Raw genomic sequence first — 144,179 nt, 5'->3', positions numbered from 1 at the left:
ATTTGGACAAATAACCAGGATGTGTAGGAAGAAAGTCAGAAAAACTAAAGCTCACAATGAGCTCAGGCTTGCCAGAGAAGTTAAAAACAACAAAAATGTTTTTTGGGGGATGTCTGTAGAAAAAGGAAGAAAAAAGATAGGATAGAGTCACTGAATGAGGAAGATAGCAAAATGCTAACAGGGGATGGAGAAAAGACAGAACTACTTAACACCTTCTTTGCCTCAGTCTTTTCTCAAAAAGAAAACAGTGCTCCTCCAGGGGAAAATGGAACAGAAGATACAGTAGGGGAAATTCGGCACAGAACAAAGAGGCGGTACAGGAATATCTGGCTACCTTAAATGAATTCAAATCTCCAGCTCTCCTCGTTGACCCTTCGTTGTGCCAAATTTCACCTCACATTTTTCCTTCCTTACCCAGCTCTCTGTGAGTGCTCTTTGCATGCCTCAGCATTGGTGGATTCCGCACAGAGCAAATATAACTGGTGTAGGATGCTATATAAACCAACGGGGGAGGGGCTTTGCACAGGTCCCGCCCCCAAAAACCAGTCTGTCCTATTGATGAGCCGCATCCCAGGGTATTAAAAGAACTGGCAGAAGTAATCTCAGAACCACTTGCTATAATTTTTCAGAACTCCTGGAGAACAGGAGACATACCAGTGGACTGGAGGAGGGCTAATGCTATTCCCATCTTCAAAAAAGGGGGGGGAAGAGGACCCAAACAATTACTGTCCAGTCAGCCTGACATCAACACCAGGGAAGATTCTGGAGCAGATCATTACACAAACAGTGTGTCAGCAATTAAAAGAGAACAGTGCGATCACTAAAATTCAACATGGGTTTCTCAAAACCAAATCATGCCAGACTAATCTCATCTCTTTTTTTGATAGAGTGACACATTTGGTAGACAAAGGGAATGCTATTGAAGTAATATACCTAGATTTTAATAACGCCTTTGATAAGGTGCCCCATGACATTCTTGCAAGTAATCTAGTAACATGTGGTCTGGACAATGCTACTGTGAGATGGATTTGCAGTTGGTTGACTGACCAAACCCAAAGTGTGCTCATCAATGGCTCATCTTCATCCTAGAGATAAGTGACTATTGGGGTGCCACAGGGTTCTGTCCTGGGCCCTTTTAGTCTCCCATAGGTGAGAAAGGGGGGATATAAATAACAATTCTTCTTCTTCTATTCTGCATTGGTCAGACCTCACCAGGTATACTGTGTTTAGTTCTGGGCACCACAATTCAAGAAGGATATTGGCAAGCTGGAACAGGTCCAGCGGAAGGCGACCAAAATGGTAAAAAGATCTGGAATCCATGCCCTATGAGGAGAGACTTAGGGAGCTGGGTATGTTTAGTTTGGCAAGGTTAAGGGGTGACATGATAGCCATATTTAAATATCTGAAGGGATGTCATGTTGAAGAGGGAGCAAACTTGTTTTCTGCTGCCTCAGAGACTAGGACCAGGAGTAATGGGTTCAAGGTGAAGGAAAAGAGACTTCCTGACTAATGGCTGTTCGACAGTGGAATACACTACCTCAGACTGTGGTGGAGTCTTCTTCTTTGGAGGTTTTTAAACAGAGGCTGGATGCTTATCTGTCAAGGGTGCTTTGGTTGTGTATTCCTGCATGGCTGGGGATTTGACTCGATGGCCCTTGTGGTCTCTTCCAACTGTATGTGTCTATGAAATTTTCTGCCACCAGAAGTTACATCTTCCTCATATATTTTTTTTCTTAAACAAGGAAACATGACTGACCTCAGCCTTTCAATCTAAAGTAAAATGAGCTGCGTGGAGAATACTAACACGCCCATCCCTTCATAAATACAACCTGTTTTTGAGGATAATTAGTGCATTTTTAAAAAGCAAACTCTAAAAGCAAGCACCTCAAGTTTGGGCTTCGTGTTGTTTTCCATACTAAACAGCACCATTCCAAAGCTAGGCTGAAGACTATTTAAATCCCTATTTAAGATGACAGTTAACTCCCTCGTAATTGAAACCTGGAGACAGGCCAGTTTAGCACTCTTCGGTCAATGTAAACCCGGTGTTGGCTCAGCGGCAGTGCCAGAAAAGTATCAGGGCTTGGTCCCCAAAGTGCCCTCAGCCCATGTTCCATCCTCAGTGCTAGAATAACATGACGTCAATGAAAATGCCAGTACAAGTATAACCGCTTCTATTGAACTCAATGGGAGTGACAAGTATAGTCTTTCACCTGTGTTGTTTGACCTGCACAACTCATCCTATCATTGACAAGCAGTGATAGGGAGAAGTCTGTCTTGGATTCTGCAGTTCGCCACTGAAGTTTTCAAAGGCACAGGATGCTTGCTGGAAGAAGAGGGCGTCAGCGATGTGTCAGCATCCAGGGTCTAGGACTGAGCTGACATTAAATCCTTCGGAGATAGGGTGGGGGGACATAGAAAGTCCTGTATTCACAGGTTGGTGTTTTCTACCTGTGCAGGGGGTCAAGCAAAGGGGGAGGTTGAGATAGATGGGAATTTGGGAATGAAATTTTAAAAAGTACACAAATAAAGTTAGTTTTCACTGCCAATTCAACGCACATCTGGTTTTTCCTCTTTTAAATGCTATATTCATTTTAAATGGCATAGGAGCAGCAGTGGCGTAGTGGCTAAGAGCAGTGGCTAAGAGCAGGTGCATTCTGATCTGGAGGAACCAGGTTTGATTCCCCGCTCTGCCGCCTGAGCTGTGGAGGCTTATCTGGGGAATTCAAATTAGCCTGTACGCTCTTACACACGCCAGCTGGGTGACCCTGGGCTAGTCACAGCTTTTCGGCGCTCTCTCAGCCCCACTCACCTCACAGGGTGTTTGTTGTGAGGGGGGAAGGGCAAGGAGATTGTAAAGCCCTTTGAGTCTCCTACAGGAGAGAAAAGGGGGATATAAATCCAAACTCTTCTTCTTCTTCAGTCTGTTAAATAGAGATTCTGCTAGAAATGTTGAGGGGTCTGCAACCTGCAGCTCTCCAGATGTTCATGGACTACAATTCCCACCATCCCAATTGGCCATGCTGGCAGGGGCTGATGGGAATTGTAATCCATGAACATCTGGAGAGCCGCAGGTGGCAGACCCCTGTACTAGAGTTATGCATAACCTCACTCCCTGACATTTCGTAGCTGGCTTCTCCTCTTGTGGCAGCCATTTTGTGGTTGTGCTCACCGCATTGTGTTAAATTCCAAAAGGACCCACAGGCTCAAAAAGGGCTGGGGACCCCTACAATGTCTCAGCCACAGATGATGCAACCACAGATGCTGGAGATTATGCCTAGGAAAAGGCATCCTTTATTTATTTAGAACTTATTTATGTTTACTCCGTCTTTGCTTTCTCTTATTGTCAGCAGCACGGAAACTTGTTGACAGGAAGGAAGACAACAGATAAATACTTCATTTATGTCCATGATGTGCTCTGTTGTTGATCTATGGCCCCCTTCTACTAGCTGTGCTTACTTGTCTGAACAACAATCTATTCCCAATATGCTCTTTTCCTCTTCTACTCCCACCCCTTCAAGGCACATGCAGATTTCTCTGCTTCTGGATTTCAGACAAGCCTATTTTGGATCATTCCACAAATTCTATGTATGATGCTTGGCCTGTAATGGAAACACCTCATTCCTTTCATCTACATTCATCTACATTTATCATCCGAATGCTCCGGGGCAACAGTAGTTGCGACAGCAGAGAGCATTTGTTGTTCATTAGAAAGATACTCTCTCTCTCTCTCTCTCTCTCTCTCATGTCTGATACAGGCCCACTTCTATACATTCATAAAGGGGCTGGAATGTATTCCAAATATTTCACAGTGCAGGTGAGACAGATGGCTGAAAATTATTTTGCAAACTACACTCCCAAAAGGCAGGGAGGGGGAAAAAACTCAAGGAAAAAAACCCCAGGTACCTTCAATATAATGTATTTCATTCCTTTAATATCGCTTTGGGAGTGTTGACCTCACAGCTGGAACAGATGTTACAATGATGTTCCTGGGGGAAGAAGGGCAGCTGTTAGGCATCAGTCTATCACAGCCCTGTTTGTAGAGCCAAAAAGAAGAAGCCTGTTCCTGGAGAAGGTATTTTTGCAGCTTTCTCCTCAGTAAACCAAAGCCATGCCTAGCACAGAGGGTTCCTACAGCTTTCTCTTATCGTGGCTCATGGAGGGGAAGGCATGAGAAATGTTTGGAGAAAGCATCTATGGAGGGAGGAATCTGGGGAGGAAATTTTCCTAGAATATATTGTATACAGAGGTGGTATCCAGCAGGTTCTCACAGGTTCCCGAGAGCAGGTTACTAATTATTTGTGTGTGCCGAGAGGGGGTTACTAATTGGTGATGATTTTTGCCAACGTAGTTTTTTTTTGGCTAGTCTTTGAAGTTACTGCCCCTCCTCTCAGCAGTAGTGCACAGAACTTGAAGCAGTCTAGCAGGAGGTGCACTGGCGTGCATGGCAGCCTGTGCCTGCGTGCATTCGTTTCCCACCCAAGGACCGGCGCAGCGGCCGTCCTTGCCACAGCCCCGCCCAGGAATGCCCGGCCATGCCCCTGTCGTGCCCCGCCCAGCCCCATTGAATCCCACCACCATGGGAACCTGTTACTAAAATTTTTGGATCCCACCACTGATTGTCTACCATGATTTCTGTTGTAGGGGATCTCCTGGAATTACAGTTCATCTCTAGACTACAAAGATCCATTTCCCTGGAGGAAATGGATGCTTTGGAGGGTGGACTCTATGGCCCCTGTCCTCCCTAAGCTCCATCCCCAAATCTCCAGGAGCATCCCAACTTGAGTCTGGCAACCCTATCCCTCATCCCTTGCCAGTGGCCAAGGGGACCTTGCAACACTGCTTTGTGCTGTAGAGATCAGTTGTAATTCCAGGAGGACCACAGCACCCACTGAGAAGTTGGCAACCCTACGGGGGTGAGGACTATTTGTGCAGAGCATTTTACCAAAGCTTCCATCTGTCTGAATTGCACAATGTTCAGCACAATGTATCCTCTTTCAGAAGGGCCTCACGGAGATGGTCGGTAGCATTTGACCTCTGCTTTGCATGTTGCTGGAGACGCACTCTAACAAAGCAATGAGTAAGAACATAATAGCGAAGGACACTTTTTTTTTGTATTTCTGACAACCTGGGGAAAAAAATCTTGTTCCTTTAACAAAGGCTTAGCAAAAGGAAATCAGCAGGTTACAATTTTAATGGCATGGAAGGTAAAATAACATTGTGTGTGTGTTGTGTGTTAAGTGCTATCAAGTCACTTCCAACTCACGGTGATCCTGTGAACCATTGTGCAATGTTGCCTTCAACCTTTCCTAGCATTATTGCCTCTTCCAGTAATTCCTGTCTCCTCATTATGTGACCAAAGTACAACCACCTCAGTTGAGTCATTGTAGGAACAGTTCAGGCTTGATTTGATCTAGATCCCATTGACTTGTCCTTTTTGGTAGGCCATGGTAAAGCTCTCCTCCAATACCACACTTCAAAGGAATCTGCTTTCTTCTGGTCAGCTTTCTTCACTGTCCAGCTTTCACACCCATACATAGTAACAGGGAATACTACAGCATGAGCAAACTTTATCTTTGTTGCAAGTGACATATCCTTACACTTAAGAATCTTTTCTAGCTCCTTCATGGAAACCCTTGCTAGTCTCCAATCTCCTGATTTTTTAAATTTCAGTCTCCCTTTTAGTTGATGATAGAGCCAAAGAATAGAAAGCAACTCCGTTTCTTCTGTTTTTGTCATTCCCCAAGTAAAACACTTTGTAATTTTCTGACTGGAAGTGTCCCGATCCAGTCCACTTCAGTTCACACACTCCGAAGACTGAAATGATTAAATGTTCAATTTCTTGTTTTGCAATCAAGCTTACCTTGGGCCTTTCCCCACTTACCTTAAGCCCCGCGCTACTTGAGGAGAGTAGCGCGGGGTCCCTCGGCACTCCCCACTGAGAGGGGCGGCGACAGTGCAGCCGCCCCGAAGCTGCTGCTGTCGCGCCCCTCAGCGCGCAGCATCCCAGGCGCTCTTCTTAACGGCGCCTTTTGATGGCCCCTACGCGGAAGCGGGGCGGGTGATGAAGGAGATGGCAAGGGCTGGCGCAAGACTATGGGATGCTTGCACGCTGAGGAGCAGCCTTGCGGCATAGAGGGGAACGACGAGAGTGGGGAAAGGCCCCTTGATTCATGCTTTTCATGTTCCTTTTACAAAGCCTTTTGGCTTTATTCCAGTTGCGTCATTAAGAATAGCACTACTCAGACCTGTCTCCATTCTTCTCCAGTAGCTGAATGACTGCCATCAGACAAGGGAAAACCATCTTCTAGCACTATATCTTTTTTTTCTCATTTTGAGTAGGGTTTTCAAGATATTGTTGGTCAGAAGTGACTTACTATTGCCACCTTCTGCACAGTACTAACCAAGGTTAGTTGTAGTTTCAACAACAACACAACCTTTATTAGGCATTTAAAATAGGCTCTAGAGCAGGGGTCTGCAACCTGCGGCTCTCCAGATGTTCATGGACTACAATTCCCATCATCCCCTGCCAGCATGTTCAATTGCCAGCATGAACATCTGGAGAGCCGCAGGTTGCAGACCCCTGCTCTAGAGCGTTACCAGACATTTATGAAGTACAAATCAAGAGTACATTCAAAATGCAGACAGAAAGGCTGTATATAGCAGTATACATTACTTGGAAAGTTCTGTCACTTGTAAAAGAAATTTTGCTACTTTTTTAAAGAGCATGACATCTGGATTGTTTAACAGAAGCTCCACAGCAGAACTGTCAGAGTCTCTTTCAGATTTGTCTAGGGCCAGCCTGGGAGAGAAATTCCTAATGCCCACATATCTCGGACAGTCGAGTATAATGTGAGCAAGAGTCTCCACTTGGTTTTTACAGTGTGGACAAACCCGATCCTGGAGAGGGATAGATAAGCAATTACCCTTTGTAATGGCCGATGGGAAAGTATTGGATCTGGCCCTTGTGATAATCCATCTCTGTTGGGGTTCAGCTAATAATTCAAGATATTTGGCTATGTGCCCCTGTTTCGGTATTATTCCAACAGAGGGGTGAGCATGATTTATTTGCTTGCCCCAACAAGGTATGGTATTCCTGTTCTAAAAGTCTGCTTTTTAAGGTTCAGAAAATCTCTCTGGGTGAGGTTAGTTGTATTGGCACTGCCATTGTCTACAAAAGATCCTTCACCAGCATCACATTCCACTACTGCTGCTGCTCACAGGTAGACTTTAAGGATTCCTCTGCCCCCATCACCATTGGAACTGTCTGTTCTCTGTGGATGTAGACATTGATCCCTGAAGGGTGTGGACACATCTAAGTCTGATGTCTCCGCTCTGAGCATTCCGACTTGAGTGACTCTACTAGGAGTTTAGCCTCTTGATAGTGTCTAGATGCCTTATGGTATTGCTCTCGGCTTTGCTGACACACACAAACCCCTTCACCACATTAAGGTGTGCATCCAAAAGGGGGTAAATAACATTATCTGGTAATAACATCCCATTAACGACATCTCATTAAGCCTCTATTAAAGGAAAGGGATGTTTTCTTTTTCTAGGCAGCCAGCAATCCTACCTGAGTGGCTTTATATGCATAGAATAATAGAATCACAGAGTTGGCAGAGACCACAAGGGCCATCAAGTCCAAGACCCCTGCCATGCAGGAATACACAATCAAAGTACTCCCAACAGATGGCCATCCAACTTCTGTTTAAAAACCTCCAAAGAAGGAGATTCCACAATACGTATTCCACTCTCAAACAGCTCTTACCACCAGAAAGTCCTTCCTAATATTTAGGTGGAATCTCTGAAGATGGCCCCATGTTCATTTCCTCCACTTAACTTGGGACCTTCTGTCTAAAACATATGCTTTACTACTTAAGGTTGCCAGCTATGCTTGATGTGTAGCAGCTACCACAGAAGATTTTTCTCTGCATGAGAACCTAGAAAGCTGCCACTAGTCAGAGTGTGAAACACTGAGCTCTCTTTAATGTGCACCTAACCCATGTAGATCACAGTAATTTCACCCAAGCTTGTTTTCTTAAAAATGCTTTTTGCAAAATAGAGGCTGGTGTAATCTGCATAACAAGAGTTGCTGTTCTGACATGGGGAATCAATCTTGTATTTTGCAATCAATCTTGTATTTTAAAAAATAGCTTTATGATAATTTATTTGACCAACAGCACAGACACACATACTTTGTAACTCAGCCTGCCAAAAGTCGGTCACCAACCATGTTCTAAGCGAGGTTGCTAACCCATTGCAGAAAAGCGTCCTGTCCCTTTAACACGGGATTAGTACGATGTTATGTACCAGGTAATGTTACCATGACATCAAGAGCTTGCTTTTCACACATTAAGCTTGTATTAAAGGGACTTGACTTTTCCCCCCTATCCACGCTTGTTGGCAGTCCTAATTCTAGAACTGGCTAGGCAGACCGGGAGGTCGGGATGGCTCTGAAAGGGGGGTAACAGACTCCAGGTTGGGACATTCCTGGAGATTTGGGGGTGGAGCCTGGGGGAGGTGTGGTTTGGAACGAAAGGGACTTCAGAGGTGTATAATGCCATAGATCCCACCCTCCAGAGCAGCTCTTTTATACAGGGGAACTTATCTCTGTAGTCTGGAGATCAGTTATAATTGTGGGAGAGCTTCAGGTTTCATCTGGATATTGGCAATCTTATGTCAGGGGCTCAGAGGCATAGAGAGGGAAAATGGCGCCCGGGGCATTTGTCCCCAGGTGGCCCAGTGGAAGCTCCATCTCTGCAGGGGCTTCAATGACTTCCTATTTTTACAACGTGCACCTCTTTGTGTATCTGGAGGGCTGTTTTCAAATTGGGAGGAGCCACAGCACATATGGGTGATCCAGTTGGATCTCCCAGGAATATTTCTGCAGACATATTTTTCCCAAATATAATGCAGCATTTTGAACGCACGACGGCCAAACGGCTGTATGTAACCCATTTATCACAATTTCATCTCATTTGTTCCTTTCTGGGCTGGTTGGGAAAAAAAACATTTACTTTGTCGTTAGAATGTGCTGGAATCAGATTTGTACTGGCTGATTAATGGCATACTTTAGCATATATGTACAACCAATTATCACCAATTGCCGTTTTAATTAAAATGTGTAAGATGAAACCCTCCCCTCCAAAAAGCCGAATTCGGGATTAAGTTCCTAATTGTTTTAATGTTGGTTTTGAGAGACTGAAAGAACATATTAGTTTCCTTGGAAACATTGGCAATGTAGTAGCTGTATCAAATCCTCCCAAAAAGAGATTTGCAGAAGTAAAGCCGTCTGGCCTTAGACAATGCGATAACTCTTTTGGTTTTGAAAATGTGGAATTAAAGTCACCCCCACCCCCCATGGCGAGCTTCCTTCAGCCAGCATGTTTTGTTACATCTAATCAGGAAAGAGGTTCCAAAAAATTATAGAACGGATCTGCAACTGTGTGTGATTCACAAGATTTATTAAAATGTGGCTTTAAAGATTACTTGTTCCAGCTCGGCAGAATTCAGGCAAAACACCCCGAGGCGGCGTTAATCCAACTCTTCATACTTCTAAAATATCAGTGTTACTCTTGATTTGATTCAAGTCAGTATGGTATCTCATTTTTCCCCCTCTTGGGGGTTATAAGAACTCCAGATTCTTTTTAATAACAATAATGGCTGAAGGTCCTGAAACCACTTTACTTCAGCGGCATTATCAGTATTAAAGAAAAATTAAAGTGTTACAGATAAAACAAATGTGTTTTTTTCTTCCCCTAGCCTGATATTTTGGTCAATGTAGGCTTGAGATTTCCACTCCTGTGCCTGGTTCATCGAGTGTTTGCATTAGAGGCCGGCCCAGATTTGAAATTCTGAGCGTTGTGGTTGCCAAGCAACAAAGAGACCTAGCCCTGTACTTTAGCTGACATTCACCTGCCCTCATTCCCGGGTTGGTCTGTCTATGGTTGCCCACCTCCAGGTAGATAATCAGTAAGGAAAATAAACTTTACCCACCTCTTCCAAGTCAAAAAGACTATTAAAAATCCACTGAACACTGTGCTACACCAGAAAATTGTGATCAGTGGATTTTTTAAATATGCTTTTTGGCATGGAAGCGGTGGGTACAGGTTTTTTCCTTACTGGTTACTTGACTCTGTACCTCCCCATCTGATAGTGGTTACTGTTAAATCTTCAGGTAGGGATCTTCCAGGTAGAGATCTTCCAGAATCACATCTGACTTCCAATCAACAGAGATCAGTTCCCATGGAGAAAAAGGGCTGCTGTGGAGAATAGACTCTATGGCATTATACCCCTTTGACATTCCTTCCCTCCCCAAACCATGCCTTTCCAGGCTCCTCTGCCAAATCTTTGGGGCTTTCCCCACTGACAGAGTTGAACTGGTTTCTACCTAGGTTCGCCTCAGTGAATCCCCACTGCCACCAAGCTCAACATTGTTTTGTCTCAGTTCCCCCCCCCCCCCACCTCAGAACTGCGACATCCTTGTCGCAGTTATGAACTACATTTTTCTGCCGGAACAAGGTCGATACCGCTTCAAAGCTTCGAAGTAGGGAAGTATCAAAATGACACCTCATCCGTTCAACCAATCACAAGCCGCTTTTGTGGCATGCGCAGAATGGGAGAGTCGTGGCGGACAGAAAGTGCATGTAACTGTAAACTGTAAAAACTGTCAAAAAAAAAGAATGCTCCCGTTTCCTGATGTAACACAAGTGCCAATCACAATCAAGGAGCAAAACAGGCACCAAGATGATCCCGCCCACTTAGCTCGGTTCCAGGGGGCCAACTCAGTTGCTGTGGGGATGGCCTGGAATCGCCCTCCACTGAAGGGAACCGAGTCGACCTTAGCTTCCTTCTGTAGTGGGAAAAGCCCCTTTGGGAATTTCCCAGCCCAGTGCTATCAAATGTGATTGCGAGATATGGGAATTGTCTTCACAGCATTCATGAGGCACGAGGGCATTATGGTGCACATAAGAAAGAAAAAAATATTTCATTGGTAGAAGACAGAATTTATGTATATATTACAGTTATACTCTGCCAATCTCCCAGAGGGACTCAAGGCGGCTTTCATGTAAAACATATAAAACAATACGGTGATATAAAAATAGTATAAAAATGTAAACATTAAAAACGTTCTCTTTTCCTCCCTCAATCTATCATTTCATTCATTCATTAGACTTCTATACTGCTCCTCCCCTTGCAAGCTCAGGGCAGTTTAACATCATTAAACCCACATACTATAAATCCAACATTCAACCAGAAACAATCCTGACAAAATATAACCACTTTACTGTTAGTCAAATGGTGACAAGATTGTACTGAATACATCAGAGGGTGACAAAATTTAATGTCAACAGGTTTGGAGCACGGATAAAAACTGTGTTAGTCGAAATCAATAAAGAACAAATAACCTGCCTAGAATAAAGTAAAATAAAACAAATTAAATTAAGTAAAATAATGGGGGGAGGCCCAAGGATGGTAAATGTTGCACGCCTGCTGGTTACAGCTCTGCAGAACTGCATCAGGTCCTGCAGGGCCCTGATCTCACCCAACAGAGCATTCCACCAGGCCCTGGTTCAGGCACGCTGGATTCCCTTGGCCCAAGGTTCATGAGAAAATTTCTATTAACTAATTGAAGATTCTCTCCAGGGATACACTGGGAGAGATGGTCCCTTAGGTATGCTGGCCCCAGACTGTTTAGGACTTGACTTCGTACATTGGTACCAAAATTTTGAACTTGATCCGGTACTCCACTTGGAGCCAGTGCAGCTTGCAGAGCATGGATCACAACCCATCACAAGGGTTGTGTACACCCAAGCACACCCATCACAAGGATCCCATAAGGAATCTCGTTGCCACATTCTGGACCAGCTGGAGTTTCCAGAGCAAACTCAAGAGAAGCCCTGCGCAAAGCGAGTTACAGTACAGTGAGTTACAGTAACCTTGTCTAGAGGTGACCATGGCATGGATTACTGTGGCAAAGTCAGTTTGGGACAGGGGGAGAGCTGCTTCACCTGCCATAGATGATAAAATGTCAACCAAATTGCATGATTCACCTGAGCTTCCATTGATAGAGAGGCATCAAGGATCATACCTCGGCTGCGTTCTGTCAAGAGTCAGCAAATAACACTCAACCACCTACATCCCATGGCTCAGCCACAGGATCTCTGACTTTGCTGGATAGTTATCTCTCTTTCATTCATTCCATCACAGCTCCAAACTACTGGCCAAATCGCTGGGGGCAGCATCTGGATGAGCACGTGTCATCAGAACATTAATGACACCCCAGCCCAAACCCCCAGATCAACCTGGCAAGAGGGCACATATAAATATTAAATAATAATGGCAAGAGATCCTTGCGGGTCACCACAAGCCAATTTGTGGCGAGTGGACATTCTCTCACCAATTACAACTCTCTGTCCTCAGTCTTGTAGAAATAAGCACAGCACCAATAAGGCAGTTGGTCAGAATGTTATAATTGACCAAGTCAAACACTGTTGTTAAATCTAGCAATAACAACAGTACCGACCTGCCCCAGTCGAGGTATCTCCAGAGGTCATCTGTGAGGTTGGTTAGAGTCATTTCCACTTCATGGCCAGTGAGAAATTCAGACTGGAACAGGTCTAGGATCAATGAGTCCCCCAGATAAGCCTAGAGCTGTTCAGCAACCGCTCCTTCAATTACCTTATCCAGGAAAAGTAGATTAGAGACTGTGCTGTAATTGGCTAGATCAGAAGGATCTAGTGATGGCTTTTTTTAGAAGAGCGGTCTCACTATAGCCCAGAGGCGTAGCTAGACCAAACTGCGCCCAGTGCACAGTCTATATTTTCAGCACCCCCCCCCCCCCCCCCCCCCCCCGGGCACCAGCCAAGCAGCTAACCTTTCCCCATCCCCCCTCTCCCCACACACCTCTACCTTTAGTTCCTTTCCTTTTCCTAGAACTTTTTCAGACTGAAAAAAAGGCCTATTCACAGTTCAGGCTTAAAAACGGCATTACTACTAGAGACTATACTTTGGGAGACCTTGTAGAGCCCCAAGATTATGATTTTAGCCACAATACTCAGTGAACAGGCCTTTTTTTCAGCCTGAAAAAGTTCTAGAAAAAGGAAAGGAACTAAGATAAAGATAATGAAACAAGGGGGGATGCGATCAGGGGAGTGCCGTGGGGGAAGGGAAGAGACCTGTAGAAGGAAGAGGAGGAATTTTGCACCTACCGCATTGACCCAAGGCTACAATTAGCCTCCCAGTGCGTGGCATGCACACCCTGTACCCTGGTAGCTCCGCCTCCGCTACAGCCTCCTTTAAACTACTGCAAAAACTCCCAGTACTGAGGGAATGAGTAATAATTTTCCACAGACAGACCCGTAATTCATCCAGGACAGCTTTTATTAACCAGGATGGGCATGGATCTAAGAGACATGTAGTGGGCTTGTCTGTTCACAGCATTCTCTCCGCATCGTCCTGGGAGAGCCGGATGAATTGCTCTAATGAAGGACCCAAAGTCAGCCCACTGGCCTCTGTTTACTTACTGTACCAAGGCCGGTAGATGGGGCCTGGCAGAGAAACAAGATCTTATCCGCAAAAACAGCTTGCAAAATCGTCACAGCTAAACACCAGTTCCCTATCAATCTAGAACCTGTTGGATTAGGTCATCAGCTGCTGCACTATCCTAATAATTATTCTGGAAGCCAGCATGTGGATGCAAGATTAGCTGTGAAATAATCTCTTTTCACAGCTTTAACCACCACCTCATAGACTTTCATAAGCATCCTATAAGATGTTCTTGCCTCTTTGTCATGAGACTTCCTCCAGACTCTCTCTAGCAGCTTCCATTTTTGCCTCCTCAGCTCCATGTTATACAATAGGGCTGGTTTGGTACAAGGGCGTAGAGGGAGTCGGGGTGCAATCTTATTGGTGGCTTCAAAAGGCAGGCTGTTCCAGTCCTCAATCAGCTTATCTAATGAGTCTCTGTGAGGCTTTGGGTCCCACAGAGCATTCTGGAATCCAATTGGATCCATACATCTTGGTAACCAAGCGTAACCCAGCTCATCATCCAAACAAGAGGGGTATGGTATGTTCACACAGGCTTTCATACAATGGCACTGGAATATTTATATTTGGATCAACCCTGCCCCGAAAATCAAATCCAGTGTGTGACCTGCTTTATGTGTGGAGCCTGAAACAAATTGGGCAAGTCCCAGGGCTGCTATGGATTACACGGCTTGATTGGAGGCAGCAACATCAGCATGGACATTGAAGTCTCAGTGCCATCATGGATGACACCAGGTCTAAGGTTTGCTTGGAGGCATCGCCATCAGCATAGATGCTGAAGTTCCCAATAGGCTGGGAACCAATAGGCCATCAGCATAGAACCAATAGGCTGGGAACCAATAGGCCATCAGCATAGAACCAATAGGCTGGGAACCAATAGGCCATCAGCATAGATGCTGAAGTTCCCCAGAACCAAAGTTCCAGCTGGCTACTACATCCAGCAATCTCAGCAGGGTATTGGCTGGTGCGTTGGGCGGACAGATAACCATGCTCTCCTCAGTGTTCCACACCATTCAATACCTCCTGTTTCCAGGGTGGGGAGAGCCCTGTAGGAAAAACCTCCCAAACCTCCCAAAAACCTCCCACACCAGCCACTCCCCCCTGTCCTTTAGTCCACAACTGATGAAGGACTGAAAAACCTGGGGGGAGTACCTCTTTCAAGGCAATCATCTTGCCTTCCCTCACACAGGTCTTCGTCATGCAAGCCCAATCCACTTTATGCTCTACAAAGAAATCGTGTGAAGTCCTGGTCTTAATATTGATGGATCTGTCATCATTTGATTGGACTGTTAATTAATATGAAGGGTGAGATCTTAAGGTTCAAAAACGATGCCTGATTTGCCGCTGAGAAAAATTCATTTTGCTTCCACAAAGAGACTTTTTTCTGCTCTAGGAGCAGCAGTGGCGTATCTAATCTGGAGTCGTGTATCTAATCTGGAGGAACCGGGTTTGATTCCCCGCTCTGCCGCCTGAGCTGTGGAGGCTTCTCTGGGGAATTCAGGTTAGCCTGTACACGCCCACACATGCCAGCTGGGTGACCTTGGGCTAGTCACAGCTTCTTGGAGCTCTCTCAGCCCCACCTACCTCACAGGGTGTTTGTTGTGAGCGGGGAAGGGCAAGGAGATTGAAAGCCCCTTTGAGTCTCCTGCGGGAGAGAAAGCGGGGATATAAATCCAAACTCTTCTTCTTCTTCTTCTTCTACCCTGTCTACCAAACAGAATCTCTCTTGAAGAGGAGAGCTGTCCAAGCACATTACTGTGCCATCTGGACTTGAAAGATGCACGCTTTCAACATTCAACCCACATAAATTCATAGAGTTGGAAAAGGCCATACAGGCCATCTCTAGGCCAACCTCTGCTCAGTGCAAGATCAGCCTAAAATACCCCTGACATTTGGTTTGTCCAGCCACTGCATGAAGACTCCCAGTGAAGGGAGCTCACCATTTCCCCAGGTGGTTGACTCCACTGCTGAACTAGTACAACTGGTTAAAAAATCCTAATATTCAGCCAGTGTCTTTCTGCTCAAACTTTAAACCGATTTTTGCATGTCTTTGCTGCCAACAGGAACAGTTCCCTGCCCCTCTCTAAGTGACAGCCCTTCAAATACTTAAACAGAGCAATCATGTCTCTCCTCAGCATCCTCTTCTCCAGACTGAATATTCCCAAGTCCCTCAGTCCTTCCTCACAGGACTAGGTCTCTAGGCATAGCAAAGTCAAGGAAACAAATGGTGCAGAAGGAAACGAATTCTTTAACAATTTTTATAACCTTTTTATAATGTTATAATTTTTATAACATTTTGCCTTAATGCGTGCATGGGGATTTCACTAAAAAGGATCCGAAGGACTGCCCCTGACAAAGCTGCAACAAAATTCGTTGGGGCTATAAAATTCATCAAAGAATCCGTTTCCCTCTGCACCATCTGTTTCCTTGCCTTCATTTTGCCTCAGTTGGGCCCCCTTCTTTTCTCTAGGCATAGGCAACGTTCTCTTTCCAGCAGTGCCTTACAGTGGCCATTTTCCCTGCCACACAACCAGAGATCTTTTGCAAATTTTTTGTAAAAACAAACAACAAACTGGTAACTGTTGTGGCACCCTAATGCTGATACACTTCTTTTTAAAAACCAGGTGAAAAGAAAATGCAGACAATCAGTTTTCAGAATTCAGTTTCCTTAGAGCTGATTTCAAGCAATGAAAGCATTGGTTTATTTATAATGCCCTGCTTTTTTTCTCAATGGGGACCCAAAGCAGTTTACGGTAGGTGCTGTGTGGTTTCCGGGCTGTATGGCCGTGTTCTAGCAGCATTCTCTCCTGACGTTTCGCCTGCATCTGTGGCTGGCATCTTCAGAGGATCTGATGTAGGGAAAGCAAGTGGAGTATATATCTGTTGGCGTGTCCAGGGTGGGTGGGGAAACCTTGTCTGTGAGTCACAAAGGAGGCAACCAGGTCAATAGTTGAATAGAATAGTCTGAATAGAAGTATGAATAGAATAGTCTGAATAGAAGTATGAGTAACAATGAAGACTATAGCCTGGGAGTAACCCTGTAGATAGCAAGGTCACTGGTGGGAGCATCTGAATAGAAGTATCCTGGCCTTTGTTTCTTTTGTCTATGGTCATCCTGTGTTTGTGTGGAGCTGGTTTGACACAGTCTTGACCCTAGTATTTTTCAACACTGGCAGCCAAGTTCTGTCCATTTTCATAGTTTCTTCCACTAGGGTCAAGACTGTGTCAAACCAGCTCCACACAAACACAGGATGACCATAGACAAAAGAAACAAAGGCCAGGATACTTCTATTCAGATGCTCCCACCAGTGACCTTGCTATCTACAGGGTTACTCCCAGGCTATAGTCTTCATTGTTACTCATACTTCTATTCAGATGCCCTCAACTATTGACCTGGTTGCCTCCTTTGTGACTCACAGACAAGGTTTCCCCACCCACCCTGGACACGCCAACAGATATATACTCCACTTGCTTTCCCTACATCAGATCCTCTGAAGATGCCAGCCACAGATGCAGGCGAAACGTCAGGAGAGAATGCTGCTAGAACACGGCCATACAGCCCGGAAACCACACAGCACCCCAGTGATTCCGGCCGTGAAAGCCTTCGACAATACAGTTTACGGTAGCATTTTCCTCTCCTGCATTTTATTCTTACAAGAACGGTCTCAGAACAGCACACCATTTGTGATCTAATAGTGAAATTGAGGTGACCCAAAGCAAAAATCCTGAGGATCTGTGAGGATTCATGCATTGGAAATGTTTTTGTCCTGTGACAGAGCCAAAAAGCAGCGGATCTGTGATTTTTGCTGGGCCATCTATGACCATGGACATATGTGTTTTGCTGGTGAGTTTGGGGTGACCCATGCCAAAATCTTCAGGATCCATGAGGATCCGTGCTTTGGAATCAGGTTTTTGTGCCACAGCGATGCCACAAAGTGGTGGATGTGTGATTTTTATGGTGCAGTCTGTGGCTATGAACATGATTTGACAAGGAGTTGGGGGAGACCAACACAAAAATCATGTGGATCCATGAAGAGCCGCATGATTTGGTACTTTGGTACTACATTTTTGTGCAATTGTGGTGCCACAAAGCTGTGGATGCATGGTTTTTGCGGTGCTGCCTATAAGACAGTTATGACAAACCTTTTCGGGCTTAGCATTTAAAAAATTCAGAAAAATGCCTTCCTTGACGTCGGGCATATCACCCCACCTCTCCACAACAGAGAAACAGTTCGTTACATGTTCATTTAAGAAAAAAATATGGTCCAATCATGCGGTGTGATGTACTGTAGAACGAAACATCAAATAATTACAAAAATTACTCAGGCAGGAAGAATAATTGTTGTTGGGTGTCAATGAATGCTGGCGTGTCACCCAAAACATGGTGGCAGTGGCGTATCTGCCTAGGGACAAGGGGTACCCCTTGTCCCCGGGCGCCACTCTTCTGGTCACACGGGGGGGCGCAAAATCGGGCCCCCACGTGACCAGGAAGTCCTGCTGTCTCATTGTTTTTGTGTGCCTCGACCCCATTCGAGGCACGCAAAAAACGACGAGCACCCTCAACCCCACTCTGGACTCCCCCCTCTCTTCAAAAGAGACTGCAGGCTGCCAGCTGAGAACCCAGCCAGCAGGGGGAGTCTGGGGGGGAGGTGGGCACCCTAGACTTTGCCCATGTCCATGGTGACATGGGCAGGGTTGAGGGCAGTGGGGGTGGAGCCTGGTGGAATCAGGGGTGGAGCTAGGGTGGTGGGGGCAGAGCCTGGGGGCGTCCTGGAGACAATTTGTCTCCGGGCGCCATTTGCCCTTGGTACGCTTCTGCATGGTGGCATGTCATCTTTGACATGTGTGTCATAGGCTCGCTATCAATGAACGAAGACATGATCTGCAACATGACAGTGGTTTAATTTTGTTCCAATATAAAAATCATACGAATTCATGAGCATCCGCTTAAAACCATCTAGATCCGACTTCTCCAGCCAGCGTCGGGCAAACGCGACAGCTACTAAGGGATTAAATGGGATTTTGCACAAGGCCTGGCCCCCCCTCCCCCCCTACACCTCAACCTCAAATGAACTTGTCTGGAGGCTGGAAAGGTGCTGTCGTTGACCTATGGGCATCCTTTTCCTTGCTCCCTTCTGGATGCAAAACGCAGCAAATGCAAGAGGCAGGCAAAGGGACGGGGGTTTCGCCTTTGCAATTCAGTCCATAAAACTGAACTTCACTCAGCCTGGCTGGGAAACAGTCCTGGCTTTTGGGAGGGGTGTGTGTGTGTGTGTGTGTGTTACGTCTCTCTTGCAGAACAGACAAAAGCCGTGAATGTGACGCTTTTTTATTTTGGTTCTTTCCCCCCCCCCCTTTTCTTTTCTTCCTTTTCTCCCCCTTTTGCAGAGAGGTGGTGGAAAGAATACTATGGGCTGTTCCTTTAACGTGCCCGACTGGCGGAGGGGGGGGGGCGGGATCAGAAGCTGTTTATTCCTTTGTGATAGCGTCGGGTCAACCTGAGGTTAGCAGCCTCCCTCCCCTCTACCCCCCCCCCCGCCTCCCTCCCCTTTTAACAACCAGCCTGATTGCCCGCGTAATGAATTGTGTCTGACTCCGCAGACGCTCCCCCTCCCCCGTCCTCCCACCACGTGGCTTTTAAATCCCCGCATCCAGACAGCTTACTGCGATGCTGATTAGCTCCCTCCCCGACCAGTGAGAAAGTTGCACCTGGAAGGGCTGAACTTTTGATTGGCTGGAGGCAACGGGGCGGGGGGGGGGGGAGCGAGGGAGGCAAGGTGTCATTTACATGTCGAGACGGGAAAGTCGTGTCTGCGATATCCAAACCATGTCTGGAATCCAACCCTGGAGGAGGGGAGGGGGGGGGGTGTCTCGGGAGGCGTCTTAAAGCGACAGGCCACGCTCCTCCTGCACAAAGCATACCTATTGCCTTGTGAGTGTGTATTATTTTCTTCCCCCGCCAGGTATTGCAAAAGGAAACGACAGGAAATTGCTCGTAAAGTGCCATCAGATAAACCCTGATCCTTTTCTCGCTGTCTTTCTTTTCCCCCAGCCTCTCTTTCTGCAAATGGGGCAGGTTGAACTCTGACTGTGCCCTCTGGGGTGGAAACAGGTGGTCGTGCAGACGATCCCGCCCCTCAAGTTGCAAGAGGGGTCCATTCATAAATCGAACGGGATGAGAGCATGTTTTGTGGAATTAAAAGAAGGGAGGGGGGGGGGGTTAGGTTTCACAAGTGTCAGGTGGGATATCCTGCCCTTTTAATAGATGCATAATACATTATTCACATATTGTCGAACTCTTTCAGGGCCAAAATCAACTGGAAGTTGCCGTTTTTCTGGGCTGTGTAGTTTTTGCTCCTAACGTTTTGCCCACATCTATGGCTGGCATCTTCAGAGGCATGTTGCAGAGAGATGTGTTTCTCGCTATCCCACAGTGGGAGACCCATCTTACAGTGGTCTGCCTCTGAAGATGCCAGCCATAGATGCGGGTGAAGCGTTAGGAGCAAAAACTACACAGCCCACAACCTAGGAAACCCACAACAGCCTTGTGATTTACCGCCATACCAAGAAACACTTTAGCTACCTGTTTGCATTACAGGACAGGGTGTTCTCCAGATCTGTTGTCAGCCCAGGTTGGGGAAAAGATCCCTGCATACCTGCCAAATCCAGGTGTAAAGATCATGACCCGGGATATCTTCTCCCCCACCTTATTTTTTATTGCGTCACTTTAATTTTTGAGAGATCCAACCTGGGAAAGAATTCTAGCGGATGCAAAAACCGTGGCATCATGCTGACTCGTGTTGCAAGGAAAGGTATTGTGTGGGTTTTGTTCTTGTTGGTAGATTGGGCGATTCCCTCCCCCTCTCCCAAGCACTAAGGCAGACAATAAGTCAAGCCAGGTTAGTTACTTTGTTTTTCATTTTTCTCCTTTTGGCCTCTGGATGCAAAACAAAGAGTACAAATCAAAGCAAGCGAAGAGGATGTGAGACCTGTTACCAACCTTGTCTCTTTCTCTCTCTCTCTCTCTCTCTTTCACCGTGAAGGTGGGGAGAGACACACAGCCTACCTGCAGTGATAATGGAGCAATGTTGAAAATAGCTGCAGCCCTGCGCTTTTCAACACTGGGAAATGCGAATGACTCAGAAATGCCACACTTTTTTTCTCTCTCTTTTAAGTGCTGTGGGACAGGGAGGCTTTCTAGAGCAAGCGGCTTCTCCATATCCTCCCCTTCTGCCAATTTACTGTTTAGGCCGTGTCTCTGCTTCACCTGTGTTCTGAACTAGACAACAAAGGGCAGATTTTGGAATCCGGAATTTCATGCCCCAGAGTCCCCACAGCTCTTAAATGAAATGCTGGGCAGGAAGCTCGAATTGCCATTTCCTAGCCAGGAGGGTTGCAGAACGACGTCTGGGGAAGCCCAAGCAGCCCAATTTGGATTGGGCGAAGCTCAGGGTGGGCTGGGATACAAAAAAATCTGCTGGGTAACTGATCAGACCAAGGGTCCACCTACATCCGTTACTGTCTGATGTCTGAGGGTGCCACATGGCACACACAGTCACTTTTTCTGACACCCAACAAGTGCTTTTAGAAAGTGGGTGTGGCTTTTTTTCCTAGCAGGGTTGCTGATTGGTTGAGCAAATTAAATAGGCATCCTATTAAGAGCTTCAAACTGAGATGCTGAAGAATTAATATTAGTGACATTAATAAGTTATCATCACCTCCTGCAGCAGCCATTTTGTGGTTTGCTCCACCTTCTGTGGCAGCCATTTTGTGATTGTACCTGTTGCCCTTGTAAGAATTCACTGCCTCGGAGTGTGGCGGAACCTCTTTCTTTGGAGGTTTTTAAAGAGAGGTTCGATGGCCACCTGTCAGGAGTGTATTGATTGTGTGTTCCTGCATTGCAAGGGGTTGGACTTGATGGCCCTTGGGGTCTCTTCCAACACTATGATTCTGTGATTCCAAGGATTTCAGAAGTGCCCACAGGCACAGAAGCGTTGGGGAGCCCTGATGTACTGGGTAAGGTAGTGCTTTCTTTTGTCTACCCTGAACCAGCTTCTACCAAGTTCAATGGGTGGTGGGGAGTGCCATCAAGTTGCTGCCATCTTAGGACAACCCCTCAAGGGGCTTCAAGGCAAGAAAGATTCAGAGGTGGTTTGCCATCACAACTCTGGGCTTTCTTGGTGGGTCTAAGAATCAATGTATACTGTCAATGTGCAATGGAAAATCAATGACTAGAAAGTGAAAATATAATGACGTTTCACATTAAAGCTGCATGGATATACTTCTTGTATTTTTCCCCCTATACTATAATCAACAGTGAATATGCATAACCATACACTTACTTACTTACTTACTTACTTATTTATTTATTGCATTTTTATACCACCCTCCCCCGGAGGGCTCAAAACAGTTCACCAATACAACATCAAAACAGTTCACCAATGTACATCAAAACAGTTCACCAATACAATGTACATCAAAACAGTTCACCAATACAAAGGTGTATATTCAATTATTCATATTCTTATTACTATAAACATAACTTATCTAAACACTGAAAATATGTTAAAGGTTAAAAAGACAGATATTACACAATGGTTATCATCATTCTCTATTTCTTTGCAGGTGAGTCTCCTGGACCTCTAGTTCAATGTAAGGTGTGCAGCCATTGTGGTATATTATAAAGTTCAACTTGTCCAGCAAATTATCTGTAACTTTCCAACAAGGTCCGGCTATCAACATAAACCAGCAATTTCCTATTCTCAGTCTACCACGTATGTGGTTAATGGAAAGCTTCTGGACTATGACGTGAACACCGCAATCGGCAGCACCTGTTTTCATCCCTCTCTGGCGAACTCCAGAGTCGCCTGTCAGAGAATACAACGATCAAAAATCACGGGAATGAGCGTTTCACACAAACCGCAACACGCGTTTAGTCTGCGCTTTTGGGCATCCTTCATCAGTGATACATTCCTCCATAAATGCATAAATGTAGCTCATGAGGGTCCTAATAAATAATTGTTCATAATAAATATTATATCAATATGAGTAACAGCAAATGTACAAAAAGGTCCAATATACAAAAGGTCCAATATGCAAAACTAAAAATCAGCCAGGACCAACCCTTTCTAATTCTGAGTTCCAAGAGGCAGGGCTAGTGTAACCCCCATGCTCAGAATGGGTTGACCCAGAAAGGGGTGGAGCAGGAGGCTGCAGACCTCATGTAGTTTGGAGGAGACAAGGCTACCAGACTCGGGCCTTGATTTGTCTAAGCCCTTAACACCTTGTTAAGGTAACTGCAATGTTGTTGGGAGCTACTGGGAAGGTAGTTGTTTATTTTTGTTATGTTGTAAATGTTGGAGTTTATTGTTTCAGGGTTTTTGTGGTTGTAATGGGTGAGAGTTCTCCTGGAAACCTTCATCATGTTGAATCCTGTTCATCAAGCCCTTGGAGTCTTCAGGAGCCAACCCACTTGCAAAGAAGAATTGGACTTGGCAGTATCAGTAGACTGTAAATATAAGGACTTGAAAATGTAACCTAGAAGGATTGTAAATTGTAAATGTTAAATGTTAATGTTAAAAGTGTTATTTGTTAAGGAAGTAAACCATTTTGTTTTTAAAATTTGTTGTTGCAAACTCATTCCAAGTTCTGCCCCACAGAACCCACAGATAGAGGTTACACTAGCTTGAGCCATCCAATTCTCAGCCCTTTTCTTTTCATAATGTGTAGAAATGGACAGAGGAAGGGTTTAATGGGAGGTTAGAGTCACCTACTCTGGGTTGCAAAATTACTGAATATTTTTGGGGTAGATCCTGGGGGAGGGCGGGGTTTGGGGAGGGACCTCAGTGGGGTCCACATTCCAAAGCAGCCATTTTTATCCAAAGCAACTGATTTCTATTGTTTGGAAACCAATTGTAATAGCAGGGAATCTCCAGGTCCTACTGGGAGATTGGCAACCTTATGTATGGCATTGTGGAAATTTGAACCTAAGATCCTAAGCACCATACTTCAATGGCCCTCATTGCTAGGAAGGGGGTTCCTTCCTTCCTTCCTTCCTTCCTTCCTTCCTTCCTTCCTTCCTTCCTTTTTATTTTTGTTAATTTACACAGCTATATTTTTCTGCATATTTGGGCAGTTCCTGACCTTTGCCTGCATGGTTTTGGTCACTAGCTTGGGGGCAGCTGCCTTCCTATTAATTATAATGACACAATAAACCAACATGCATGAGAATACAGTACATCGTAGAAGGGAGCAGCTTTCTGGTCAAAGGTAGATTTTTGAACTAAAGAATGGCACAGAAACATCAAGTTTTTAGACCCAATTACGATAGCTACCGCAGTTGTGCCTTTTCAAGGGGCAAGAAATGAGAAATAGGATAAGGGCTATCATGAATCATTCAAGATTCTCTGACAGCCTTCATGGCTTGAAAGACGCATCTAGAGTGGTTTTAAATATTCATTCATAATTTGTGTTACAACAGGCTATCTTCACATCCATGCATTTTTGCAGCCAAACTGGGGTAGTTCAGTTTTGATCACAGAACTATCCTTCCTGCACCCAACTGATCTCAGTAGAGGTATACTTCTACAGCCTTTTATATTCTCAGTGTGAGCTGAAATGCTGGAGAAATATCCCCCCAAAAGACAAATAAAGTTAATTCTTAATGTCAATATAGCCTCAATTTAAAAAAAAACTTCAACCATAACAGCTTTCACTGAGCAGATAAGGGGTCAGAGGGGAAGGAGGTTTCAGTGAACTGGAAAGAGCAGTCCAAATGTGTGGAGAGCAGGTGGTTAAATGGCACACCTCTCAGCTGCACACTCCCAAGCTACATCAGAGTACATGACATCCTAAAGATATGGTGGAATAATTGTGCCATACCCTCGAGAAGTCATGTGATTTGACACAGCTTCTGCCATATCTTGAGAATGCCACATGTTAATTCCACTTCTGTTGTGGTCTTGGGATAACACACATTTTGATGCAGCTTCCCCCATATTCTTGGGACACCAAAGGCACACATGCAAGGCTTACCTCGTAGCTGTGGGATCTGCAGGGGTCTTTCCCTGTGGTTTTTTGTTTAAACAGGATTCTCCCCCTGTGACGGGTCCACAGCCAAGTCAATCTGCCATGTGGCCCATCCCCCACTTCCTTGTTCTGTTCTGATTGGGAGGAACTGTTGTTGTGTGGGCGGGAAAAGCCAGGAGGAGTGAGGAAACCCGAAGGAAGTGAAACGCTCGTCAATTCTCTTAACTTTCCCTTAGCTTTCCCCAGAAGAGTTGCATTTTAAGAAGTCTCAGAAACCTCAGGGAGAGTCTGATGGGACAGCGCAGTGAGTTCTGAAGAGAGGGAAATATGTGTGGAACCGAGAATCCAACTTGAAGGGAATTTACACTGAATGCAAAGGAAGCCAAGCATGTGTGTTCAACCCATTTACCTTGCTTGGTGTAGCATCTACCACACCCTTGGGACATCATGTACTTTTTCCGAGGGGGCGTCCTCTTGGGACATCATGTCCTTTGATGCAGCTTCCACCATCTCCTGAGGATGTCATATGGTTTCTGCTGCATCCTTGGGACATAATGTGGTTTGATACAGCTTTGGGGTGAACACCTAGAAGATATGCCATTAAGCAGCTACCCGCCCCCCCCAACCCCCGCCCCCACAAATTTAGGTTGTTTTTTGCTGGTTGTAACTCAAAGCATACCCATGCACAGAGAATACACTTCTATTCCGCATAAATAGATACTGTGGAACCTCGGTTTTCATTGCCTTCGGTTTTCATTGGTTTCAGTTTTCATTGATTTTTTCAGTGAAAAATTTGTCTCGGTTTTCATCGATTTGCCTCGGTTTTCATCGATTTGCAGTGAGGTGCAGGGGTTTGTGGAGAAAAATCACACGGACAAAGCTGCTGCAGGCCGTGTCTGCAACTTGTTTAATGACAATGTCTTGCCCCATTTCAGACAAATCTTAAAGAGGCGTCAGAAACAGACCTCTTTGGACAGCTTTCTGGTGCGACATTGGTCTACTGGCTCTGAAGCTGGTCCTAGTGTTATTGTTTGTTACTGTTTTCAGCAATAAGTACTATGTTTATTCACCAAAACATATGTTTTTGGTATGTTGTTTGGAGTGCCTAGAACGGATTAGTTGGATTTACATTGATTCCTATGGAAAAGTTTGCCTCGGTTTTCATCGGTTTTGGTTTTCATCGATTCTTTTCGGACAGATTACCAACGAAAACCGAGGTTCCATTGTACAATTATAACAAACAAGCCCTTGGGAAAATTAGGAGTGTAACTGGGAAAGAATGGGGGAACAGCAGGCTGATCACGACATCGTCTAGAATCCCAATTATAATTGTGTGTACAAAAGATGACAATCGCAGCACAGTTGTCTGTTGTGCAACCCACTCGCAAATGCAATATACAGAAGTAACAAACACCTGCCCTGAGTTTCAGACAGGATCTCTTATCAGGGGAGCTCTTGGCTGCAGCTTCTCAACTTTTGCAAGCTTAGAGGGAGGCAGTTTGCTAATATGTGAGGTGTGAAACTGCTATGAGAAGCCTTGGGGAAGTTTTTATCTTTCCACCTTAATTATTGCAAAGAGATGTAAGCAATCACAGCCTGTGAAGAGGCATTTCCAGCAGATGAACAAAAAGAGGCAAACTGCACACCTTGTAGTCACTGCTGGTAAGAGGCCTCTAAAGAGCCAAGAAGAGATGCTTAAAGTAGCTTCTGCGCAAAGGAGCTACATGAAATTTCAATGCTACAGAACTTGTACCAAGTCCTTCCCATCAGGGCTTTGGGAGGGGTTGTGGGTCAGTGGTTGGTTGGCCAACCCTGCACTGGTAAATCCCAGGCAGGTAGTGTTTTGGGGGAGGGGGAATGTGACATTGCTTCCAGATGAAGCTCTAAGAATTCCACAAACTCTACAGTATCTATGCCATAGAAACTGAGGAAATTCTTAGAGTAGAACAGAAGATGAGATGTCACTTCCAGGGGGAGGATTGATAGATGTACTGTGGAACACACACAAGATAATGGTGCTGCAGTCATCTTTCTTGTGGGCTTCCTAGTTGGCAACTATGTGAACAGACTTCTGGACTTGATGGGTTTGGTCCGATCAAGTATGGCATGTTCTTATGGATAGTGCTCTAGGAAACTCCCCCCCCCCCAATCTCTATAGTGTTTACCATAGAGATGGGGGGAATTTCTGGAGTGTCACCATCAATGCCATTCTCTATTTTTTTTTCTCCCAGTCTTCAAGATATCAAGGGTGGGAGACTGACAGGAGGGTCGAAAGATTGCCCACTGCCATTGTGCAAATCACAAGGGAACATGGACTAGTTCTAGATGAAGGTGGGGAGAAAATTGTGTGTATGGGGGGGGAACATTAATAATTTGAGAACTGCCAATCATTCTTCATTACTGGCAGAAAATAGCCTGTGTTTAATAGATTAGAGCAGGGGTGTTCAACACTGGTGCTTCAGATGTTCAGGGACAACAATTCCCATCAGCCCCCGCTGATGGGAATTGTAGTTCATGAACATCTGAAGCACCAGAGTTGGACATCCCTGGATTAGAGCAACGCTTTTGACTGTGTGGATCATGAAAAGCTATGGCAGGTTTTAAAGGAAATAGGTGTGGCACAGCATCTGACAGGTTTGATGAGCAACCTGCGCTCTGTACAAGAGGCTTCTGTTTGGACAGAATATAGAGGAACGGAAGGTTTCCATTTGACAAAAGTGTTGGACAAGAATGTATTTTATCTCTCTGTCTCTCCAATCTGCATGCAGAACATGTCATAAGAAAAACTGGATTCACTTCAGATGAAGGTGGAGTGGAAACTCAGTGGGAGGAACATTAACAGTTTGAGATATGCCAATGATAGCACATTACCAGCCGAAAACTGCAAAGACTTGAAACAACAACTGTTGAAAGTTAATGGAGAAAGTGCCAAAGTAGGACTACAGCTGAACATCAAGGTGACAAAAGTAATGACTGCTGGATTATTCAGCTTTAAAGTAGTTCCATGATAGTTCCATGGGAATGTCAACCCAATGCATGGCAGCTGTGAAAAAGGCAAACTCTATGCTGGGGATAATTAGGAAAGGAATTGATAATAAAACTGCAAAGATAGTCATGCCCTTATATAAAGCAGTGGTGCGACCGCACTTGGAGTACTGTGTTCAGTTCTGGTCGCCACATCTCAAAAAGGATATCGAAGAGATAGAAAGAAGGGCAACAAGGATGATTGAGGGACTGGAGCACCTTCTTTATGAGGAGAGGCTGCAGCGTTTGGGAGGAGCTGACCTTATTCGCCTCACTGTCGGCCATTTTCCCCGTTGCGCAAGCAGCCACAGCTGTAGACTTATGCCACCAAAAAGGTGGCTTAAGTCTATTCAGCTCAATAGGGGCTTCCTGGCAAGGTGTGTGGCTTTTTGGTATTTTGAGTCTCCCCATGCCGCCAGGAAGCCTCTTTGGGGGCTGCAACCTGGGGAGGCTGCAACAGTGCAGCTGGGCTTTTGGCCTCTTAAACGGGGCTGCCCAAATAGGAAGGGCGGTTATGAAGGAACTAGAAAAGATTCTTAAGTGTAAGGATGTATCATTGGCTACCAAGATAAAGTTAATCCATGCCGTTGTAGGCCCCACGGGTGTGAAAGCTGGACAGCAAAGAAAATTGATAGAAAGAAGGTTGAATCCTTAGAAATGTGGTGTTGGAAAGAGTGTTACAGACAGAGGTGGGATCCAGCAAGTTCTCACAGGTTCCCGAGAGTAGGTTACTAATTATTTGTGTGTGCCGAGAGGGGGTTACTAATTGGTGATTTTGCCATGTGATTTTGGCCTTAGTTACGCCCCTCCTCTCAGCAGTAGTGCGTAGAACTTGAAGCAGTCTAGCAGGAGGTGCACCGGCATGCGTGGCAGCCTGCGCCTGCGTGCATTCGTTTCCCGCCCAAGGACCGGCGCAGTGGCTGCGTCCTTGCCACAGCGCTGCCCAGGAATGCCCCGTCCTGGAATGCCTGGCCACACCCCCGGAATGCCCGGCCCAGCCCCATTGGCGCTACGCCACAGTTTGAATCCCACCACCATGGGAACCTGTTACTAAAATTTTGGGATCCCACCACTGGTTACAGATACTGTGGTCCACCCAAAAAACAAATCAATGAGTTCTAGATCAAAACAACATGAACTGTCCCTAGAATCTAAAATTACCCAACTGAGGCTGTCATACTTTGGTCACATAATGAGAAGAGAAGAGTCACTGAGAAGAGTCACTAGAGAAAGACAAGAGTCACCAGGAAAGTTTGAAGGCAGCAGGAAAAAAAAGGAAGACCCAACATGAAACTGATTGACTCTCTAGTACAGCGGTTCTCAACCTGTGGGTCACGACCCCTTTGGGGGTCAAATGACCCTTTCACAGGGGTCGCCTAAAGACCATTGGAAAACACATATTTCATTTATTTGTAATTAGAAATAAATATTTCACAATATATAATTACATATTGTTTTTGTGATTAATCACTATACTTTAATTATGTTCAATTTGTAACAATGAAAATACATCCTGCATATCAAATATTTACATTACGATTCATAGCGGTAGCAAAATTACAGCTATGAAGTAGCAACGAAAGTAATTTTATGGTTGGGGGTCACCACAACATGAGGAACTGTATTAAAGGGTTGCGGCATTAGGAAGGTTGAGAACCACTGCTCCATTTGTGAGAGCATGATGCTGGCAGGGGATGATGGGAACTGTAGTCCATTACATCTGGAGGGCCACGAGTTTGACACCTGTCACAGCCCTCCACTTGGAAGACCTGAGCAAGGATACTGATGATAGGACATTTTGGAGGACATCGATTTATAGGGTCATAATGAGTAGGAAGCGACTTGACTGCGCTTAACACACCCACATTGTACAAATAGTATACCTGGTCAGTGTTGACACATCTGCTTTGGGTGCTGAAGATTCCAAGTTCAGCCTCTCTCATCTCCAGCGATCAGGTAGTTACTGAGGTGAACAACTGCAGGAAAACCTAGAGGGCCACTTCCAGTCAGAGTAGACAAAACAAGCCACGATTGATTGATTGATTGATTGATTGATTGATTGATTGATTGATTGATTGATTGATTGATTGATTGATTGATTGATTGATTGATTGATTGATTGATAAGACTCTTTGGCTCATTCCGCACATGCAGAATAATGCACTTTCAAACTGCTTTCAGTGCTCTTTGAAGGTGTGCGGAATAGCAAAATCCACTTGCAAACAGTTGTCAAAGTAGTTTGAAAATGCTTTATTTTGCGTGTGCAGAAGGGGCCTTTGATTCAATATAAGGCAGCTTCATGTGTTTACCATTTTGGATAAGGTTCATTGGTAGCACTATTTACTTGTAAAAATATAAGCTCCTCCGCTATCCTCAGCTATTATTCAGCAACAGTTACTTATTCTCCCACACAAATGGCTGTAAAGAGTGAGAGTATGTGTTTTCCTTGGGTGAGATGGAAAAGATATTTTAAAAATTCACAAAAAGGAAGGCCCCACCCTCCTTTGTATTTCCAGCTGTTCTTTGCAGAGGCAACATATCTGATTTGGCTGCCTTTGGATTAAGGAGTGAGAGAGTGGTCCCTGTGAACGATTTTGATAGGCAGACACATACCCTTGCCGGGGGATGGGGGAATAATTGTCTAGATCCAGACAGCAGTTTCAGACAGCCAGTCTGTCCAATGTTGACTAATTTTCTTACACTTAAATTAGAGAAGTAGATTGTGTTCTAGATGAAAGAGAACTGTTCTTCGCTGTTAACCAGCATCAAACACATGATGTCTTCTAGTCCAAGAATAGAGAACAGCAGACCAGGTAGCACATCACAGCAATTTTACATGGCCAGTCTGTGCTTGACTTTTGCTACCTTTGACAGACTGCTACCTATCAGGATCTGCTGCTCAAGCGATTATCTAATTTCCCACAGGGTAACAGGAGTGAGTAAGGTGTAGTTAACCTATACTGATTGTCAAAAATGGCTACTACTAACCTGGACCACTGATGTAGTAAAGTCATGCAGGTAGCATTCTTTGACAGTCTGGCTTCCAGAAATTGCTACCTGTCAGGATTTCCCACAAACATTGTGATTTTTTGGGGTGGGGGGAGATGGATGAAACAGATAGGTTTCAGCCTCTCTGTAACATGATCTGGAATTGTGTCACTCATATTTGAACCACAACCAGAAGACAGGAGGGCCTCTCAACAGTTAATTATAAGGCTAGTGTAAGTAGGTCACTGTTTAATGGCTTCCCATGAAACATGAGCAAATGTGTCTTGTTAACACAGTGACTTATTTATGACTCAGCCCTATACTGTAAGTGTGAAGACATGTGCTCATTGTATAAGTGGTGGTGTGGTTTAGATTTAGCATAAAAACTTGATTGCCGTTATGTTCCTGCCTCAGGTCCTCTGTGAAGTCAATTGCCTAAATTATAAACACAGTCCGGGGTGAGGTTTTGTGCTGACGCTAAGGCTGAGGAGAAAATAAAACAAGTAAGGTTATGAGGCCCTGACCTGGATTGCCCAAACTAACCCGGTCTCGTCAGATCGCAGAAGACGAGAAGGATTGGCCCAGATCAGTATTTGGAAGGGAAGCCACCAAGGAATACCAGAGGATCTACACAGTGGTGGGATCCAAAAATTTTAGTAACAGGTTCCCATGGTGGTGGGATTCAAACAGTGGCATAGTGCCAATGGGGCTGGGCGGGGCACAACAGGGGCGTGGCCGGGCATTCCGGGGGCGGGCATTAATAAATTCTCTGTTACTGTAAAAAACTCTTACTGTAAAAAAAAAGCTCCTAATTTCCAGCTGGTATCTTTCTGTCCATAATGTAAACTCATTATAGCTAGTGCTATTGTCTACTGCCAACAGAAACAACTACTTCTCCTCTAATTGACTGCCTGTCAAATACTTAATACTTTCAAATACTTAATTTTGTTTCTAGAAATCAAAAGAAGGATACTTTCCTGAAACAAGGAACTTGACCATATTTCTAAAACATGTTTTTAAAACAGCCCAACAGGGAGAATTATCCCGTTTTCTACCTTCGCTAACCAGCCACATAGGGAACAACAGGACTTTATGATTTTTGGACCTAATGGAATTTCTAACAGAAAAGCAGACCCAATTAGTAACCCCCTCTCGGCACACACAAATAATGAGTAACCCACTCTCGGGAACTGGTGAGAACCTGCTGGATCCCACCTCTGGATCTACACAGAGGAAGGGAACGGCAAACCACCTTTGAAAGTCTCTTGCCTTGAAAACCGCACAGGATCGCCAAAAGTCACTAGAGACTTGATGGCAAAAAAAAGTTCTGACAGAATTTTGAAAATAAAAGGGCAGCAATAGAACCATATGATGCTCAGTCAACTTGGACAAGCCATAAGAAATAAAACAGAAGGCCACCACATGTTCTGATAAAGTGTCAACAGGATTCCACAAGACCTCCAGTGGAAGGATTTATAAGAACCATGGGATGTGGGCATCTTTGGAGAAGAGAGGTGACAGATTCAGAATCTTACCACAGGACAGTTTCAAAACAGGGATAATCTTCTGTAGAGCCCCTGAGATGCTCACGGGCTTCTTGCTAGCATACTAGTCTGCTCAGTGGCAGTCAGAATGCATGATTCTCGGCTTCTCTGCTATTTTCGGCTACTCTGCTATTGGAGTGCATAGTTGGCAGCCTGGAAAGGAAAAAAATATTTATTCTCTTTGTTAATTGCATTTACATCTATATTTTTTTTCTTTCCAGCAACAGCCGCCCATCAGGGCATTGACCAGACGCAGATCTACTTACAGAAAAGTCACTTGCGGACTGTGCCATGTGCTCATGGAGGAAAGAACCAACTGGCCAAACACGAACATATGTGAATGTTCACATCACACTGAATCAAGGCTAATACTGTCTAATCAGATGGGGACCAGTTCTTCAGGATCTCAAGCAGTGGTCTTTCACATCAGCTCTTACCTGTTCTTTTTAACTGGAGTTGCCAGGGATCGAAGCTGGGACTTTCTGCATGCAAATTAGATTATTCTACAAAGCTACAGCCCCTCCTCTGAAACATGTTGGTGTCCAAAGCAGACAGTCCAAGTGGTACATCTATGGGGGTAAAAATACAATACAGCTATCCCTACCACATCGTGACTTTCCCCATTGCGGTTTTGATATATTGTAGGTCAGCATAAGAAAGTAAATAGGATTTGGGATGGGGGGAGAGTTTTGCAGAAGCGCAGATGACACACGGAGGCTAGCTGGTGACACAGAAAAAGTTTAGAAACACAGAAATGCATAACATATAATCAGAGTATTGTATAATATCAACCTATTTTATCTTTGAACACCATACATATACAGTTTCTTTTCAAAAGGTAAAAGGAAAAAAATCAGACTTCTTCTCTGGTACGAAAAGAGGACCAAAATGTTTTACGCGGATTTCCAAATCGTGGGGGGGGGGGGGCCACCCTGCCCCTAACTCCCACTGTCATGCCCCCAGAGACACCCTCATCCTTATTTAAGCCTCAATTATTCCGATCGAGTTTAGTTGCCTTTTGTATAGTTTTCTATGGGAGGGAAGTTGGACCCTGTCCCTTTAAGAAGCCCTCTAGAGGCAAAGCACTATAGCATACTTATTAGTTAGTAGTTCCTGTTTTTACAGTCAGTCTGTTTAGTTCAAGTGTCTGTGTAAAGCTGGAGACAGCAATATCTCAGACGTTTAAGGTGCATAAGATCCAAGACGTACAAGGTGTTACGTTTAAGGTGTTAGAGATCCACAAAACTCAGAGTAACCCAGTTCCAACAGAATTGCGAGGAAACAGAGTTCAAGCAGAGGTGAACAACTCTGGACAACTCAGAAGAAGAAGCCAGCACAGACTTCCTTAGAAGCAGATAAGGAAAGAGTTGATGACTGCAAATTCTTCAAACCATCTCCAAAGTTTCCAGCATTGCAAGTATTTTTTATTTAGTTAGTCTCCATGGGAGGAGTCAGAGCCCTAAACTTTCAATATTATTAAATTGTTTTTGAACTGTTGCTTACTTATCTGTGGGTTTTACACTCTGTTCTGGCCAAGTTCAAAGCACCTGCATTTAGTTTGCTTGGGGAACAGAACGCCCACAATGTAGAAGAGATTAATAAGATAATACAATTGGCAATATGCTGCTTTGTCCTTTAATGGTGTCTTGACGTCTGACTCCTGTGGGATCCATTGCATCCTGCCTATAGTTGGGGAGTCCTGCCAGCTATCACAGTACTACAGATACTTACACAAAGGATGGTGCCCGAGACCTCTTTTCCTTCACACCACCCCCTAACTCTCATTGTCAACTCTCTCCACTGGCTTTCCCCATCTCGGTCAGCCAATTGCATCTATCCATTCTGTTATTCTTCTCGAACTGTGGCATCCCAAGGAGACGTTTGGTTCCTTTGTATGGTGAGTTGGCTTTACAATGATACAAGGCTATCCACATTTCATTTGTGAAATAGTTATCATATTTAGATGGCATGCCTGCAGGAAAAGGCCTTCTTATTGCCTATCCTCAGATGCATTGAATCCGAAGAGATAAAACAGGATGAAAACGCAGGCTATATGGCCTCCCTAAACTGCCCCCATTGTAGGAGGATGCATAGCTGCCCAACATTTTGTGAATCCCCCTCCCGCGCACACGCATGTCAACCATCTTGTGATTGGTCCTGCCTTTCATGGCAGCCATTTTATGATAGTGCTCCCTATATTTTCTCAAATTCCCAGAAACAGTCGCAAGCTATAACCACAAAATAGGATGCTCTCTACCAGAAGTGTGGGAATTAATGTCACATATGCCCAGAACAGAGTTCTAGTCTCTTGGCTCAACAACAAATGATTATGATTTGATTCTTTTTTTCTGTATTTGTGTAAGCATTCCATTCATTGAGATACTGGGCAGGTGGGGAAGGAATAATCTGAAAGCTGGTTTGAATGACCTAATACGTTTTTTTCCCCTGTTCTGTCTCTAGCCCTATGATAACTCACAATATTTCAGCTTCTCGACTCCTTAAACCACATTTGTTCTCTGTGACACAAGGCTTTCCTTCTCATTCCCACTGGATTATCTAGTATTGTTGAGCTGGCCACAGACTATCAGGTAGCAAAAGTGCAAAGATTAAACAACCTTCGATTTGGAGCTGCTTTCCTTTTTTTAAAAAAGGCCTTTTCATCAGGACAGCCGGTTTCCAGACAGACTCAGGAGAATGTAAAAGCTCATTTAATGATATTTTTAAATCTTATTTTCTACAGAAGGCAATGCAAGTTCAGGCTTGCCATTAAGGGAGGCCCGGCCCGGTGCTTCATTATGGTCATGGGGGGTGGGGTGGGGGTTGCATGTTATTTCATGTCACTCTCTATTAGTATTTTGTCATTATTATTATTATCAGCATTATTCCCCTTTCTATCTGCACATTTAGCATTGTTCCTTCTGAAAGGAGCTGAGGGGCAGGATAAAGACCCTTTAACTAACTCTGAGCAGTAAATCACAACTATCAAGAATTATGAGGGGAAACAGTCCACTTTTTTTACAAGATATACCAAAGCTTTCTTTATCTCCGAGTAACAGGATTCGCCAAGTATTTCAGTGGCGTGTTCGTGTCAATGTGTTTAAGCTTGGATCAGCATTTTTCCTTCTACATTCCTTTCTTCACACAGGTTTATTTTTCAGTTAAGCAGGGAAAATTCACTTTGGACTAAGTCTTGGGGCAAAACTGTCATCTGTTCAGGAGTGATTTTTGTCCCTCCGGCACCTGTCTATTAAAAAAAAAAAAAAACACAGGCACAGTCCACAAACAAAACTAACTACTGGAAGCTGGGAAGTGGGAAGAGAAAGAACCTATTTACCCGTTTCTCTCAAATCTTGGTTCAGCCTATCAGGGATCAAGGTGTAATCATGTTGGAAAGAGAAGAGTTGAACTCAGCAGGGCACCCATATGAAACTGCCTTAGAGTGAGTTTGACCCTTCGCCTATCAAGGTCCATATTGTCTACTCAGAATAGTAGAGGTTCTACAGCAGTGGTTCTCAACCTTCCTAATGCCGTGACCCTTGAATACAGTTCCTCATGTTGTGGTGACCCCCAACCATAAAATTATTTGTGTCTCGGTTCCTAAGACCATTGGAAATATGTGCTTTCTGATGGTCTTAGGCGACCCCTGTGAAAGGGTCGCTCGACCCCCAAAGGGGTCGCGACCCACAGAATGAGAACCGCTGTTCTACAGGGTTTCAGGTATTTCGCATCACCCGCTGTCTGGTCCATTTAACTGGAGATAGTGTTCTTCTTCATACAAAGTCACTTCTACTGAGCCACAGTCCTTTCCCAACATTTCTGCCGACGCAAGAGATTTGCATCACCAAAACATAGCTTCTTGGCTGGCCCCCTCCTGCTCCTAAGAACCCCCATCTTGAAATGCTGTTCATGGAGGACAGCAGGAACCACCCTCGTGGGAGACAGCATGAGATGAGGAAATTCTGAGGTCTACAGAAAGAAGGGGGAATAAGCAAAAATAGCTGGATCCATCCAACCCGTTATGGTTACTGACCTCCATGTGAGACTAGCAGGTTTCCCAGGATTACCTTTGATCTCTAGATAGCAAAGATCAGTTCTGCTGCAATATTGAATGAATGAATGAATAAATAAATAAATAAATGGCTGCTCTGAAGTTTGGACTCTATGGCATCATATCCTTGCTAAGCTCCACCCTCCCCAGGCTCCACCCCCAAATCTCTAGAAATTTCCCATCCTGAAGTTGGCTACCCATAGCAAAGGAAAGGAAGTAACAATGCCGCCCTTACTTATAAGGGCTGAGTCCCAAACTCCACACAGAGAGTTTAGTGCATTAATAACTCCTAGAGAGTTCTCATAGGTGGAAATTCTGTGTTAGGAAAGATTGCATGATCCTATTGATTCTTCAGTCACAAGCCTTTATTGGCATAAAATAAACATACAAAATCAGCATACAAAATTTGCCCATTATTGCTCACAATTATAGACACTGGTACTAAAATACTAAATACTAAAATATATACATGGTCCTTCTGTAACTATAGGACATTCCTTCAGCTAAGTTAACTCACTTAAACGTCATCGGATACTGACAGAAGCTAGAAAAAATTACTGCTGGCTATATGTGGTCATAATACATAGACATTGGTTGGTATTCATCTAGACTTACGTCTATTATTGTTAGCAGAAATTTTGCTACATTCTCACACACTGTGGGATCCATGTTGTTCAAAAGCATAGGTATCTTAAGAGCATCAGTTAGATTGTTATACAGAAATGGGATAAGTGCAGATTGTGACATTCTGATTTTTGCAAACCTTACACAATAAAAGAGGGTATGATCGAGTGTCTCCACCTGACCCATATTGCATGGACATAGCCTCCTCTGTTTATCAATTTGTTGATATCTGCCATAGAGCAGCATAGAAGGCATTAGATTGAATCTGGCCAGTGTTAAAGCTCTTCTTAATTTAGGGTTGGTGATCCACTGTAAATAATTGGCCATGTGTCCTTGTTCAATTGGAATAAGCAGGGTCAGGGGGGAACACGTTTTCCTCGCAGCTGTTATCATATCCCGATACTCTTGTTCTAATAGCTTAGTTTTCAAGCAGCTATATGCTTCTGATAGGGAAAGAGGGACTAACGACTCTAATGAAAAGCCAAGAGTGTTGATTTTTCCCTCAACTAGTTTCAGCCACCTAGAATTTGCATAGTCGGAAAGCATGAGGTGTAACAAACTGGAGTGATCCTGCAAATAGTGGATACATAGCCAGTATCTGACAGTTCTCAGCCAGGCCATCGTGGCATATGATATTTGCCCGAGTTCTAAACATAGGGCTGCATATGAAGCACAATTTGGTAAGCCCATAATTTTGTGGAAGAAACGGGACTGGGCTGTGTTTATATTTTTGTTTATAGCTCCGATCCAAATAGGTGCTCCATAGAGGAGCTGAGAGCCGCATTTAGCATTGAACACCTTCAATGCGGATGGTATATACTGGTGGCCCTATTGATTCTTGATGCACCGACATGTCTCAATTATCTGGCAGAAGAAGACAGGAAAGGAGGCAAGTTCAGAGTCATGAGTCATGCAAAAATCATGCACCTTCTTTATGGACATGTGCTTTGCTCTCATGGGCTCCTTTAATAATTAAATCATTAATTAGTTTCTTGCTACACTCTAGCAATTCTCTGTGTCCCAGCACATAGTGAAATGTCTGCTGCTAAACAGACATCAGATCTTCAACGGACAAGAGGAAGACTAGATTAGAAAGCTGTGCCTTTTGATGCCAATTTTCTTCATGCCAGGAGACATGGTGGGTTCACTCAAACCCACCTCCACCTCAAAGTGGTACAGTCTTCCAGAGAGCTACACCATGCCCCACTTCTTGAACACAATCCTTGTGTTCAAGCAGCCTTGCTAGAAAGTAAATTCCAGTGAACTAAATGGGATCAGGTTAAAATACAGAGTGGGTAACCACATTTCCTTATCTTATTTATGTTAACAACCCTTTTGGGTAAATGACTATTGCTTCCATTTATAGCTGTCATAATAGAATAGTTTATTATCTGCTATTTAAGCTGTGAGGCTGTAATAGTGTCCACCAAACCTCAATGATGCTCTAGTCATTGACTTGCTGAAGTCTGCTGTTTCCAGTGAACTCTTTTAAAAAAACCTTCTCTCTTTTAGGTACCTTCCTACCACTCTTGCAGGCATTTTGGACTTCCTCAGTGCTTGCTAGATTAAAAATTTAATATCACAAACTTCAGAGGTTCTCTGAGGTGGCAATGTCTTCTTTCTCTGAAGCAGCTCCATGATTGAATCACGGGGCTGAATCAATTTTCTTTTAGACCACTCCCACCAATAAAGCTGAAAAAAAAACCTGTTACTATAAATTGCTGGAAAGTTAATGGTTTGGCTGAAGCAAATCCTTTTGAAACAAAAGCAGTTCTTTTGCATAGGGGCCCTCCAGCTAATGATCATCGTTATCGTCCAAAGCATCATAATTGTCTTCTCAACAGGTGGCATCTTTGTCGGGAAAAACTCCGCAGACTTCAGTCTGTAGAACTGCTGGCTACATTAGGGTCACTGTTTCCTAATGTATTCCGAGTCTGGGTAGGTATGTGGATTTCTTAGCAAACACTATTACTGAGTGTGCCTCAGTTTCTCTGTACGGTGGTAGAAAGTGCTGTCAAATTACAACCGATTAATAGCAACCCCATAGGGTTTTCAAGGCAAAAGACTTCAGAGGTGGTTTGCCACTGACTACCTCTGTGTAGCGATCCTAAACTTCCTTGGTAGTCTCCCATCCAAATACTGACCAGCGTTGACCTTGTTTCGCTTCCGAGATCTGGCAGGATTGGACTAGCCTGAGCCATTCCAGGTCAAAGCAATTTTCTCTATATATATAACATGGATATTTAATAGTTACATGTATATACATGGAAGAAGGAGGCTTGGGTTTTAAACCTGACTTTTCTCTATCTTAAGGAGTCTCAAAGCAGCTTACAATCATTTTTCCTTTCCCCCTCACAACAGGCACCTTGTGAGGTAGGTGGGGCTGAGAGAGTTCTGAGAGAACTGTGACTGACACAAGGGCACCCAGGAGGCTTCATGTGGAGAAGTGAGGAAACAATCACAGTTCACCAGATTCGAGTTGCTGCTCATGTGGAGGAGTACGGAATCAAAACTAGTTCTCCAGATTGGTTGAATTTGGATATACTGTTTGTTTTTTGTAGATTATCCTTTTTCATTGTAACAAGTTGTGTTTCTTAGTATCATTCAGTTTGTAGTATACACTTTTTATTTTGGAGGCTGGGGATTTCCTTGTGGACTTTTCTATTTATTTGCATTTTGTGTTATCATTTTTACAGAATGAGCCTTGAAGTTACATTACAAGGTTGGCATTGAGTCTAGATTTCTGGCTAGCTTGTTCTTGTATAGATGCCTGGTTTGTTATATACTTGTAAACTTATGTACATTTCCATTTAAGATTGCAATGAAACATGTAAGTAAAAAGTCTGTTGTTATTGCACTCCAGTTGGAGGCTTTATTTTGTCAGCATTAAGCTGTAGCCTAAGGATTCAGATCAGAAACAGAAATTGGGGGGGGGGGGGTTTGCAGAAGCACAGATGACACGGAGGCTAGCTGGTGACACAGAAAAAGTTTAGAAACACAGAAATGCATAACATATAATCATAGTATTGTATAATATCAACATTTTATCTTTGAACACCATACACATACAGTTTCTTTTCAAAAGTGATTGGTGTTTGGAACATGCTGCCACAGGAGGTGGTGATGGCCACTAACCTGGATAGCTTTAAAAAGGGCTTGGACAGATTTATGGAGAAGTCGATCTATGGCTACCAATCTTGATCCTCCTTGATCTGAGATTGCAAATGCCTTAGCAGACCAGGTGCTCAGGAGCAGCAGCAGCAGAAGTCCATTGCTTTCACATCCTGCACGTGAGCTCCCATAGGCACCTGGTGGGCCACTGCAAGTAGCAGAGTGCTGGACTACATGGACTCTGGTCTGATCCAGCAGGCTAGTTCTTGTGTTCTTAAAAGGTAGCCTAAGGATTCAGATCAGAAACAGAAATGAAATATTTGTTCATGCAATGGACAATTAACTTGTGGAACTCACTGCTACAAGAATGTAATGATGCCTGCTAGTTTAGCCAGCTTTAAAATGGGACTAGATAAAGGTAGAGAGGATAAGGCCATCAATGGCTTTTTGTCAGAATTGAAATGTAAATCACCCATGTTTTGACCCAGTGGTATTAAGTGCCAACAAGTTGCTTCTGACCTATAGCAGCCCTATGAACTAATGACCCCCACAACTTCCTATCATTAATGAACTTACTCAGGTCTTGCAAATGGAGAGCCATGGTGTCCCTGATTTCATGTTGGGTCTTTTCCTGCTGTCTTTAGCTTTTTCAGTAATTCTTGTCTTCTTATGATGTGACCAAACCACAACAACCTCAGTTTAGTCATGTTAACGTCCAGGGAGGGTTTCAAGTTTGATTTTAGCTAAAACTCGCTTATTTGTCTGGGGGAAAGTAATGGGAGGTTGGTGCTGTGAAAATCAGAATGCTGGATTAAATGCGCCTTTGCTCTGATCCGGCAGTGCTCTTCTTATGTTCCAAAGTTAAAATAATGAAGCAAACACAACTGGAAACACCCAGGACTGGTGGGTGACATAGAACCTGCCCTCTTGAGCTAACATCTCACGCAAGGGAATTGATCTCTATTGTCTGGAGATCAGTTCTAATTCCAGGAGAACTTTAGGCCCCACCAGGAGGTTGGTAACCCTACTTCCCACCCGGGAAATCTCAAAAGCAAGTTTGGTCACAGCCCCAGACTTGCTCAATGAAGGAATCAATACTTTGAAAGCAGAATTCTCATTTATTGATGGGAAGCATAGGAAAGCTATTGGCTTATATTGTCAGAACTGAGTACATGAAAACAGACAAAGCATTATATTCCCCGGCACAGATATGTCAGGCATACACACCCTTCCTTCTCCAGAAATGGGAAGGCAGCGAGTACACACACACACACTCCACTGATGGTAAGAACTGGGATGAAAACTTTGCAGCTTCCACCCTCCCTCCTGCAGCTGCGGAGATAAGGTAGATAAGGTGCAGAGAAACATTCCTTGGCCTGTTTAAGCAGGAAGCATACAATAGACAGAAATATGGCAGGACCCAGGCTAAGACATTAGAGGGTCATGACAAATGCAGTACTTTTGAGCCAGCAAAATTACACTACTCCAACAAGCTAGGTAAACAGGCAACCTATTGAGAAATCATGGATAGAAGATCCTTGAAAATGGTAATTCCAGCCCCATTGATGAAAGATGGCCCAATAACTTCCCATCCCAGCGTGCTCGGCCCCAGGTGGGGGAGGTGTTGATCTGAGACTAGACCTGCTGCTTCACCTGATCTTCCTACATTTCCCCAGTTTTAACAGCTTATTATGCGAAATAAATTGGCAGTCAGATGGTAAGAAATAAGCAATTAAGAGATTGCACCCCATGTCCCTTGCGCGTAATATATGAGCACAAGAGGGAGCAGGGCATACCTTTTCTGTTGATCTGCTAATTTACTATATGCAGGGAATGTTTTATACAGAGCATTCAGAATTATGACTGTTCCTTTGCAGACTCAAATGGTACCATCTGGTAACTGGCCTTTAAATCAGTAGTTGCTGGTACATTACCTGTTGTACCAGGTGCACTTTTTTCTTATCACATGTACTCTTTAGTTGCTGGGAATCTGTCATTATGGCTGGAACTTTCCTGCCGGCCAAGCCCCAATAATTGGCCCAAGTCTTGTCTGTCTCAGAAATGGATTTCAAAACTTTTGAAATTCTGAGCGTTTTCACTTGTACTTTGGTAGAGAAGAACTGTGTGAGAAAAGGTTTACTGCATCTAAATATGAAAGTGTGCTTCCTAAGTATTAAAAACATGGAAAAGGAAGGACCAGGTTTTTCCAGAAAGACATGCTTCCAGATCTAGTAGTTAGCACAAGTCTTGTCTGTCTCAAGAAATGGATTTCAAAACTCTTGAAATTCTGAACATTTTACTTGTGCTTTGGTAAAGGACTATGTGAGAAAAGGTTTACTGTATCTAAATATGAAAGTGTGCTTCCTAAGTGTTAGAGACATGGGGGGGGGGGGGAGGAATGGTCCAGGTTTTTCCAGGAAGGCATGCTACCAAATCTAATCAGGACTGTTAGAAGGTATTTGGTTGCCTCATGTCATGTACACTCGATGTAGGACAGCCTGCCAGGTTCAAAGCGAGTCTAGCATTGCCACAGGGGCTTAGCTTAGAATCATAGGCTCATTCCGCACATGCAGAATAATGCACTTTCAAACTGCTTTCAGTGCTCTTTGAAGCTGTGCGGAATAGCAAAATCCACTTGCAAACAGTTGTGAAAGTGGTTTGAAAACGCATTATATTTGCGTGTGCGGAAGGGGCCATAGAGTTGGCAGAGACCAGAAGGGCCATCAAGTCCAACCCACTGCAATGCAGGAACACATAATCAAAGCACTCCTGACCGATGGCCATCCAGCCTCTGTTTAAAAATGTCCAAAGGAGGAGACTCCACCACACTCCGATAGTGCATTCCACTGTCAAACGGCCCTTGCTGTCAGGAAGCTTTTCCTGATGTTTAGGTGGAATCTCTTTTCCTTCACCTTGAACCCTAGCCAGCAGTACCACAAGTCAAGGAAGTGATGCCTATTGCATCCCACATAGCTAACAGCCTAAACCAGGGGTCTGCAACCTACAGCTCTCCAGACGTTCATGAACTACAATTCCCATCAGCCCCTGTCAGCACAGCCAATTGGCCATGCTGGCAGGGGCTGATGGGAATTGTAGTTCATGAACGTCTGGAGAGCCGCAGGTTGCAGACCCCTGGCCTAAACAAAGCAGGCAGCCTGCAGTGTGGTGGCACCCTCTGCTCTATGCTGCCCCAAACAGTTGCTTGGATGGCACAGTCAAAGAATTGGCCTTGGATATTTATTTGCATTATCTATAGTCCATGTTTCTCACAGGGACTCAAGACAGATTATACCTAGTGAGTCAGTACAGTCAACAAAACAGGATACTCAGTAACTAATGCATTGGGAGATTAGAAGTCTGGAACAACCAGGAAGAAACAGAAGCACAGCATAAGTGTTAATGTGACACAATAAGTGGTACAGAAATGGCATTATAGAATCCTACTTACAAAACCATAAATACAGCAGTCTAGACAGCAAGGCCCAATCATTTATCCCAGTATTCACTGTCTATAACAGCCTTAATTTCCCAGGGAAATATTGCCAGAGGTACAGAAGGAGAGAAATCTAAAGACTGATAAAGTGGCAGAGAAAGATAGGGAGTGGGAAGGAAGACGAGGAGTTTGGATTTATATCCTCCCTTTTCTCTCCTGCAAGGAGACACAAAGGGGTTCACACACCTCTTTTTTCTTCCTCTCCACATAACAGAAAGCTTGTGAAGTGGGTAGAGTTTTGAGAAAACTGTGACTAGCCCAATGACAACCAGAATGTAGCAGTGGGGAAACAAGTCCGCCACTCATGTGGAAGAATAATCAAACCCAGTTCTCCAGAGTGGAGCCCACCTGCTCCTAACCACTACACTATACCACCACTACCAGCAATCACCAAACAACAAGACCTGGCATTGATGGCCACCACACAACTGGGACCCACCCAGCATGGGAGGCCACCATGCAGTTGGTACTGGCCTTCTGCTACTGCCCCCACACAACTTGGCCAGGGTAGAGGCTGCCATCAGTAGGGGGAGGAGGTAAAACTGAAGACCTGTTGTGGGGAGCAGATAAAGGTAAGCTGACTGGTTCATCGAAAGGAAAGAAGGAAGCAGGTAGCAGGAAGAGGCTGTGGGGGATTTCAAGAAAGAGAAAAGACTGGTTTATTTATTTACACTATAGTTATTTGCAGCCCTTCCCCTTACATGCTCAGATGTTAGGTCTTGGACCTTGAATCAATAAATGAACTCTGTATTGTGGATTTATTGGTAGCTTGTTAAAGCCAGTTCTGGCTTTTGCTATCCTTTTTATCCAGAAGTTGATCCCCCCCCCCTCCCGTTTCCCCAAAGAATGTGAGAAAGAGTTATTTCAAAGCTTAGGCGCCCCAAGGTCGTCAACATATAGAGATAAAGCTACCTGGCTTCCTGCCGCCACATCCCATTTCCCATGGGACCACCGATGTCAGGGGTAAGCCTAGTTATCTACTCAGCATGTGAAGCCATAAAGTAAAAATCAAGGAAAGAACATCCCATTACAGCAGTGGAAACATGTAGCAGGCTGGTTACATATATCTTGTAGTGATTACATTGAGGTAGGAATGCATCTCAATCAATTAGATACAATCACTGCCAATATATTTTGCAACAACTACACTGAGCTAAGAATGCATCTCAATCAACTAGGTGCAATCCTTGACATCAGGGCAATTTTCAACATTTAAAACACAATCAATACATAAAACCACGAATAACAACAGTTAAAACCCAGATGGCAAATAAAATCAGATTCCATTAAAATAACACAGTAACCCTGCCAATATAAAAATAGAGGGGAGAGGAGGGAAGCCATTGGGAGGGTACAGCCGTAGCTGCCCCACTGCAAAGTGAGATACCCCCTGCAAGTCCTTGTGGGTCCCCCACTGATTGATGAGATTCGCGAGAGCACAAGAAGGGATTGTAGGATGGCTTTTGAAATGGCTTTTAGCCACCTTCATCCGCCAAGATAAATGTGCAGAGGCTGTGAATGCTGCGGCAGTAGATGTAGGTAAAAAACAACCACGACCCAATATCTTTTTAGCTTCCCAAAACATCTGTCTAGTTGGAAACGGAATGCTGGATGTTTGTCTGATTCAGCCTTCTCTCGGGTTCTTTGGAGCTGTTTGATTTAGCGTTTTTTAAAAAATGACTTTCAAGTCAAATGAAAGGATCTCCCTTAAAGCGAATCAGAGGGGCATCTGGGGGGCGAGCCGGGTTACGGACACCAACGCGACATCTGCAGTTGGATCAGCAGGGGGCTGCTGCTCCCCAATGCTAAATGTCTCCTTCCACCTCTGCCCCCACGCTCACTCTTTCCCCCATGCACGCTGGGTTGGTACGACCGGATCGCTCGACTCTGCTTCCCCCCCTCCCCTACTTACAAGGGGCACCACCCGCCCGCCCCGGTCACCAAGCACCCCGCCCCCACACCAGCCCCGAATCAGCTTCTCTCCACGAAATGCATTCGCTCGGGTCACTCCCAAATACACCGGGGGATTGTGTGTGTAGATAGATAGATCTAGAAATATAGCGATATATAGATTTATCTATCTACCTATACACACACACGCATACACTTCTCCCCCAACTGCTGTGGCGAACCTATGACACTCCAGATGTTCATGGACTACAAATTCCATCAGCCCCCGCCAGCATGGCCGGTGGCAGGGGCCGATGGGAATTGTAGTCTACGAACATCTGGAGTGCCATAGGTTCGCCACTAAGTCTAGGGAGGCCCTGCCCCTGCATAAAGAGCGACTGCCAACGAGGCGCAACCTCCCTCTGTCGGTGCCTCGAAGCCTCGCACCGGTGTTCCCACCCCCGGGCAAGCGTTTCTCTTTGCAAAAAAAAAAGAGAGAGAGGGAGGGAGAGAGAGAGAGAGAAGCAAAACTTGGGCCTCTTTGTCTTTAAGAGGCAAGGCTGGGGGGAATGGGCGTGGTTAAAGGCTGGCTGCGCTGTGATTGGACGGAGGGGCAGTCATTCCCCTCGCCTCTCTCTCTCTCTCCCTCTCCCCTGCCCTCCCGACTTCTCTGGTAGATATCTTTCTCTTCCCTCCCCCCGGCCGCCCGGCTGCTCCCCCCCCCCCGCCCCGCCCGCTCCCCGCTGGAAAGGGCAGTTCCAGTCTAGCGCTGACGTCACCCCGTCTGTCTGCTCCAGCCTCCCCTGTCCTCTCCCTCCCTCCCTCCCTCCCTCCCGCGCGCGTATGAAACCGAATCTCCTTGGACTTGAATGAGGAGCCCAGCGGTGGCGGGGAGGGGAAGGGGAAAAGGGGGAGTTGCTGAGATCTTGCCTGGGCAGGCGAGAGAGGGAGACGGAAACAAAGTCGCGCGGCTCTTCCACCCAGCTCTGTGCAAACTTCTAGGGCTGGAGGGGGAATGGGCGGGGGGGAGGAAGGAGCAGAGCTGAGATCTCTTCGCTAACCTTTCCTTTTTGATTTAAAGTTTCGTTTTTTATTTCACTTTTCTTTTTCTGGAGGGAGGGTGTTTCCCCCCACCCAGTTTCTGGGTCCCCCCCCCCCCGCTCCTCCCCGCGTCGCGCCCCCTGCCTTTTATGTTATGCTGCAGAGAGACCTTCCCGGGTCTCCCCGTCCCTTCCGTTCTGCGACTCCTTTTTTAAATGTATAATTTGATGGGTCTCAACGGCACCGCTGGAGCCCTCCAGCCCAATGTCTCCTGTACGTGCAACTGCAAGCGGTCTTTGTTTCAGAGTATGGAGATCAGTAAGTATCGCGGCTTATTTGCTTTCTTAAACCCTGTCCTTTGGGGGGGAAAGTGTATTTTTTAATGGCGGGGTCGGGGTGTTTGTTAGACGGCTCCCTTGTTTCCTTCGGAGTTTGCAAATCTGGGCAGACTCCTTGCTTGGGCTCTCGCGGTTTGGTTTAAGGGGGGGGGGGTCGAGAGAGAAAAAAAGGGTGTCGGCGGCGGCGGCGGATGGTCGCCCGTGTTTTCTTATCCTCTGGATCTCCTCTTTAGCCACGATTTTTGAATCTGCTCTTAGGTGGTGGGGGGGGGGTACTGTAGGCTGAATGAGGCTCGCCTTTTGGGACAAGATTCTTGAATCTGCGCTTAAAAGCGTAGATTCAAGAATGTTGTCCCAAAAGGCGAGCCAGATTCAGCCTACAGCCCCCCCCCCTTAAAAAAAACCGTTAATGCCTTTGGATGTGGGTGCCCTAAAGTTTAAAAAAGTTTTTTTTAAAAAAAAAATTAACCCTCTCCCTAAAAAAGAAAAAAAAATCACATTTTTTCTGGGGTGGGGGGTAAGATCCCAATTTTAGCCTTTTTGGAGCAGGAAGCAGGGACACCCCCACCCCCGCCTCCCCCCCTTCGCCTCTCCGCTTCCTAAAGTTGCTTTCTTTCCAGCAGCCTTCAGAGATGAACTTCGGCTCGGACATCTCTCCCCCCCCCCCCCCGATCGTTTTAATGTTACGCTTCATCGGGGTTGCCGGAGAGAAGGTCTCTTGGATTGATTGACCTGTGTGTCACTTGGGTTAGATAGAGCCATCTAAAAAGGGGGGGGGGCTTGGAAGCCAGTCCTGTGGGTGGGTCGGAGTCTCCCTTTGGGGACAGAGAAGGGAAAGCGAGGGCCGAGAAGGAAGGGCGGGAGGGGGGGGGGCTTGCTCGGTCCTTAAGTGTGATCGGCCCTGGGAGGTTTGTCTACTTCCGAGCAGACGGGGGTGGGGGGGGAGAGAAACAGTCTGCTGGGGGCTATTTAAAGCACATGCTCGGTCGGAGAATCCCCGAGCAACCCCGGGAGCCTTTTGCTCCCACAACGCCGCCTCTGCCGGTTTGAGAGCCGGCCCAGGCTTCCTAGCGCCCACCCCTTTGCAATCTCTGACCCTTGCAAGTCGGGACCCCTTCCTCCTGCGCCCCCCTCCCGCCTCGGCTCCCAGAACTTGAAAACACTTCCTAAAAAGCACCCAAGCCTTGTAAAAAAAACCCAACCCGATCTTTCCCATGACCCCTTTGTGCAGGGAAGGGGAGGGGGTTACTGCTGCTTCTCTGGACAAATTTAGTCCTTTAGGACGCTCAGTGGAGCCTCCGCGTTCTAAGGCAGTCTGTCTGAATGCTAGGTACTGGGACTGACAGTTATGGCCTCCCTGTCCTTGCTTGTCCGTTTCCCAAAGGAATCTGCTTTGGGGGATCTGTGTGTTGGAAGTGAAGGTTAGACTAAGATGGAGTTTTGATCCGATTTGGGAGGACTTTTCTGATATCTTTGGCTTTCTACACCAGTCCTCCAAAATATTTAACTAGCAGCTGCTATGGAGCCTTCATTTAGGAAAGTATGTGTGTGGGGGGGGGGGGGGGGGGGGGGTCAAAGGCATTAGTGAATTGCTTTGTGACACACTTTCATGGTGAAATAAGATAACAATTTAGCAATTAAGTCGTCTTACTAGTCATGTGTGTGTGTATGTGTCTCTGCAGGGAATGCAAATGCTCCGTCCAGCAAGCTAGAATTGGTGACTATAAATAGCAATCGCTTGGTCTGAGAAGTAGATTACGGCTCTGTCTAGCCTTTGGGAAAAGCCAAGTCAGACAAAACTCTCTTCCCCCACCCCCCACCCCCACTGCTGTGTGCGTCTATAAAGTTTTTTTTAAGCTAACTAATTAAATGTATCCATCTGAGATCTTATGATATATCCAGAAATAGCATAAATCCAATATCCTTGACTAAGGTGTGGGTGGGTGTGGGTGGGTGTGTGTGTGTGTGTGTGTGTGTGTGAGAGAAACACCAGGGATGGATAGGTGGTTAGCTAGGGGAGAAAATGATGGCATATCTTTTTTAGCCTCGTTGTAAAATGTTCCACAGTGGGGTGGGGGGGAGCATGAAAGTATTAAACCGTGGGATGTTGTGTTCTGCTTGACGCCGTAACATTGTGCCCCTTGATCTAACCCATTCCAAACTCTTTTAACATAGAAAGTGCTGGGAGACCTCAAAGCCGATAATATTTTTAATACTTGCACTTCTCTCATGAGTTTGGCTGATTGTTACCTTTCTGTCCTGCCTACCACTGCTCCTTTTCCTGTGCATGTGGGCAGACTGGTATTTAAAACCTGTTCGTAGGATATAAGCCAGTGGTGGCGAACCTATGGCACAAGTGCCAGAGGAGGCACTCAGATCCCTCTCTGTGGGCACATGCAAACAGAGTCGCTCCCACCCCCACCCACCTAAGACCTAGTTTTGTGGAAGCAGTATAGGTAACCCTGTTAAGCGCTGTTAAACCCCACTGGTTTTCATGCGAAGAACTAAAGCGTGATCCTTTATCTGGGAGTAAGTTTGGTTGCTGGCAATGGGGCTTGCTTCTGAGTAAACCCTCCTAGGGTCTTGATTCACCCGTTGGAAGAGTTGCAGGGTTGCTTCAAAGCAAAGCCACCGACTATCACCAAGCTTACTCCCGTGTAATGGACGCCTCGGAGCCAATCGTTTTTTCTAAACTGAAACCTCAGTATTCAGGTTAAATTGCTGGGTTGGCACTTTGCGATAAATAAGTGGGTTTTGGGTTGCAATTTGGGCACTCGGTCTCGAAAAGGTTCACTGTCACTGCTATAAGCTGTACATGGCCACATCCTCATTAATTCCAAGCATGCTGTTGCCCTTGCAGTGGCTACAACCTCACTAGACACCCAGACACGGCAGGTCTATCTCCTTCTAATCGCTGGGGGGGGGGGGGTCTTTCCCCCTTTCTGGTGGGAACGAAAGTGTCAAATGGTTTCATCTCAAAATCTGCAAATTAAAAATCAATGTCCATGGGGAAATGATTATCTCTCTAAACATTGCAGCAATTAAAATGGATTTCACTCCCCCCCACACACACACATCTCAGCCCTGATCTTTAAACTGTTTTGGCTGTGTCTGGATTATTTACAGTGTTTTCTTTGCTGCGGAAATGTACATGGTACTTCTGCCTTCTCTATAATGTAATGTCAGACATTCCTGCCCTTCTATACATACATATATATGTGTATACGTGTGTATTTCCTTTTCAAATTCATCACTTATATTTCAGTCTCTTCCTCTCCACTAATCAGCCATAATGATGTTTTGGCTGACGCTGAAGACGTCCTGTTAATTTACTTGTCTGCTCTTCCAGACTTCATTTCTCTCTTCTGAGGGAAGTAATACTCAGGGGGATTTGACCCACAAGGTTAGCACTAGTAACGACATCCAAAAATATATAACACATACATTCTTGCATTAGGGCTGGATGCTAAAAGAGAAGTGGGAAAAGGAATGTTGAACCATCTTGTTTCTATATAGCTTCTTTAATTTCTGTAAGAACATTGGAGGGGGGAGGGTCAAATGCTCTCTGGCTGTTCTTTATTGACATGAACTGTATGCAGCAAGCATCTGTTTCTTTAACAGCCCCCTCCCCAGTCAACTTAATCTTCTGGAATAGATCATTGTACTTGTTTGGAAATTCTACACTGGGATATTCTAAAAAAAAATACTTAAATAGATAAGGTTAGACCCTGTTTTGGTTTTTTTCAATTCTATGTGCTGTCATTGGAATTTAATGGCAAAATCTAACTAGGGCTGTAAGGGTGCCCAAGTGGACTCAGGTGGATTTATTTTCAAGTAGTGATACTTGCAACAAGCTTATAATGTCCTAAAGTGTTTTGCATGGTCATATAATGAAGTTTTTATATGGCCTTTCAAGAATGGAGCCAAATTTCCCTTTGGTACCCGCTAGATAGGGATGCGTGAAAATCAATGGAATGTCGACACAGAATTTGACTCTCTGGTCTATTTTGTGTCTTCCTGGACATATCCAGCAGCAGCACATAGTATTTGGGAGTTTGTCTGGTCTCATTTAAGAACGGCTTGTTCTCGTTTTCCGAATTCAGACAGCTAAAACCTGACATCATGTAAATTTAGCTTCAGCCTTTATTCTGTGTGCAGATGCAGCCAGGTATCTTTTACGTATTCATTCCATTCTGAGAATGTGAAGCCAGATTTTTAAAATTAAAGTTATTACTAAATAACTGATCATTCTCGATTTGAGCAAGCTGCATAGTGTGTGGTATTGAACCATCTTTCTCTTGCTTGACTTTAAAACTGAATTGTCAGCCTCAAAAACCATTCGTTCCAGAAAACTGTTTTATTTTTCCAAGCATTATAAAAGCATTAGTTAAAAATCAGCATAATCCCAATGTGTTCTTAACTTCCCTGTGGAGGAAGGAGTCTTGAGCACAGCAAAGTTTTCTTGCTTGGAACAATTTGTTCTCTTACAAAAGATTCCTTGGCACTTGGAGAAAGGGATTCAGTTTCAAAAAATTGTTCTTCAAGATGTGAATTGTCAGTATTGGGAAGATTCCTTTCCCTTCTTGGTACCTTTGTGCAAAAGGCTATGGTAAAACTAGACAGAGAGCGAGATGGAGGAATTACTTTGTTGAAGGCTGGGTATGTGCATGCATATATTAAAATCAATGAGGCTTAGGTGTGTGTATGTGTGTACGAGCACATGCCATCATGTCACAGCTGGCTTATGGCGACCCTGTAGGGTTTTGAAGGTAAGAGACATTAAGAGGTGGGTTGTCTTTGCCTGCCTCTGGCTAGACTGCAAGAGTTCTGCAAGAACTGTGACGGGCCCAAGGTCACCCAGAAGGCTTTATGTGGAGGAGTGGGAAATCAAAACTTGTTCTAAAGATTAGAGTCTGCCGCTCTTAACCAATAAACCCGGTTGACTCTGAATAAAAAATAGTAAGATTGGGCTGCATCTAGGTTTACAGGGAGGCTCATTCCTGCTTTCTCGCCGGTGTTTGTTTTTAGCTGTGTGGCTATTGGTGCTCAAGAGCCATTGAAGTAAATGGTCATCTTGGATCAGGTCCTTTGAAACATGAACGCTTCTTGGAACTCAAGTTTTCCCTGAAATCTGTAGGAACTGAAAGATCAGCAACCTGTGGATGAATTAAATGGTTCTTTTTAACTGCATATAGTTTTCTCTTCTCTCTGTGTTAGTCTTTTAAAAGGGGTTCAGAGATGCCGAGTATATAAAAAACTGTCCATTGCTGGAGTCCATGGTATAGTTTGCACCCTCTGATTCCAGATTAGTGCATCTTAATTATTTCCTTTCCAATTCCTGATTCACAGTCTCTAATGGGTTTTTAAATCCCTATTTCCCTTTCAAAGCATACCTTCAACTTTATTAATAGTGACAAGAAATAAGTGTGTTACAGAGAACCACGTTGAATGATCTTTGGTATTCCCACCACTGAGGAGAAGCAAACCCATCTCAGAGTGGAGAAGATATTAACTTCACTTAATTCTGGAAAGCTAGGGAAGGTGTAGAATTCTGGAAAGAAATGTTAAACTTCAAACAATGTTTACGTACCTTATTTAACAGGTAAATTGGAGTCCAGTAGCACCTTAGAGACTATAAAGATTATAAGCTTTCCAAAGTCAATTCTCCTTTTGTCAGAGAGCTCTCAAAGCTTGTACCCCCAAAATCTGACTGGTTATTAAGGTGCCACCAGCCTCAAATCTAGCTCTTCTACTGCAGACCAACCTAGCTACCTGCCTAATACTATCTTTTTAAACAGTCAATCCATGCTTAGGTTTAAAGCAAAGACTTTGGGAAGGCTTTCTTTCAAAGTAGCGTCTGCATATTTAGACAGAGAAGCCAGCAATCCTAACTCTTGGGTTCGGATTATCAAAAGGCTCTATTCTGTCTTTTTGTTTCTCGCCTCCCTCCCCCTTCCAAGTTCAAAGTCTTGACTACTGTACAGACAAGGCGAGTACTCTGACCCGCCATAGCAACCACTCACTGTGATACTTGCTGAGGCCGCCAGACATCTCTGGTGTGGTCCTAATCAGACAGACAAAGTGACATGGGGTCAAGGCAGAGCACGCTGTTGGCTGAGTCTGTAAATAACAAATCAGTCTGGTCAGCCAAGTAAGGGCTGTGCCCCTTCATTCATGCACTTTGTTTCCTACGATTCCTAGAAACTGTTAGTTCCGTTCATTTATCCTGTTTGTTATTGTCAGCGGGGTTTGTCTGTTTGTAGCTGCTGAACCTGGGTAGCTTTCAGAGAATGGCACAAGGGCTGATTGCTTCAGTCCAGGAAAGCTGTATTTCCCGTAGTGGGGGAGAGAGGACAATCTGTGTCCTTGTGTGTCCCTGCGCTAGGTTGTACTCCATTATTCCGGATTAGTGAATCTGAATTATTTCCTCCCACTGTTGCCTATTTACAATCACTAATGAGTATTAAGCATTCTGCTTTTAAGCATACCTTCAAAGGGGGCGGGTTAATGCACCTTTTAACCACTCCTGATTGTGTTTACATACAAGGGCAAGAAATGTGTGTGAGTTAGAAATCCTTGGCAATGTAACCTGAGGGAATCAGCGTTATCTGAGTAATCTGGGAGATAGCCACGTTTTCAGATAACTGGGTATTGATACCAGAGGGTTCTGCCCTTCTTGTTATCCCAATATGATACTGACAACTCAGTTGTCCAGATATTTGAATGTCTGGATAATAGAAAATCCTCTACCCTTTTTTTTAAGTATTGCTGTGGTGACTGTAGGTGCAAATTAAGACCAATTTAATGACGCTACTTCAGTTACAAAGGAACCATACTCAAAATGAAGACCTTTATTCACCCACTCTTTTTTTTGCCATTTCAAGGGTAGATGTTTGCTTTTCGGTGTACGATTTAGCAGAAGATGGTAGTGGTGTGAAATACCAAAAGTGGTGGTAGAAGTTTTGTGCCTCATCCAGCTGGCTATTTGGCTCAAGTCACTCTGAGAAATTTGGTTCCTACACGGACACTGGTGTTTGGCCCTCTGAAGGTTGCCAGTTCGCAAAGTTGAAGTCACAGTAGAAGTCGCAACTGGCACAATTCCCCTGTCAAAGTCTAGACAAAAGGCCTAGCAGCCATACAGGCCCCTAGGTCCTGCCTCCCCCCTCCCTCTCTGGTCTGCTTTTTCCTCTGCTCCTCAGTCTGTCTGCCCCAAGTCTTTCGAGCAGGCTTTTTTTCCTGGTTCCTGCTTTTTCAAGTTGCTGGCGGCTCTGTTTCATTTCCCTGAGCCATTCTGTCTCTCAGCCAAATTCCCCAGTGCTCCTGTCTGCCTCCCGCCGCCCAGATATGGAGATATTATATGTCTTCAGAGCCGCCTTGCGTTCCCTATTTTGTTTTTTCCTTCAGCCTTCTTGTTTCCCTAACCCGTTGTTCTCCTATCTCTTGAGCAAACGTTCCCCCATTTTTAAAGACTTGTCCTCATGTGAGGTTTTGATCCCAAACTGATTATGCTCCCTTCCCTCACAGAACCCGGAGTGTGAAATTGATAGCTCCATGCACAACCGAACGTGCCCAGAGCCACTGTACCAGCTTGGCTGATTGGCACAGAAAGCTTCACCACCTCGAGCACAATATGATATAGAACTGAAAGAACATAGTTACCATCAGTAGCCTGTTTTTCCCAGTGCGGGGAAATAAACTCCAAGTAAATTTCCTCCAGAAAAGTATGACACAAGTTTGGTTTGTAAGCCAAGAGGAGCCAGGCTTGGCCTGTGACACATGTACACTCGTAATTAACATGTTAGCCATGCATCTATAATGTGAAATGGCTTTAAGGTACCAGATGAAATGCCTAATGTAGGATCTGTTACTTATTTATGCACGGGATTCAGGAGATGTTTTAAGTTGCTTCAAAATAATTTATGTGATCCAGTCCTGTCCTTGTGTTTCAGACCCAAGATGTTCAGGTTTAAAGGTTGTGGCCTCAGCTGTCTACCACAGAATGGTGTTTAGCTTGTTCCATTATGCTTCTTATTAACTTGGGTAACTGTTGCAAGAGTTCACACCAGCAACTTTTCTGCAGTGAAATATTAATTTCTTCCTCAAGACCTCAAGCGGTGTTTATGGCTTTGTTCTTATTGCCTGCCTCCTTGCTCTTTTGATTAGCAGGAAGCGGGAAGTTAAGGAGTTATTAACCTGAGGGATCTGACTAGGTGAATAGGCCCAGAGTGCTTTTTAGAGAGAGTGGTATACATTAAGCGTCCCCTTGATACATGTGTGTCTAGAAGTATTCCTAGAATGAGCTTACACACACACTAAAGAGGCTTTTGAATATCTTTGGCTGTTTGCGGTTCCAACTCCAGAGATCTGTGAGGGTTTGCCCAGATGATAACGGGGATCAAAACTGATTCCCACACCAGAGATTCACAACATCGAAGTCAAAAGGCGACTTTGTGTTACTGAGAATGGCTGAAGCCAAAATGCTCTAGCTAAAGTTTGTGGGAAGGGGTGATTCTAGAAAAAAAATGGATAGAACAGTCTTCATGATTTGTTCTTCATGCCAACTTGTTTCAAGTCTATCCACGTTCTACCAGAGTTGGGTCACTGGTAGAAAACCAGTTACTGCACAAGATAGACAAACACGGTGAACTCCGTCAGGTCTTATGTTTGAGGAATGGTTTGAAAGTATCTGTTGGTGAATTCAGATGGCTGTTGGTCTAGTGAAAACATTTTAGTGTGTGCATAACCAGAAGGGGAGTTGGAAAAAGCCTACAGGGCCAGCAAAATTGTACTCTGCCACCAGTTGGAAATTAACAAAAGCAGATATGTAGGACTAGGCATTAAGTTTGTATGAGATAAGCACTTCTACCTGTAGACTTGGGTCAGTATCTAAAGTTATTATCTGCCTATCCTCTCCTCCAGAGGTAAAATGGATAAATTACAGGGCCTTGTCTGTTGTGACACCCATAGTATAGAACTCTGAAATTTGCCTGGTGTCCAGTATGCTGGTCTTTAGGGGCCAGATGAAAAGTCTTTATTTTTCCTGGCTTTTTATTTGCTGTTCCAGACTCTGGCTCTGGTTCATCTTTGTCACTTCCTAGCTAATTTTCTATTTAATGATGGGCTACAGGTGAGCAACAGTTTGTTCATAGGATTTAAAAGAGTAGCGTCATAAAAATTTAAACACTAGCTTCTAATTGTTGCTGTTCTCATGGTTTTTATGCTGGTCTTGTGCTTTCTACTCTGACCTAGATGGCCATTTCAGCCCAATCTTATTATGCCTGAGATGCTAAGAAGGGTCACCCCTAGTTAGTATTCGGTTGGGAGACCACCAAGGAATACCAGGGTCACTACTCAATGGCAAACCACCTCTGTTAGTTTCTTGCCTTGACAATCTTAACTGGGGATACGTCAGCGGTGGCTTGATGGCACATACACACACTTGTTCTTATGTGATTTATTTTTACTGTTGATTCAATGACATCCTCACCCCACCCCCGTGTTGGTAGCTATCTTGAAAGCAACACTGATGACTATGAGATATAAATTTTAAATAAATAAATGTGGGTGGGCGCTAGAGATGACTGGCTCTCCACATGGTTATGAGTGCTCTGTGGTAAGTTGTTACCAGTTGGCAGGCAAGTAGAAATCTATATAAGCTTTCCTCAAGTCACAATATTAGAAATGGTTGTCTTGAAAAGTTAATCCAACAATGAATGTTCTTCTAGAGTCAGCCACTGATCCAGCTCTGAAATAAAGTTTTCTGGCTCATCAACATGCAGTTTCGTAGAGCACTCTAAATTTAGTTATCCACTACTCGGTGATTCGAGTGGTGATGTTTTTCTATGTTCGTTGTTATGTTGGCTGTTGGTGCTTTATCGGATGAAGTTTACACCTTTGGGTCTTCAGAAAGCTACAGTGGTCTTCTAAGTTCTATAATTTCGGATACCAAATTGCCACTTAACCGTTGTCCTGACTTCCTTGCATCAGAAGTACACATCTCTTTTAGTTCCCTCAACTCAGATGATAGGGCAACAATTTTGCAGGCTGGGTTTCCTTTCAGAGGTAGTTCAATGATATCTTTTTTCACACCTTGTCTCAAATGAGGCAGTATTATTGGGGTTGCCAACTCACTTGGGAAATTTCTGGAACTTGGGAATGGTGGAGTTTGGGGAGGGGACAGAGCTCAGTGGAGATGTGATATCTCCTAGGACAGTGATAGCGAACCTTTTCGAGACCGAGTGCCCAAATTGCAACCCTAAAAAACCCACTTATTTATTGCAAAGTGCCAACACAGCAATTTAGCCTGAATACGGAGGTTTTAGTTTAGAAAAAACGGTTGGCTCCGAGGCGTGCGTTACTCGGGAGTAAGCTTGGTGGTAGTTGGTGGCTTTGCTTAGAACCAACCATGCAACTCTTCCAACGGGCGAATCACGACCCTAGGAGGGTTTACTCAGAAGCAAGCCCCATTGCCAGCAACCGAGCTTACTCTCAGGTAAAGGATCGCGCTTTAGTTCTTCGCATGAAAACCAATGGGGTTTAACAGCGCTTAACAGGGTTACCTACACTGATTCCCCAAAACTCAGTCTTAGGTTTAATGCTAATAATCGAGCCCAGTGGCCCAAGCCAGCCTTGATGTAAGGGGGGGGGATGACTCTGTTTGCACGTGCCCACAGAGAGGAGTCTAAGTGCCACCTCTGGCACCTGTGCCATAGGTTCGCCACCACTGTCCTAGGACTTCTGTCTCTACTAAACTGTATGGTATATGATAGAGTATGTCATCCAGAATTGCCATTTCTTCTAGAGGAAGTGTTCTTTATAGCCTGGAGTTGCAGGAGAGCTCCAGTCCCTGCCTGAAGGTTGGTCGACATCCCACTGTATGCTAGTTCATATAGCATCTATCTCCAGGACTGATACAGTCAGTCCTATAAACAGTTTAACAGTCATTGTCTAATCCTAGGATCACATCCCATTGCTGGTGTGGAAAAAAAAAACCCTCTTTGGTATTCTGTTATTGGGACTTTCAGTTGGATTCCATGAGATGACACCTTAGTGCACAGGTGTCAAACTCGTGGCCCTCCAGATGTTATGGACTACAGTTCCCATCATCCCCTGCCAGCATCATGCTGGCAGGGGATGGTGGGAACTGTAGTCCATAACATCTGGAGGGCCACGAGTTTGACACCTACGCCTTAGTGGATTATGTTTGTTGGTTGGTGTTCGCTATATGCCAGTATGCTGGTCCAGTCACACTTGATTATATGATGTATTCAAAGTAGCCATCACAGGTGAAAGAATGCAAGCGGACCCTCATAGCTTTGTTGCTTCTTCAGGCCCCTATACCTTTTCACTTATGCAACAATAAGGCAAGTGTTGACTACCGTAATTAAGAAAAACAGCAGGTAGTGTACATGTATGTGTGAATGAAGGCTTTTTGCAAGCAAGAAGATGACTTTTCGGTCTTTAAGAATTAACACTCCAGTGAGATTCCCATGACTTGCAGCTGTGTAAATGTGTGAGGCAGTACATATGGCTCTGCTAAAAGCTTTTCTGAATTTCTGATTGTAAAATAATTTGTGTGTTAAATGCTGTTAGCTCGCTTCTGACTTATTGAATTAATGACCTCCAAAATGGATCTCTGGGGCGTACAAGGAATTGCCAGTAACTGCTACTGCGGTGTGGTGGTTGGAGTACAGGAGCTGGGACATCCAGGCCTGAATCCCCACTCTGTCATGGAAGCTCTTTGGGGCCCCTTCCGCATTGTAGGAGTCGACCTTAGATCGACTTGGGTCCGATCCGAGTCCTCCGCACAGACGTAGCGTCAGACTCGTGTCTGACTCGACTCACCCCCCTCTCGCCGTTGAATTTCCGAGCTCGACTGGGGAGTTGAGTCGACTGGCGGACTCGGGTTGCACTCAAGCTGAAGCCGGCTGAGTGCGGAATCCCCGTCTCCTCGACTCTGCCAGCCAGCCAATCACAGCTCGGTATTTTGCCCATGCGCAGAACAGGAGACTCGTGGTGGAGGTGAGAAGCTTTGGGCATGCGCAGAAAGGGAGACTCGTCCCAATCAGAACACAGCGCAGGGAGGTGGTCCCGCCCTCTGAGCTCGGCTCCGGAGACACGAGTCAGCTTCTGTGCGGAGAAACGGGAGGACTCAAGCTCAGGTAACGATTCTGCCAACACGAGTTGAACCTGAGTCGCCTCGTGTGTCCGGAAGGGGCCTGGGTGACTTTGGATCGGTCACCTACTGTCAGGCTAATATGGAAGGGAAGAGAACAACATAAGACACTTTGGGTTCCCTGGTGGGGAGAAGATGAGGTATCAATGCAGGAAATAGGGGAAAAGAAGTGACTCAGTGGAAGAGCATCTTCTAGTGAGATTGTCTCAATGTGTGCCCAAACTGCCCTGGTTCAAACATGGTATTAGTGAGGGTTTCTCTTTGATGGAACGGAAATATTAATGGACAGTATTTGTTGACACAGTTACCCCTTCCCACAGGGTTTATTTTTTAAGTTGCTTACATGGCTGTGTGTTTCTTTTTTCTTTCATACTGTGGTGACAGAAGTTGCATGACCAGAGAAAGGTGGGTCATCACAAAGTGTTTGTAGCCACCATGGGGGCTGCGCAAGGAGTGTGTTTAATTAGTAACTAATATGGACAGGGCCAAAGGTGGGGGGAATCAAGAAGGGGGACTCACATTTAAACACATTTTTTGACATTCAGTAAGTTTCACAACATGTTTTCATGTGTGTTGTGATTCAGTATTTTTGTGACCCATTGGGACCTCAAATGTTGGAAGTGACACAGGTTTTCCTGTTAGGGTTGCCAGCCCCGGTAGTAATCTAAGGGAGCAAAAAGAGGTTAGAGATTTCTCATTAATCATCAGTGATGCTATGACATCATTTCTGGTTTCGAAAACTGGGAAGAGACTGCATGCTTTGTGTCACATTCTAGAAATTTCCCACATCTATGTGGTTTTACCCTAGAGATTTGGGAAATTCATACAGTCTGTACAACGCTGTGATGTTACTTCGAGTTTTGCATTCGCTGTTTCATGGGGAAGCTGTGGGAACATGGTAGGAGGTTACTTACAAGGGAGGTCAACCTGGCAACCCTACTCCCTGGGCCTGTATGAACTAATATATTTTATTTAATCAGTTGAACTGTTGACAGTCCAGTAGTAAGTGCTTAAAATGGTCAGCAGAAGGCAGAAAGTGTCTATTGCCACCTTGTTCGATCTCTTCAACAGAGATTTTCATGAATTGGACCTAGTCTTATGCATGTGACCCATTCAGTCATTCTACTCATTACTTGGTGTTTGAGTTAGCAAGTGATAGGTGAGACAGAAGAGAAGCGCTACACCTTGAGGACAGATATTTAGATCTTCCACAACAAATGGAAGTATTGAGCACATGTTATTAAATAGACCTCGGACTTTGGGATGAGACTTCTAGCTTTGGGATGAGACTTCTAACCCCCCGCTCGGGGATGGGGCGGTCTAGAAGCCCAAAGTATAAATAAATAAATAAATAAATAAATAAATGTAGGAGCTGAATAATCAGTTTCATGTTGGGAACAACACTAATTTTGGGTTGTTTCAGTTTTCTGGGTTGTAGGTTTAAAATACTTCCATCTTATTTCCATTTCCCTTTTGTTACTGACATAAAATTTTCATTTGTACTTCAAAATCTTTTGTACTTCAAAAACACACAGAAGTAAACATTCTGTGAAGCACTTATTCCATAAGGTCTCCCAGTTCTTTCTGGACCAAAAATTAGCCCTTAGAACAGTGGTTCTCAACCTTCCTAATGCCATGACCCTTTAATACAGTTCCTCATGCTGTGGTGACACCCAATCCTAACATTTATCCATTTTACAGATGGAGAACACTGATGCAGAGAGTCTTAGGCAACCTCTGTGAAAGGGTCGTTCGACCCCCAGGTTGAGAACCACTGCCTTAGAAGCAACTTTTAGTTGTTGGTCATTAAGCATCCACATAAAATTAAACCTTTATTATCATTACTAATAAAAAGTCACATTTTTCTCTATTGGTTCTTATTTTAATGACCTTAACTTTCAAAATCATTAAGTCACCACTTTATTTTTTTTCTGTTTTATCTAAATACTCCATCAAGGGTTTCCAGTAGTCCATAAACTTAATTAATTTCTTTTCTTTGAGTGGTGAGGTTTCATTGGCCATCTGTGCCAGTCCTAATACCTTTACCCACCATTCCCTCAATTGTAGGTATAGTGTGCACAGTATTCTTTCTGCTGCTGTCATATATAAAAATAAAGTTCCATGGTTTTTTTTCCAGAGATCTATCCACAAGTCCCAACAGATAAGTTTCATTTGCATATTAGTCTTCAAAAATATTTTGAATTATTGTATGTAGTCACCTTCTTTCCATTTCCGAGTGACTCCTTATAATGAATCTCTAGTTCATCCTAATGAATTAACTTTGTATAGCACTGTACAAAGAGAATGAATAATTTCTTTGTTCTCCCCCCCCCCCCCTTTCACTTTGTGATTGATGTCTGCAGAAGCCCCAAGGTATGGCTTTATGGAGAGTGTGATTCATTTATTGGTCTGTCTGTCTACTAGTTACCTTTGAGTAATTCCAGAAAGCCGCTACTAGCTAGGAATGAATCACACATAGCAAAGTGCACATACAAATGGGGTCATGCTCGTGTGCAGTAACTTTTCAGATCTATTTATGACATTGGGGGAGAAGAGGTGGGTGTGGACAAGACAATAGAATATGTGCCAGTTACTCTTTGTGAATAAACCAGTTAGGTTAAGTAATGTTAACCGTTACATTAAAACAAAAAGGCCCTATCTGCAGGTTGCTGGTGATGATTCTTGCAAGAAAGAGCTTCTAAACGATACATCCACCTGATCTGGGTGTCCAAAGTGTTTCTGAATAGTTACCTTTACTGGAAGATATCTAAACCACTACCTTCCTTATGCCCACCGAGGGATTTGCTGTTGAGAACGTCTTTTCTCATTCTGTTAGGAAGACGTACAATGCAATTTTAAGTCGATCTACTTAGAACTCTGCTTAATTTGATGGTACTTACTCCCAGGAAACTTTTTCTTTTAGGATTCTGCTTACAGGCAAGTCCTTAGGAGGCGCACTGATCTGTAAAGATCTGTGAAAATGTACAGTCTGAATAATATTGTAGGCATCTTGGAAGCCTATGACTTATATGTGTAAATTAAGAGTTTCTGAGACCTGGCTTGCATAAATTGGACCCAAGCATAGGCAAAGCTACAGCAGGTAGCCTAGGGGGCGCTTAGTTGTGACTGTCTACTGGGAGGGCGCAGAAATTCAGGGTTGTGTTTTTTGTATTTTTTAGTGTTTTTTCAGTTTTTGGCCTGCAGGAGGTGCGGTTTTTAGACTAGTAGCACCAAAATTTCAGGGTATCTTTAGGAGACTTTCCTGATGATACCACCCAGGTTTGGTGAGGTTTGGTCCAGGGAGTCCAAAGTTATGGACTCCCAAAGGGGGTGCTCCATCCCCCATTGTTTCCAATTGGAGCTAATAGGAGATGGGGCAACACCTTTGAGGGTCCATAACTTTGGACCCCCTAAACCAAACTTTACCAAACCTGGGTGGTATCATATGGAGAGTCTCCTAAAAATACCCTGAAACTTTGGTGCTGCTAGCCCAGGGGTAGGGAACCTGCGGCTCTCCTGTTCAGGAACTACAATTCCCATCAGCCTCTGTCAGCATGGCCAATTGGCCATGCTGGTAGGGGCTGATGGGAATTGTAGTTCCTGAACATCTGGAGAGCCGCAGGTTCCCTACCCCTGTGCTAGCCTAAAAACTGTGCCCCCTGCAGGCCAAAAACTAAAAAAGCCCTTAAAAATACAAAAAATACAAACAAACATGGTGTGGGCCCCCCAAAAAACTCAGATTTTGCACTAGGCTCCATTTTCTCTAGCTACGCCTCTGGACCAAGATACTTTCTGGGATTTTTTATTCTTCATGTTACCTTTGAGTAAGTCATAGGCATATTCTCCAAATTCTGAAAGCGACCACAGGCACAACATCAACAGCTTAGTTGTTCCAGAAATAAATAGAAAAGCCACAGGCCATGCAAACATCACATAAGCTGCTATAACTAAGGTCTTTCCATTTGAGAGCAGTTAGTGGGCACCTCTACAAAATGGCTGCCATGAGGCATAGCCAACCACAAAATGGTTGCTATTTGAGATGGGGCAAATCATAAAATGTTAGGTGGTTCTAAAGCCAATATGCTCCTATGGTGGAGGCAGCTGTTTCCAAATGGGTGTCCCCTTCAAACACACAGATGCCACTTCCTGAGATCTTACAGCTGCTCCCCAGAGGAGAAGAATTGGCTGTTTGCAGTGGGGAAGAGCAAATAGGTACCTTGAAACAAGTCCCCATATTGGGGACACTGAGGTAGCTCACATTCCCTTTGTAGGCTACACATACCCCTCAGGACTGCTTTGAAACAAAAGGCTGCCATTAACTGATAGGTGAGCAGTTTGTTAAAATATTTTATATTCCACCTCTTGCTCTACTGATCAGTAAGGTAGCCAGTGGTGGGATCCAAAAAATTTAGTAACAGGTTCCCATGGTGATGGGATTCAAACTGTGGCGTAGTGCCAGTGGGGCTGGGTGGGGCACGACGGGGGCATGGCCTGGCATTCTGGGGGCGGGGCATTCCTGGGCAGGGCTGTGGCAAGGACGCAGCCGCTGCGCCAGTCCTTGGGCGGGAAACGAATGCACGCAGGCGCAGGCTGCCACGCACGCCGGGGCACCTCCTGCTAGACTGCTTCAAGTTCTGTGTGCTACTGCTGAGAGGAGGGGCGTAATAAGGCAGACATCACGTGGCAAAATCACCAATTAGTAACCCCCTCTTGGTACACACAAATAATTAGTAATCTACTCTCGGGAACCTGTGAGAACCTGCTGGATCCCATCTCTGGGTAGCTGACTATAGTCTGCCTCAGAAACAGATGTCAGTAGAGTTGTATATTCCTCTGCCACAGAACTCAAAAAACCTTCCTGCAGAATGCTCCACTTGCGTACTGGTGCCTACCTAGCCCTGATTCTCCTCCCCCTGCCCCCCGCCCCAAATCCGTTTGAAATTAAAAATACACTTTGGCATTCAGTTTAATTATTTATAATGAACTATGAATGCTCTTGTATCAAAGTACTTTTGTAATGCACAAAATAATGGTTTTGACGATGGCAGCACGTAAAAATTAATGTGGAAGCATACCATTTTCTTGCCCACTGTACTTCAACTGACTAAATTAACATCTTTTTCTAAGGCAGAGCATAGTTCTGTTTCCTGTTCAACATCAGCTGTTACTCTCAACACTGATGAAGTCAGGTTTGTGCAGATCCTTTGATTGACAAGCCTCCAGAGCTTGCTCCACTCCATCCACACACCCTTGCGTAACACCGCACCTGTTTCACATTCCATATCGTGGTGATGAAGCTTGACTCGGAATGGTGGGAGCCGCTAGAAGCCACAATCTTCTGGTTTCTCTCAGTACATTCTTTTGGGCTGTATTCACAAAGGCGAGGCCCCAACGCATGTTTGGGTTCTTCTAACTAAGTGTTGCATAATATGAACATTACCACTGACTTCAGGCGGGCACTTACACTTATTTTTTTTCACATTCTCCCAATGGTGGTCAAGAAGACCCAGCGCAAATTTCCCACAGGCCCAAGGACTTCTCACCACAAAGAGTGATGACTTGGCTTCTCGGAGAAGCCTTCTCCTCTCCGGTGGCAGCTGCTCTCTTATAGTGTGGTTGGTCTGTGGATTCTTAGGATTACCAAGCACTAGGTGGGGCCTAGAGTTTTCCCAGATTTACAAGGGCAGTTTTCTGGGGTGGGAGGGATAGATCTACAGCATCACCTTCCCACCGAACTCCCTCCACACTCCAAGCTTTGCCCTTTCTATATCTTTTTCAGGATAAAGATGACACCAGATATGACCGTTCATCTGCCATTTCCTGGACCATCTCTGTTCTAGAATGCTCCGCTGGGGTTCTGGTGCTTTGGGAACAGAAATAGGTAGGCACCAGGACCCAAATGGAGCATTCTAGAACAAGGATAGTCCAAGAAATGGCAGATGAATTCTCAAATCTGGTGCCATCTTTATCTTGAAAAAGGTCTAGGCCTTGCCCCAAAATCTCCATTAATTTCCACATCGCAATTGGCAACTCTGTCATCCTGATGCAAAGTGCAGGGAAAGGGTAGAGCCCTTCCAATCATGAACTTATTGTGGAACAATACACACCCCATGTATCTCAATAATCCTTTCTTATCCCAGACCTGCAGCTCAGTCTTATCTCCATATGATCAATGGGAACAGCTGGAACAAAGGTGCTCAATAAAACTAATTGCTAAGGCAAGTTTTGAATTGGGAGCTTCCTAGTTCAGAGCTCAGTGTAGATTACTAGATTACGCCAAGCTCAAAAACTAACTGGAAGCACCTTTCAGGAACAAAACCAGCAACCCTAGGAAATAGCAACTCTGTTATCAGGGTCAGTGTTATCGACTCTGAATGGGAGCAGTTCTCCAGAGGCTCAGGCAAAGGTCTTTCACATCAGCTGCTACCTGGCCAACGGTAGATGTTGTTGATTGAACCCGGGACCCTTTGTAAACCAAACAGGTTCTGCCACTAGGGCTTCCAGGATTTGTGGAAAACTTCCTGCCAGGAGCCGTTTTCCTTCCACTGTTTGGTGTACTGCTGAGGGGGGATTTCTAGCAACATGGTGACATCACTTCCTGCATGGCCCGAAAGCCAGGTCATCGTGTAAGCCCAGTGCTCTAGCATCTCTCCTGGAGTTTGGGTAAATGCTAGTATCACTCCCCATGAGACCTTCATAAGAACATAAGAACAAGCCAGCTGGATCAGACCAGAGTCCATCTAGTCCAGCTCTCTGCTACTCGCAGTGGCCCACCAGGTGCCTTTGGGAGCTCACATGCAGGATGTGAACGCAATGGCCTTCTGCGGCTGTTGCTCCCGAGCACCTGGACTGTTAAGGCATTCCTGCTGGTTGTCAGTCTTGGGCCACAGCCCTGCTATTGCATGATGCCATTTTATAGAACCTGCTTTCTAATTTGCATGGATACAGCCACTCCATTTTTCGCTGAGCCCAGTGAGGGCCATTTTCCAGTAATAGTGAGACTCTCACTGGGCGACATTCAGTCTTCAGCTGAATTTTTGTCAGGAGATGGCAGAGTCATGTATCCAGTGGTGGGATCCAAAAAATTTTAATAACAGGTTCCGACGGTGGTGGGATTCAAACAGTGGCTCCGCCGTACACATGCACCTCCAGTCCCTATCGGGCAGGGAGGTTGCTTTAGTAACCCCATCTCGGCACTCAGAAAAAAATGAGTAACTACTTCTAGAGAAGTGGTGAGAACTGGTTGGATCCCACCTCGGCCTGTATCTCACTTTGGATTCCTCAATAGAAGGATTTGGAGAACCTGTGATGGACTGAGTAGAAGCAGGTTGCTTATGTCAGTGATGGCGAACCTTTTCGAGACCAAGTGTCCAAATTGCAACCCAAAACCCACTTATGTATTGCAAAGTGCCAACACGGCAATTTAACCTGAATACTGAGGTTTTAGTTTAGAAAAATGGTTGGCTCCGAGGCATGCGTTACTTGGGAGTAAGCTTGGTGGTAGTCCGTGGCTTTGCTTTAAAGCAACTGTGCAACTCTTCCAACAGGTGAATCACTGCACTCTAGAGAGGGCTTTACTCCAGGGAGGGCTTTGTTACTCAGAAGCAAGCCCCATTGCCAGCAACCGAGCTTACTCCCAGGTAAAGGATTGCGCTTTAGTTCTTCGCATGAAAATCAGTGGGGTTTAACAGCACTTTGTTTGTGCGTGCCCACAGAGAGGGCTCTGAGTGCCACTTCTGGCACCCGTGCCATAGGTTCGCCATCACTGGCTTATGTGGTGTGCATCCTACTAGGAAACCTTTTTTTGTTCCCATCATAAATCTAGTGTATTTATTTCCTGGGTCAAGTATGTCAGCTGCTAATGATACTTCTGAGGAGACTGAATGTATGTGGCAGGGAGGGGAAGGTGGAGTTGAGGTCACACCTGCTGCGCCCAAGCTTGGCCCATGTGATATTTCTTAATGAATTTTTATCCCACACTTTCTACATATTGCTCCATGGATCTCCCATCCTCCATTTTATCTTCATGGCAACAGTGCAAGAGGGATACTTGGAAGAGACACCATATTAGTGTAAAGTATGCTGACGCTCTAGGATTTGGAAAAATTCTATGGTAAAATCATCGTGTTTTGCCTGAATCGTAGAGCATCAGAAGGTGACCTGATGTCACTTCCAGGTGTCTGCTGGCACAATGCCACTTTTACAAACATCCCCTCAGAGGGCCAATGGGCAACAGAGAGGAATATCAGGAGGGTTCCTGCTTTTTACTATGCATGCATTAGAATGGGATAGCAAAGTTCTGAGCTAGGGTTGCCAGTTTCCATATGACAGCTGGAGATCGCCTGAAATTCCAACTCCAGACTAAAGAGATCAATTCCCCTTGGGAAAATAGCTATTTCGGAAGGTGGACGTCCCTATGGACGTCCCTCCCCAAATTCTGCCTATCCCAGGCTCCGCCCCCCCACCCCATATCTCCAGGCTTTTTCCAGTCCGGAGCAGCAGCCTTAGCAGACTCTACCCTGCAGGTGTGGGCCCATATTTTTGAATATGCCTTCTTGTAAATGCAAAGCAGAAAACGAACATGTTCTCTCATCTGTGCTGGCTGTTTTCTTAACTTCAAGAGAGTTTTTGCATATGGCGGGAGATGGTCCTAAAACAAACGCTTGCTTCCACCTGCATGCAAACTTCTTCAGTCCAAAGTGGATCCCGCCCATTCAACAGCTTCGTTCCGGCCTCTGTCTTTTCTCAACTTTCAAGTTGGTTCTTAAGATTTCTTTCTTACAAAGAAGAGAGTGGGAGAGAAGAAAGCATTACACACTAGGCCTTGACTAATGCTGAATTACTGTCATTGCTAGGAGTCTGAAATAAAGAAGGGCCTATTCATTTTTAAGTATTGTGGGTCTTTGCTGCTTGCCGGTGCGTAAGTGTGCTTCATTCTCAAAAGGCTTTTTGAGGGAAGTGTGTGTCATTCTCATTCCTTTTACTATAGGCAGGGTCAGAACATGCGTGCGTGCCTTTCCTGACTCCCCGTCTAGGAATCTTTATTTGAGACTCTTGCGAAGTTAACCTTGTTCCGGATTTTCCCTCGAGAACTGCAGAAACAGCCGTTCCTCACTCTGCAATTTGTTGTAAAAATTTATTCTCGCTTTGCGGTGAAGGTAAACTCAAAGGAAGAGCGACCAGCTGTTTGGGTTGGGGTTTTTTTTTTTTTTTAAAAAAAGCGGGATGCCAAGCAAACCTTAGAAGGCCCATTGACCGAAACCATGTGTCAGCATACAGTCATCCTCCTACTGTACAGGAGGAAATTTGGGTCGCTTTTGAAAAGCCTCGGAGGGAAGTCTTGCAGCTGCTGCGGCCTGTTAAATTCCGGGGGGCGGGAGGGGGTCGGCCTCTGTTTCGTTTTGTGGGTGCTGAATGTTTGAGTGGCTGGGATCAGGAGTCTCCGAAGCCCTCTTTGATGTAGCCAAGAGCAGGCTGTGCCTCTCCTGAGAAGACAGAGAAGTGGGGACTTTATCTTGGAATAAAAAAGATTACCCCTCCCACACTCCAGACTATCAAGTGGCACTTTGGCATGGCTTGAATGCTCTCCGTTTTAGCGAAAAGTGGATTTGGGGACTTTTCTTTGGCAACATGACACAAAACAAAACGCTTCTGATTGAACTGCCGGCTCATACCGCTTTCGAGTGGCGGGTTCCAAAGTCTGAGCCTTTGTCTGCCTCCCCGCTGTTTTTGCGAGTGTTCTGCCACCCTCTGTTTGTCTCTCTCTTGCTTTAAGAGTCTGGTCAACTTCCTGTACACAGTGTTTACTTTTTCACTGCGGTTTCTTCAGCAAGGTTATTGCCGCTTAACTGGCTTTGCTGGGAGTAAACTTGCAAGGTCAAAAGCAAAGTGCAGTGCAAACTTAATTTAGATAAGGGAAAGTGGTTTGCCAGACCTGCTGCAGCAAAGCAAAGAATAGAGCTCCTGGTAAGATCTCCGGTTTGCTTTTGCAGAACCAAAACTGTTACATCAATATATATATACGTTACTGTCAAGTCACAGCTGACTAGCCTGGGTTAGGGCTGAGAATGTATGACTTGGCCCAAGGTCACTCAGCAAGTTTCCATGGTGGCAGTGGGAATTTGAACCTGAGTTTCCTAGCTCGACACCTTGATCATTACTCCACGCTGGCTCTCTATCACCTACTATACCCAAACCTTACTGGAGATGCTGGGAATTGGTATACAGAAAGTCCCGGGTTTAATCACCAACATCTCCAGCTGTAAAAGGACCTGGAAGACAGCGGTGTGAAAGATCTCTGACTAAGACCCTGGAGAGCAGCTGCCAATCTTGAGTGGGCAGTAGTGACCTTGATGAACCAGTGGTCTGATTCAGTACAAAGCCGGCTCAACCAGCCACTAATGTCATAGAGTTAGAACAAGTTAGCTTGGAATCATTGGATAGACGTCCAGTGATTCACCGTTAGATCTTTTCTGCAGCTTAAAAGTAACAGAGGAAGACTAACTGTAATCTTAATAAGATTATGTCAGTTGTCTATATCCCAAGTATGCAAGAACGTATGGTCCTGGTGGCTCCGTCCCAAACTTGGAACTCTTTTCAGCTTATTAGGTATCATAACCCAACTTTCTTTGTTCTGTTCTTAGATTTTTAGTTTGATTAGCTTGATGATTAGTACATGATAACCATCTATTTAGCCTCTCCCCGCCCCATTCCCTAGTTCATGTGGAATGTGTTTCCCTAGTTTTTATTCCCCTAACATAGATGCCCTGGCTAGCCCTGTCTCATTGGATCTCAGAGGCTAAGCCGGGTCAGCCCTGGATGCTTTGATGGGAGAACACAAAGCATTTCAGTGTTGTTGCTAGTCAGGTGTGTAGCTGCTTTGTGTTGGATGAAAGTATCCCCATTAACTGAGTAGCCTGGCTGGATCCAGCCCACTAATTTTAGGCTGCCTTATTCTGCGTAATCACGCATGGAACCAGACTTTATTTTGATAGAAAAGCAATGTAAATGTTCTTCTGCTGTACTTTCTAACATCTCCTTTCAGATTATCATAGATTTTTTAAAATTAACATTTTTTTTCCTGTTCTGGCCCAAAGGTTCTCCATACGGGACCACCTTTATCCTCCTTTGTCTATGAACGTGTATCTGCTACTTTTGGATTTCATTTAATGTGACTGATGAAGCAGGTTGTTGCCCAAAAAGCCCTCTCCCCAACAAATCTGCTGTCCCCATTCTCATTTTAATAAGACGAGGTTATATAGTTGCCCTTGGTTCTTAATGTAAACTATACTGGTTGCCATTGAATATATATGAGGCATGTCTCTTGTAGGCATTAGAGAGTTGAAACAAATGGACTATTTTCCCTTTGATTAGTGTGGTACCAAGAGCAAGGGGGTACCGTGTTTCCCCGAAAATAAGACAGTGTCTTATATTAATTTTTGCTCCCAAAGATGCGCTATGTCTTATTTTCAGGGGATGTCTTATTTTTCTGTGTTCTGTTCGTCGGGCATGCTTCCAAACAAAAACTTTGCTACGTCTTACTTCTGGGGGATGCCTTATATTTCACACTTCAGCAAAACCTCTACTACGTCTTATTTTCTGGGGATGTCTTATATTCGGGGAAACAGGGTAGTAATAAACTTGTTGGCGTTGATCTCAGTCACATTTTTTCACTTCTGTCTCCTCATTCTTGATAAATGGCCCAAGGTGCTGCATTTACATAAAGATTTATTGGATGAGCACAGGTCAACACGGCTGCCCAGTGGAAGTTCAGCTGCTCTGCTCAGTACATCTGAGCAGATATGATGCTTGCTATGCATAAAGACCTGATGTGCAGTCTATCTCAAACTGTTCCTATAAATCAGGATACCTTTTTTAAAAAAAATCATCTCCACCGTGTGAACTCTGGCCCAGAAATATGTTCATTTTTCCAGGGATGAGGGAAACAGGTGCTTTTGTGTCTCCGTGGGTCATTCATCTATTGTTGGTATCCTTTTTTATAATTTTTAATTAATTTAACCCCTTCTCTTTTTTATGCTGCTCTTTCTTCAAGCAACTCATAGTGGTCTTTCTCCCAGGGACAGAATGAGGGGGGGAAAGCGCCTGGTGCACTCTGCCCCTGCCACGCCCCCATCCGCCTCCACCCCACCCCACCCCCTCAGGGGCATGCACCCAGTGCATCGCCCCCTCCGGCTCCCTTGGAGCTATGCCTCTGCTTTCTCCCTGTTTCATCCTGTTGTTTTCCCAAAAGGGGACCAGAGCAGCTTATAAAGAATGAAAATCCCAAATCCTGACGGGGCCAACCATCAAAACAACTATACAGTCTAGTAATGAGGCAGGAAGGGCTGGGAAGTCACAACTGACTTATGGCAACGCAGGTAGGGTTTTTCAGGCCAGAAGGACTTTCAGAAGTGGTATTGCCAATGCCTGTGTCTGCATAGTGACCTGGTATTCCTTGGTGGTCTCCCATCTGTACACTAACCATGGTTGACGTTGCTTAGCTTCTGAAAGCTGAGATCGGACAAGTCTAATAATTGCAATGGATAAAACACTTTCCACAACTGAGAGTACTAAGGGGTATCAAATGGCATCAATAACTAAAAATGTTGGGAATTATCAAACGGCATCCAAAATTTGTAATAGGGAGGAAATAGTATCAGTCAAATCCCCCCTCCAAAAAAATTTAGAGGTAGAATGATTGCCTCAAAGGCCTGCTCTTTCCTGCCTCTTTTCTCTTTTCCTAACTTTAGTTCCAGCTTTAATTCCATCCTATAAAGTTTCAGTACATAGCTGCTGGTGCTTTTTAATTTATGATATTCATTATGCGCTATCACAGTGTTTGGAGTGTGAGTTGTTATATTTCTTTTTGAATTTATTATTGCAACCACCTTATGAGAGAGATTCATTTGAGAAATTATGTGTTATCAAAAACCACCATGGGAGCTTCCTGACTGAGCAAAGATTTAAATCTGTGTCTTCCACAACCAGTATTTTAAGACCCTAGGTAACAGAGCAGTTAATACAAAGCTGTGGGTAAACTTGCAAGTTAATGGTTCACAAGTCACCTGTGTCGTAAAGATACTAGTTAGACACTATCTGCAATAGGGGATTAGAATAATGTCCCACTGTATTCTCCACAAGTGTTCTGCTGACTATATTGTCAGTGTTATTATCTACATGGATGTATTCTCTTGGAAGCCATTTTCTTTTGTGATGTTACTCACACACTTTCAAAATTACCTTCCTTTGCTTCTTTTGGAAAGGGGTTTCCAGATTCAACATGGTAGCCATTGAACTGTGTAAAATCCTTCCATGGCAGTAGTTGAGATTGTATTGCGGCACTGTGACTTCATGCTTCTGCCCACCAATCCACTCAGCTGATGCGATCGCGCAGTATTTGGAAGCTGAACGTTGCGTCGTCCACTTTCCTTGAGGGAAGGGAAATTAACAAATTGGCTGGGATTAAAACTTCACAAAATAGGGATGCTTCAGAACAAAGAGAGAAATCCCAGGAGGTTGGACAACCGGGAGAAAAGTAGAAGTCTGAGGGACGGAATGTGAAGGAATGGGACCGTGTAAACATTGGAATGAGAAAGATGATGTGAAGGAAAGAAACATGGGGAAATAATAAAACTTGAAAAAGTTATTTTAAAGGGTTAAGACCAAAAGGGGGTATATGTATCTAACAGCCCCATCCAATGGGCCAGGTACCTGCAACTGTACCAGACAGTTGCTCCAAAGGAAGCTTTCTGGTGGCATGGACAGGCTTAAAGTGCAAAATAGCCACTCCACACCACTGCCACTGCTATGCCAGCGGCAGAGGTGCAGGGATGCTGGTGTGGCATGCAGCGCTGTGTCCCGCTAGTGGGGAGGGCTGTGGCGGCCACCTGCTGGCAGATTCGCCGTTCCACCGGGGCAAGTGCCCCGGGAGGGTAAATCCGCCAGCACAGCCCCGCACCTATCCCACAGGCAGATTAACCCCCCCCTTCCTTTGGATGGGGCTGTAAATCTGGCTTTCTTCTGGAGGGGATAAGAATACAATTAAAATATAATGAATCATAATTTCAAATACTGATTTGAATTAACCAGTCAATCCTGTGGCCTCATGCCTCTCATGTAACCTCTGAATGCTTTTCAATGTGGTTTGGTTCACCTCTTCAGAGCAGGGCTATAGGCGGCAATCTGACTCAGCAACAATTTATTGATAGTCTTAGGCTGTTTCCGCACGGGCGGAATACAGTGTCCCTGGCCTCGCAACCCCCGAGCGGCGCGAAGCTGCTGTTTCCGAACGTCACTCCCTGAGCGAGGTTTTTTGGAAACAGTGGCCTCCAACCACTGCTGTACGAACAGCAGCAGCTGGAAGGCGCCATTCCCTCCCTTTTCCCGAACGCCTTACCATCCCTCCGACCTTCCGGCATGTCGCCCAGGCCAGGGGACATGCCCCCCCCTGCCCTGCGACTCCAGAGCTGTCGCACAGGGCATGGGGGTATGTTCCCTGGCCTGGGCAACGCGCCAGAAGGTCGGAGGGATGGTAAGGCGTTTGGCCTTCATCCAAACGGCCCCGGGGGTGTGTGTCAGCGTCATATACGCCGACGTACCCCCCAAGCGTGGCCATGCGGAAACGGCCTTGTAGTCTTCAGTGGACTTAGAAGGGCGTAGGAGTGCCTGCAGTGGGACTTGTCATGAAGAACTGGTTTGAGAATCACCTCTTCTTCCTTAAGCTCTAGGTTTCTCAGATAGCTATCATGGGTGTTGTGAATTCAAGCTTTCCAAATATCTGTCAAATGGTGAGATTTTGTGATAAAGCACTGGGAGTTGGCCCACTTGAAGAGTTGGCTTTTTATTTGTCGTTTGGCAGGCTGGTGCCCATTGCGTGCGGTAATTCACCTTTTGTAAGTCATCACATTGGTGTAAGACGAATGGCTTTCTGAGCACTGGATAGGCTAGTAAATATCCATTTGCCCAACAGTCAGTGGTGAATACGAGTCTCTTCCAAACGACAATGGAAGGCAACTTTTGCAAACTTTTGAGTTGGTTTCTTGGATGTACAATGAATTTACTCAGTGGCGCAGAATCATTTTCCGTTGCCATTCTGTAGGTGGGATTCAGGGGGTTCCGAAGGTTCTGTAGAACCTGTTGTTAAAATTTAAAATATCCCTTTTTTAAATACTTAAAATATTTTTCATTAAGTATTAATATTTTTTAATACTTAAAATAAAAAAGTGATATTAAAAATATTTTTAAATATTTTTTAATAGTCATTATTTGAATCCCACCACCATCGGAACCTGTTGTTAAAATGTCTGAATCCCACCACTTCCATGTGTACATTGCTGAGATGCCACTGACTTCCAGTGTATGCGAAAAGTAAACTTACAGCCCCATCCACATGCTGGGCACCTGGCTGGTGTCCCCAAAGAGGCTTCCCGGCAGTGTGAGGAAGGCAAAAAACCTCACCGCCTCCGAGAAGCCTCAGTGGGCCGTACTCTGCTCAAGCCAGTCAAAAGGTTGGCCTAAGTGCGACTTGAGGCCCACCTGTGCAACACCAGCAAAGGCTGGGAGGAAATCGACTTACATTGGCTCCTCCCCTGGCCCGCCCTCACTACGCCGGCAGAAATGCAGGGACATTGCAGCAGCATCCTACGCTGCACCACTACCAGGGGAGGGCGGCCGCTGCCACACAGCAGCGGTTTCGCCCCTCCACTGATGTGAGCACCCTGGAGAGGGCGAACCTGCCGGCGCAACCACCGGCACTCCCAGATTCGCCCCCCACCTTTGAATAGGACTGTTAGTTTTCTGGCCCTTTATCAGTGGTGGGATCCAAAAAATTTATTAACAGGTTCCGATGGTGGTGGGATTCAAACAGTGGCGCCGCCACACACAGTCCCTATTGGGCAGGGAGGTTGCTTTAGTAACCCCTTCTCGGCACTCAGAAAAAAATTAGTAACCACTTCTAGAGAAGTGGTGAGAACTGGTTGGATCCCACCTCTGCCCTTTATCACATGGGGTGGTATCTTGTTTGTTTGTTTGTTTGTTTGAAACATGTATTAGCTTCCTTTCTTCCACGAGGAGCTCAAGGTGGTTTACAGCATAGATAAAATACATTCATGCACCCGTACATAGTTAGAAAGGTGTAAATCTGCTTGGGATTGCTCTGGAAACGGACTGTCAAAAGGCAAGATAGTTACAAGAACAGCATAGATCATAGGTGTCAAACTCGCAGCCCTCCTGATGTTGTGGACTACAGTTCCCATCATCCCCTGCCAGCATCATGATGGGAACTGTACTCCATAACATCTGGAGGGCCGCGAGTTTGACACCTGTGGCATAGATGGAACATGTGAAATTTCTTGAATAAAGCACATCGGGAAGGTAGGGTGTACCATGTATGGTTAATATTTGCAGAGAATTATGAGCCTGTTTTGACTGATACATTTTTCCTAGCAGCATTCAGAGCTATAACTTTCAGTTTTGGATTTTGCAGATTAAATGATGAAGCCACCAAACTAACTGTTTTGGGCTGATTATTGTTATTATTTCATTTTGTTTAAATCTCACAGCTGCCAGTTCTTTAGCTGGTTGTTGGCCTTTCAGTACAATTCGAGCCCCACTCAGAGGCATAGGACGATGTCATGTATCGCTGTATTATTCCTGCAGATCCCAGCAGGGTTGCCTTTTGAATCCAGATGATGATGATGATGGTGATGATGGTGATGATGAATAATGAATGAATATATTTGAAATACAATTGAATGGACTTGAGCAAACCAGCAGTTTATGATTCGGGGAGCCAGGCTCTCATCTGAAACTGTTGTGAGATATTTTCTAAGCCAATTAAGGGAATTGTTTGAGTGGATTCAACCCTTGCAAACGGGCGGTTGCGCTCACACACCCACGCTCGCGCACACCCCAAAAAAGCCTCGGAGTCCAGAACAGGCTGTCTTGTGGCATATGGGGTGTCTGGCAGCCCTAGCTGCGTCAGGATCGTAGCACGTGCTTCTGTACGATGGATGTGCTAGCAGACAACCTTGTTTTCTCTAGGTTTGTTTTTCATTCAGATGTCTTCAGGCATTGAATGTCTAGCCAGACTTTCCCAGGCAAACTGGTTTGCGTAAGTGGCTCGGGAGAATTCAGGATCTAATTATGACCCTTGCAGTACTGCAAAGGGCTTGTGGGCCTCAACAAATGGGTTGATGTTTCTGTTGTGCTTTTATCCTCCCAGAGTAGCATTTGTCATTCTGTTTTCCTTAATTTCTGTCCTCTCAGCAGCCCTGGGAGGAACACAGAGGCACCACTCTAGATTGGGAAATACCTGGAGATTTATCAACAGTACATGTGAAAGGGATCTGGGAGTCTTAGTAGACCACAAACAGAACATGAGTCAGCAGTGTGATGCAGCAGCCAAGAAAGCCAATGTGATTCTGCATTGCATCAATATGAGTATAGTGTCTAGATCCATGGTGGTGAACCTGTGGCACCCCAGATGTTCATGGACTACAATCCCCATCATCTGGCAGGGGCTGATGGGAATTGTAGTCCATGAACATCTGGAGTGCCGCAGGTTCTCCACCGCAGGTCTAGATCATGGGACGTAATAGTGCCTCTCTATTCTGCATTGGTTAGACTTCACCTGGAAGACTGTGTCCTGTTTTGGGTGCTGCAATTCAAGGAGGATATTGACAGTGGAACGGGTCTACAGGAGGGTAGCCAAAATGGTAAAGGGTCTGGATTCCATGTCTTACAAGGAGCGACTTAGGGAGTTGGATGTGTTTAGACTGGAGAAGAGAAGGTTAAAGGGTGACATGATAGCCATGTTTAAATGTTGGATCTCTGAAGTCCGGAGATAAGTTGTAAATTTGGGAGATCTCCGTAGCTGGATTTTATATACTTCATTTCAAAACGCACTCCAGATGTACATCACAAGACACTGTGGTTAAATATGAAGATTTCCTAAACCTGGTCTTGAAACATGAGGGAGACTAAACCAAACTCATTTTTAATCATGGACAAACATGAAATTGTTTGTGAGGGCTGAATCCAGCCATTCTGTGCTTTGGTGAACTGTACCGAACTTTTCTCTAGTTCCAGATGTTTCATTAGGTGACACGCTTTGAAGACTATCTTAGGAGGCTAGGAAACTTGCCTTTTTAAAAAAAATTAAATCTGATATTTCCAGCATGTTGGATCAAATTCCATGATTTTTTTTTCTGGGTGGGTGTTGAAATGTGGCGTACCTAAAACCTCAGGCACAGGGAGTCCAATATCTGTGCTGATGCTACTGAAATGAAAGGGGCCTGCCAGACAAAGCAATTTCAAGAACCGTTCCCAACTGTGATACTTTTGAAGCGCTGTTTTCTTTTTCTTGAGACTTGGAAGTGTTTGGCAGCCCTCACCATCTCTTTCCTCTCCCCCCCCCCTTTCCTTATAGTGTTGAAAAAAACGATTTGTTTAAATGTCAGACAAAAAGGGACGAGTGTGTGCAACATCACTAAACTAGAAAAGACTTCTGAGGATTTTTTTGAAAAGCTGGTTAAAGGCAGGCCCTTCTTCCTCTATCAGATGGTTATTCTGGGCCCTTTGTTGTCTGGGTCTCGTTGGTAACTATCGCCTGTGCTTCTGCATTGCCAGAAGAAAGAAAGCTACTCTCAAACCCAAAAGCGGTTTTTGAAAAAAAAAAAAAACACAACCTCACAAGCCTTGTCTGTAGCATTGTGAGGTTTCAGACTCCCTCCCGTGAGACTCATTTTACCATTTCCAAAAGATAACTGCATACCTTTTGTTGCATTGGGGGGTTATTTCTAGCTATATCCCCTAGGAGCAACTGACAAATTCCAGTTCTGTCAAAGATTCCAGCTGAGGTAATGTTGTGATTGAGATGTAGTAATTGCCCTTGGCTTGCACCCTTGGGGTTTGGGGTTCAAATTCAGGCTTTTTCCTCTCAGGAGACAGCAGAAACTTGGGTCTGTTTACAGATTCTGGGTTCCTTGCTCAGTGGTGAAGCACATAGAGCAGAGGTCTGCAATCTGCGGCTCTCCAGATGTTCATGGACTACAATTCCCATCAGCCCCTGGGCCATGCTGGCAGGGGCTGATGGGAATTGTAGTCCATGAACATCTGGAAAGCCGCAGGTTGCAGACCCCTGACATAGAGCATGGGTCCCAGTGTGTCGTCCGTTGAGTGCCATCATGTCCGCCGACTCTTATCGAAAGTGACCGGGGTTCAGTGGAGAGCCTGTTCAGCAGCCTTTCTGATTGGCTGTTGATCAATCAGCATGGTTGTAAGGATTAAAATAATATTGTTTTGGCAAAAATTGCCACTATTGTGTCAGCATGCCATAGTGTTCCTTGTTGCTATGGACGGGTGTGCAAGTTGGACAGTGAAGAAAACTGACAGAAAGAAAGTTGATATTTGAAATGTGGTTGTTGGAGGAGTGTTTTACTAATACTGTGGCAGAAAGACAAATACGTGAGTTCTGGATCAAATCAAGCCTGATTGTTCCCTAAAAGCTGAAATGAAGCTTATGAGAAGATGATTGTCATTAGAAAGATAATAATGCTAAGAAAAGTTGAAGGTGGCAGGAAAGGAGGAAAAGCCAGCATGAGATGGAGTCATTCAATGAAGAAAGCCGTGGTCCTCAGTTCATGAGACTTGAGTAAGGATATTAATGGTAGGAAGTTGTGGAGGTCATTCATTCATACAGTCACCGAAACTCAGAAACTTTAGATTTCAGTGAACAAAAAGTATGTAAGAGGTAGTATAGAGCAAGCGTGTAAGAGGTAGTATAGAAATAGAAACTTTGGCCCCTTCCGCACACGCAAAATAATGCGTTTTCAAACCACTTTCACAACTGTTTGCAAGTGGATTTTGCCATTCCGCACAGCTTCAAAGAGCATTGAAAGCAGTTTGAAAGTGCATTATTCTGCATGTGCGGAATGAGGCTTTGTTTTAAAGCTTTGCCTTTGAGTTGGAAGGGTGATAACTATGTCTCAGTGGCTCGTATTGACAAGGGATAATTCCTGTTTGCTTGTGACTGATAAACCAATTGCTGCCTCTATTTTGCCTTTAGGGGAAGTTTGGGGGATGCCTTCCTAAAATGTTCTTAGTGTGAGTGCACTTTTAAAAATAAGTGTAAGTATGCTGCTCAAATTGTTCTCCTTCGGAGAGACAGTATGTATAGTGGGTAGAGTATTGGACTAGTATCTGGGAGATTCCAGATCTGAATATCCACTGTGCCATAGAAGCTTTCTGGCCAGGGTGACCCTTGGGCCGGACACACACACTCAGCTTAACCTACCTCACAGGGTTGTGGTGAGGATAAAAGGGAGGATAATTATATAAGCTGCTTTGGGTCCCTATTGTGGAGAAAAACAGTTTTAAAATGAAGTAAATAAATTAATAATGAAGTTCAACCCTTACTTCCTTCTTTCCCCTTACGGTGAAGATGGATCTCCACCACCCTTCTCATTTCCAGTATACGTGCTTAGAAATGTACACAAACACAGTGGCATCACACACCTATAGCTTTCCATTTCCCATTTTGCAACTGCTGAAGCTTATTTTTAATTGTGGTTAACATCTCTGAACAGGAGTTGCTGGGAACATCTGTAGACAAGAGAACAAACCTCTTTTTTTAAAAAAAAAATCGATGCGAAACAGGCAGCCCCTGAGTAAACGAATGTGACATACAGCAGGCAGAGTGAAACCTTTAGCAAGAGGTTATAAGTCAAGAGAGAGGGGGAACTGAGGCAGGGATGTTTAGCGTGAGTGAATTGATGGGCAGCCATGCATACGCAATAGCATGAGTGCCTACATAAGTGTTGTTTGGTTAATTCTGAATTGGATCTTCCCTTCACTTAAGATGCGTCACTCAAAATCCAGCAGAAAGTCGGAGAGGAGGTTTAAAGTTAAGGTGACCAGATTTTCACCTTTTTAAAGCAGGACACCATGGGGGGGGGGGTGCGTGTGCGCATGCACGCCCGCAGCCGCAGGAGCGCACTGCCTTCTGGGGCACTCCCCTGTTTCCTGACCTGTCGCAGGGGAGCGCACCAGAAGGCAGTGTGGCAGCCTTCCAAAAATGGGGACATTTAAAAAACCCCGCGGGACACAGGACAAATTAGTCAAAAGCAGAACTGTCCCGCCAAAAGCGGGACGTCTGGTCACACTATTTAAAGTGGATACAAAGTACTTGGTTCTAGTCTCTTCTCCTCTCAGGTGGCTGTTGCCTATCTCGCACGGTTCTGGTGTTTCATCAAATAGAATCATAGAGTTGGAAGAGACCGCAAGGTCCATCAAGTCCAACCCCCTGCCATGCAGGAACACACGATCAAAGCACTCAATCCAGCCTCTGTTTAAAAACCTCCAAAGAAGGAGACTCCACCACCCTCTGAGGCAGTGTATTCCACTGTCGAGCAGGCCTTACCATTGGGAAGTTCTTCCTGATGTTTAGGCGGAATCTCTTTTCCTGTTCCTTGAATCTCATTTCCTGTACCTTGAATCCATTAGTCTCTGGAGCAGCAGAAAACAAGCTTGCTCCCTCTTCAACACAGCATCCCTTCATGTATTTAAACATGCTTATCATGTCACCCCTTAACCTTCTCTTCTCCATACTAAAACATAGCCAGCTCCCTAAACTTCTCCTCATAGGGCATGAAATCCAGACATTTGGTCGTTCTTTTCTGGACCTGTTCCAGCTTGTCAGTATCCTTGAATTGCAGCGCCCAGAACTGGACACAGTATTCCAGGTGAGGTCTGACCAATGCAGAATACAGCAGTACTATTACATCCCTCGATCTAGGCACTACACTCCTATTGATGCAGCCCAGAATCACATTGGCTGAGCTGCAACCAAAGTAATCCCAAGGCCTCTGACCTCTGTACACCTAAATCTCTGAGCTTGCTCAAATTGCCTTTAGAAAGCAGCAGCTGTCACTAGGTTCAGAGGCCTCCATGTGGCTACATCCCTACCGTTTCCCCCCCAAAATAAGACAGTGTCTAATATTAATTTTTGCTCCAAAAGATGGGTTAGGGCTTATTTTCAGGGGATGTCTTATTTTTTCCCATGATTTTGCACCCCCCACGTGACCAGATCAGCTGCACCGGGGAATCTATAACTAGGGCTCATTTTTGAAGTAGGGCTTATATTTCAAGCATCCTCCAAAAATCCCAAAAAATCAGGCCAGGGCTTATTTTTGGGGTAGGTCTTATTTTAGGGGGAACAGGGTGGTTTGTTTATTTTCTTTAATCTGTTTTCCCCTGCTCCATTTTGTCTTCACAACAACCCTGAGAAGTAGATTAAGCTGAGAGACTGTGACTGACCCAAGGCCACCTAGCAAGCTCCCAGGGAAAAGGACGACATGGGCAGGGCCGAGGGAGGCCCAAGTCAGATGAGGCAGCAGGACGTCCTCCTGCCTCATCTGACTTGGCCCTCCCTCGGCCCCACGCACGTCATCACAATGTGGGTGGGGCCGAGAGAGGCCCAAGTCAGATGAGGGGGAAGGCATCTGGTCACGTGGGCGGCCGATTTTGCGCCCCCCATGTGACCAGATTAGTTGCGCCCAGGGACATGGGTTTCCCCATATCCCCAGGCAGATATGCCCCTGCCTGGCCATGTTGGCAGGGGCTGATGGGAATTGTAGTTCATAAATGTCAGGTTGCAGACCCCTGGCTTGACTCCCTGATGACTATACTACACTACACCACGCTGGCTCTCCTTAAAAAATTTTTGAGCTGTTGCATGGTGGAGGGACCCCAAATATCTGAAATGGCTTTCTGACATCAACCTGAGCGTTTTCATCGTATTAAAAGTAGCAACTGTGTGGAATTCATCTTGCACAGTGTTCTATAACCATGTTGAACCTGTGGGGCTTTCTTGATTGAGAACAACTATCTCGGACACCATAAGAAAACGGCTGCTGTGTGAGCTGGGTTCATGCTCAAAATGCTGGGATGTTCCACAAAGTATTCAGAGGCTCCAAGCCAAGCATCTTCCTGTGATGGAGGCAATTGTCTCCAAATGTACTGAAATACTTCCTGCTCCAGTGAAGTGGGTGAAAGCTGGAATTGACTCTCTGTTTTGGGGAAGAAGCAAGTGAGCACCAGGAAACCAGGAACCAGGAAGAAAAAAGTATGTTGATGGCCATAGTGCATGCTCCAAGCGTATCTACGAAATTGCAGGCTAGAATGGGAGTGGCCGACCTGTGAGGCATGTGCGTGGCAGCCCAGAGGTTCACAGACATAACCATAAGAACCCATGGGCTGTTTTTGTTTCTAAATGATGAACAGCTGCCTGTTTTGTGGTTCATTAGACTGGCTGTTTTGGTGACGTGTTCTTGCGTGCTAGAGTCCATATTGCAAAGTAGAGAGCAGCTTAACCTAGTTATTGCTTCTGCCTGGTCCACACGTCAGTTAAAGGCAGAAATAAAGTTCTATAGTAACATTTAGTTTTCATACAGTGTAAAACTATGTTATATAAACTATCCCCCCCCCAAAAAAAAACACTCACATATGATAGTGAATATAGTGCATATACCTATAGCATCTTCTTTAACGCTATTGCTGCTGAATTTTGGCCACAGTGGGGAAACTATGGCTGGCCCCACGTCAGCTCTTCTTGTTCTATCTCAGTGTTGCCAAGTCTCTCTCTCTCTCTCTCTCTCTCTCTCTCTCTCTCTCTCTCTCTCTCTCTCTCTCTCTCACACACACACACACACACACACACACACACACACATACACACACACACACACACTGGAGAGAGAACCAGCTGTTTCTGGTTACTTGAAGCATGACCCTTTTCTGTGTAATAAGTTTTTCTTTGCTTCTGTTTTTTTTTTTAAAGGCAGAAAGCAACATCCTTCCCTCAAACGCTGTATTGTCTCCCATAGGGACAAGGGTGGTGAGTCTTCCCCCACCGATCACGGATTTGAACAAACTCAACCCAACTGAAAAATCACAACATTTGGGCGACCCTATGTGCAGCTTTGAAAATCCAGAGGGATCCAATTTAAATGTTCAGAAGAATAGCATTAGTTGCCAAATTATTACACACATATTAATTAAGTTTGGGCATGAAAGCCTGGTTCCAAGATTTGAACTGGATGGTAGGAATCCAGAATAGATGGAGGCGGTCCTGCTCAGAAAGGAGAGGCTGATGTTCTCTAGGCCCTAGTGCCTAGTCCTTCTGGTTGTTCATGGAGTAAAATTGTCCCTGTCACAGCTCCGTAAAAGAACCTAGGAGTGATGCAAGATTTCTTACTCTCCTAACAGAAAAGCAGGTCAGAGGGTGACCAGAAGCTCATTTAGATACTAGGTTTGCGCTCCGCCCCCCGCATTTGAACTTTACCAATATGACCATGGAGATCCATGCTGCAGTAACCTTGAAGCAAGACTACTACAAAACACCCTACATGGGGCTGCTCTTGAAGACTACCCAGAAACTGGAGGAGGGTCATGAGCAGGAGGGTCATGAGCAGTGGTGGGATCCAAAAATTTTAGTAACAGATTCCCATGTTGGTGGAATTCAAACTGTGGCGTAGCGCCAATGGGGCTGGGCGGGGCACAATGGGGGCATGGCCGGGCATTCCGGGGGCGGGGCATTCCTGGGCGAGGCTGTGGCAAGGACGCACCCACTACGCCAGTCCTTGGGCGGGAAACGAATGTGCGCAGGCTGCCACGCACGCCGGTGCACTTCCTGCTAGACTGCTTCAAGTTCTGTGCGCTACTGCTGAGAGGAGGGGCGTAACTAAGGCAAAAATCACGTGGCAAAATCACCAATTAGTAACCCCCTCTCGGTACACACAAATAATTAGTGACCTACCTTGGGAACCTGTGGGAACCTGCTGGATCCCACCTCTGGTCATGAGTCAATGGTGGAGCATATACTTTGCATGCTGAAGATCCCAAGTTCAGCCTGTGGAAACTCAAGCTGAAAAGGATCAGGAAGTAGTGTGTGTATAAAAGACCTCTTACTGAAGAACCACTGCCAGTCAGGACAGTCCTTTGTAAACCAATGGTTTGACTTAGTACAAGGCAGCACATGTGTGTTCGGATGGTTCAGAAGCGATAGCTTGTTTTCTTACTAGAGCTTGCTGAAATGTATTCACTCTGCTAATTTTGAAAGCGGTGCTTTGGCTGTTTCTGCAGTGGCACCGATAGCCTTCAGAGGATGTTAGGAAGGCTCTTCTTGTTAAGTGTTCCAGCACCACTGGAAGGCAGAGCTATTTAACCGAACCTCTGGTGTAAGCAACGCTCATTCAACGTAGCCGCATCTTAGAGCTCCATTTACTGGTATTAATTATATTAATTGTTTTTCATTTATACTCCCTGTAACTTTATAGCCTGCCTTGGGTCCCTTGTGGAGCAGGATGGGACAACATTGTATTATAACAAAATATTGTTCAGCTAAAAGTAGCAGCGCTGCATTATTAATCCCTCTTCTGTCTCCCCTACACAAAAAAAAATGATGTAATTGCACTGTAAGGTTCTCTGCCCCTCCTGTCTTTTATTGGCTGATGGGAAAGGAAATGCTGTGATGTCACATGATGTATTACACTGTCCTGGTTGTTGCTGGGGGAGCCATTTAGTTCTATATTTATTTTTATTATTTTATAGTCATTTATTTGATTTATAAACTGCTGTCCCTGTAAAATGGGCTCTGAGCAGTGTACAGCAATAAGTTAACAATCACAATCCAGCCTAAATGATATTTTGGGAGGACAAATCTCTTTAGCTTTCAATGTACATACATTTAGAAAGTTATATTCCTTTTTTTTAAAAAAAAAATCCTAACCATCACTTCCAGTGGATTTCGGTCAATTGTAAGTCGCCAGATGTAAAATAATCCACCTTCAATGCACACGTTGATTAGCTGATGCTTTTGTGTTGGACTTTACAGGCAAGAAGCTCAAGGTAATAAGTGGGCAAGGAAGCTGTTGGTGTGTCAGTGTGTGTTTTCTCCTTTTACAAAAAGAAAACTAAGATGTAAACTTAAAGTCCACTGATCTCCGTTGGTTGTGTGGATGTGCACAATCCTCGCATGCTTCAGATTCTGGAGGAGGATGTGAAATTAACACCTGGTAATGAACCTGCTCTGAAAGAAACTCAAATAGTTCATTTGGGCCATTCCCAGAAATATCATGATTCAGTGTTCAGGTTGCGAAAGAGAAGGAGGGGTAACACTTTTTTTAAACAGCTAATTGCAGGTGCAGAGCGGGTTTTGGTGAGGTCTCTGCTGCCCGATCCCGTACATGTTGACTTGGGAGTAAGTCCAAATAAGTATGTATAGGACAGTGATAGCGAACCTTTTTGAGACCGAGTGCCCAAATTGCAACCCAAAATCCACTTATTTATCTCAAAGTGCCAACACGGAAATTTAACCTGAATACTGAGGCTTTAGTTTAGAAAAAAACGGTTGGCTCGGAGGTGTGCGTTACTCGGGAGTAAGCTTGGTAGTAGTTGGTGGCTTTGCTTTGAAGCAACCAGGCAACTCTTCCAACGGGTGAATCACGACCCTAGGAGGGTTTGCTCAGAAGCAAGCCCCATTGCCAGCATTTGAGCTTACTTCCAGGTAAAGGCACGCGCTTTAGTTCGCATGAAAATCAGTGGGGTTTAACAGCGCTTAACAGGGTTACCTACGCTGCTTTCCCAAAACTAGGTGTTAGGTTTAATGCTAATAATCGAGCCCAGCAGCCCAAGCCAGCCTAGAGGTGGGGGGGGGGGGCTCTGTGCGTGCCCACAGAGAGGGCTCTGAGTGCCACCTCTGGCACTTGTGCCATAGGTTTGCCAACACTGGTATAGGATTTCATTTCAGCTCTGACTCCGGGTCAAATTGGAAGTACAAGATGGCGATGGTGGAGAAATCCATTTGAATGCACAATTTTTCAGCCAAGAAACAAAAAATGCACATAATGTGTGACCGGGGAGAGGGGCGGCATTCTGGTGCGTTGTCTTCAGGCAGAAGGCCCGTATTTTCTCTGCACTCTGGGGATCCCAGCGTGTAAACATTGGCCCACCGTCTGGTATGTTTGCAGTGTTGCATAGTTGCCAACTGCGTCCCTCCCACCCTCCCAAAAAAAAACAGAGCTGGGTTTCGCACATTCTTTATATTTTTGCTTTCTCTCCCTGCTCCTTCCACATAAGCACGGAACGCTTTCCAAATTTGTTTTCTGCTTGCCCCCAATCCCCCACCCCCCCAACAACGATAGGCTGGCTTCTGTTCTCCGAAGGGAGTCTGAGCCTTGAAACGCCACAATACAATACTTGCCTTCTCTCACATTCAGACTGAAGGTCTAGACGCTTTCTCTACCTTTTGTTAGGAGGGGTCAAAGGGTTAGGGTAGGGTTCCCAGCCAATTTTTTTCCTCTCTCCACCCCTCCCAACCAGTGTCTGCTTTCCCACAGCGGGGAAAGGGGGTGACGCTTGGGAATTGTTTAAAAAAAAAAACCCGGCCTGTTCCACAAAGAGCAAGCCCCGCTTTTTAAGCATGCACATTTTTAAAAAATAATTGCCAAGGCAGCTCCGCAAGAGAGACTTGCTTTTGAAATGGAGTCAAGACTGCTCCCACTCCAGTTCTTACAGGCACAGATTCTCAGCTGACACACAAGTCTAAATAAAAACCTTTTAGCCTATGCCAGTAAAAAGTCGCAAGCGAGCTGCCAAACAACAGCCAGGACCGAGAGACCAAACCCACCCTAAAAAAAACTGGAATCGGGTCTGAGCAAAATATGCCTCGTGGAAAGGGCATGACTGACGTTCCTCTGTCTACTGCGCGCCACACACAAGATGTTCGGTCTGGGGGGAGGGGCTGTTGAAACACATTAGCAGAATTTTAAAATATCTTTGTTAGATCCTAGGCAAATACACTCCCATGGCAACAAAGCCACGCCGATGCTTTTGCTTGGGCAGAGTTTCAAATCCCGCCCCATTTTCCCCAATGCACATACCTTTTTATGGTAAGGTGTTCCCCTTCTTTAATCAATGTTCTGTCCTCAACTTTGCATATTGAAAGGGGGAGGGCATTGGGTTTTTTAATCCTAGATGGGGGGGGGGGGTTAAGCATGGCAGACTCTAATCTAGACAACCGGGTTTGATTCCCCACTCTTGCACATGACTGGCAAATTCCTATCTGGAGAATCAGGTTTGATTCCCTACTCCTCCACATGAGCGGCAGACTCTAATCTGATGAACTGGGTTTGATTCCCCACTCCTCCACATGGGTGGTGGACTAATCTGGTGAACTGGGTTTCATTCCCCACTCTTCCACATGAAGCCTGCTGGATGACCTCGGGCTAATGATAGTTCTCTCAGAACGCTCTGAGCTCCCCCAACATCACTGAGTGTCTATTGTGCAGAGGGGGTTTTGAGACTCCTTAAAGACAAAGAAAATCAGGGTATGAGAACCAACTCCTCTTCTTTCTTGTGGCTGAGATTCACATTTGATTCCATTGCTGCGTCGCTGTTTTAAAAGTAAAGTTGCCAGTGTAGTTGTACTTTCTTGGAAGTTAGTTGCACTGAAATATATAGGGATTGCTTCTGAATAGATGCATTTAGGATCACACAGCCAGCCTATGGGTGCTTTACTCAGATAGAATTAAGCTTCATGGGCATAAATTCTAAGGAAACATATTTAGGGTTAGCAGTACAAAGGCTATGAGATAGCTGAATTCTGTGCTGTCTTCGATTTTCTAAGAAGTCTCAAATAGACGTAAAGTTCTGGCTTTGAAGCATGCTAACTAACACATAGGGTTGCCAAGTCCAGACTGGGAAATTATTGGAGATTTGAAGGTAGTTTCTGGGACAGACAGGGGTTGGAAAGGGTGACGTACATAATGCTATAGAACCCCAGTGATGTACATAATGCTATAGAATCCATCCTCCAAAGAAGCTATTTTTTCCCCCAGGAGAGCTGATCTCTGTAGGCTGGAGATCAGTTGTACTTCCAGGAGATATCGAAGACCCACCTCTATTCATATGGCAACTGTGAATGTCTGCTGAGGCCAGTGGGGCAAATGCAGTGAACCAGCGGGGCCTGCAAATTAGTGCTTATGTAACCCCCATGCCCAGAATGGGTTGGCCCAGAATGGGTTGACCCAGTAAAGGGTGGAGACTCGGAGCAGCAGAGAGGCTGAAAGAGCTCTTTTGCAGAAGAACAAGGCTACCAGACTCGGACCTTGATTTCTATAAGCCCTTAACACCTTGTTAAGGTAATTTCAGTATTGTTGGGAACTACTGGGAAGGTAGTTGTTGTTTTGCTGTGTTGTAAATGTTGGAGTTTATTGTTTCAGGGTTTCTTTTGTGGTTGTAATGGGTGAGAGTTCTCCTGGAGACCTTCATCATGTTGCAACCTGTTCATCAAGCCCTTGGAGTCTTCAGGAGCCAGCCAACTTGCAAAGAAGATTTGGACTTGGCAATATCAGTAGACTGTAAATAGAAGGACTTGAAATGCAACCTGAACAGGACCTTGAATTGTAACGTTAAATGTTGATGTTTTAAAAGTGTTAATTGTAAAGAAAAGTAAACCATTTTGTTGTTTAAGTTTGGTTCTTTGCAACTCATTCCAGGTTCTGCCCCACAGAACCCACAGAAGGAGGTTACACTTATCTTCAAAATATTTATAGCCATAGATGTGGCAGCTAAAAGTTCAGAGATGGAATATCTTGGGTTACCAGCAAACCATAGAGGCAGACTATCTCGAACTCACCCTATTGGAGAACTTTGCAGGACGTCTCTTTGGCTATGGTTGGAGGAGACAACATCAGACTAGAATTGGCCTTGAGGCCCTAAACAAAGACTGCTCTTAAAAATCCACAGCCCAAATCTGTCCCTGCTTCTTTCTTTGGTAAGAACAGCATAGGAGACCTGCGTTGTGGCTATTCTGTACTTGTCAAACATAGGAAGTAATTGTTTGCATAGGCGAACAGGGGAGGGGGGGAATGAGTGCCAGTCTTTCAAAAGAAAGAAAATAATCCAACTGTTCTCCGCTGCTCCTTTTTAGTACTTTCTTTCTGATAACCTACACATCTGTGTCAGTACAATTAAAAGAGAAATTCTGTCTAATGAACGGTTGTAGCCCTTGGGCTATTGTGAAACGTGCAGTGATGTTGGGAGCAGTCTTATTAAAATAATAATTAAGAAACAGAAGAGATAGGGAGGGAAGGGGGATCTCCGCAGCAGCAGGAAGAGGTGGCAGAATGGATGTTTTTGTGACAATAAGCGGCAACAAATAGTGTTTATGCAAGTGCCATCGAGTGAGAGGCTGTGAGGAGCTAAGGTGGTTTGCCATTGCCTTCCTCAGCAGAGGATTCCTTGGCGGTCTCCTTTCCAAGTATCAACTCTGCTTAGTTTCCAAGATCTGAGTTTGGGTAATACTATAGCATTCCCCAACCCCAAATTGGAGAAATCCCATTTAGGGGACTTTCTGGCTTACACCTCCAGAGTAAAACCCAGGGAGGCCACACAACACTTTGAAGCATTTTCTCCCATCTCGAGGAAAGCTCTTATCCTTCAGCCTCTGTATGTATCCATTTATTCAGCACACTTTTACCCTGCCCTTCCACTGAGGCATAAGTCAAACTCCCCTTCCTCCATTTTGTAACAGCCATCTGCGTAGGCCCCAATGGGGCCTGCCAATCTCCCAACGTTGCAATTGATCTCCAGAGTTCGGAGCTCAGTTTCCATGAAGAGAATGGCTGCTTTGGAGTATAGATTCTACGACATTTGTAGCTTGCTGCGGTCCATCCTCAAAACTTCCAGGCATTTCCCACCCCAGCAATAGCAACTCCGACGTGAGCTAGGCCCCTTCCGCACACGCAAAATAATGCATTTTCAAACCACTGTCACAGTTGTTTGCAAGTGGATTTTGCTATTCCGCACAGCTTCAAAGAGCACTGAAAGCAGTTTGAAAGTGCATTATTCTGCATGTGCGGAACGAGCCCTAGATTGTGTCAAGCCCCAGCATCACCTCAGTAGGGCTTATGGGCCTGCTCCAGGCCCCTTGCTGAGGGCCCGGGCTTCTGGTGCAACATTGGGCCATGCCTGGGCATGACCAAGGCTGCCAGGCCTCTGCTGCTGCTGTGCAGCCTTTGGAGCCCAGGCAGCTGCTGGCCCATTTCAGGGCTCCTCCCTGCAAGCTACCTTGTCCCACAGGGCCTGTCGGCCTGCCGCCCTGTGGGCCCCCAGGGCCTGAGTAACGCTTTCTTCTGGGGCTTTTTCTGGACCTTCTGAGCCCTCTCCCAGTTGGGGGGAAAGCCCAGGAGCGTGGCCCTTGGACAAATTAGGCTGAGATTGGCTCAAAGACACGGTAGACATCTTTATGGCACAGCGAAAATCTGAATCTGGGTTTCCTAGATCTTAAGCCAGTGCTACACAAGGCTGCCAGGCCATACCCAGAGAGACTTCCTATTCCACATGGCTGTTTTGCAAATATGCTTTGCATGCATATAATATTCATGTATGCTTTATTGTAGTTTCAGGTGGACAGCCATGTTGGTCTGCAGTAGAAAGGCAACAGTCCATTCTGGTAGCATTTTAAAGACCATCAGGATTTCCAGGGCTTTTGTGAGTCAAAGAGCCCTTTGGCAGATGGTATCTCATGAAGGCAAGGTGACCAGACTTCCCGCTTTTGGTGGGACAGTCCCACTTTTGAGCAATTTGTCCCGCGTCCCACGGGGTTTTTTAATTCTCCCCATTTTTGGAAGGCTGCCGCACTGCCTTCTGGAGCGCCCCAAAAGGCAGCATGCTCCTGCAGCCGCATGCGCCTGCATCCCGCGTTAAAAAGGTGAAAATATGGTCACCTTACATGAAGGGAACTGTGACTCTTGAAAGTCCAGTTATACCCTGGATTTCGTATACTGTTTTATTTATGTGGGGCTCTTTTCAACTACCTTACTTGGAGTGGGGTCTCAATGCACATCATACTTAAAACATCTCCATAAAAATCTGCTTTGTCAAGTCCACAGAAGAAATCTTGCAGTCTTAATCATCTGCCAAGCTTACCCCCCATTTCCAGCCATCAAACAGGGAAGACCCTCCTAAATTCAAGCTTTACCAAATCTCAGCAGTGACAAACTCATGGATATTCCACTGTGTAACAGCAGCCACTGAAAATGCCTGCGTGAAAAATCAGGCTCGCCAGCCAGGCGGTCTGAGGAACAGAGCAACACTGTGCACTAGCCACCCGTGGAAAACCCCTCCTGTGTTTGCCTGTTGCTGGGTTAGGGCTGCAAAAAAACCCTGAACTGTTGCCAGCCACCTGGCAGGAAGTTTGCATTAATGGGGGGGGGGGGGAACTGCGTCAATTTAGTGTGACAGGAGTTGCAGAGACCTGTTCTGGCAACTTTGGTATGAATAATTACTCCAGCTTAAAAAGTCTTGACTTCATGTATTTCAGAAGTTTTTCATGCTGAATGGGAGGCCCAAACAGCAAGGTAGGAGGACGTGCCACTGTCCTGTTCACTGATGAACATTTTGGGGGACGAATCAAGTTACTTACCCTTTTCCCCATGACCCTGGCTCTAGTTCAGGGGTCTGCAACCTGTGGTTCTCCAGATGTTCATAGAGTACAATTCCCATCAGCCCCTGCCAGCATGGCCAATTGGGGCTGATGAGAATGGTAGTCCATGAACATCTGGAGAGCCAGAAGATCTAGGAGACCCAGAATGGTAGTCCATGAACATCTGGAGAGCCACAAGTTGCAGACCCCGGCTCTAGATGTAAAGAGAGAGGCTTCCTTTCCAGAAAGCTGGGTAGAATTTTTTTAATAACTTGTGCCAGAATTTGACCTCGGCATCTTTTGGGGATGCCAGGAACACGAGAACTCCCACTAAACTCCGGAACTCTCTCCCCAGGGAGATTCATCCAGTGTATTTCCCATTGCGAGCATGTGGCCTAACTCTTAGATGCAGTTCCGTGGCTGGTTCCATGGTGGTTAAAGTGTTTGCTGAGGATCTGGAAGAGCCAGGTTCGAATCCCCATTCTTCCACGCAGGGTTCCTGAGCCAGACACACACTCTCAGTCTAACCTACCTCAGGTTGTTGTGAGGATAAAATGGAGAATGGGAGAATGGTGTAAGCCGCGTTGGGTCCCCATCAGGGAGAAGGAGGCATCAAAAGTAAACCAACCAACCCTATCTGGGTGGTAGCTGCTTTGTGACTTTTGCCTAGGACAGAGTTGGACGTGGTTCAGGGTTCACAGATGAGTTGTGGCACACCCCCAGCCAGGTTGGGATCTGCTATGGCAGGCAGAGTGTTTCCAATTTGCCTCATCAGTTTCTACCAGCATGGGCCACAATTGGCCATGCTGACAGAGGCTGATGGGAATTGTAGTTCCTGAACATCTGGAGAGCCGCAGGTTCCCTACCCCTGTGCTATGGTGTCACTGACGTAGGGCTGCTAACCTCCAGGTGATCTCCCGCTACAACAATGATTCTCCAGGCAATAGAGGTTGGTTCACCTGGTGAACATGGCTGCTTTGGAAGGTGGACTCAGTGGCATTATAACCCCCCCCCCCCCATTAAAGCCCCTCCATTTCCCCTCCTCCTCAGGTCCCATCCCCCGAATCTTCAGCTGTTTCTCAACTCACAGCCAGTAACCCTACACTGAGGGCCAAACACGACAGCATCCTTATGGCTGCCGCAATGATGCCACCACGTCAAACACATTCAGAAATGCCACAAAAACTTGATCCTGATTGGCCCAGCAGCACAGCACCCTTGTTGCTGTCCCTGAACATTTTCAAGTGCCAAAACAGTCGTGGGGACGGGGGGACTGGCAGCTGTTTTGACACCTGAAGGAGAGAAGAGGAAGAAGAAGAAGAAGAGGAGGAGTTTGGATTGATATCTCCCCCTTTCTCTCCTGTAGGAGGCTCAAAGGGGCTTACAATCTCCTTGCCCTTCTCCCCTCACAACAAACACCCTGTGAGGTAGGTGGAGCTGAGAGAGCTCTGAAAAGCTGTGACTAGCCCAAGGTCACCCAGCTGGCGTGTGTGTGGGAGTGTACAGGCTAATCTGAATTCCCCAGATAAGCCTCCACAACTCAAGCGGCAGAGCTGGGAATCAAACCTGGTTCCTCCAGATCAGAATGTACCTGCTCTTAGCCACTGCTCTTAGCCACTACACCACTGCTGCTGAAGAAGGAGGAGGAGTAGGAGGAGTAGGAGGAGTTTGGATTTATACCTCACCTTTCTCTCCTTTAAGGAGACTCAAGGTGGCTTACAAGCTCCCTTCCTCTCCCCACAACAGGCACCTTGTGAGGTAGGTGGGGCTGAGAGAGCTCCAAAGAAGTGTGACTAACCCAAGACCATCCGGCTGGAATGTAGGCGTGCGGAAACACATCCGGTTCAACAGATAAGCCTCTGTCACTCAAGTGGAGGAGTGGGGAATCAAACCTGGTTCTCCAGATTAGAATCCACCTGCTCTTAACCACTACACCATGCTGGCTCTCAAGAGGGGAGGAGAGCGCCTCAGTCAACCATTCAGGAGGCTGCACTCAGGACTAAGCCCTTGTGGCATTTGTAGATGATTTTTCAAAGGTGGTGGCAGCGGCGACGAGGACACATCACATCTAGTTTGGCCCTTGCTGTACCTCTGCTACTAGTATACATACACAGAGAGCAAGGAGAACACGTGCCCTGCCTCTCTTTCCTGGCACAGGGTAGCAAGTAGTGGTGAAGATTTCTTCTAACTACCAATTGATCCAGAAACAGCCCCTTCTCTCTTTCATCCCCACTACACTCCTCCCACGATAATTTAGGTGCTCTTAAATTTTAGGTAGTTAAGCCAAATCTTACTTGCTGTTCAGAACATTTTAAAGCTTCCAGCAGCGCACAGCCCTGAGGAGGAGGGAGAGCTTTCCTGTGTTGGCCCTGTTTTCGAGAGTTTTTCCTTCACCCACAAACATGCCCTTTTGTTTATAAAGTTGGTGTAGCTGTTAAGATCACATTGCTGCCTGCGATTTAAAAAATAAAAATAAAAAATAACACCCTGGAGTTGGCTACTTTTGCTTTTTAAGTAGGCAATTTGGAAGGCGGTAGTGTGTTTCTAAGAGCTGATGCATCGCTTAACCCTTTGTGCATAACTGAATTGCAGAGATCTGGAACCCTGAGTGTATCGGGTAGTGCCGAACTGTGTCGTTTTCTGGTTCCCTTCCCTCTTCTTGCATTGAGTCACCTTGGTTATGAGCCTGGGTCTTTCCAATGTGCTACCCACTTGGCATGGCACAGTGACATCAGGGAGAGCTTGCTCAACGCCATTGCATCCTTCAGAATGGGCAGAAGTATTGCTAAAAATACCAACTGCAAGCTATGTTGATCGAAAGAAGGCGTCTGGGACGTTGTTTGCTGTCCATATGGTGCAAGATTGTGTACTACTGAGCATCACAAGGTGGGGCGGGCGGCTGCGCTACCCAATTTCGTAGGCAAGCTGTATGCATACGCACTCCTGGTCTAGCGCTCAATAGTTAATATTAGAACTGAGTAAAATAACTTTTCCCAGAATTGGCTGGTAAACCTGACGGATGGGGGGGCAAGAAGAGGGTTATTCTCAGAAGCCTGTGGATTGTTCTGATAGATTACGTAATCTTCCCAGAGTTGTGTTTCTCTTCACCAGCTCGCTGGTTATAGTGTCCACTCGTTTGGTTTTCTCGTGTGGATCTGTGCAGGCCAACCTAGTAAATCCCTGTTTTGTGGCAAAGGAGCCTCCTAGGTGGGCTCTGGTCCCATCTGCTTGGGGTCTGCAACCTGTGGCTCTCCAGATGTTCATGTCCAATTGACCATGGTAGCAGAGGCTGATGGGAATTGTAGTCCATGAACATCTGGAGAGCCACAGGTTGCAGACCCCTGCGCTAGAATGAGAGTTGTGTTTCGTAGCTTTGTATAACACTGATTGACATCCTGACTTATCAGGAGTTCTGAATTTTTGCTAACGAGTAACTGAGAATGCATGTTGAAATCTATAACTGGTCCAACCTGTACCCATACCATAAGAGAGAGGTTTGGGACTGCCATGACCAAATGCAGAGAGATCGTTTTTGGGTGAGTATGCAAAGGAGGGGAAAAGAAAAGGTAATTTAAGAGGTGGGATTGGAAGGAAGACAAAAGGAATTCTGGGGAGGGCATTTCGGGCCCAAAAAGCACCAAGTGAGCTTGTTGAGTAGTAAAAGGATTTGGCTCAGTTGATGGGGCTTTGTTTGTCTCTGAACCCTTGATCTTGTGCCTTTAACCACTGGTTATTAAAAGTCCACAAGTCTGAGCTGGTTATTAAAAGTCTACAGATGGTGCTATGGTTAGACCCTGGAGTTTTTATGGTCATTTTGGCAGGCCTGGCTATTTCACGTGGTGCAGTTTGGTGAGGAAAGGTCACCGCTGGTGGTGTGGCCGAAAAGGAAGGACCAACTGGAAGAACCAAGGTGGTGTCAGACGACGTTGCTGCGACCAAGAAACAACAATACTTCTCATCACAACGTCACACTGTGCATGAGCTCATGCTTGTGCTTTTTAAAATCTAGCTATGTTGCTCTTTGGAGAGGTTCTGTTTTGAAATGAGTTGTCGAGCGTCTTGGGGTCCAGGTCACAAATTATTTCTTTAATTTGTTTATTTGTTCAAAAATTGGGACTGGGGTCTGTCTTTGACTTAAAGAAACAAAAATGGAAAACTTTCCAGGCGAGGATGTTTCAAAGCTTATTTGGAATGTAAAGCGTGGACTTCATTTGGCGGGTGGGGGTGGGGGTGGGGGTGTTTAAAATGAAAGTGGTTCAAAATGTAGAATTCCTTCTTGTCCTTTCGCCAGCGCCTGACAAATTGCAGCCAGCTGAGAAAATGCAATGCGGCGTTGCCTCTTTAAATGGCCACTCTCTCCCTCCGTGCATCTTACGGGGGGCTTAAATGCCCTTTGTTATCGCAGTCTAGACAGGACGCGGGTGGAATATTTGATACGTAGAAGGTGCAGGGTGGGTGGGTGGGAGGGAGCGGGGGCACTTGACAAGAGTTAGGTGAATTTTACAGGCTTTATCTAGGAACGCATTTCAGGATCAATTCCTGCTCCTGTTACCTGGCAAACTTTTTTCCTTATTTTACAGCTTGAAGAAGCCTCCAGTTTCTAAAATCCCAGGGTTTCTGAGAAGGAGACACAAGCTTACTGCAGATTGCCTCACTTTAATTGCCCTTTTTATGACTGTCTAGACATCGTTCAGAGACGTGGTTGTCGTGAAAAGACAGCTCACTCTCTGGTTATGATGACCTGAACTCTCTTGTGTCCGCAGTCTCTTAACCTGACACTTGATTTGTGTGTGTGTGTGTGTGTGTGCGTGTGTGTGTGTGTTTTCATTCATATATACATATATAGTCTGAGGCCTCGTGTTATTATGTTCTACAAGGCACTCCAACTGCAATTGTCTTGGTTGTTACTGTGTGCTGCCAAGTGGTACCTGATAGGGTTTTCTATGTTTCCCACCCACTCCGCTTTCGGAGGTGGGGAGAAAGGTGGAAACAAGACCCTTGCTAGGAGTTACTTAAGCAGATCACATTTCTAAAGCTAGGTTTACATTTTTTTTTTAAATAGCCACTTTTATTTCTCCCCCCCTCTTTAGTTGGTGAGAATCCAAACTCCTCAGCCCAGGTTGGAGAATGGAAGCAAGATGGTTCTCTGAATGGGTTTGGGAGGGTTTTTAGTTATGCAGATGAGGTGCATAAATTAACCCCGTTGCCATAGCTGCTGCTTATGGTAAAGGGGGTGTGTGTGACAAGCTGTGCTCATGGATAGCTTACCCTCTTGCTCTGGTTTCTCTTCTCTCCTCACCCCCTCCCCCCCCAAAAAAATCTTGAGTTTTATTCTACTTTGCACCACCACCACAACAAAAATCCCAGTCAAAAATGTTGGGATTTCCACCTCTGTGCCTGAAAGGATAGCGGGCATAGGGAAAAGAATTGCAAGAAAGTTTCTTGCAGGGCTTTCCATACATCTTCTTAATATTCATATCTGCATATGCAGGGGGAAAAATTCCCCTAAGTTAGAATTATATCTGAATGTTAGCTGAGAGAGGAGTGATGCAGGGGCTCGTGGGGGCGTGGTCTGCTTTCTTTTTAGCGAACTATAAAAGAGGATTCTCTGTCTTTGTCTTGTTCCCCTGTGTTGGGGGCAAGTGAGGGAAAGGGAGCTATTGTTGGTGTTGACCTTGCTGCAAAGCTGTAAATATTTGCCTCCAGCTAGGCCTCTTCTCCTCCCCCCTCCCTCTACATTCTGGGTCCCCTGTGAATGGTGAAAGGGGTTCCCATTGAGAGGCCATGTGGGAGGGTCGTATTAAACTCAAGAGAAGGTGCCAGGAAAACCAGAAAGCTGTTGTCTGTGCTTTCCTGTCCTGCCCAATACTGGTGTCCTCATCCTATAATAGAAATTATTGGGGCTGAGAGAAGTGGGATCTCAAAAAATGTACATTTTAAAGCTCCTGACGTATAACAAAGGTGGGTTTTTTTAAAAAAAATAGGATGTGAGAATGATTGGTTTTTCCTTGTACTGCCTGATTTCCCCCCACAAATCTCCTAGGGTTGCCAACCTCCAGGTGGTACCTGGGGATCTTCCAGAATAAAAAGCTCATCTCCAGATATCAGTTCCCCAGCAGGAAATGGCTGCTTTGGAGGATGGACTTTTAAAGCTTTGCCAAAACCCACCCCAAAATCTCTTGGAATTTTCCAAACCAGAGTTGCCCACACATTAAAATGCCACCCACCTCAGTCCTTTTCCTCGATCAGACTTGCTACCTGTTTCGGGTTCCAGCTGTGATAATAAAGATAAATTCTGAGGGAGAGGGGAATGAAACCGCAGGAGGAAATTACCATGTTTCCCCGAAAATTTATTAATTTTTGCTCCCAGAGATGCGCTATGTCTTATTTTCAGGGGAGGTCTTATTTTTCCGCTCCACAGCTGCATGCTCTGGTTGACGGGCAAAAACTTTGCTACGTCTTACTTTCGGGGGATGCTTTATATTTAGCACTTCAGCAAAACCTCTACTACGTCTTATTCTCCGAGGATGTCTTATTTTCGGGGAAACAGGGTAGTGCTGATCGATATGTCCAATATTTACTCTTTGTTTGAGGGATATATATGCTTTCTTTTGGCCCCCAGTCTTTCCCTCAGTTCCCTAACTCTTATAGAGCACCATAGTTAGGAATCTCATGTTTATATAGGAGTAGGGAACTCCAGAGGTGGGATCCAACCAATTCTCACCACTTCTCTAGAAGTGGTTACTAATTTTTTCTGAGTGCCAAGAAGGGGTTACTAAAGCAACCTCCCTGCCCGATAGGGACTGGAGGTGCTTGTGTGCGGCTGCGCCACTGTTTGAATCCCACCACCATCGGAACCTGTTATTAAAATTTTTGGATCCCACTACTGGGGAACTTTATCTCGTTTGGTGGGAAATTACTTGCGGTATGTAGTGAAAACAAGCCCCCTCCCTGTCAAAAGCATTTTTTAAAGGAGAGACAGTGCATTTAGTGTTCTAAATAATGTTTTTGTAGATTCTGTAGTGTGATGATATGCCTATTAACAAACTTGTGCACAGACCTGATATTTCTATATTTTCAAGACAATTTGCCGCTGGGCTGACTTGCGTGAGACCTTTGGGCCCTGACACTTTGCCAGAAGCATCACAGCAAGAGCCAGTGAACTTCTCAGTTCATAAGCCAGGATTTCTGACTGTCAGGGCCATTCTAAGCACATTCCAATGGCCTTCTGAACCCACTGATCTAATTTTGAAGAGTGTACTTTGTTTAGAATGGCGTGGAAATATATGCCTCTGCTTAGGATGGCCTTGCAAGATGTCCTAGCCCAGGGGTCCCCAACGTGGAGCCATGGTTCCCACCAACACCTTTTCTGGTGGCTGCCAAGTGTTTTTAGAAAGAGAATGGAGCCAGGTAGGGCTTTTGCCCATCAAGACTTTTGCTTGACAATTGGAGATTTGATTGACTGTGCAGGTTTTTTAAAATGTTGTTTCACAGCAGCTGCCCCCACAATGCAAGAATCTACTCGGTGTTATTGAAGTTGAGCTGCAGTAATCATTTTGTGGCTGGCTCCGCCTCCTGGGGCAACCATTTTGTGGCAACTATTTTGTGGCTGCGCCCGTCAAGCTATGTCAGAATTCCAAGTGTGCACGCAGGCTGAAAAAGGCTGGGGACCCCTCTTCTAGCCCATGTTGTTAGCCACCAATTCTATACCAGCTCACATTTATCATGAAGCTATGGTTTTTGCATGGGAGGAGTAGAGGCAGGGATTATGACAGAATGCACCACCCTTAGCTTTTGGTAAATTTCTGCCCTTTAGTGTAGCGAGGAATAATACTTAATACATGTGAAAATCTGTAATAAGGAGCCACAGAAAAGAGTCGCTTCATGTCGGTATCTGTGCTAGTCTGTAGTATTAGGACAAAATCAGAGTCCAGTAGCTCCTTAAAGGCCAACAAATTTTTCCAGAGCATTTATGCTTTTGTGAGCTCTGGTGAAGTGAGCTTTGGCTCATTCCGCACATGCAGAATAATGCACTTTCAAACTGCTTTCCGTGCTCTTTGAAGCTGTGCGGAATAGCAAAATCTACTTGCAAACAGTTGTGAAAGTGGTTTGAAAATGCATTATTTTGCGTGTGCGGAAGGGGCCTTAGACTCACTACAGCTTATATTCCCTGGAAAGTTTTCTTGGTTTTTAAAGTGCTACTGGACTCTGATTTTGCTTTGTGGGAAAGAAATGGTTCATGATGACTTTGAACTACTGTAATAGTGTATAGAACTGACCCTTTCCCCTGTCTCTAATTGTACTTTCACATTTGTTTGCAGTGGGATTGACTCGCAAGTTCATGGTTCTATCTAGTCGTTCTGAATCTTCACAACTGACTTGGTGCTCCACTGCAGTACATAAAACTTTAGCCGGTAGGATTTTGGCACGGTGTATTTTCATACCACAGGGTGACTTGGATCTTTCCAAGGATTTCTGCAGATGAAGTAGAAAAGGCCCCTGAAATGATGTGCCCAAGGGGGCAAGATGTAGGGGTGGTTCAAGGTTTTCAGCGGAAAGGGGAAATAAATGGTCTGGTGAGTCTGAGCCACTATGTCCAAAACACATGATACAGTATTGGGAGCAGATGTCAGTGTGGTAAATTGGACGCAGGATGATGGAGTTTCTTGAAATGTGCCAGACCATCAGAAAAGAGCCACGATCATCTAAGGCAGATGCTGCCAAGCGGACGACTGCTCAGGGTGAAGCCCAAGTACTAAAGCTTTATACCTCTGTCAGTTCAGAGGAGACCTGCTTGTCTGTATGGAGTCACTGACTGCTCCTCTATTTGAAAACAAATTCCTAGAATGCTAGCATGCCTAAACAGAGGGGTAAGCTAGAACCCTTCTTTCTTGATAACTTCTATTCTATATGGATTGTGGAATATTTTTGCAGAGTGGTTGAGTACTCCCTATCTGCAGTTTCAGATGGTACAGCCCAGCCACAGTCTACACCAAGTAACAGTGGCGGAGTAGACCATGCCATTTCAGGCTATAGGTGAGGAAGTTGCATACTTACTGAGCACATTAAAATTCCCTGCAAACAAAAAATGGAGCCCATGGTAGGGAGAGGTTCTAGCCAAGCCTATTATACTCTGAGGTCTTCTTTTGATTACAGGGAATTATTAATCTCGGGGACTTTGGGGGAAATGTAGCCTTTCGTCTTCAGTCTGAAGTGGTCCAGTTAGAGCATAGGTGTCAAACTCGTGGCCCTCCAGATGTTATGGACTACTGTTCCCATCATCCTCTGCCAGCATCATGCTGGCAGGGGATGATGGGAACTGTAGTCCATAACATCTGGAGGGCCACGAGTTTGACACCTGTGAGTTAGAGATTCCAGCCTCCAGGTGGGAGCGAGAATCCCCTGGAATTAAAGCTCATCTCCAGACAACAGAGATCATCTCCCTTGGAGAAAATGAATGCTTTCGAGGGTGGACTCTATGGCATTGTACCACTGAGTTCCCTGTTGTCCCTCAGCTCTGTCCCCAAACCTCCAGGAATTTCCCAACCTGGATCTGGCAACCCTAAGCCCCCATCCCCACCAGTGGCTAGGGGGGACAAACCTAGGTCCAGTCCATTCCACCACCCAGCAACCTCCAAACCACTTGATTATGCTTGCAGGTCTAGAGGAGGCCTCGGGTTTTTACCCCCTCTGATCTTTTCCCGCCTGACCCACGAGAACGTGCAGGATCTAAATCTTCTGCAAAAAGCAGAGGTGGCTTTTGACAGGAGCGCAGGAATAACCAGGAAAGTGAGGGGTGTGTATGTGTGATTCTTCAGCAGCTGCAAGTTCTGTCTCCAAGGGATGGTTTTGCTTTCCTTCTCTCTCTCTCTTTGTTTATTATTTAGGGAGCCCAGAGCAGACAGTTTGCTGGCGAGACAGATGTGGTTGGGCAACAACAGACATCTATTTCCATAACTATAAACAAATTTAGTAATTGCCTCTTTCAGTAGGGCCTGATTGAGCGGGAGATGAAATTTCTAAGTGGCAGTTACCAAAAGTATCTTGCAGAAGCGAAGCACGCTTTCTGTTGTGAAATCCCCCGCCCCCGCCCCCCAGGTACCATGCAAGAATAGCCCCATGTCATTATTTAGTTGAAAGACCACAGGACAGTATTTTGGCAGTTTTCTTGACTTCAAAGGACTGATCCCGACATCTCAATGGATTCCATTCACCGATTGGAGCACTAGACTGATTCAGTTATTCCTGAGTTATTTAAGCAATTACTCCACTGCAGTGTGATGGCAAATTACATTTGCGTTTCCTCTTGTTTTGATTCGTGTCAATATTCCCATGCTGCTTGGAGCTAGGCCCAACGTGCATTAAAATGATGGGTTCCGAGCAGTGGTGGGATTGAAATAATTTAACAACTGACTGTTGACAAGCACCATTTTAACAACCGGTTCTGCCGAAGTGGTGCGAACCTGCTGAATCCCACCACTGGTTCTGGGCCCTGAAGACAATGTTGGGGTTTAAACCTGCATAGGTCTTAAACCAGACAGGTCTGAGTAGAGATATTCCCATGCTGTTTGGAACTAGGCCCGATGTTCATTAAAATGATGGGTTCAGAGCCCTAGAGACAATGTTGGGGGTTAAACCTGCACAGGTCTTAAGCCAGAGACATCCGAGTAGAGATTCAGGATGTGGGCCACCACCATGCCCTAAATAAACCGGTGAACTACAGAGCAAATATAGCCAAATTCACGAAGGAGGCCTTGCACTAATTGGCCAGAATGGGTCACATGATGTTCTTGGTCCTCCTAGAAAGGCTTCCAGTCAGGAATGCTTGTTGGTGGGATGGCTAGGACTGAGGAAACCAGCCTCCAGGTGGCACCTGGGAACCCCCAGGATTTACAACTCATATCCAGAATATGGAGATCAGTTTCCCTGGAGAAAATGGATGCTTTGCATAAGGTGACCAGATTTGCACCTTTTTTTAACAGGACACGTGCCGTAGGAGCGCACTGCCTCTTGGGGCGCTCCCCAGTTTCCTGCCCTGTCACCGGGAGCGCCCCAGAAGGCAGTGCAGCAGCGCGGGAGGCCCCAGAAGGCAGTGCGGCAGAGCGGGAGCGCCCCAGAAGGCAGTGCGGCAGCCTTCCAAAAATCGGGAGATTTTTAAAAACCTGCGGGATGCAGGAAAAATTGCTTAAAAGTGGGACTGTCCCGCCAGAAGCGGGACGTCTGGTCACTATGGCTTTGCAGGGTGGGGCATATGGTTTTATATTCCACTGAGGTCCCTGTCCTCTCCAGTCACCAATCCCAAATCTCTAGGAGTTTCCCAATGTGGAGCTGGCAAATGTACTCCCCCCCCCCCTGCCCCTGCCGCCAATCCTCCTCCAGTGACCGGGGGGACCTAGCAACCCTAGCTAGGTCCTCCGTTTTTATCAAGTGCAGAATGCCTTCGTGTGCCCTCCTCAGCCTTGAGTGAGTGGAAACACATAGCTGGCTGTCCATATTTAGCTTGAGGAATAACCAGCTGGGGATACACAAAGGAGGCTGCTGGAGGTGTAATACAGCCCAGGCCTACAAGTTCAGAGTTGTGGGACTGAACACTTTGCCCTGTTTGGATTTTGCTTCTCCGTTTGGAAAGTTCCCTTTGATCTTGTTGTTGTTGTTGTTGTTGATTCGATTTCTTAACCGCTCTATCCCTGAAGGGCTCAAGCAATCTTTATCAAGAAATAAATGTTCTTTCTCGCAGACAGAGAAGATTTGACTGAGGATAAACATTTTGGCGCATGTGTTTTTGAGGGTCAAAGCTCCCTTTGCCACATATCCGAAAGTTCTGAAAGCTTTTAAAAGCTTATACCTCCTGAAATCTGGTTGATCTCTAAGGTGCTTCTGGACTCAACAGACCAACTCAGCTACCCTGTGGAGTCCCCCCGTTCCAAGTTATATAGAGCATACTTTGCTTTGGACCCCTTGACCATGCAAGTAACCTTAATACTGGGGTGCTGTGTTGTTTCCGGGCTGTATGGCCATGTTCTAGCAGCATTCTCTCCTGAAGTTTCTCCTGCATCTGTGGCTGGCATCTTCAGAGGCCTCTGAAGATGCCAGCCACAGATGCAGGCGAAACGTCAGGGGAGAATGCTGCTAGAACACGGCCATACAGCCCATAAACCACACAGCACCCCAGTGATTCCGGCCGTGAAAGCCTTTGACAAAACCTTAATACTGTATCCACAAGACCCCTGAGCTCCATATAGTAGACTGGTCCGACCTGGATGTGAACACATCAGCCTAATTTGCAAAGTTAATTATGATCCTAGGGCAGTGATGGCGAACCTTTTCAAGACCGAGTGCCCAAACTGCAACCCAAAACCCACTTATTTATCGCAAAGTGCCAACACGGCAATTTAACCTGAATACTGAGGTTTTAGTATAGAAAAAATGGTTGGCTCCGAGGCGCGCATTACTCAGGAGTAAGCTTGGTGGTAGTCGGTGGCTTTGCTTTGAAGCAACTGTGCAACGCTTCGAATGGGTGAATCACGACCCTAGGAGGGTTTGCTCAGAAGCAAGCCCCATTGCCAACAGCCGAGCTTACTCCCAGGTAAAGGATCATGCTTTAGTTCTTCCCATGAAAATCTGTAGGGTTTAATAGCGCTTAACACTGCTTCTCCAAAACTAGGTCTTAGGTTTAATGCTAATAATCTCCCTGAAATAATTACACTATTATCACATGACGAACTCTGTGTACGCGAGCCCACAGAGAGGACTCTGAGTGCCACCTCTGGCACCCGTGCCATAGGTTCGCCACCACTGTCCTAGGGTCTGGGTTTATTGGCCTGGCTTCCAAAAAGCTAGGCCTGTGTCTGATGGAAAATGGAAGGGAGGTGGCTTCACCTGGATTTATAACGCAGGGAACATATTGGCTCTGGAATGTTTCTAATCTTTGTTGATACAGGAGAAATTGCCATTCATCTTCCTCCCCTGCAGAAAACAATTCATTTGTACTTTTGAATCCTCTTTATAGTTTAATCTTTTCATCCTTCTGCTTTTCTTCCCCTGCCTGCTAACTACCCGATATAATCTTTGGAATTCAGCACAGGTGGTTGTGCTTAAGTTGAGGCGCTGGGCCATTCAAGCAGGGCACACCCCCGGCCCGTGATAGTTTCCAGTAATACAGCGTGAGCAAAGAAGAGTCTTGCTGATTCCAATTTAGGATTACCTTCCTTCAACACCTTTTAGGCAAAGAGCATCCTAGAAAAACCTACCATCTAACCGCGGGGCATCCGCACCGGTTCTTTCAAAGCCCTTTGTGTTGCTTGTGGGGTGCTCTGCAGGTTTGGGCCACATGTTGTTTGCACCTGTGTGTTCCCAAGAAGATTTGCTTTAAAGAAAAAAACATCTCAATCCCCCGCACACCTGTATGGACAGACATGATCAATCGCTGCCAGTTAAGCAAGCGGAATGTCTCTCTGCAGAATGTGCTCGTGCAGAAAAATAGCATTATGTTGGCTTGGATCCATGTCGGCTGGAGAATTGTTGGCTGTTGTAGGGATGTTGGCTGGAGAATTATGGGGATCCATCCCTAAAACAGGACTTTGTGACTACTTCGGTTTGCTAACTTCTAGATGCAGCTTGGGGAGTTCCCAGAATTACAACTGATCCATAGTTGCAGACGTCAGTTCTGCTGGAGAAAACGGTGGCTTTGTAGGAAAGACTTTATGGTATTTGTACCCCATTCGGGTCCCTCCCCTCCTCAGGCTCCACCCCCAAATCTCCAAGAATTTTCCAATCCCAAATTGGTAACCCTAATTTCACAGCCTTCCCCACTCCCACTCAGGGCCGGAGCGAGGGGAACTGCACCCGGGGCCCGCGTGCACCCCGTGCCCCTTCCACCTCTCCACCCTGGAACACCCCCGCCACGCCCCTGCACTGGCGCATGTCCGGTGCATCATGCACCCCCCTGTCCCCTTGACACTACGCCACTGCTCTCACTGGGACCCAAAATGCTGTTTCTGGGGGAAAGGCAAGCTCATTCCTTCTCCAAGTGAATCATTTCCTGATCCCCAAATGTGCTGAATATGCTCTGAATTCCTTACAGGAAAGGCATAATAGTGAGAAATAGAAATGCCAGGCCGCCTCTGGACTCTCTCTGGAGAAAACAGCAGCTTTGGCAAGTGAACTATGACTATTATAGCCTGCTGAGGTGCCTCCCAAAACCCTGCCCTTATCAAGTTCCACCCTTCGGATCTTCAGGAGTTCACATTCCGAAGTTAGCAACATTGAGCATTCCCAGCTCTCCCCTCTACTGTGGGAGATGTGGGAGGGTGAGTTGCTAGATCTAGGTTGGGAAGCGCTTGGAGGCTTGGGAATTGAGCCGGAGAAGGACAGGAACCTCAGTGGGGTACAGGGTCATAGAGTCCACCTTCCAGATCAGCCATTTTATCCTGAGGAGGTAGTCTGGAAATAAACTGTAAATCCAGGGGATCCCCAGATCCCACCTGGAGGTTGGCATCCCTGGCAATCCCAAATGAAAATGACTCCTCTGGCTGCCTGCTGCTGTCACTTCCAAGGAATCCTGGAGGGTTGTAGCAGATACCATAGAATTTATAAAAAAAAACTTGATGGGGAAACCATAAATATTTATTTGTAAATTATGAATGTTATTGACCTTTAAAGCTTTCCATGGCATGGGGCCCACATACCTACGGGACCGCATCACCCCTTATGTCCCACATAGGCCACTGCGGTCGGTAGCGGCAGAACTGCTGGTGATCCCTGGCCCTGCGACGATGCGGCTGGCCTCGACCTGGGCCAGGGCCTTTCCAGCTCTGGCCCCTGCCTGGTGGAACACTCTTCCTCCAGCTGTCCGGGCCCTGCAGGACCTTGGTGAGTTCCACAGGGCCTGTAAGACAGAGCTATTCCACCGGGCTTTTGGAGGGGCCGGTCGCGGTTCCACTCACTTCCAATTGAAATCAAAGCTGCCTCGTCTGATCCTCAATCTTGCCGGCCCTAATTTCATCTTGGGCCCTGCTTATCTCCTCCCCTTCTTTCTTCTTCTTTTTTGGCCTTTTAGATCGGACGCCTGTGTGTGTATGTTCTACACAATTTTGTTGTTTTAATTTATTGTTATTAACGGCTGTTGTGTTTTAATGGGTTCAGTTTTTATGCTGTATTAAATTGCTGTTGGAAACAGCCATGTTGTGAGCCGCCTCGAGCCCTTCGGGGATGAGGCGGCCTATAAATTTAATAAATAAATACATACATACATACATTTGAGAGCATCTAATGATATCACATTTTTTTACTGGAAACGATGACAGTGTGCCTGCCATTCCAGCCCCCCACCCCTTCCCCATGTTCTTTCTCTCAAGGGTTACCATTTGCAGCTTTGCAAACCTAAATGAGAAAGGTATCTTCAAACTCGGAGACCCGTCTCCCAGATCACCAAACCCAATGTAGCGAGCGAGCGTTTGACCCAGGCGGCTGGCCTTCGAAGCCGCGCTTTTTTTTTCAAATATGTGTACATACAGGGTTTTTTTTTTCCCTTCACAAGAGATGGAAACAAACATAGTCAATTTTCTTTTGGCTGCCAACGCTCGACGGCTACCGCGTTTGAAGGCGCCTGGCCGCCATCGCCAAGTTATTCTTTTAAGTGTCTGCTTCAATTTGGCCTGCAATTCTAAAGAAGCCATTCCTCATTCAAATCAGGAGGAAAACCTTGGCCAGCCCTGCTCTTGGAGCCGAGATAAATGAAACAGCAAGCCCGTTTCGTTGCAGTCACTGGGGGCCTGTTGTTCGGAATGACAATGAGGCTCCCTCTGCCTTCTCACATGGATTGCACCGGCTAACAAGATTAGATTTTCATAAATTTGAGACACTCTGCCCTTCCCCCCCCCTCCTCGCGGGCAGCCAGAGTGCAGACATGACTGGATCTTCACGGGCAGCCAGAGTGCAGACATGACTGGATCTTGCTTATGCTTGCTTCTTAGCCAACAAAAGTGTGTGCGGGGGTGGGTGGGAGGGGGGTTAGTAGGTCAGCTTTTTAAAAGGGTTGCTCTAGGAAATCCATCTCGTCTCTCCTCTTTTCTTTTTGCATAGGAAGAGTTGCAGGGGCTTCTTCCAAGTTTGAGTCTTTTCAGGATTTCTGGGGGATGTCGTGGTTTGGCTGGAGCAGTTAAAACCCCGGTGTTGAAAAACCCGCAGCCCAGCTGTACACCTGGTTCTTGTTTAGCGTTAAAGTATAGTGTTTCCTTTCAAGTTTAATATCTAATTTGAATAAGTAATTTAATATGGGGATAAAGTTTATGTCCTGAACACACTTTCTTGTGACGACGGGTTCTTTATTTGGAGATTTTAATGGGGGAACCTTCAGGCTTTGCACTGAATGCTGAAACGTTGTTAAACCAGCAGGCTCCTGTTGCTTCTTTATTCCCCTTTGCTATTCCTCTGAAGAAATCTTTGCTTTTCTGATGAGTCAAAACGTTTTCAGTTTGTGTAGTGTACGCGAGATGACCTTTCCCTGCTTGACTTCTTTCATCTTCTGTGGGCATAATAATCTTGACCCACCTTACGGGATTGTTGTAAAGATTGTTGTGAGACACTTTGATGACCAAGTTTAATTATTAGCTGCAGAAGCAAAACATTGGCTGTCTGTTTGCTGAAGCTAGATGATCAGTAGTCATTTATACAATGATCAGCACTCATTCACACATCAGTGACTTTGTGTTCCGCAATAAATAGAAACCTTGTACAACAGGAACATTGTTGTTTGCATTAAATCAGTGGTTTGCTAAGACTAAGCACCAATAACATATTCCTTTGTATCCATCTGGTGTATCCATCCACCCATCCACCCATCCATCCACCCATCCATCCATCCATCCATCCATCCATCCATCCATCCATCCATCCATCCATCCATCCATCCATCCATCCATCCATCCCAATCCAATCCAATCCAATCCATTCACATTCATTCATTCATTCATTCATTCATTCATTCATTCATTCATTCATTCATTCATTCATATCTAAGGTTGCCAACCTCCTGGTGGGGGCTGGAGATCTCCCAGGGTTGCAACTGATCTGCAGACAAGAGAGATCAGTTCCGCTGGAGAAAATGGCTGGTTTGAAGGGCGGCCTGTATGGCATTATACCCTGCTCAGGTCCCCCCCCCCAAAAAAAACCCCTCCCTTCCGCAGGCCCTACCCCCAAATCTCTAGGTTTCTAGGGTTGCTAGGGCCAGCTTGGCTATCAGCGGGAGACTGGGGAAGAGGGGGAGTTGGTAACAGTGTGGCCCCACCTGGAAAGTGGCAACCCTATCAATATCGAGTTGGGTCAGGCAAAGCTCATGAAAAGCCACGCTGAGTCTCCTCTCAGTGCAGGGCCAGGAAGAGGCACACAACTCCCAGCAGCCTGCTGACTTTTCCGTCCCATCCACAGGAGCACAGGAACGCTTTCACCACTTGCTGCAATTCAGAGAATCATAGATTTGGAAGAGACCACAAGGGCCATCAATTCAACAGGTTACAAAGCGCAAACTGCTTCCCATCACCCATGGTGGTTCCAGTGACTGCTGGGAAATGTAGTTTCTTGTTTCCCCATCCATTCCTGGGAAGGGCTTCTTTGCAGGAAAAATGGGTGTTGTGCCCAGCAGGCTAAGCCAACCCTGCCTGCGCATCAGTCCGGCTGCAGCAAGCACAAATGGGCAGGCCTGCAAAAGAGTCGCCCCAATCGTGCCTAGCAGGGGGCCCCCACCTGCCCCTTCAGCAAGATCAGAAAAACCCATTCCCTCATCCAGAGCGGACTGGCAGCAGCTTTGCCGAGGAAAATATTGCTGAAGTCGGGGAAGAATGAGCGTGGGAGGCAACAGGACAGACAATAGCAGGCAGGAAGGTCCTTAGCACCCGGTGACCCTAAGAGCCAGCAGCCGATTCTCTCTTCTATTGCTCGCTCTCTGGAAAGAGCCTTGGATTCGCGCACCATGAAAGCTTCCTACTCTTGGCCTGAACTTGTTCCCTTCTGACATTCATACGGGGGGGGGGGGGTTTCCACCAGCCTGGGTGGGTGCAGGAGAGAGACTTTTTGCAGTTCGAGAAATGGGTGCAAGCAAGCAGTGACTCTTGTGCCCCGGATCATGATACTATTAAGAAGAAAAAGAAGAAGAGTTTGGATTTATATCCCCCCTTTCTCTCCTGCAGGAGACTCAAAGGGGCTGACAATCTCCTTGCCCTTCCCCCCTCATAACAAACACCCTGTGAGGTAGGTGGGGCTGAGAGAGCTCTGAGAAGCTGTGACTAGCCCAAGGTCACCCCGCTGGCGTGTGTGGGAGTGCACAGGCTAATCTGAACTCCCCAGATAAGCCTCCACAGCTCAGGCAGCAGAGCTGGGAATCAAACCCGGTTCCTCCAGATTAGATACACAAGCTCTTAGCCTCCTACGCCACTGCTGCTCCTGCTGAGAAGAGCAGGCGGTCAGAGAAAGCCTGGGGGTGGGGACAAGACCCAGGACAGAGTGCCCTCCCAGGCCCGTCCCTGCCCTCAGTCTCCTTCTGGCCGCAGCACCACTCCTAGAAGTAATTCAAGCAAAATTTTAAAGCCACCAGAGGTGGCGGCAGGGGAAGCAGAGGGCCCTGCCGCTGTGCTTGTCCCTCCAGCAGAAGCCAGCCAGGGCAGATCAACCAGGAGCCCAGCAAGGACGGGAAGGGGACAGCTTGGTTGGGTGGCCCTCCCATCCTGCCAGCGGGAGCCAGCCGGGGCGGACCAGCCAAAAGCCCAGCAAGGATGTGAGAGGGACAGGCAGTGATAAAGGGAGGGGGAACTGCGCCCGGGGCATGAACTGCCCGTTTGCACCCTCCTTGCCCCCAACACTCCTCACCCCACCCTAAAATGCCCCCAATACTGTCGTAGAACAGCCATGTTGGAAGCCGCCTCGAGCCCCTTGGGGAAGAGGCGGCCTATAAGTTTGAAATATAAATAAATAAATAAATACGCCCACCGGCCCCGACACGCCACCGGCCCCACGTGACTGCAATGGCGGCGCCCAGGACAAGCCACCCCCGGATGTCCCCATCGCATCTACACGCCTGGGACAGGCTGTGATGCCTTGGTCTGCCTTCCTGAACTGGGGTGGGGAAGGGAGGGGCAAGTGACCAAATTGCCCCCCACATGATCCAGGCGAGTGGCACCTTGGGAGGGAGCCCTCCTCCGCAGTCCTCCTTTCCCTCCACGAAGCTATCTGATCTCTTTTCAAAGCTGTCTGTGCTTGTGGCCATCAGCCTATCCACTGGAAGCAAATTTCAACTTTTAGTGACTCGCTATGTAAGGAAATATTTCCTCAGAAAGCCAGTGTGGTGTAGTGATTAAAGTGGTGGACTCTCATCTGGAGGACCAGATTTGATTCCCCTCTCCTCCACATGAGCGGAGGACTCTTATCTGGTGAGCTGGATTTGTTTGGGTGACCTTGGACACAGGCACAGTTCTTTCAGATCTCTCTCAACCCCTCCAACCACACAAGGTGCCTGTTGTGGGGAAAGGAAGGGAAGGAATTTGTAAGCTGCTTTGAGACTCCTTAGGTTGAGAAAAGCGGGGTATAAATCAGTGGTGGGATCCAAAAATTTTAGTAACAGTTTCCAATGGTGGTGGGATTCAAACTGTGGTAGTAGCACCAATGGGACTGGGCGGGGCACGAAGGGGGCATGGCCAGGCATTCTGGGGCGGGACATTCCGGGGTGGGGCTGTGGCAAGGACGCAGCCACTGTGCCGGTCCCTGAGCGGGAAACGAATGCACGCAGGCGCAGGCTGCCACGCCCGCCGGTGCACCTCCTGCTAGACTGCTTCAAGTTCTGTGTGCTACTGCTGAGAGGAGGGGTGTAACTAAGGCAAAAATCATGTGGCAAAATCACCAATTAGTAACCCCCTCTCGGCACACACAAATAATTAGTAACCTACTCTCGGAAACCTGTGAGAGCCTGCTGGATCCCACCTCTGGTATAAATCCAAACTCTTCTCCTTCCATCCATCCTGAATCTATTGTCCATCAGCTTCATGAGCTGTGTGAGTTCAAAAGCAACAGGGGTGCATAGAGGCAGGGCAAAGATCTCTGTATGATCAGGCATGAGAAGCTGAGCAAGGCAGGAGTAAACCACCCATGGTCACCTCAGGGTGACTGCCTTCCCAGTTCAGTCCACATTCTTTTCTGATTAAAGTTTTGCAAAACAAAAACCAACAGTCCAAAAGAAAAAGACAAAAACGAGAGAGGGTCATTAAAAGCTTTTTTTTTCAGTTAAGAAACCTTTCTACCATGTGGATAAGTTTCTCTTCCAGAGAGGAGGATTTGTGCTTTGGTAACATAACCTGCAGGTATCTACCTCACTGCCTAGAATAAAGACTTTGATTTATTTTTTGTAAATTTGGGCAGTGTGCTCCATTGGAGTGTATTAACCCGGTGTCAAACTCGCGGCCCGGTGTCAAACTCGCGAGTTTGACACCTACATTTCAATCTTACTGGAATACTGACTATTTGAGCTTGCAAGATCTCCTGTTTTTAGGAGAACTAATCCTTCGCTTGCTCCTCTCCCTTCCAACATTCTTCCCATGAAATGACTCTCATCATGCCTCTGAGTTAATTGAAATCTGCCTTCCTACCATCTAACATACATGGCTATGAAGCCCCTTGGCTCCCGACAGCAAAAGGAATTCTGGGAGAAATCCATAGATAGTAGGTGGATAAGTTCATATAAAGATGTAAAAAAAAAAAGTTTCCCCTTCAGTCATGTCTGACCCTGGGGTTCCACTGCAAGCAGTGATTTCATAGGCAAGCCATTTTTGTGGGGTACTTTGCTATTGCTTTCCCCGGCTATTCTTTACCCCCTAGCTGTGTGCTAGGTACCCATTTGCCAACCAAGGAATGGATGGATGGCTGAGTTGACCCTGAGCCAGCTGCCAGGATATCTGACCCACAGGGGGCTCGAACTCCTGACCGTGTGAGTGGCAGTGCAAGCACTTAACCACTATGCCACGCGGTTCCTCCTGTAAAGGTGTAATGATTAACAATTCATAGAGGCCAACTCAACACAACATTCCATTCTTTAAAAGAGTTGGTGATTATATATGTATGTAGGAAAAACATGTATTATGTTGGGCATCCTTTTTTTGTTTTTGTCCTTTAAAAAAAAGGGTAGATTTGGCCTTGTGGGAGAAGTAGGGGCTACTTCATTTCAGTGAAACGTTGGGAGCTAGAAATTCTTGTGGGCTTGGGGTGTTCTGCTTCGGTGCACATCGGTATGGGCATCTACAGTGGTCCGTACATGCGATGAACAGCTAACTGCTGTCCTGCTTTCTGCCGCATTGTCAAAATTGCAATCACAGCGCTGCGCTGTAAGACGGGGAACCGCACATTCTGCGAAAGCCCCACAAAGTCCCACCGGAGTAAGCGGTTTGAGGTTTACAGCCATAATTGAAGAATTCTGGTGATTGTGAGGCTCCAGAGACCATTGTACGAGCGCAGGCAGCCCTTCCTGATAAATGAACCTTTTCACTCAGTTCTTGAAACTGATAACTCAGGCTTATGGGAATGTGTGGGGAAAGTGATTATTTGCAAAGCAATCTACGTGTTGTTCCCAGTGCCGCTGCCCAAATTCTCCGAGTGTCACTGTTTGTCTAGACAGAAAGTACAAAAAAAAAATTCAGGTTGTGTCACTTTGATGCGATGCCCGAACCTGCCCTCTGAAATGTATTCAGGAGTTTGAAAAAAAAATTATGCTAAATTAAATTAGTGTGACCTTACTTTGCATTTTGTAGCCGCGTTCGCCCGTCTCATAAAGCTCGGTGTATCCATCACTCGTCCCTGGGGAAAATTACACAGAAAAATGGAATGAGGTCCCCTCTAATTGAAAAGTGACAATGATTAGGGGAAGCCAGATACAAAATGAGTTGAGGTTTTTTTTTAATAAAGAAAATATAAATAGGCGTGAATGGAATAATAAATTATACATTTTAGTTCTATTCCCTTAAAGGCTTTTTTTTTCTTCACACTTACGTTGTGCGAATATTTATATTAGCCAGAAATTCTGAGGCATCTGCATTGAACTCACTAGTAGATCAACCTGGCCGATGCATCTCCTTATAGAAACATAGGGCTGAAAGGGACCTCAAGGGTCATCTAGCCAACCCCTGAAGAACACAAGAAATTCAGAACAGCATCTTCCAGATTCTCACCCAACATGCCAATTACCCTACCATGCTGAACCATGAAGAAAGGGAGATTATAAATATTTTAATAAAACATTTGTATTCCATCTTACTTTGTAACGAGCGGAGGCAGTTCACAGAGATAGCTGGGAAAATCTGCCAATCTTCCCATATCTGCTAATTTGGCATCATTTTGTTTTGTTTTGTGTTTGTTTGCTTCCAGAGATGAGATTAGAGTTGAGAGATTGGCAGGCTGATAGAAGTTAGGGGCCATGTAACTCTGATATGATAGTAGTTACAATAGTAGTACCTCTGTGTATTGTTGAAGGCTTTCACGACTGGAATCATTGGAGTGTTTTAGGGTTTCCGGGCTGTATGGCCGTGTTCCAGTAGCATTTTCTCCTGACATTTTGCCTGCATTGTGGCTGGCATCTTCAGAGGATCCTCTGAAGATGCCCGCCACAGATGCAGGTGAAACGTCAGGAGAGAATGCTACTGGAATACGGCCATACAACCCGAAAACCCCACAGCACCCCAGTAGTACCTTTGTTCATATTATGCTGAACGCATGAGCATCTTGTATGTACATCTGTAAGAAAAAGACAACACGCATTTATAAGTGAAACCCAGGGACCAATATTTTGGTAAATGTGGGGTTTAAACTGCATGCATTGAATGTAACTTGTGAATTACTCAACACATGTATAGAGAAAGCCCCAGTCGTATGTGTGTGTCTAGAAACCTGTGAACAGGGCTACTGAGTGGTAGGTAATAGTGCAGGTCACTGAACATCTAGTTAAAATGAGCATAGAGATTTCATCTGCACAGGTTCTTTATTTCACCCTTCTAAAGATTTAGCAATGCTTTTTTAAAAAAATTAAGAAAAGCTGATAATCTCAGATGTTCTATGAGAACTGAATCTATCCCTAGTACTGATGTTTACAGCGGTGCAACAAAATCTTTCATTTTAAGAATGAAACGTGGATATCGCATTTTGATTAGGGTTCCCAGCTCTGGGTTGGAAAATAGATTTTTGGGGTGAAGCCTGAAGAGGGTGGGATTTTGGAGAGGGGAGGAGCTTCAATAGGATATAATGCTATAGAGTCCACCTTCTAGAGTGGCCATTTTCTCTCGAGGGGGACTGATATCTGTAATCTGGAGATCAGTTGTAATAGTGGGTGGTCTCCAGCCACCATCTGGAGGTTGGCAACTCTAGGGCTGCCTACTGAACAAAGATATTTTTAATTTAATTCATAAATCCTCTCTCTTAGTCAGTGAGTTGCTGAATGTTAGATGCTGGATTTTTAAACTGTAGATTGTTATTTTGTAGCTCCAATGTAAGATTCCCCTGAATGAATGAATGAATGAATGAATGAATGAATGAATGAATGAATGAATGAATGAATGAATCGAACAACTGTATGGGGTACAGTAGCAAATCATCCCCTTTTTAATTTGTTTTTTATAAAGGAAAAAAGAGAACATTATTACAGAAAAAAAAGTGGTGCGTGGAATTTACTTACATCTGTCAACATCTAAAACTTGCATCATCAAATATTCTGTTTACAATTTTCAAACCTAAAAGGATCTAAATAAGACATTTGTTCTAATCTGTATGATTACCCGTTGTCACTTATTGTCCCGAACCGGGATCTGTAGAAGTCCAAAAAAGACACTCCATTTCTTTCTCAATTCTGCAGGAGATCTGTTATGTATCAGAGATGTTAACTTCACCACTGGCCCTTTCCGCACAACCAAAATTAAACGTGCTGGAGACGTCTTTAAAAACCCCATCTCCTCATTTTGTGTCCAGAGAGGACAAAAAATAAAGCATCTGTGAAGAGAGTGGCTTATTTCTCCCACCCAATAAAAAAAGATCTCCCATTTCCTTCTGCCAGCCATTTTCTGCTACTTGAAACTTCCGCTGTGCCCGCTATTTGCTAAAGTTGCCTGGGACATTTCCTCTGTATGCTTCGTGCCTGTGATTTCTTTTCCGCTCAGAAAAAAGCTGGCTGAACTCAACTCTTCCTGCCAATTTCGGCAATATATAGTTTTTTCCATTTTTTATTTTTGATGAGCTGTCTTCGAAGACACGAACACACGATAGGAGAATCAGCTGCTATTCCCATATCGTGACTTCAAAGACAGCTCATCAGTTTTTTTAAAAAAATGGGGAAACTATATATTGCTAAGAGATAACGGGAAAAAACGAGGATGAACAATAACATTTTGAGCTGAATAGAAACATGGGCACGATGCATGCAGAGGAAACATCTCGGGAAACTTTAGCAAATGGCAGGTGCAACGGAGGTTTCAAGCAGCAGAAATAAGCCAGTGGGAGAAATCGAGAGTGGGACAAATAAGTTGTCTCCTGAGTTCCGCACGGCAAGCAGGATATGACTTTAAGCAGACCTGGCAAAAAATAAATCGTTATAATGTATTTGTCGAAGGCTTTCACGGCCAGACTCAATTGGTTGTTGTGGGCTTTCCGGTCTATGTGGCCGTGGTCTGGTAGATCTTGTTCCTAAGACACAGTGTGTAACACACTTACACACACTGGACACACACTTCTCTCTGTGGTGCACTTCTGAAGATGCCAGCCACAGATGCAGACGAAACTTTAGGAACAAGATCTACCAGACCACGGCCACACAACCCGGAAAGCCCACAACAACCAATAAATCACTAGTTTAGCGTTTTCACAAAAACTCAGGTTGAGTACAAATAAAATGACTTGAAGATGTCTTGGGGGGGGGGGGGGGGGGCTGTGGGACTTCCTTCCAGAACAGTTTTCTCCACCTTCAGGATGTTTTATTTGTTCTACGGAAAGGGCCACTGTTGCTTATTCTGTTAATTTGTTGATCCATTCTGTGAGATGTGGAGGTTGGTAATTATCCCCCCTTTTTTTGTAAATTATAGGGAAAGGATGATTTTGAGTCAGAAGTCGTGGGTCGTGCCCGCCTTTAGAACCCAGAGAAAGAAGTTGTTCCGAGTCCTTGTTCTCTCTCCCGTGAGCTTAGTGCAAAAGATTAGCATCTATTTTCATCTGATGCGTTTATCTTTCATCATTTTATGCCTACTAATACTGACAAAACACCGGAAGACCTTTAATCTGGAAATAACCATTCAGAATGAGAGATTCTCTCCCCAAAAGGCTGTGTCTGTTTCTTTTTTTTTTTACCAGCACCACATTAGTTTGTCTTATTTGTAAAACATATTGCTTTTTTTCCCGATCAAAAAGACACCCAAGGTGATATCAAATCAAATTTTGCAGCATTACGCACGTAATAAAAATAATGAACGTAGCAGCCGCTTTGCACTGGTGGGGTAGAGAGGGAGTTCCGTCTCGCTTCGGGTGTCTTGTTCTGCAAACCTTAACACGGCCTGTGTTGAAGGCGAAGGAGAACACAGTTTCTCAAATGGCAGACCTTGTGTCCTTATACATGAAGACGTGTATATGTGTGTGAGAATATTTTCTTGCCCTGGCAAACAAACTGCCATAAAATGGGGCTAGTTGAAGAGAAGGTGGAGGGTGGAGAGGAAGTCAGCTGATATCCATAGGGCCCTTGTGTGAACTTCTGGCGCTCCCCCCCCCACCCCGCAATTCTCCCATCGGGCAGACGGTGGTGAATGGCCTCTCTCTCCGGCGCGTGATGTGCCTGCCAAAATGTGCCTGCCTGAACGCCACCCTTGAGGCTCTCTGTCTGTCTGCCGGAGCGCTTAAAGCTGTCCAGGACTCAGCCAACCATACCCTGGGCGAAAGCAGTTAACACAAGGACAAGGGGGCCGTTCCCCCCCTCCCTCAGTTGGGTTCCTGTTACCTTTAACCCTCTTGGCTGCAAGGAAACAAAAGGGCCCAGCACGCACTGCATTTGATGGCCTCCCTCGCCCTTTTTACTTATGCAGGGAGGGTTTTTGTTACAAACGGAGCCCTTGAATATCCCCCCCCCCCTAAAAAGGGCTAAACATTCAAATGAGGCCTGTGTGTGACTGGGCTTTGTCGTCCCCACGCAGTCCCCTCCAACCTTGACGCCACCGGTGCCACGTTTTGGACATGTATCTCATTACAGTACAAAGGAGAAGCTCTGCCTTTTTCTCTCCCCTGGTTCTTTTTTTTGGGGGGTGGGGGTGGGGGGGGGGTGAGGCAATTTAAAGGCCTCTGTTTATTTACAGGCCTTCCAGACAATCCCCAGTGAGAGGCTGTGGCCGGGATGGAGATGTTCAGAACAATATGCGCACTATGCGATACTCTCTCAATGGGGAGTAGCGCATTCGCTTAAAGTGTTGAAAAGCCGGAGAGAGTGGGATGCAGCCAAGGAGCTTGCTCTGTTGCTGGGCAAAAAATTTCCCTTGTGTCCTTCAGCCCCCTCGAAAATTGGGTTCCTTCAAGAGCTTTGGTCGGGAAACGTGCCAGAGACGTGGAAGCAAACGAAACAAGGAACACCCGCATTTTCGTAGCTGAAGAGATTGTGGCTCTTAGCCGTGGGTGGGCACCCTGGCATGAGGGAAGAATGAGAGCAGAGAAGTATTTGAGATGTGATACAGTACAGGCAATGTCTTTGCCAATTTTTTTCTCTGTACATTACTGATTTTTAAAAACAAAAATGTGGAGTTTGTGGATTCTTCTGAGTACTGATCTGGTATTGGCAGGAAGCCTTTCCAGAGAGCTTAGAAGAGAAGTTTGGATTTATACCCCGCCTTTCTGTCCCATAAGCAGACTCAAGGCGGCTTACAAACTCCTTTCCCTTCCTCTCCCCACAACAGACACCTTGTGAGGTAGGTAGGGCTGAGAGTTCTGAGAGAACTGTGACTGTCCCAAGGTCACCCAGCAGGCTTCATGTGGAGGAGCAGGGAAATAAATCCAGTTCGCCAAATAAGACTCTGTAGCTCATATGGAGAAGTGGGGAATCAAGCCTGGTTCTCCAGATTAGAGTCCACCTGCTCTTAAACACTACACCAGGCTGGCTCTCACTAATAACACCCCACCCACCACACACATACCCTTTGATTGCTAAACAGTGTGATTCTACGCAGAACTTCACCCGTCTCTATTACTTCAGTGGACACAGTAGGCGGAATATTTTAGGATTGCAGTGTTAATGTACTCTATGGGATATTTTACCCTTGAACACAGAATTCAGTGGCCAGATGCTAGATAGGTCAATACGAACTATAAATGGCACGTGAACACCTAGGAAGGTAGGAAATAATGTGTCAGACTGGATGAACAAGACCCCATGTTGGTGGTCAGCAAAATGTGTGCCATTGCTTTAGACTAAAACTGGGTTCATAAGTTAAAGCAAATGCTTGCATAGTCCGGATACAGTGTAAATTTTAATCTTTAATACATACACTGAGTCATCCTTAAGTATTTGAAAGGCTGTCACTTAACAGAGGGCAAGGGGCTGTTCTTGTTGGCAGCAGAGGATAGGACTCCCTATAATAGGTATAAATTATGAGCAAAAAAGTACTAGCTGGATATTAGGAAAAAGTTTTACAGTAAGAGTAGCTCAGCAGTGGAATCAGCTGCCTAAGACTCTGGTGGTTGTGAACTCCCCCCTAACTGGTAGTCTTCAAAAAGCAGGTGGACCAACATTTGTCTTGGATGCTCTAAGGTGATCCTTCATTGAGCAGGGGATTGGACTAGATGGCCTCTATGTACACTTCAAACTCTATGGCTGTTTCCGCACGGGCGGAATACAGCGACCCAGGGACGCTAAAAACAGCGTCCCTGGGGAGGGGTTCGCACGGACGCAACCCCTGAGCGGCGCGAAACTGCTGTTTCTGAACTTCACTCCGTGGGCGAGGTATTTCGGAAACAGCAGCTTCCAACCACTGCCGTGCGAACGGCAGTGGCTAGAAGGCGCCATCCCCCCTTTCCCAAATGCCTTACCTTCCCTCCAACCTTCCGGCACGTTGTCCAGGCCTGGGGACACGCCCCCCCTTGCCCTGCGACTCCAGAGCTGTCGCGCAGGGCAGGGGGCGTGTCCCCTGGCCTGGGCGACGCGTCGGAGGGACGGTAAGGCGTTCGGGCGACGGCGCAGCACTGCGCTGCGCTGTCTTCCCCGCCCCTACTGGGACCATTCGTGCGAACGGTCCCAGGGGGGTGCGTCAGCGTCGTTTACGCTGACACACCCCCCGAGCATGGCCGTGCGGAAACGGCCTATGATTCTGTTCTCGTGTTACATTCAACACATATACTTTTTAAAAAGCATATACTTTACAAGGATTGTACGAGCGTTCACAATAACTTGCGAACAGTGTTTTAGATGAACTTGTGATTAAAAAAACCCCACATTTTTCCAGGTACTTGTTCCAGGTTTCCACTGGGATCTTCCATGTACAAGCTGTGGGTTATTCCTTGCCTCTTTGGAGAAACGTTTAAAGCTGTGTTTTAACCGTGCATAGAGCTTAAATTCCAGTTCACTTCAGGATTTTGAGAGCGTGTATTCTGGGATGGATGTCTGCTTTCTGGTGTATGTCACAGGAGCTATTTCTGTATCGTTGATATTATTGTTTCAAGCATAAGCAGCTTTGTGGCGTTTGAGGATGTAAAAAAAAATGGAGCTGCATTAAATTATGCCGACGAATAATTTGATGAAATGAAAATGACAGGCCAGATCGGGGAATATGTTAAAACCAGGTTAATTAATGCTAAGTTAGACAAGCAAATAATTTTTTTTACAGGGACCTGGTTCGTAGTTATTGGAGTTCTTTGGGGCACCCTGGGAAAAAGACTCAGGAAATGTAACTTTGAAACCCAATCCCAGGCCTGGCACACTGGCTGCCAGTTGGAGCCCTCTGTGCCCGAGCAATTGGCAGGTCTTCCATTCGCTTGGCATTTATATGCTTTCATCGGCACTTAACCACTTCAAAATGCCAGAAAGAAAACTCTGCACTGTTTTTTCTCGCCATCCCTTCCACCTTTTACCTAAGCTAGTGCTGCGTTGTCCACTCCTTGCTTCTGAATTGCCAGCTATGGTATCTGAGATTAGATTCTAGCAAAAAAATTTTTTGTTTCCATGGCTTTTCCTCTGTTCATAGCTTGGATAAAAATAGTTAGCATTGCTGAGTGGCGTTTGATGCCTTTTCTTAAGTCTTCTCACTCTCTCCCCCCCCCTTACCTTGCCATTTTCCCTGTATTCCAGAAAGTGTTCAGTTTGCTTAAAAGCAGAGCAGCCAGATATCAGGCCTGACTGTCCCAGGGCGATTCCGCACACGAGTAAAATAGGTTCGACCCAGTTCCCTGAGAAGGGTACTAACCTAGGTCGAAGCCATTGTTGTTCCCCACTGCAACCAGCTTGATCCCAGCTCGGAGGGCGGAATCATCCTGTGCCTCTTCGCCGCTCCGTTCCGATTGGCTACTGTTCTACGGCCATGTTCCGTCTATCCCCACACAAGTTATTTAAAAAACTGCCACAGGAATGGAGGGACGAAGGTGGCGTTTTTTGATTGGCCAGCTGTACGCATGCCCGAAACACTCAGCTGTGATTGGTTGAATGGGGGACTCCTGGCACCAGAGATTCCGCACTTTACTGGAATCGAGCTGAGTTCGAGCGTGGTTCCCTGAAAAAGTAGTAGTTCCCAACTGGAGTTGGAAATTTGACCGTTACACAGGGCGAAGCTGGTACAAAACCACGTCGATCCCAGTGGTTGTGCGGAGCACTTAGGTTGAACGCAGCTCGAACTTAGGTCAATAACCCAAGTGTGGAATTGACCCCGGATTCTACTTCTGACCCAGTGCCAAGGCCAGGCCACTCGGTGTCCTAGAGCACAAGGAAAACTATTCCACCTAATATTGTAGGAAATTGTCCTATGTGTACCTCTTAGATCTATAATGCAGCCTCATTTGGAATACTCTGTGCAGTCTGCGTCTGAAAAAGGACATCGCAGAGCTGGAAAAAATACAGAAGAAGAGAACCAAGGCGATTAATGGACTGGAGCATTTTAGGGGTGCCGGATTCTCCCTAGCAACCAGGTGTAGGTTGGACTTGCCAGCAGGAAAACCAGGCCTAGACCTATGTCACTGGTAACGTGGCAATATCACTTCTGGAGTGCAGTGGAAGTGACATCATCATATCAGCAGGATCACTTTGGTATTGGGGCAAAAACTGTATGGGAGAAGGCATTTTTACCATAAAGTTTTTGCCCAAATACTAGAGGGTCCCTGCATTGCTGGTGGTGTGGTGACATCACATCCAGAGTACACTGAAAGTTCACATATATGCAGAATATAGGTTGCCAAACCTCTGCCCCCAACCCTTGAGAGATTTCTGAGGCAGAACCTGGGAGAGGATCACACCTGATCCTGAATTGACTTTTTCATCTGGATTACTTTCTAGGAGTTACCCCATATTTATACCAAATAAGCAGAGATTGAGGTGGATTCCTAGGCAGTAGCCTGAAAGTTACATTACTTCTCGGTCAGATGCCCTTTTTTCTCCTGCCGCAAACATCAGAGGTGGCAGGGAATTCCCTACTGGAGGCAAGCAAATGGTCACCCAAAGGATGAATGTGAATGCGCTGTAGTATGTGAAATGGTTGACTAAAACACGCTGGAAAAGACGTGTCGCAGTGCTTTCCACGGGTCAACAGTCACACAGCCAGCCTGAATCACTCCATTTGACTCGTCAAAAGAATATGTGCATTTGTGCCATATGAACTACATGCTACGTACCCATGGCTACGTATCAGTGTTAATCTAGGGCAGTGGTGGCGAGCCTTTGGCACTCCAGATGTCATGGACTACAATTCCCACCAGCCCCTGCCAGCATGGCCAATTGGCCGTGCTGGCAGGGGCTGATGGGAATTGTAGTCCATAACATCTGGTGTGCCAAAGGTTCGCCACCACAGATCTAGGGTGTACCACAATACACACACCTTCCCAGCCCTCCCACTTCCATCTGTGAGACTGTCGTGCGAATACGGATTCTTCCATCCTGCAGTTACGGTGTCTGAGGCTGAACCCTGGCTCTGGATTGCAACCTTGGTCGTTTCCCAGCAAAACCCCTTGAGCCTTGCTTAATAGCACACGTGAGGGAAATCCATACTGCGTTCGACTTGAGGTGAGCCTCTGTCTTTGGCAGCATTAATTTGCATACCGGCAAGAGTCTGCTTGCAGAATAGACCCTCTGAAGGCAGAGTCCACAGGGGAATAACAGTTTTGGAGGACAGCTAGTTCGGTCTGCCATTGAACAGCTAGCTTTGAGTCCGGTAGCATCTTCAAAACCATCAAGTTTTCGAGGTATAAGCTTTCGAGAGCTTTCAAAGCCTTCTGATATCTGATGAAGGGAGCTTGGAGTCACAAAAGTGAATACCCTGAAAATCCTGTTGGTCTCTAAGGTGCTACTGGACTCGAAACTGGGGAATAATAGTATCTTTCAAACGATAGCAGGGTATCTTTTCCATCTCAGTCATTCCCACACTCTGAAGCCCTGGGTAGAACTATATCCTCCCAACCGCAGCTGTGTGCGTGCCGAACGTTTCCACCTCCTCCGGCTAAACCAAAGTTAACCTGTTTGCTTTTGTGTTTCTTTGGCAGCTTCAGTTGTTTATAGCCCCCCCCCCCCTTCTTTTTTTGCAATGCACTTCTGTGCCAGCTCCAGCCATTCAAACTACTCCTGCCAGCTGGCTGAGCGGAGCACTGAATTAAATTACGTCTGGAAGTCTGGTATGTGGATGCCACTGGGAATGGCCTGGAATCAGCAGCAGGTTAAGAAAAGCCTGGGTAGCCCCCCCCCCCCCCGCCCAATGGAAGAGTGAGACTTTGTTATTAATCAGCTGTGTGTCATCCGGTGACTTTGCTGGGCACAGAAGGGACAGATAGTGAGCAGAGAGGACAACTTCTAGTTGGGATTTGGGGGGGGGGGGCAGCCATGGGGCTCATGATGCACGATCCAGAAGACTTCTGTGCGGTTGATAAGCATTTCCCAAAGTCTCGATGTCAACAAGAGCATCAGCTCGAAGGTTGATCAACTGAAGCTTTAGTGTGATTAGACTAAAAGTTTGGGATGGGGGGTGGATTGGAGGGTGAAGAGGATGCTAGAAATCCTGAGCCCTCTTTCAGTGGAGGATCCAGGTCAAGGTCAGAAGGTCCCCTGAACAAGTGTTCAGCACTTGGTTGAGAAATCAAAGTAAAGGCCAAGTCCACCATTTCTGATCCGTGCAGTGGTAGGATCCAAAATTTTTTAGTAACAGGTTCCCATGGTGGTGGGATTCAAACAGTGGCGTAGTGCCAATGGGGCTGGGCGGGGCACGACGGGGGCGTGGCCGGGCATTCTGGTAGTGGGGCATTAATAATTTCTCTGTTACTTTAAAAAAAAGTTCCTAATTTCGAGCTGGTATCTTTCTGTCCATAATTTAAACTCATTATAGCAAGCCCTATTGTCTACTGCCAACAGAAACAACTACTTCTCCTCTAATTGACTGCCTGTCAAATACTTAATACTTTCAAATAATTTTGTTTCTAGAAATCAAAAGAAGGATACTTTCCTTAAACAAGGAACTTTACCATATTACTAAAACATGTTTTTAAAACAGCCCAACAGAGGGAGAATGTATCCCGTTTTTCTAGCCTTTCACTAACCAGCCACATAGGGAAATGGGAATACAGGACTTTTATGATTTTTTGGACCTAATGGAATTTCTAACGGAAAAGCAGACCCAATTAGTAACCCCCTCTCGGCACACACAAATAATTAGTAACCCACTCTCGGGAACTGGTGAGAACCTGCTGGATCCCACCTCTGAATCCGCGTGAGGAGACATGAAGAGGAACATCTAAGCTCTCCTGGTATAACACTTTCTCTTTGCCTGTGTTAACACTGGATAACCTATTTTTTCCAGCCAACATGCAATGAGATTTTTATTTATCATTTGTTTGCATACCTGCCTCAGGGTGGCTCACAGCACAACACAATAACAATGAATTAGGACTATTAAAACCCCAACAGATACATTTGATACATTACACGTGAGCCATGAAAAGATAGCACATTAAAATGTGCCAATCCATTTTGACTGAACAGCTCCTATCAGTTCACTAAACTTGGGTCAATTGAAGGGCCCACAGGGGCAACCTGTTATGGAGAGGGCTTAAATCAGGGGTCTCCAACCTTTTTGAGCTTGTAGGCACCTATGGAATTCTGGGACAGTGCAGTGACCACCGCCACAAAATGGCTGCCACAGGAGAGACAGCCAGCCACAAAACTGTTGTATCACCTTACCTTCAGTCGCACAATGAAGATCCTTGTGACATGACAGCTGCTGCCAAAGAAACATTTTTTAAAAATCTATATAGCCAATCAGCACCTTGCTAGTCAAAGCCCCCGGCCCCACTCACTTTCCAAACACTTAGTGGGTTTTCAGAAAGGTACTGGTGGGCGCCAAGTGCCAGGGGCATCACGTTGGCAATCCCTGTATGTTTGACATACAGTGACCACGAAGCTGACCATACACCTGACCCCTTCAGGTTCCACTGAATTGTCATTCCTTCTGGCTTTGTGGGTTGGGGAGAAAAGCAACTTTACGAATCAGTCCATACCTGGAGACTGCATGGGGGTATTCAGTTGATATCGCTTGGGTTTTGTTTAACCTGACGTGTAGTTTTAGCAGTGTATCAGTAGCTGAAAAATAGATGACACCAAACTGAGCTAGAGTTTGTCAGAATAAAGTTAACCCTTGGCTAGTTTTAACCTGGTTTGATGTTGATTCTGCCTACCCTCCCCCCACTACCACCATCACCCCACCCTGGCCGCCTGTCTAGATTTCAATGTTTTGCTCAATATTTGAATTCTTCGAAGGCTCTGACTCCCATACCCACCTTTTCTCTGGGAAAAATGGTCGCAGTTCCTCGTCTTACTTTGATAATTTGCAGACCCTATTGGCCATTTGTCTTGTATCCACTTTCCATAGCTCAGACTCCAGATCTGAGAGCTTGTGTAGTGGTTAAGAGCAGTGGTATTTAATCTGGAGAACTGGGTTTGATTCCCCACTCCTCCACATGAGCAGCAAACTTTAATCTGGAGAACCAGGTGTTTCGTTGCGCCTCCGCATGAAACTTGTTGGGTGACCTTGGGCCAGTCACAGTTCTCTTCAGAATTTTCTCAGCCCTGCTTACCCCACAAGGTATCTGTTGTGGAGAGAAGAAGGGGAGAAGTTTTTGGAAGCTACTTTGAGAATTCTTATTTGTCCTCTCCTCTTCTTGTCCCCTCAGAGTGTTTTGTTGACGTATCTCTGCTTTGCATCACAACTCTGCTGTAATGTTCTATTGAGTGCGTTTTCTTACCCAGGCGGTTCAAGAATGCTGACTCCCTCTTCTCTTTTTCTTGCAGCCGAGTTGGAGTTTGTACAGATAATCATAATCGTGGTGGTAATGATGGTGATGGTGGTGGTCATCACGTGTCTGCTGAACCACTACAAACTCTCTGCGCGGTCCTTCATTAATCGGCACAGCCAAGGGCGGAGGAGAGAGGAAAACCTATCATCAGTAAGTAGCCTGCTCTGCTCCTGTCTCTTTTCTCGGGGGGCACCCTCCTTGATCCTCTTCAAACTGGTTGTGGTGGGCTTTCTGGGCTGTGTGGCCGTGGTCTGGTAGATCTTGTTCCTAACGTTTCACCTGCATCTGTGGCTGGTATCTTCAGAGGTGTATCACAGAGAGAAGTCTGTTACACACTGTGTCCAGCGTGAAGGGAATGTTTGGTGGGGTATATATTGTCCATGTCCCGGGGTGAGGAACTAGTCAGTAAGTGTTTGGGTGGAACTGGCTAATCAAATCCCCAGTGGAAATTATCTGAGAGCCTGCATGGTGTGGGCTCTTACCAATCAGTAAGTGTTTGGGTGGAACACTTACTGATTGGTTCCCCACCCTGGGACATGAACAATATATACCATAACAAGATCTACCAATACCAATAAACAAGATCTACCAGACCACGACCACACAGCCCAGAAAACCCACAACAACCAGTTGAATCCGGTCATGAAAGCCTTCGACAATACTTCTTCAAATTGTTCACTGTTTACCTACTGCTTTTACAATCTTGAAGGTGTGAGATGGTCTGGTTTTGATACCCTTCTCACCACTGTTTGGACTAAGGTGGCCACCTCCAAGTGGCAGCTATACAGAGGCTAGTTCACCTGGAAACAAGTGATCGCTCTGGGAAGTGGCGTCTATGGCATTATCCCATTCTCAAAGCCAGTCCTCCTCAAGTTCCACCGTCAAAACCTCCAGGTATTTCACAACCTGGCACTGGCAGCCTTAAGAAAGATGGATGCTGGGTGAGGGACACAATGGAATCAGTGCTGTGTCAATGCTGTGATGTCTCTTCTGATACCAACCCAGAGGGGACATCACTGGGTCAGGGCAGTGCTAGAGTTTTTTTTCCTACAATGGCTGGAGGTACTCTTGATGCTGATGCTTACTCTCCAGCTGTTTCTTGTTAGTTGAGACAATATGTTGGGGGGGGATGGGTGGTGGTTGGGTGGCCGGGTTGCCTCTTCGGGCCACCGGATTAGTTGTGCTGGGAAGGTCCCCTCGACTGATCCCGCTTCCTATGGTCCTGGTCTTGTTATGCATACATCAGCCATATGCAACTGCCTGGTAATCCATTGTCAACATGGACTGCAAGAAGACAGAAGAAGAGGCAGAAGAGTTTGGATTTATGCCCCACTTTTGTAAACTGTAAGGAGTCCCAAAATGGCTTACAAATTCCCTCTCTTCCTCTCTCCCCAACAAACACCCTTGTGGGAGGGGCTGAGAGAGTTTGAAGAGAACTGTGACAGGCCCAAGGTCAGCCAGCAGGCTTCATGTGCAGGAATGACTAATCAAAACCAGTTTTCCAGATTAGAGTCTGCCGCTCTTTACCAGTAGACCATGCTGACTGTAAAAGAAAAAATGACAACTCTATGATTGGGTGTCTCAAACAAGCAGCAGAAATACAAGCAGGGCAGAGTCGTGAGGAGATAGTTCGAAGCTGCAGGCGAGGGATGCACTTTTATATTTACATCTTTTTTGTCCTGTCTATCTCCCCAATGGTGATCCAAAAAGAGGCATACGTCATTCTCCTCTCCTCCATTACAACAACCCAGTGAGGTAGGTTAGCTTGAGAGTGCATGACTGGCCCAAGGTCATCCAACCAGTTTCCACTGGGGATTTGAACCTGGATCTCACCTGTAAAATACTTCCTGCAAGGAGAAAATTAGCTCATCATGGATCAATGCCCTAAGTCGCCCTTTTTCTTACCTGTGAGAGTACTCAGAAATGTGATTTCTACTTTCCTTGAACATTCATTTTCCCATTCATTTTTCTTCGCATCCATAGGAAGCAATACCAAAGTTCTGTGCATCCACCGGAAACTTCACCACTCAAGGAGTAATATCTTGATTTTTTTCCCCCCGAGGGGGTTTCTTCTCCCCGCCTTTTTTTTTAGCAAGTTATGGCAACCAAGCTACAGATTGGTGCTTTTCTCCTGTAAAGGATGGAAAAGCTCCCCCTAGTGCACAAACCAAAAATTGCAGCCCTAGTCACATTTCACATATTTATTTAGTTATACACACACACAAACCTCTCTATTAATTTTATTTATGTTATGGAACCAGCTGTTTTTGAGCTCCATGCTTTCTGCAAATTGTCACTGGCTGCAGCTGTTCTGTTTTGCATTTATATACATCATCCATAAGTTAGGGCCCAAATTTGCTTTGTTTTTCTTTTCCATTTCTATCCCTTTCATTTCCTCTTCTATTTCTGTCCCTTTTACTTGATGCTAGTGTGGTGTGGTAGTTAAGAGCATTGGATTCTAATCTGGAGAACCAGGTTTAATTCCTCACTTTTACACATGAAGCCTGCTGGGTCACCTTGGGCCAGTCACAGTTCTCTCAGAACTCGCTCAACCTCACCTACCACACCAGGTGTCTGTTGTGGGGAGAGGAAGGGATTGTGATTATAAGCTGATTTGAGATTCCTTGAAGTAGAAAAGGTGCCGGGGGTGGGGGTGGGGGGGTATAAAAACCAATTCTCCTTTTTTTGCTTCTACTTCTTTTTCTTTTGGTATGAATTTTTTTGCAGATGTTACTCTATACTGTAAACTGCCTTAAATACAGTGGTAGAAAGGTAGAATATAAATATATTGAAGAAGTTAACATGGTGTACTCTCCGAACAAAAATTTCAGCAGAAGGTTTTGAGAGGCCTCCGGCATTCTATTTTCGGGTCTGCATGCGTTTTCCTCCTCCTTTTAGATGTGTGCAAAAATCAAATGTAGGAACTTGATAGGCCGCCAGTACCTTTGATAAAGAACACAGTCTTCAGACTGGCTTGCAAACTTTTGCATCAGACGAGGTTGTTCTCCGGTACATCACGTTATGTCTTTGCACGGTATAATGCGGTAGGAGACTGGCATGCTGGCATCTCCTAAAAGTCTGACACACAATAGTTTGTCTTTTCTTTTGGCGGAAAACTATATATATCTCAATAGACGGATATATAGACAGATGGATATGAAAGCTGAAAGTTCGTGGTTAGAGTGTCAAACTAGAACAGGGGCCTGCAACCTGCGGCTCTCCAGATGTTCATAGACGACAAATCCCATCAGCTCCTGCCAGCCTGGCCAATTGGAATTGTAGTCCATGAACATCTGGAGAGCAGCAGGTTGCAGACCCCTGGACTAGAATCTGGGAGACCCACTTTCAAATACCAGCTCTGCCATGGAAGGTTGCTGGGTGATCTTGGGCCTGTTACAGATGCTTATCCTAACCTTCCTCCCGGGCTTGTTCTGAGGGTATAAAGCAGGAGAGGGAAGACCAATTTAAGCCACTCTAGGTCCCCATTGGGGAGAGTGGCTGATTCCCTGACCTTGATGGCACAGGATAGCCTGAACTCATTAGATCTCAGAAGCTAAGCTGGGTCGACCTTGGTTGGTGTTTAGATGGGAGACCACCAAAGAAGTCCAGGGTTGCTACACAGAGGCAGAACATGGCAAACCACCTCTGTTCATCTCTTGGCTTGGAAACCCCTGAGGGGATAGTCCTAAGTCAGCTGCAACTCTAAAAAGTTGAGCCGCTCTCAGGGAAGTGAGAGAGTAATGGTGGTGAGGGTATTGGAGAGATTAGGCTGTTTTAAATTCATCCACTCTGGCATAAACGTCATTGGATGCTCTTTGGCTGGTCATACATACTCAGTCTAACAAAGCTATGCTTTGGGTAACATGAAGAAGGGACAACCATCTACGCCGCTCCTTGGAAGAAGGGGAGGATAATATTTTACTAAACAGATCTACTTTTCAGGCTTTGTTTACAAGCATGTGTTTCCAGTGGCGGCAAGAGCTTCATGAGAACATACCTCTCCAGTACTAAAAGAACATCCACTTTGTTTCTGAGCATCCTTCAAGTTACCAATGCTTGCCATTTGAAGTGCTAAATGTCTTGGAACCAGAAATCTTGAAGGGCCACTCAGCTCCCTGTTAAAACCTGCTATCCAGATCATTTTCAGAATTGCTGTTCTGTAAGCAAGCTTGGTGGCTTCAAAAGAAGGGATTTTTTTCCTATGACAATGGCTTCATAGAGTTGGACGGGGCCAATAAAGGTCATCTAGTCCAACCCTCTGCTTGATGCAGGATCAGCCTAATACGTCCCTGACGAGTATTCATCCAACCGCTGCGTGAAGACTGCCAGTGAGGGAGAGCTCTCCACCTCCCTAGGCAGCTGATTCCACCACTAAACTACAATGGAACCTCGGTTTTCGTTGCCATTGGTTTTTCGTCGGTTTCGGTTTTCGTCGATCCATTCCCTGAAAACGTCGTCTCGGTTTTCATGGTTTGCTTCGGTTTTCGTCGGCGTGCGCACGCTATTTTTCTAGAGCCCATTATACTTCTTTAAAAAATGAACTTTATTACTGGTATATATAGATAAATGGACACACATACAGCCCAGCAGTCATTCTCCTATTCCTCTGAGGTTAGGTGCCCAAGTGAAAATATGTTTGGTCAGGCGCGTGGCAACCAAGTAGTGTTTTTAACAGCTCTATTACTTTTCCCCTCCTCTGACTGCTTTTTAACTGCAGCTATTTAGGATTATATTTTTAAGTTGCTTTATTGGTTGTCAAGATTATTGGGCATTTTATAATTTTTATTGGCCTTAGGAAATTTTTTTTAAATTTTTAAATGGTGTTTTTGAGCTGCTCTGGAGAAATTTAGTTACGTGGGAGTCTGAAACATCTGTGATATTTTTTAAAAAATGTTTGTCTGTGACATTGTTCTGATCTTTGCTTTTAGATTCAAAAAGATCTAAAGTTGGCTCTGGAATCTGATCAGTTTTAAAAGGGGAGGGGGGGTCTGATGGTTGCATGCACAGAGAAAATAGATGTCCTGCGACTTTGTTTTCCCAACTGCTTGCCCCCCATCCGCCTCCACCCACTCCCACCCTCCTCACTGGAGGATTCAGACTGACATCAGCTATGCTCCACAGACCTGGATCAGCAGATGGGGCCCCACAATGATTTAGCCCACTGTCAAATTAAATATAAACCGCCAAGCATACGGCAGTGACACACTCACCAATTAGTAAACCTTCCCAACGGGATGCTGCAAAATAAACATTTGCGTGTCTCTCAGTTCTTCCCTTTTCTGCCCATTGGTTTGGACGTTTGTCAGGCAAGGCCTCCGAGCCAGCCAAGTTGGGTTCCTTGTGTCTCAAACCCAGCTGCCTCGCTTTAGGGCTGGCTTGCGCTTTCCCAGGCAGAAGTCTTCTTCACGTTATGGGAAGAGACGGACTGAGCCCCTTCAGAGGGAGCCAAACAGCGTTGCCGCGCAGGCAGTAAAATGTGAGCAGGGCGGTTGTGGTTAGCTCCCCTGGGCCAGCTAAGCCCTTGAACGTCCACAAATGCATACCCTCAAAAGCCACAACTGTTGGTACGAAAACAGCACTGGGTGGAATTCTGTGGAGGAGAGAGGCAGGATCGGAGAGCTGCTCGGTTCCTGAAGCAGAAGTCACTTCTCTGTGGATTTAAGCACCTCCTTTGCATGTGAAACTCCGGGTTCAGCTGAAAGAACCAGGTAGCCAATGATGTGAAAGACATTGGCCCAAGTCCCTGAAGAGCTGCCACCAGTCATAACAGAAAATGATCATGGCTTGATACAAGCTCAGTGTGATGCAGGAAAAGACTGTGTGAGCTGACTCAGGATAAGGCTGTTTCCCAAGCTCATTTAAGAGGTCAAGGGCTGCTTTTGTGGCTTGCCATCTTTAGCCCCTCACGGAATCTGCCTTCTGCTCTGTCTGGCCCCTCGCTGGGGATGATTGGGAAGACCCTTGAATCTTGAACGTGGCGTCAGCTGCCGTAGTAGCATGCTCACCTGTGTCATGTGCTGTCAAGTCATTTCAGACTTTTAGAACATAAGAACATAAGAACTGGCCTGCTGGATCAGACCAGAGTCCATCTAGTCCAGCACTCTGCTACTCGCAGTGGCCCACCAGGTGCCTTTGGGAAAGCCTCCGCGTGCAGGGAGGGTGGAAAGCAATGGCTTGCTGCTGCTGCTGCTCCTGAGCACCTGGTCTGCTAAGGCATTTGCAATCTCAGATCAAAGAGGATCAAGATTGGTAGCCATAGATCGACTTCTCCTCCATAAATATGTCCAAGCCCTTTTTAAAGCTATCCAGGTCAGTGGCCATCATCACCTCCTGTGGCAGCATATTCCAAACACCAATCACACATTGCGTGAAGAAGTGTTTCCTTTTATTAGTCCTAATTCTTCCCCCCAGCATTTTCAGTGTATGCCCCCGGTTCTAGTATTGTGAGAAAGAGAGAAAAATTTCTCTCTGTCAACATTTTCTACCCCATGCATAATTTTTTAGACTTCAGTCATATCCCCCCTCAGACGTCTCCTCTCCAAACTAAAGAGTCCCAAACGCTGCAGCCTCTCCTCATAAGGAAAGTGCTCCAATCCCTCAATCATCCTCGTTGCCCTTCTCTGCACTTTTTCTATCTCTTCAATATCCTTTTTGAGATGTGGCGACCAGAACTGAATGCAGTACTTGCCATCCCTATGAATTAATGGCCTCCAAAACATCCTGTCATCAACAGCTTTGCTCAGGTCTTGCAAACTGAGGGTCATGGTTTTCTCGACTGAGCCAACCCATCTCATGTTGGGTCTTCCTCTTTTCCTTCTGCCTTCAAACTTCCCTCGCGTTATTTTCTCTTCCAGAGGTTCTTGTCTTTTCATAGCATGACCCAAGTACAGTAGTCTCAGTTTGGTCATTTTGGCTTCTGGGGACATTCAGGCTGATTTGATCCAGAGCCCACGTTTGTCTTTCTGGCAGTGAAAATCACTATACCACACTTGAGAATCAGCATGATGCAGTGGCTGAGAGCAAGTGGACTCTCTAGGACCATGGTGGCGAACCTTTGGCACTCCAGATGTTATGGACTACAATTCCCATCATCCCCTGCCAGCATTGCCAATTGGCCATGCTGGCAGGGGCTGATGGGAATTGTAGTCCATAACATCTGGAGTGCCAAAGGTTCGCCACCACTGCTCTAGGGAACCTGGTTTGATTCCCCATTCCTCCAAGTAAGCCTCGCTGAGCGACCTTGGGCTAGTCACAGTTCTCTCCAACCTCTCTCAGTGCCACCTACCTCACACGGTGTCTGTTGGGGGGAGAGGAAGGGAAAGGAGTTTATAAGTCCCTTTGAGTCTCCTTACAGGAGAGAAGGGAGGGGGTATACATCCAAACTCTTCTTCTCTTCCAAGCTCATATTAAACTTGAGTTTTAGTCAAATGCTTTGAGAAAACAGCCTGAAAATGTGTTCTGGATGTAAGGAAGGAACCAGATGTGGAAAAGAAAAGTACCCAGCTCTAGTCCTCCTCTCTTTCGAATACAATATGTAGCCTTTGGCTAGAGGTCCAGACCCTAGGACTCATCTTTAACCATTGGTGGGATACAAACATTTTAGTAACAGGTTCCCATGGTGGTGGGATTCAAGCTGTGGCGCAGCGCCAATGGGGCTGGACTGAGCATGACAGGGTCGTGGCCAGGCATTCCAGGGGTGGGGCATTCCTGGGCGGGGCTGTGGCAAGGACACAGCCGCTGCGCCGGTCCTTGGGCAGGAAACATATGCACGCAGGCGCAGGCTGCCACGCACACCGATGCATCTCCTGCTAAACTGCTTCAAGTTCTGTGCGCTACTGCTGAGAGGAGGGCCGTAACTAAGGCAAAAATCACGTGGCAAAATCACCAATTAGTAACCCCCCTCTACGGCACACAATAACAAATGAATTTTAGTAACCCTACTCTCAGGAACTCCTTGTGGAGAACTCATGCCTGGATCCCCACCTCTGTCTTCAACCTTAAGGTACATACCGAGGGCAAGAATATGGAAGGAAGATTTTGAGGACCTTTCCGCACATGCAGAATAATGCACTTTCAATGCACTTTGCAGCTGCGCAGAATAGCAAAATCCACTTGCTAACAGTTGTGAAAGTGGATTGGAAGTGTGTTATTCTGCATGTGCGGAAGGGGCCTTAATTTGCCAGTGGTAAAAAAGGAAGCTCTCCTATCCTGGAATGACCTTTCCTGTTTGGCCTCCTGTCAGTGTGATATAATGGTTAAGGGCAGTGAGCTAGATTCACAGGATCCAACTCACAGTTAAATGAAATCATGGCTTTACGTGACGTATGCACCGAGCCGTTGTATTGCTTGCGTCACTCCGGTGTTGGACCTGCATTAACATTCCGCATGAAATCAACTTTGGCAGTCGATTGTCGCTCGCTCCTTATCTGATGTGTAGTATTTCTGAGACAAGGCTTGCTATAAAGGGGAAGGGAGAAGGAAAGCATCTGGGCCATCTGATTTCCATATAAATCACGTCTCCCCACCCCCGCCAGTGGCATAACCGCTTTGAGGTTTGTATGCAGACTCAGAAGTTTAGAAAATCAGGGGAGAACAGACTGGCAAGGTGTTTTGTACAACATACCATTCCGCTACTATTATTAGCCTTTACAGCATCAGTTCTCTGTGCTGGCTCCTGTACGGTCCTTTTCAGATGTTCTAAATGGCTAGAATGAACATAGGTATGTGGGGAGGGGGGTCTAAGGTTACTGTAGAAAGCCTTGGTCCCAGACGATGCCCAGTCCTTCAGAAAGAGGCGAAGCAAGGGGGAAAAGCACCCGGTGCACTGGTGCGTCCCCTGCCCCGCCACCGTCCGGCCCCACCTTGGAACGTCCCCGCCACTTCCCCGGAATGCCTTCGACACGCCCCCACAGGGGCGCGCGCCCGGTGCATCGCACGCACCTCACCCCTTGGAGCTATGCCTCTGCCTTCAGACATATGCATGTGGAAGTATCTCTGCGTATACTAGTATGGAATCCTGTACAATCAGGGCTCCCTATCATAAGAACAGGGGAAGAGGCCTTCTGGATCAGGCCAGTAGTCTATCTAGTCCAGCATCTGGTCTCACACAGTGACCAGCTTGTTACTATGAAGGGCTAACAACAGGGCACAGAGGCTAAGGCCTTCTCCAGATGTTGCCTCCTGGCACTAAGAGGTTGACTGCCTGTGAACATGAAGGTTCTCTTTAATCACCATGTCTACTAGCTATAAATAAACCTGTTGTCTGTGAATCTGTCTAATCCCCTGTGACCATCACTACATACTCTGGCAGCTAATTCCACATTTCAATTGCTTGCTGTGTAAAGAAGTATTTCCTTTTGTCCATCTCGAATCTACCACCCATCAGCCTCGCTGGATGCTCTTGAGCTCAGCTTTTGGAGAGGGAGGGGAAAAAACCTTTTTGTCAGTTCTGTCAATCTTGTGCATAGTGTTTTGAATCTCTATCGTATCTCTATCATGTCTTGTGCATAATGTTATAAACTGCAATCATATCTCCTTTCATACTGTGTCTCAGATAAAGATGTTAGTATAGTCAGTTGAGGTGCAGCAGTTGAGAAAACTGTATGCTTCCACGTTAGAATATAGTCCCAAATAAATATGGGAATTACAATTCATTTTTACAAGCTGCCTTTGTCAAAACCATTATTTTGTGCGTTATTGAAACAAACACCGGAAGATATTTTTACTTTCAAATGGATGGGGAGGGGAGGGGAGGGCTAGGACCCAGGCAGAGTATTCTCCAGCAAAGAAAGTCCAGCATGTTGCCTTCAGTGGTGGAGGAATATACAACCTGCTAATATAAGGCGACCAGATTTTCACCTTTTTAAGGTGGGACCCACGCGGCCGCAGGAGCGCACTGCTTCTGGGGTGCTCCCCGGTTTCCCACCCTGTTACAGGGCGGGAACCAGAAGTACCCCAGAAGGCAGTGTGGCAGCCTTCCAAAAATCAGGACATTTAAAAAACCCCGTGGGACACGGGACAAATTGGTTAAAAGCGGGACTATCCCGCTAAAAGCAGGACGTCTGTTCACACTATGCTAATATCTTTTTGTGAGACCGAGCATAGTCATCCCTTTTTTGAAACTCACATCAGAGAGAATTGTGTGCATGCATTTCGGTGCGGTGTAGTGGTTACAATATCACACTAAGACCTAAGTTCAAATCCCCACTGTGGCATGAAGCTCCCAGGGTGACCTCGGGCCAGTCACTCCACCTCAGCTCCCTTATATGTTAAAGTATAGATGCCCAGATGAAACTTTATTTTTGGTGCCTTTTGCCTTGCTTATTCAGATAGCCACCATGCTACGCTAAGGATATGATCTCTGAACCCCAGAAGAACCTAGTTCACAAGCTCCGTTCGGCATCCCTTAAGTAGGCCCCTCCTCTGAGTCATCAGTATGAGGATGTCGAGCCTATCAGACTACCTCACAAGGCTGTTTAAAGAATTATCTAAGCATAAGTATAGGAGACATGCTGAATACTTGAAACACATTATGTAAATGCCCTATAATATATTATGCATTCAGTTGTGTGGAAGGGTGACAGCTGCTCTGAACTGAAGGAAACCTGAAACCTTTTCTTGTTCTTTCCAACTTTAGGAAGGAAGCTTGTGGCCTTCAGAAAGCACAGTGTCAGGAAGTGGCGTAACGGAGGTAGGGAGCACATTTAAAATACCTAACGCACTGTTTGTTCGCTTGCATGTGAAACGCCTGTGGTGAGGGCCAGTCGGTAATTGGCACTCAGCAGGAGATTGGTATGAGGAAGGTCCCAGGTTCCATCTCCAGGGTCTTCAGTTAAAACAGCTCTGCCTGGATCCAGGAGAGCTGCTGTCAATCTAAGCCATGCTGGCAGGTGCTGATGGGAATTGTAGTCCATAACATCTGGAGTGCCAAAGGTTCGCAGACAATACTGACCCTGATGGGCCAATGGCCTGATTCAGTGCAAGGCACTTGTACAAGGCATTTTCATGTGTTCATGTATGCATTTGTGTGACTTGAAGGGGGCACTATTGCATATGATGTGATGTCACTTCCGGGGGAAATGTGTCACTGCTCTAGGAACAGTGAAGTATCGTCGCTCTAGGAATCACTGGGAGCTCTGGTAAAACCATAGTTTCTAGTAATTCTTACAAAAGCGTAATGTCACTTCCCTGGAAGTGATGTTGCTCATTGTGATGGCATGTCTTTTCTTTTTCAAAAATTTCTCCCTCCACTTGAAGAAGTGGTGGCAGGGAAACACATCTTGACAAGCAGCCCTAGGTGCCTGATAGTCATGTTTCTCCTATCTCTTGTTTCCAGCAGCAGGTCTACACGCCAAGACCAACAGACAGGCTAGCAGTTCCATCCTTCTTACAGAGGGACCGTTTCAACAGATTCCAGCCGACCTACCCTTACATGCAGCATGAGATTGACCTGCCCCCCACCATCTCTCTATCGGACGGGGAAGAACCCCCTCCTTACCAGGGGCCCTGCACTCTGCAGCTCCGGGATCCAGAGCAGCAGATGGAACTCAACCGGGAGTCGGTCCGAGCACCTCCCAACAGAACCATCTTTGACAGTGATCTGATAGATAACTCAGTGTATGGCGGACCTTGCCCTCCCAGCAGCAACTCGGGCATCAGCGCGACCTGCTACGGGAGCAACGGCCGGATGGAAGGCCCGCCCCCCACGTACAGTGAGGTCATAGGTCATTTCCCCGGCTCGACATTTTACCAGCACCAGCAGAATAACAGCGGGATGCCCTCAATACTGGAGGGCGGCAGGCTCCATCCTCCATCTCAAATCAATAGCCTCGAGAGCACAACGGCGTGGAACAAAGATAAAGAGAAGCAAAAAGGCCACCCCTTTTAAAAAGAAAAAACAAACACTCTGCACTTCTTGTTAACCGGAGGGGGAACGATATCAAGAGACAGGGAAACGGGCGCACAGAACAAAAAACGCCCGTCTCTGCTTTGTGTAGTATAAATATTTACATGTTATGTTTGGTCTGAATGCACAAACGCCAACAAAGCTTGCAAAAAAAAAAAGATTTTTTTTCCTTTGTTGAGCTCTGTCTAGAATTTTTTATTTTTTTTTAAATGAAACCTACAGCGGTCCTCTTATTCTTTCTCCCCCCTTTGTTTTGTTTCTAGTTCAGCTGCGTGTGCGAATGCTACATTTTTAATTTTTCTTTTTTTTTTGGTTTATTTCACTTAACTTTAAAGACGAAAAATATTTGCACAAAAAACATTTGTTTAAAAGATCTGCAATATATATATATATATAAATATATATTAAAAAAATAAGAGAAACTGGTATGCGTGTTTGGGGAAGCTGGAGTATTTTTATATTAGAAGAGGCTTATTGCGGAAAAAAAGGGGGATTTTGTTGTTTGTTTGTTTTCTGAACTAGAATTAAAATATGGCAATTTTTGAGAGCCAGCTCAAAAAATGCATGTATTACATTGTAAAAAAAGAGAAGAAAAAGAAACAAAAAACATTAAAAAAACAAAAGCAGGGGTTTAGAGTTATTTATATAAATGTTGAAATTTTGCACTATTTTTTAATATAAATGTGTCAGTGCTTGTGTTGGTCAGATGCCTCTATCATGTCTAAACAAAACTGTTAAGGAAAATACATCTAAGTGAAGATTTAAAGGAGTTGTAATGGGAGGAAAAAGCCCAGAAGATTGAACCAGAACTGTTAGGAACATCACGGAAGGACTGCATCTTCTGTAAATGTTTTACTTTCCATAAGTCACATGAGCAAGTCCCAAATCTGAGCTGGTTCCATGGCAAACACTGCATGGTTGCACCTGGGGTACAGACCACCCAACTATGAAGACACTCATCGCTTCAGTTGCCAAGAGCTTTTGCATATGTAAATTGCCATTTTTTAAAAATTGGCTCCTGCCCCTCTTTATGTGTATTCTTAAAGGGGAAGGAGTCTTTCTATACATGCATTGCAACCCACACAATTGACTCAGTGTGGGTGCCTCTTCATTTTTGGGAGGGTACTTCCATATCTTTCCCAGATACCCTCATCTACGTTGCCTGTAAAATCACAGTTTTAATTTTCCCCCCCAAAGTTTTGAAAGAATGGTTATTGAAAGAACGGTTAGAAGGTTTTTGGGAAGACGATAGTTAAACCTTGCAACTTGATACTGCAAACATTAAAATGTATTCCCAGTTGCCTGGTCTTGTGGTTTCAGCAGCTTTAAGCAAGGCGTTTTTCTATCCCTTCAGAGCTGAGGAGAGTTTTGTGTGTAGACCTTTCTAAGTGCATGGAAAATTCTGCTCGGCATAGCAATGGATGGGGAATCCTTGCTTTCAGAAGAGGTTTGTGTGTGCAGCTGAGCCCCCGCGAACACAGGCATCGTGTCCTTTTGACCGAGGTTTGCAGAACCCTGAGGCCCTTAGAGGGCAATTGAACGACCCTTTTCCACAGCCACTCTCCCGCTAATTTCATGGGGACCATAAAAGTATAAGTAGCCATTAAGATGCCTTCTTTTAATGACTGAGTGATTGCTTCTAATTGTCTTTTTAATATCAGGCTAATCTGGTTCTCTTCATCAATTAAGATGATTTTTTTTTAAAAAAAGCTTCACAATCTCATAAACCTGCCTTATAAATGACTTTTTTTTTTAAAGCCCTGAAAACCTGGTTTGGGGAAGCTCAATTTCCTCTACGGTTTTAAATACTGTTCATAAACGAAGGTTGGCCAGGTGTGAAGGAGAAGGGCTCTTATGCCTTGAATCCGTGTTCGGAAAAGGGAGTCTTCATGGGTGTCCTGTAGAGCCAAGGAAATTCGCATCTCTGAAATACTTCTATGTCAGTGGTGGCAAACCTTTGGCGCTCCAGATGTTATGGACTACAACTCCCATCAGCCCCTGCCAGCATGGCCAGTTGGCTTTTGCATGTAAAATCAATTGGCCATGCTGGCAGGGGCTGATGGGAATTGTAGTCCATAACATCCAGAGTGCCAAAGGTTCGCCACCACTGTTCTATGTACATTTGCATCTGGTCACCTCATTAAGGGCCTCGCGGCCTGCACAGTTTGCAGCCTGCCAAGCTTGGACGCCCTACGAAAGGTTCTCCTAACATCCCTGATGGGTCCATGGAACTGGCTTCGTTGGGCACAGCTGGGCACAAAAACTGTTTTAAAAAATTGAATTGGGAAGGAAAGCACATGCAGACTCCGCACGTAAGCCGTACCAGCAGTCTCTGGGCTGGAGCCATCCTTACGCTCTGCGTCCATGTGGAAAGAAATGGCAACTGCCCCTTTTCTCGTCTGCCTCGGGTTGTTAACTGTGTTTTTATTTATTCTCGCCAAAGAGTCACTTGGCAAGGTGTAGATGGAAACGTTTCAGCTCCTGGGATGTACTGAAAGGTGAAAGAGTCCTGCGTGATGCTTTAGAAGCAAACCCTTTACCTCTTCGGAAGGCTACCCTTCGCTCACAGCCATGACCGTCGCGCATCCTCCTGTGTCCAGGTCCTGACCTCTGATCCCTTTTAAACCAATCAGCTCATGTCATGTAATATTTCCCCCACCCTGCCCGTCGCAGTCTCTTCTCTTGTTTCATGAAGCATTTTGTCTTACAAACTCTATTGTTTACATTTTGATATTGTGTCGCGATCCAGTCGATTGTGTTAACCCTCGTGGTGAATTTTGTACGTGATCCGAATGCTAGAGAGTGAGAGATGAATTTATGGAGAGAAAGGGGAGACAGGGTGGGGGGGAGAAATATTAAGTATATAAGGGAGTGAAGCCCCCTGTTTCTGTACCTTGTGCACAGGTATGAAGTGACAGCTGGAAGGGTTGCCAACTGACCAGAAATACCTGCCTTGGTTCTGTACAGCATGGAGGTTTGAGGTTGCGTCCTGCCGCTCAGTTGAGATAACGGGGTCTCTGTTCTCTGGTGGAGGAACCTCTTGTGCTGGAGAAAGGAGACCCCATTTGCTGAGTGGAATAGCACAATACAACCCATCAAAGTCATCAACCCCTGCTTACGGCTTGAGAATCAAGGTACAGGTGCACGGGCCACTTGGGAAGTTGGCAGTCCCAACAGCTACGCAATTCCACCTACCACGGAACACAAAACCCCCCACGATAGAACACGGAAGGGTTTGCAGAGGGGAAATTTTCCGAGTGACCATTTTCTTTTTTTTACAAGGAAGTGTAATTCCACTTTTTACCAGATGCTAACTAGTAAGGTAACATAAATGAAAGATATCAAGGCAATAACTCTCGGCTTTTATGCGACTTTTCTATTACTTGAAGAGGGGTGGGGAAAGGAAAATGGGGATAAAAATCCTGAGAACAACTTGCAAGAAGTTTTAAAGTTCTGATCAGTTTGACCGTTATTTATATGTATTTTAAAGAGGACGATCAGGACAGCGAATAGATGAACTTGAAATTTTTCCACCGTTTAGGGAAAAACAAACAAACGTTTTTTGCCTAGTAATAGATTCCTGAAACCTGCCCCCCCCCTTTTGACAGTATTGCAACTTGCCTTCTCCCCCTTCCAATAGTTTCTTGATAATAGCTTTACAGTACCTACGATTTGCAGATTTTTTTTTTAATTTAAAAAGAGAACTAAAAGGAGTAAATCTAGCTTCCTACGAAAGGTACAAAGTCAATGAATTTATAGAAGTGGGTTTTTTTTAAAAAACGTATCTTTCCTTTATGTAACGCGTCTATTTAGTGCCTTATTAAAAAAAAACAGTAAACCTCCCTTTTTGAAAAAAAAAATCTAAAAGAGGGAGTAATCCAATCATTGCTAGCGATAAGAACTTCCAGGGTGTGGTCACTTTTCCGTTTAGACCCCTGGGTTACAGTTTTTTCTAGTTAGTTATTTAAGGGGGGGAGCATAGTCGACCCCGCCCCCAACCCTCTGACCCAGTCTGATGTGCCTACCTGCATAAGGTGCTCCCTCTGTCTTCTACCATCTGTATTTTCCCCCCTTGGACTGTTCATAGGGTAACTTGAATACATTTTTAATGCACAGATCCTACGCCTGTAGGTTGTCAACTGTGGTGGATATTGTGATCGAGAAAACCAACCAAAAGACAAGCTGAAATATAATATCTGCTGCCCTCTTGAGCCAAAATGAGTGACTGGTAGTCTTGGTGTTATTGTTGATTTATAATGATGAGTTGTTTCCCCCCCCCCTTCTTTGTTCTGTGGTCTTATTAGTGTGTTTGCTACAAAATAATTGCTTACCTCAGTAGGTTTTGGGTAGAGTGTGTCTCGTATCTTTAAAAACTCTGGCTTAACTACACAATAATTGCCCGGACTGGAGGTTGTTAAAGTCCCTAGGCCAGCGGTTCTCAACCTGTGGGTCACAACTTTTTGGGGGGGTCGAACAACCCTTTCCCAGGGGTTGCCTAAGACCACCGGAAAACACGTATTTCCAATGGTCTTAGGAACTGAGACACAAATAATTTTATGGTTGGGGGTCACCACAACATGAGGAACTGTATCAAAGGGTCGCGGCATTAGGAAGGTTGAGAACCACTGCCCTAGCCAGTGGTGGCAAACCTATGGCACTCCAGATGCTCATGGACTACAATTCCCATCAGCCAATTGGCCATGCTGGCAGGGACTGGTGGGAATTGTAGTCCATGAACGTCTGGAGTGCCATAGGTTCACCACCATGGCCCTAGAACGTCCTGTATGGTACAGGCCAACTTAGGATGGGTGCTAGCTTTATTGGCATATTTCCTCTGTATTCAGCAATGGACTAACATACAGCAATGATGGACTTTTACCGTTTTTAATGTCTGCATGTAAGACTTCTATTAAACAATGAGGCCAGGGGGAAAAGAGTGGCTGTTCTGCCTACATGGCAAAATCGACAGAGGTTTGTAACAAAACACAAAGCAAAGATTATTCTTCCAAATTGTACCTTCCCTCCCCTTTTCCATTAGGCCAACCTGAACCTTTAATGGCATTAACACTTCCTTCAGCTTTTTTGGGGGGAGGGGAGGTGTTGTTGAATTGACAGTTGTGTTGATCAAATACAGATTTGGTTTGCGTAGGTACCACTTTTGGCTGGGCAGAATGAAACTCTCCCCAAAACATGGTGATGGGTGATGAAGATTGATTGTTCTGCTCTCAGCGGTAAAAAGCCTGCAGAGGGCATTCTCAGGTTAACTTACCATTTTCAGTACAGTGGTCAGATAGACCCCTTGCTCCAAAATTCTAGTTGTCATTCAAATTGCAGCCCCATGTGTGCAAATATTCAAGCCTGCACGCCGCAATTGGTGGTGATGATGCAGCATCCTACTGGGTCTTAAGGTCTGAGCTTTAGATCCTACGAACGAGTCTCTTGCACGCTAGATAGCTTCTGCCACAGAGCACGCTTCCTTTTAGGCTTACACTTTCATTTGTGTAAGGGTTTATTGCAAACCATGAGCCTTGGGCAAACATTTAAGCGTTAGCCTAAGAGGAAGGGTGCTCTACAGCAGAGATTTTCTAGCATGGATGGAATTTTGTTTGAAGGATCCAAGTCATCAGGTTCTTCTAACAGAGCTTCAGTGCCTTTAAACCCATGTGAATCAGAAATCCAATGGGCCACACTTCTTCTGTCGTGGCAGCTCCGTCCCACAAAACGCTGTGTTGGATTTTCTACCTGCCCTTGAGGTGTGACTGACAGGAATTTTTGCCAGGAAATAACAAGAGATCCCAGGTAGATTGTGCTGACCTAAGAGTTATGGTGCAGATCAGTTGGGGTATGTCAAAAGGTGTTTCCACTCTTGCCAGAATGTTTGCGGTATGAGAAGTTTGGGGTTAAATCTGGAAGCTGATATGCCAGCATCATAAGAACATAAGAACTAGCCTGCTGGATCAGACCAGAGTCCATCTAGTCCAGCATTCTGCTACTCGCAGTGGCCCACCAGGTGCCTTTGGGAGCTCACATACAGGATGTGAAAGCAATGGCCTTCTGCTGCTGCTGCTCCTGAGCACCTGGTCTGCTAAGGCATTTGCAATCTCAGATCAAGGAGGATCAAGATTGGTAGCCATAGATCGACTTCTCCTCCATAAATCTGTCCAAGCCCTTTTTAAAGCTATCCAGGTTAGTGGCCATCACCACCTCCTGTGGCAGCATATTCCAAACACCAATCTCAGCAACTACGGGAATAAAACAACCCCGATTTGCTGGTTCCTAGGGGGTTAATCACAGCGCTGAAGTTCTATCCCCTCTTTGGGAGTACAGGCCTCAGCTCTTCAGATTTTCAAAGCGGGCTGCTCATTTACACATACGATCCTGATCTGTACATCTTTGTATACAAAAAAAAGGCACACCCTCTTCATAAA

At 45.6% G+C, this 144,179-nt stretch overlaps 1 protein-coding gene across 3 annotated transcripts; it reads left to right on the top strand.

The window, feature by feature from the left end:
* The first annotated feature begins 46,158 nt into the window (after positions 1-46,158).
* PMEPA1 (prostate transmembrane protein, androgen induced 1) lies at positions 46,159-139,447 on the top strand. 3 transcript variants are annotated; one of them, XM_048498249.1, is made up of 4 exons: positions 46,159-46,654; positions 125,842-125,996; positions 136,483-136,536; positions 137,182-139,447. In XM_048498249.1, exons 1-4 carry the CDS (start codon positions 46,552-46,554, stop codon positions 137,731-137,733), a joined length of 864 nt encoding a protein of 287 aa, XP_048354206.1. In that variant the 5' UTR covers positions 46,159-46,551; the 3' UTR covers positions 137,734-139,447. The 3 variants fall into 3 exon arrangements, with proteins under 3 accessions (XP_048354206.1, XP_048354208.1, XP_048354207.1); XM_048498250.1 differs by having other exon boundaries at positions 46,160-46,654; positions 137,185-139,447; XM_048498251.1 differs by lacking the exon at positions 136,483-136,536.
* The last annotated feature ends 4,732 nt before the right edge of the window (positions 139,448-144,179 follow it).

This window comes from Sphaerodactylus townsendi, linkage group LG05 (assembly GCF_021028975.2).
Source record: "Sphaerodactylus townsendi isolate TG3544 linkage group LG05, MPM_Stown_v2.3, whole genome shotgun sequence".
Taxonomy (NCBI): Eukaryota; Metazoa; Chordata; class Lepidosauria; order Squamata; family Sphaerodactylidae; genus Sphaerodactylus; species Sphaerodactylus townsendi.
This window is presented reverse-complemented; position numbering and strand designations above follow the sequence as displayed.

What these genes read in the sequence shown, in the direction of transcription:
- PMEPA1 (XM_048498249.1), top strand. Translation starts at nt 46,552, where the DNA reads ATGTATAATTTGATGGGTCTCAACGGCACCGCTGGAGCCCTCCAGCCC. An exon ending in GAGAGGAAAACCTATCATCA is followed by an intron (nt 125,997 to 136,482) that starts GTAAGTAGCCTG and finishes TTCCAACTTTAG; the next exon opens with GAAGGAAGCTTGTGGCCTTC. An exon ending in CAGGAAGTGGCGTAACGGAG is followed by an intron (nt 136,537 to 137,181) that starts GTAGGGAGCACA and finishes TCTTGTTTCCAG; the next exon opens with CAGCAGGTCTACACGCCAAG.